The sequence below is a fragment of the Puma concolor genome, chromosome A3 (genome assembly GCF_028749965.1).
Source record: "Puma concolor isolate L17-30 chromosome A3, mPumCon1.1.hap2, whole genome shotgun sequence".
In the NCBI taxonomy this organism is placed as follows: domain Eukaryota; kingdom Metazoa; phylum Chordata; class Mammalia; order Carnivora; family Felidae; genus Puma; species Puma concolor.
Genome location: NC_141669.1, coordinates 70,521,674 through 70,665,852, shown reverse-complemented (window position 1 = coordinate 70,665,852; position 144,179 = coordinate 70,521,674). Strand labels below are relative to the sequence as shown.

At 35.1% G+C, this 144,179-nt stretch overlaps 1 long non-coding RNA gene across 1 annotated transcript; it reads left to right on the top strand.

Moving 5' to 3' along the window:
• Positions 1–74,031: 74,031 nt before the first annotated feature.
• LOC147582526 (uncharacterized) lies at positions 74,032–131,445 on the top strand. The gene is made up of 3 exons (XR_015248741.1): positions 74,032–74,166; positions 83,527–83,611; positions 131,411–131,445. It is a non-coding gene; the product is annotated as an uncharacterized LOC147582526 (long non-coding RNA).
• The last annotated feature ends 12,734 nt before the right edge of the window (positions 131,446–144,179 follow it).

Sequence of the window (144,179 nt, the reverse complement as noted above, 5' to 3'; positions counted from 1 at the left end):
AAATATTTGTGTGTGTGTGTGTGTGTGTGTGTGTGTGTGTGTTATTTTGGAAAATGACCTTAATCCTTCAGTTTTCTCTGTAGCGAAAATATTTGCAGCTTCTCTCATTAAGACATAGAATCTATTTTCCTGGCTCTTTAATCTGGGCTGTTTGTAAAACTGGCTTGGCAACAGAACGTCACAGAAGTGATAGAGTGCCAAATACAGCCTGAGAGTATATAATGAATTACCCGTCATGACCCCACTGTACCTCTTCCTACCCATAGGTCCTGACCCCATGCTTTAATAAAATCACCTTTTTGCACCAAAGACATCTTCAAGAATTCTTTCTTGGCCATCAGCCCCAGACCCCAAGAACGCCCCCATCATTCCAAAATTTCATCACATACACTAGTATAATATCAACTATTAAAATAGGCCTGAGATAGCTGTGATAAGGGAGCACAGGACAGACTGAGGGCAAAGTACAGCTACCACACCCCCACCCCCATCCCCAGGTGGGATATGTGTGATATTCCTCAGGCCATCCTGGCTGTCCAAAAACAAAAGAAAGAAAACAAATGGTTGGTTAACTGATAAAGATCACAGTCATGCAGGACATGAGTCTCCATCAGTTTACAAATATCTTAGTAAATTATAAGAAAAAAGGCAACCTGATCAATAGCCTAATCTCCAGAAACCTGAAGACTCAGTTTCCTGGAGCCCCAACATTACCCCTCTATAGTGATGTGGGAAACAAACACAAGAAGGAAATGACAAATAAAATTAAATTTCCAGGGGCGCCTGGGTGGCGCAGTCGGTTAAGCGTCCGGCTTCAGCCAGGTCACGATCTCGCGGTCCGTGAGTTCGAGCCCCGCGTCAGGCTCTGGGCTGATGGCTCAGAGCCTGGAGCCTGTTTCTGATTCTGTGTCTCCCTCTCTCTCTGCCCCTCCCCCGTTCATGCTCTGTCTCTCTCTGTCCCAAAAATAAATAAAAAAACGTTGAAAAAAAAATTAAAATTAAATTTCCTTATAACCTGCAGCACACTGACAAATACTTGGGCAGAATAAACCACTTCTCCAGGAACTCCCTATTGTCTTAATGTTAACACTTTGCTAGAGGGAAAACAACCTTAGCTTGACAATAGCTAGGTCTCCAGTAATCTGTGAGTCTTTAGCATATGAAAATCTCTTTGAAAACTTCCCTCCTACCCCCCCCCCCCAGACCCACATAGTATATAAGGAGCCACTTTTCACAATCCCAGTGTAGTTCTTCCTGCCCATGGATCCCGTCCCTGTGCTTTTATAAAATCACCTTTTTGCACCAAAGACGTCTTTAAGAATTCTTTCTTGGCCGTTGGCTCCAGACCCCATGAACCCCACTGTCACCCCAAAAACCTCATCAGAATCATATAAGATACTCTTCATCTTAACTGGAAAGCCCAAATATCCACATCCTTAGGGTAAGTGTAAGAATGAACTAGATCTAAAAGTAGGGCCTTCCCATTGCCACTCCCCAAACTTAAGATATTATAGAGAAGGATACCTGGGCCTGTACTCATATGCCCATGCATTGCAAGTATGCATAATCTAGGCAAGTTTGGACAGTTTCAACTGAGAACTTGATTGCCTGGGAGCACCCACAGGCACCTGGTAGAACTAACACAAAATATCACCGCAGGAGAGCACATTCACTCTAGGACTTTGGAAATAACCATACAGAGTTGTTTCTCAACAGTAATGTGTAAACAGTACAAAAAAATAAAAAGAAAAGAAAAGAGAGGCAAAATGTGGAAGAATAGCCAATATAAGAGAGTATAAATAGAATACTGTATAGGCCAGGTCTAGAATTAGCGAATATGGATTATGCTTAATATGTTTAAAGAAACAAATGGCAAACCTGAAAATAGCTGTAAAATAACAGGTAAATGTAAAATATGACATAGCAAAGAAGAACCAAACCAATCTTCTATAAATAAAAAATAAAATGACAAAAATTTAAATGTCAACACAATGTATTTGCCAGCATACTGGACATCGTAGGACACAGTGAAATAAATTAGAAGATAAAAAAAATCCAGAATGCAGAATGGAGAGATTTAAAAAAGAAAATACAGAAGAGTGTATAAAATGTGAAGTGTAAAATGGGAATGTGTGACATGTATTGGATTGGAGACTCAGAAGGCTGGGGGGCGGGAGAAAGATGTAAAGGCTATATTTAAAAAGATAATAACAGAAAACTTTCTGTTATTGATGCAAATGATCCACAAATTATGGATTACCAGAGATCCTAAGAATAATTAAGAGAAAAGAAAGAGGAAAGGGAAAAAGCTCATATCTTCAATGAGCTTAATTACATACTCTGGAAAACATTTTATTATGAAATGATTATAAAATATTTTATTATGAGAGAAAAATAAATATTTTCAAGGAAAACATTTATCACAGATATTCACTAAACCAAATCCTAGAGAAAGAAAAAAAATGCAGTAATCAACAGTAAGTCTGAAATGATAAGAAAATCATAAAAATGTTAACGATTGTGAATAAAAAAATTCCATGTAAAATGATAATAAACATAAATAGTTTTAGTTAAATAGAGATTAGGTTAAAATGACAGACAATGAAATACTGGTCAAAAGTGAATTAACTAAAAAAAGGAGTTAATTAACTGGAAAAAATGTTACTAAGTACTTTTAATTTAAGATAGGAACATAAAAAATTTATTTAACTCTAAGGTTTGATAAAGTAAGAAGGATGGTGTCACTTCTAGATTAACACTAAGAGAATTAGAATTTGCAACCTAAAATTCTAGAATGAGAAAAAAAAAACGATTAAAAAAATTCATTAATTTTTATTTAAAAATGTTAAAGGAACAGAATCAGTACAACAGGTAGACAAAATAAGATTTTAGATTTAAACTCTGACATGGAAGTACTTACATCAAATGAAAGAAAAGGGCTATGTGCTTCAGTTAAATATTAACAAATTGGAGTAAATACGTTCAACTATATGCTATTTATGAGACACATCAAAAACAAAGACAAAAAAGATGAAATAAAAGGATGGACAAAATATAACAAAAATATCATAAAAATGTGTCTCCCTATATTAATATTTAGAAGTTAGAGTTTGATAATGCATGGCAAACATTGCTACAAAATAAACAGTTTTCACAATGATGAAGGTTTACAAGGAGAATACATCATGCTGGCAACTAATACACACTTAAAATTTTAAAGCAAAAGTTGGTGATAAAAAGGAAAATCATAAAAATCTATAAATGTAATAAGAGATTTTAACACATTTTGTGGTATAGCCCCCTCCCTAAGGATTATGGTGAGAAAAGACCTCAAGATATGGGAAGGCAACCTGGCTAGTGCATACATGACATCCCTCAGGACTCTAACATGAGACCACTCAGTCAGACTCTGTGTCTATATGTTGCCCATGTATGGAAGACAAAAAAGTAGAAAATGTATACAAGGCTACACCACGTGGCATTCGGGGCTCAATTTTTGCCCATACAAACCCTCTGAGCCTGTGTGGCACAAATAAAGTTGCTTCCTGGAAAGAAAAGACTCAGTGTCTCAACTCTCTGTGGGAGAATCCTGCTACAATTTCTGTAGATAATCAATATAAAAACAAGTAATGAATGAGGAAATAAGATATTAACAAGCCAAATAACAAACATGATCTATTGCAAATATACTGAATGGTGAATCCAATTTATGAAACAAACCTATTCTTTTATTCAGAAACATTTATAGAAATTGACCATACCGTGGTCCATAAATAAGTGAAATTTAGCGAGAGGAAAGAAATTCTTCATCTATCGCATTTATGTTTATTTAAGCACAGAAACTTTCAAAACAAATTTTTTTTTTCTGAAATGTCTGTGAAAGAACGTGCTAATATTGTTCTTTCACTAAGGAGCTATTCACTAGATCAGCTTTGTAGAGCCTTTTCTTTATTATAATGTTTTATTTTAATTTTCCTCTTCTATTCAAGTGTTTTTTGTATATCTGTCACAGCGTATGGTATCATTCTGAGGCAGAAATGTGAAGACAGCTGAAAGTAATCACTGATAAAGAAAGTTGCTGTCACAGAAAGTTTCAGTTTCATGTCAATTTACAAAAACTATCCATTAAACCAGGCTGACTTGAGTTTGAATCATGGATCCAGGGCTTGCTAATCTCTATTATGTGAACAAGTCTGTTATCTCATTCAAGTGTTATCTGTAAAATGTGGGTAAGGGTATCTCCTTTCCTCTCCCTCCTGCTGTGAGGGTTCAGTCGATAATATGCCTCAAACAGTCCTTTGCCCAGATTATATTACGTGCTTGTGTACATTTGTTGATGTTAGCTATCACTGTTACAGTACATCCCCACATCTTAAATACAACATTTAATTTTAAACATAAAATATATTTCATTAAATTCTAAATTTGGTGCCAACTTGAAATTTTGGAGAAGAAAGTATATTTAAGTAAATTTTCAAAGTGGGAGTCCAGATGATAAAACTGACTCTCAAAGGCAATGTCAAGGGTTTTCCATCTCTTGGGTCCTTGAAAAAATAGTCTTTTCAAGACATTCTAGTCAATGCAGCGGATGTGATTTTAAATTCTCAAGGAGATGATAAGATGACCTAACTGGCCTTTCTATCTTTAAAACCTCTATGATCTTCCGTTACAAAGGCTTTTTCTTTTATTTCTTTATTCTGTTTTTTTCCCCCTTTCAATTTGCATTTAATCAGATTTCTGTGAAAATTGACAGTTTTAAATTTCTATCTATTTAATCATAGGTCTAATACACTCTTTAACTATCAATTAATTTTAATGTTGTTGTTTTTTTTTTTTTTTTTTCCCATTCACAGGCATTGTTTTGCTACTCATTACTCAAATGAATACAAAAACTGAGAGGGAAAAGAAGCTGTTTATCATTAAAAATATATCTCCATGTTGCTTTGTATTAATGGTATATCTGTTGGCTCAGTTGCACATCTAGTTTCTTCCACTTTTACATGAGAACATACTGTGTGACTTTTTTACAGATATTTAACACCATCCTCTTCCACTACTCTCAAGCTTCTGGTATGGAATCAGAATTTAGGTTAATACAGTTGCACTGCCTCCTGTATTCCTAAGGTTCACCATCTATACTAAGGTTCACCATCTATACAAGACATCTTGATAGAGAAATAAACCACAAAGAAATGTATACAATGCCTACTAGATTAGAATTTTTTGAGGGTCAACAAGACATCAGAAAACATGACAAATATTGTCTAGACATTTTTACTCCTAGTTTCTCTAACAATACTGTGAAGTAGTTATTTCTATCACTCTTTTGAAAATGAGTGAAAACAGTCTGAAGTTGGAAGTCTTAGGGGGATCATGCACTCAGGAGTTGAGGGAATTTTATTTTCATATAATTTGGGTATGAACATATTGTTTCTCCACCTGCACTAAGTCTCTGGGCTAGGTGTTACCCATTTTATTCAAGTTCTACATTCCTGTTATTTATGGTGCTTACAACAGCTTTCAGAAGGAATAATATGTGCAATTTTTATAGAAGAACCCAATGCATTCTTTCTACTTTGCAGATAAGTTGGATCACTTTGGTACAACAGCATACCCACACTCTACACTTCAAGAAAAAGATAAAAAATCCATGTAATTTGCTAAGTAATTATTCACATTTAAATGCTCAAATGTGTTGTGTAGCATAAAAATAACAAAATTCCCAGACATACCCCCATGCAAATCATGTAAACATAGGATGTAAACCCAATAATGCTATTAACACAATACTATATACAAACATGCATACACACACATAATACTAGATAGACAGGTAGATATTATCTATAAGTAGACAGAATCTGTAGTATAGATAGTATCTGTGTATAGACAGATAATCTATCTAATATTACATAATACCATAGCCTAAATCTGACTATGAATGGTCACATTTCCTTGGAAAAATCTTTGCAGTTTCCTCTCTATTTAAATTCTTACATCTATACGGGGCGCCTGGGTGGCGCAGTCGGTTAAGCGTCCGACTTCAGCCAGGTCACAATCTCGCGGTCTGTGAGTTCAAGCCCCGCGTCAGGCTCTGGGCTGATGGCTCAGAGCCTGGAGCCTGTTTCCGATTCTGTGTCTCCCTCTCTCTAATTCATTTTCTTAAATCATTCTTTAAAAGTGACTACTAGCATATAGAATACTGCTAGTTCAAAAATTGATTCATGTAATTTTAACAATGTTAAACCAAATGTTAAAACCAATGTTTTAAGCAAAGTGCATTTAAATTCCTATCTTTTTAAAAAAACTTTAGCAATTATTTATTTATTTTTGAGGGGGGGAAGAGAGAGAGAGAGAGAGAGAGAGAGAAAGAGTTCACAAACAGGGGAAGGGCGGGGGTGGGGGGACACAGAATCCGAAGCAGGCTTGCTTCAGGCTCCAAGCTGTCAGCAGAGAGCCCAATGTGGGACTCGAACTCATAGACCGCGAGATCATGACCTGAGCTGCAGTCAGATGTTTCACCAACTGAGCCACCCAGGTGCCCTTAAATTCCTATTATGTTGACCTCTCTAACTGAAAACTTTCTATAAAACCAATTTCATACACATGCCAAGTAGGAGCCAATCAGATTTAATATTGTAGGTTTATAGGTGTATATCACTTGAGAGACCTTCCTTTAAGAAAATGAATATAAAATTAGACCAATAAGTTCATATTTATTTGCCAATAAAATAGTAACAACAAATCACAAGTTATAAAGCACCACAATATCTCAAGACCAAAAGATAAAATAAAATAAAAGCCAGAGTAATTTTATATTAATTATATACTTGATAATTCTATAATCTTTTTTCCTATATTTTTTACTTCATGCTCTTTGTTCTTACAGGATAATTTTAATACACTATTTTACATAAAAATAATAGAAAAAAGATCTTTCCTCTGGCGTTGTTGATCAAAAAACTTTTTAAAAATATTTTTGACAGTTCAGAAAAGTTTCTACTGCATAGCACATTATTGGTAAATTCATATAAATTCTTAGAATTGTTAAATTTGGAAATGGTCACCAATTATCTTTTTTTAAATTGTTTTAATGTTCATTTATTTCTGAGAGAGAAAGAGAGAGAGAGAGAGGGAGAGACTGCACGAGTGGGGAAGGGGCAGAGGGAGCCAGACACACAGAATCAGAAGCAGACTCCAGGCTCTGAGCTCTTGGCACAGAGCCGCATGCAGGGCTGGAACTCACGACTAGTGAGATCATGACCTAAGCTGAAGTCTGACACTTAACTGAGCCACCCGGGCACCCCACCATTTTTCTTGTTTATATGAACTGTTATAGTTATATAGACACTCCTTGTGTTACCTAAGGGTTTGTGCTCTACAAAAAGGAATTCTAGTAAACACTATCATGCATGATATCTGTAATGTGTTGAATTATGTTCCCCAAAAAGATAGGTTCAAGTCCTAATACCCAGTACCTGTGAATATGCTCTTATTTGGAAATTGGGTTTTTACAGATATAATTGAGTCTTTGCAAGTTAAGATGAGGTTATACCGCATTAGTGTAGGCCCTAAATGCAGTGCCTACTGTGTTTATGAGAGAAAGAAGGAGATTCAGACCCAGAGACATAGAGGAGTCAGGCTTAGTGGGAAGGCCATGTGAAGACAGAGGCAAAGGATGAAGTGGTGCATCTGTAAGTCAAGGAACACCCAGAGCCAAATGAAGCCAGGAAGAGGCAAGAAAGGGTTCTTTCCTGGATCATGATGCTGCTAAACCTTGATTTTGGACATGTAGCCTCCAGAGCTATGACAGAATAAACTTCTGTTGTTTTAAGCTACCCAGTTTGTACTAATTTGTTATAGCAGCCCTAAGAAACTAACACACACACACACACAAAACATCAAAAAGGAGAGCTTTAATATCAAGTGTAGTGTTTTTAAAATATGTTTACAAATTCTTTGATATTCTTCCCATTCAACACACGGAGTGTACTTTCCTTTTCCTTGAGAGTGGGCCAGATTTAGTGACTCACTGTTAAAGCTTAGAATAAAGCAAAAGCAGTGTGAGACTTTGGGGACAAGTTATAAAAAGCACTGCAACTTCCTCATTGCTCTCTCAGATCACTTTCTGTGGGGTAAACTGGCAGCTGGGTCAGAAGGACACTCACTTAGGCCTGTGGAGCGGCCTGAGTAATGAGGATCTGAAGCCTCCTGCCAACAGCCATATGATTAAACCATTTTGGAAGCAGATCCTCCAGCCCCAATCAGGTCTTGACTGAAGATTCATGAGAGACCAGAGCAAGTACACAACTAAACTGTTCTTGGACCCCAGACCCTCAGAGTCTGTGTGAGACAATAAGTGCTTATCATTTTATGCTTCTAAATTTGGGATAAGTCATTATTAAACAATAGATAGAATACTCCAAATATATTCCTGTCAAGAAAAAGGGTTTTCTTTTTATACATTAATAATTTTAATAACAATTTAGTATATTTTATAATTCTGATGATTAGCAGATCTTCGACAGACTTGTTCCTGGCATGCTTGCTCTCTCTCTCTCTCTCTCTCTCTCTCTCTCTCTAAATATACATATATATATATATATATATATATATATATATATATATATATATTTGTTTATTAAAATCCCAGTTAAACATACAGTGTAATATAAGTTTCAGGTGTCAATACATCTTACACTTTGTTTCTCCCCCATGCCTTTCATGTTTCCAGTCCTGGGTGCTATAGGACACACATAGACTCTGGCCAGAATAACTTATCATGATAAGAATATTCCTGGATGCCCTTGACAAATGAGATTGCTAGCAATTACTTAGATATGTGCCAGAGTGAGTGCACACTACACAAATATATCTTTCTAAACTCAACCTAAAAATATCCCAACTCAATTACCCTTTAGACAAACCTACAAAATACCTTTTGTTAGTCCACTGGTATTCTATAGGAAACAAGGAGAGAGTGATAGGAATAAAAGTGGAATAAGACAGTTGTCCAAATTGATTATGGTCAAATATCCCATTTTACAAATTCAAACAAACTTGTGACTAGGTAAACATATTACTAAGACCCCTTTCTAGAACTGAGAAATTGGGCCTTCAAGAGAGGCACCCTAAAGCTTCAGTTGCATTAGCTTCACTATGTACCTCTTGACCCAAGATGTTTTCAAGCTATATATTTTATTCTGTGGGTATTAAGCTCCAAAGTGATATTATATACATTGACTACATTTCTAAAACTATTGAAGATCAATATGAGGTTATTTTCATAATTTTGTGAAACGAAAACACCAGACTTAACTAGAATGCCAAATGAATATTAAATGGTATTTTAAATATGTTACAACAAGCTCTGGTTCTCATAAAAATAACTATCACAGAAATGAGCATGCCAACTATTTAAACTCATTTGCTTTTAATTGTTTTCTGCTGAATGATGAAATGTAGAAAAGAGGAAATGCCATCTGCTAGTTCATATTTTCAACAAATGATAAAGAGTTGCCTGTCACCCCCTTTTCATACTGCTGTCTCAGCATTAAAATGTGCATGACAACAGATTTTCATAGTAAGGAAAAATAATGTTTAGGATAAAAGAAAAAAATCAGTTCTATTTCTTTCTCTCAGTACAAAGAATATACAAAAATGTAAGTAATAAAACAAACACTAATATTTGAGATACATTAAAAATATAAAAAATAATATAAAATAGTTGGCCAGTTTCCATTTTGCCTTATAAAATGTTTGGAAGTTGTCACTCCCACTTAAACAGTAAGGAAAAAAAAAAACAAACTCTTCTTAGATAGACTACAGAATTGAGGTCACAGGGCAAATGGTCAACCTAACAACACTGGAGACACAGGATACAGACAATCACAACTTACTCCTACCCAAAGCCACTGGTAGGAACATTAAAAGAGTAACTGATGAGTTGCTAGAGATTGAGTGTAAAGTAGCTTCATTTGTAATTCTAGGGGCCCTGTCTTGGGGAGTGATTCCATACTTTGGTGAATTTTACTTCCAAGTGCCTCACCAGGTTCTCATAGTAAAGATCACAGAAAAATCCTCTCATGCTTTGGGCAGGGGGAAGAGAAAATAACCATTCTAAAATGTGTTTAATTGGGGAGCCTGGGTATCTCAGTTGGTTAAGTGTCCAATTTCAGCTCAGGTCATGATCTCACGGTTCGTGAGTTCAAGCCCTGCGTTGGGCTCTGTGCTCATAGCTCAGATCTTGGAGCATGCTTCAGATTCTGAGTCTCCCTCTCTCTCTGCCCCTCTTCTGCTCACTCTCTCTCTCTCTCTCTCAAAATTAAATAAGCATTAAAAAAATTCTAAGATATGTTTAGTAAACAGGATCAGTTTTGAAATATGCCCAGATCATTCTGTGGTTAGGGCCTGCCCCTAAGGGAAAATACTTTGCCAGAGCCTCCTGTGACCTATCAGAAGAACAGTTAAACAGCTCAAGACCCCCTGTTCTTTGTCTTACATGGGGCAGGGGTGGGAGGGGTAAGGGGCTAAGAAACTCTTTTGAAGGTTCACACTTAGGTACTCTGAATCATTAAAAACAGCCAGATCTGGTTTTGATTATTATAAAAGTAATAAATTCTCATTGTAAAATTTCAAACATAACAGAAGCATATGAATTTAAAAGTAACAGCTCTCCTCTCACCCTTCCCTAATTCTATACCCCCACAGTAACCTGTTAACAATTTAATATGTATTCTTCCAGGTATTTTTCTATGCATATTGAAACATAAAACCATACTGCAATATATTTCATAAATTAAAAATTTTTAAATGTTTATAAAAAAAGAGAGATCTGATCATACATTTATAGAATGATTTTCCTCCTTAATACCTATCATCACTTCAACAGGGTTATGATATAATAACATGAAATGCATCTATGAGAGCTGCAAGTTACAGATTCTATTTAAGAAGAAATGTTAAGGGAAGTCCAAAGAAAAAAAAGAGAGACAAAAATAGAGATATCAGAAAATGAAGCCTCTGATACCTCCAGCTATGGCAAACATTAAACACAGCCTTTGGGACACCTGGGTTAAGCATCCAACTTCGGCTCAGGTCATGATCTTGTGGTTCACAAGTTTGAGCCCTATGTTGGGCTCTGTGCTGGCAAATCATAGCCTGGAGCCTGCTTCAGATTCTGTGTCTCCCCCTCTCTGTGCTCTGCCCCTGCTTGCACTCTCTTTCTCTCAAAAATAAATAAAAGGTTAAAAAAAATTTAAACACAGCATAATTCCTAGCTGGTTAATAAAAACACATAGGTAAAGCCCTTTTACTTCAGTTCCTACTATTGTTATCACATCAGGTTTCAATAAAAAATGAAAGGCTTGCTAAAAGGTGGGCATAAAACATGATTTGAAGAGACAAAGCAAATATCAAAACCAGACTCATTATGGCAGAGATTTTGTGATTATCATGAATGAAATTTTAAATCACTGTAGTTAGTATGTTGAGGGTGTAGATAAAAAATGTGGGTAACATGCAAAATAGATGAGTAATATAAGTGAAGAGATGCAAACTAAAAAATAATAGAAAGGAAATGTTAGAAATTAAAAACATAATAGAAACGATGAATGCCTTTGATGGGCTTAATAACAGACTGGACAAAACTGAGGAAAGAAACAGTGAACTTGAATATATGTCAAGAGAAACATCCCAACCTGAAATGCAAAACAAAAGAAAATTAACAGAACATCCAGGGACTGTGGGATACTTACAAATAATGTGACATATGCATATTAGGAATACCAGAAGAAGAAGGAGAGAAAGGAGAAGAAATACTTGAATTAATAACTAAAAGCATCAAAGTTTAATGGCAGATGCCAAACCAGAGATATAGGAAGCTCAGAGAAAACTAAGCAGGATAAACATCAAAATATGTACACACAGGCATATCATAGTCAAAATGCAGGAAAAAAAGAGAGAGAGAGAGAGACAATCTTGAATGAGGCCAGAGAATAAAAAAAAAATACCTACCTATAGAGAAGGTAAGAATTAGATAAAGATTTTCTTCAAAAACCATGCAACAAACAGAGTGACATATTTGAAGGGTTGAAAAGAAAACAAGGAAAAAATAACTATAATTCTGTATGCAGAAAAATTATCCTTCAAAAGTAAAGAAAAAATATAGACTTTCTCAAAATAAATCAAAAACAAAAGTTAGGGATTTTGTTGCCAGTAAACCTGATTTGCAAGAAATGTTAACTGAAGTTTTTTCCAAGAGAAATAAAATGATATAGGTCAGGAACTTAGATCTATATAAGAAAGGAAGAGTGTTAGAGAATGAACACAGTGAAGGTAAAGTAAACCTTCTAATTTTTCTGATTCTCAGATGATCTAATAAGAAGTGTCCAAAATATTCATAGCAATTTTATTAGGTGATCACAGCTTATGGATAAGTGAAACCAATGACAGCAATGTTATGAGATGGGAAGGAGGAATAGGGAGCATTGTGTTATAAGGCAGCTGTACCATCTGTGAAGTGGTAGAGTATTACTTGAGAGTAAATTCAGATTATTTATAAATGTACATTGCAAACTAGGGCAAGTATTAGGAATAATTCAGAAATAGGTATAATAGATTTTCTGAGAGAAAATATAACCATATGAAATGCTTAATTAAAAATCTTTGTCTCTTGAAAATTAGCAACTTGTGAAGATTCAGATGGCAACAACAGGCACTTCTACACTTCGTACTATGTAAATGAGATTGTAATTGAGAGAAAGATAATTTCTACCATGTCCTTAAAATTATTTGTAGTGACACCCTTTACGATAATTTTCATTTTGTAATGTGATAATGACTTTGGCTCAGATATACTAAGAAAAGATGCTTTTTGGCTCTCAACTCAACCATAATTATTGACCAATGGTTTTCTGGGAACCCAAATCTATTCCCATGTTGAGAGGGTCATGGAGATCATCTTTCAAGATTTTAGGATGTGGACTACAGGTGATAAACCATGTACAAACCTATTCCTTTTTCTAAATTATTAATTAATTAAGATATTTTATATAAACATAGGGCACAACTAATAGTCTACTCTATATGTCTGAGTGACTGATGGAAATCTTTTCAGTTTTCACTCAGAATTTTCAAGAGAAAAACAACACAAGAACGATGATGTTGGCCATAAATACAAAAGATATTTTATACTCCCCTAGACTTTTTTTTATGAGTTCTTGTAGCCATTTTTTAAACTTTGACTATAACATTTCTATCTTTAAACTCATATGATATCTATTTCTAAATGGGTCCTTTTGATATTAGTTATAATCTCTTTATTACACATGTTGAGGGCAACAGTCATTAATATCTATATCTCCTATTTCATCTTCTATAGGCATTTTTATAAATAGGTGCCCAATAAATATTTATTAAATGCATGGAGGAATTCTCAGTAAGCTAATCCCAAGAATTGTTCAGTAACCCTTACTCTGCAGAAGGAATTATCATAGATAAAAATGTCAAGCTCAGAATACCTTCATTCATGGATCTTAAAATTAATTTAGAGGGAGAACAGATATTAAGAAGCAAATATAAAAAGAGAACTGAAAAAAAAAGCATGCCACTATTTACTCATAGAAGCTGCCTTAAGAAGCAAATACATATTGTTAAATGAAAATTTATTGATTAGGTAGGTCACTCTCTCCATAAAATGCTTTATTGGTGGTTGATCCCTTCTACAATATATTTCAAACACAATGACACAATGACTTTGGTTTAAGAGATATTATTTAGATCAGGCTGCACCTACCTCTATAGCCTCATCTATGGATACTCCTCAGTTGATTCATTTTGTTTATTTATGAATTAATTAAAATATTTATTTAGTACCTTTTAAACATTAGGCATTACTTTAAACACCAGTGACAGAGTTGGTGAAAAACAGAGCAAGATTTCTCCTCTTATGGAGCATATATTCCAGTGTGTGCATGGTGCAGGGGTAGAAGAATTGGAATGGATGAAGTGAGGAGTCAAGCTAGTAAATCTGTACATAATTAATGGAGGTCTGTATAGTTATTGGGAATTGAATGGAAGTAACAGGACAGAAAATGACTTTTAGTGCTACTCTAGTTTGTGTGTTGGAAGAAAGCCTTTCTGATTAGGTATAACTGGAGGAGCTACCCAAAAGCAGAAGAGGAAAATCATATGGGTATGGGGTATGGAGCATTCTAGATAGAAAGAATTACCAGTGGGTTAAAATATATGGAAATGAGTATTCTTATCTGAAACACAAGGAGGATGAACATGATAGTAAAGGAGATGCATCCCTCAACTCTAGCACATGGCTTCCCTTGATAGGGAATAATAGTGATTATTAGCATTTACCTTCTAAGTATAAAACTGAGTGGACTTTCTGAAATTCTGAAAGGAGAAATCTAAAAAGAAATATATTAACTATTTTCTATGAGTAAATTGAAAATGATATGGTGATAGTGTATTTTAATCTCTGAGGGGCACAAAGATAAAAATGAAAGCTGAGGAGTAACTGACACGCTATGGTTATAGAAAATTTTAACATCAAACTTGGTAATCAGAATAAACAGAAGTTTTTGACTCAGGTGAATTTGTGCAATATCAAAAATAACTGCAGCAGGATGACATATTGCAGAATTTTGAGTAATATGCTGTGTAAAATAAATTCTCATCTCCTGTTGGAAGTTACAATGGAAAACCAGTTTGAAAATGCTTTTTTACAATTAGGAATATGTAAATTGCCCATAGGAAAATCTCTTAAGATTTATCAAGTAAAATAGGGCACTAAATATAATGAAAGAAAATGTTATTTGAAATGTTTCTTTGAAAGTTATATGATTTAATTCATCAAATGTTTGAACATGTGAGAATATTTCAAATTATAAGTCTAAAACTATAAAATTTGTTTGCTGGTGTGTTTTTTTTCTTATTAAGGGAGTGGGGGCGGGGGAGAGGGTTTGTGTGATGCTCTAGAAAAAAGGAAAGGTACATGGATATATGATTTGGTTACACTGAAGTAGTTTTGATTGTAGCATTTTCTTGTAACTATTATATCTTTATACCTCTTTTTTTTTTAGTTTTATTTATTTATTTTAAGAGAGAGAAAGAGCAGGGGGTGGGCAGAGAGAGAGAGGGAGAGAGAGAATCTCAAGCAGGCTCCGTGCTCTCAGTGCAGAGCCCGAAGTGGGGCTTGATCTCACAAACTGTGAGATCATGACCTAAGCCAAAATCAAGAGTCCGACACTGAGCCACACAAGCACCCCTATCTTTATACCTCTTAAGTAAATTTAATGAAAAGAAGGTTTCTTCCTTACTGAGAGCAGTGTATTACCAAATTAAAGTGACAAAATTATTCATAACTCTGAACCCTAAATTAGATCCTTTACTATAGAAGTTCTTTCATTTAAAACGCAAACAAAAGCAAAACAAACACACATACAAACACATGCAAAAGTACTCTATAGACAGCTTCCCATTTCTTAATCTGAAGTTCTATAATCCAGAAAATAAGTTAAATGGAAAAAAGTGTCACATTAAAAAAAGGGAGTAACTTATGACACTATTTATATTGTAAAACTTGTGGTCAAAACTTCAAGGTATAATTCTTATTTTATACCTTGAACATAAGGAAAATGTCTATTGAAAAGAAATTACAAAGAACTATGGCAATTAGAAATAACTAGCAAACCCTAAGTCCCAGCCCATAATGTTTCTACTAAAATGCCAATTTTAAGTTCAGCTGTGGCAGCCATCAGCACCACAACAGTGATTTCCATTTAAACTCTATTTTTCTAAAGATCACCTGACTCCCTCCACATTCCATTCCAAAAATAACAGGTTTGACTGTAATTCTTAGCATGGCATTCAGTCACCACACACAATGGGCTTCCATGGTATATTATTACAGTCAAATAGAATGGATGGAGTTCCAAATCCATGATTATTTTATTACTGTTAGTTAGACATTTGTAAGGCAAAATCACAGGGAGGGTAATCTAATCATATATTTAAAAGTTCCTTCTGGAGGGCTACTGTTGAAAAAGGGTTGTATGTTTTCTTAGAATTAGCAGCAATCTGAAATTTCCTAAGCACCATTTGCTCTGCCCTCAGCATTACATTGCTTTAGAATTCAGTAGATATAGATCAACATCATTAGTTGTTTCTTAACAAAATATTCTGTCTCAAAATGTTTCATTTAACTATAAAATATATTTACTGGCCATTTCCATATGAAAAACTCCTTCCATCTCAACCATCTTTTACATTAATTCAGCAAGCGTGTTTTGAGCATTTATGTTCCACTTATAATATAATATCACAAGCACTGAGTAAACCATACTTTCAATGAATAATCCAAACAAGAAATATTGATTAAGTAGTTTCATTTGACATTGCAATTCCTTTTCTCATACATAATATTGGCAGTGAGAAACCTGGACTGAAATTGAATTACTTTATTGCTACACCCAATTCTCTGAAAGACTATCCAAACAAGACCCCAAATCTGTATAATGCAGCTATTTAACTTCTCAGGCCTTTTTCTTATTAATATTGTAAATCATTTTACCTAAATCTTTTTTTTTTTTAATGTTTATTTATTTATTTTTGAGAGACAGACACAGAGCATGAGCAGGGGAGGAGCAGAGAGAGAGACGCAGAATCCGAAACAGGCTCCAGGCTCCGAGCTGTCAGCACAGAGCCTGACGCGGGGCTCGAACTCACAAACAGTGAGATCATGACCTGAGCCGAAACCGGATGCTCAGCCGACAGAGCCACCCAGGCACCCCTCACTTTACTTAAATCTTATAAGCACAGGAGTTTTCAAGGCTGTTAAATGAGCAGCTCAACTGAAGTGTTTCCCAAACCCTGTCTATATATTTCATATAATGCTAAACTCACATTGAACTTAATCTGAGGAAACAAATGCATTCCTCAAAACAAATGTGAGGACACCTTAACTTATTAGTTAATTTCTACTGATGCAACCATTGATGTGTAAAGGGAGTATTTCAAGCAAAGAACAGTAATATGTAGCTGCAAATTGAGATGAGTAGAACTCAGTAATTTTGTATAAATTAAGGGTGACTGGATTCCCCCTAATAAAAACAAGGCAGATTTATACTTTGTATTAAAATGTTAATGCCTTGTCCCAGCAAAATGTTGATATCACTTTTTTTTCCTAATTATTCTTCTCTGCCTAATTTAGTGACTTTTCTGAATATATGTTAGAATCAATTTAAAGCTATTGATATGTTCAAGTATGTTAATGTTGTATTAATTGGCCTAAAATGCCCATCTTAATTCATTCAAAAATTTCAGGAAAAATTAACATTCCAAATTTTCCATTAAAAGAAAAATGGGTAAATAGTTTAATGGAATACAATATAAAACAAATTAATGAAACATAATTATACACCAACAGAGATAAATCTCATACATATAATTCTTAACAAGCTAGACAACTTTTAGGATTCTATTCATATGGAGTTCATTAAGTAGATATACCTAATCCATAATTGCACAAATCAAGACAGTGGTTGTCCTTAAAGGTGAGTGATGATGTCTGAACTAAGACATAATCCTTAGAAAGCTGAGTTGGAACCATTTTCTGAAAGACTCAAAAAATAAGGGAAGAAAAAAATTATTAAGCAGAAATTTGAAAAAAATTAAAGTGGTACTTTAAGAATGATGAATCTGCAGTAAATAGAGAACAAGTCAGAGAAAGGAGGGACTACTTATGAGTCTCCTGGAATTGTTCACTGTTTATGACAGTAAGTACTGAAGCAAAGGAATAGCGTGCATGAAAACCAGAGAAGGCTTGGCTACAAATGTAAGGACAAAAGGAGAGGAAGGAAATAAATAAATTTTCATTTTCAGATCTGAGTTCCAGGAAGAAGAGTTATAGTGCAGATAAATAATCAGTAAGGGATAAAGCTTTCAAAAGGATCTCTTTGAGAAAAAAAAGACATAAATATTCAAATCATAAATATCTCTCTTTAAATGGACCTGAATAAATCTGAAAACAAAGCAAAATGAATCTATTTTCTAACAAGTGCTTCAAAAGTTTTCTCCTGATGTTCAGTCTTTTCCAATTCTTTTTTGTGATTATGAATATCAAGATTGCAATTAGTTATCCTTCCCTCCCTCCTCTGTTAGCCAGTAAACTCCTTAGAGACCATCTTAATAACTCTGCTGCCTAGCACTGTGTAAAAGCTCAATGAATGAAGATGTTGCCTTAGACAAGAGTCATTTTCTAATTTTCTGTCAAATGAGAGAGGTTAAAACATATTTGGGGTGTTGACAACTATCTAGAGCTCTACACCACCCAGGGAAAAATAGATCTTTGTATCCCTGGAGTTCTCAGTGGAGTCTTCAAAATAACCCTGAGACACTGAAGACTTGCTTACCGCCTCCTACCTGTCTCCCTCAATTCATCTCTACTGGGTAACTTCAAACTGAACTATTTATGAACTTTCTAAAGTTAAACACAGTCTTCACAGAGACTATCAAGTTGAAATATTTTTTTTGGCTGTGCAAATTTTCTTCCATAGTCCAAATTCGCCATGAATAATACACAGAATTGGAAACTTACCTATATTTGATACCTCTCATTAATCAAAAACAGTAATTATTCTGTCTCTCTCAAATTTACTTCTAGATCATGAGTTGATTTTTCAGCTTATTCATCCCCCAGTAGTTCCAGAAATGAAAAATGATTATTTTATCCTACATTCAGAAAAGTAATTTCTGGGACTTTCACCTCAAGACAACTTTGTAGAAATCCCTTATATTTCCCCCTGAAAGAAAGTGATGTAACCATCAATTTCCAGTAAATCGAATTGTACAGCCTTGCATTGCACAAAATAATTGCATATATTTAAGGGGTATAATATTTAATTTTAAAACATATTTCTCAGTGAGCTGGAAATTCCAAAATTTATTGGTAAGTTCAATTTATTCACATTAGGATGATTATTTATATATGAGAACTTACTACACTCCTCCTCCCCTGCCTTTTTTTTTTTCTTTGAGGCTTAAAACATATCCTGTAAAAGACTTATGTTTTCTCACAAATTGTCTTCCTCCATTTCTTTTGTACGTACTCCTTCAATACAGGGAAGATAGTCTTATAGCAGACATTTTGGTAGAGGTGAATTTAAATGTCAGTTTTTCAGTGTGTGGATGCTGGGAGTCAATATATTTGTGATTATTGTATCATCTTGATATATTGATCCCTTTATCATTATATATGACCTTCTTTGTCTCTTGTTACTATTTTCAGCCTCAAGTCTATTTTGCTAAGTATGGGTAATCCTGTTTTGTGTGTGTGTTTTTTTTTTTTTTTTTTTTTTGGTTTTGGGGTGTGTGTGTGTGGTGGTGGTGGTGGTGGTGGTGGTGGTGGTTTTGATAACCATTTGCTTGGAATAGTTTCTTCCACCCTTCACTTTGAGTCTATGTTTGTCTTTGGAACTGAGATGAATCTCCTGAAGGCAGCATATAGTTACATCTTGTTTTTTAAACCATCCAGCCACTCTGTGCCTTTTGATTGGTGAGTTCAATTTATTTACACTTGGAGTGATTATTGATATATGAGAACTTACTACAGCTATTTTATCTCTTGTTTTCTGGTTGTTTTGCATTTACTTTTACTTTGCATTTCTATTTACCCTTGTAGGTTGGTGGTTTTCTATGATGATTTCCTCAATTTCCCCTTTTTAAATGTTTTGTGTTTTTAGGTTTTCTTTTGTGGTTACCATGAGGTTTGTATAAAACACCTCATAAATAGTCACTTTCTGTTGATAGCAACTTATCTTCATTTGCCTATACAGGTTCCATCATTTTTCTCCTTCCCTTTTATATTTTTATTGTCATAAAAAATTATCCCTTTTTATGCTGTGTTAACAAAATTATAGTGGCTTTAGTTATTCATAATATTTTTCCTTTTAATCTTTATGCTATAATTGTTTACCACTCTATTCTAAAAATGAGTTGTCATTTCCTGATTCCATCTATTATCTTACCCAAAATTCAGTGTACTTATGTCTTTTCATTTCAGTTAGAGGAACTCCTTTCAACATTTTTTGTGAGGCAGGTTTAGTGATGGGAAACTACCTCAGCTTCTGTTTTCTGGGAAAACTTTTATTTTTCTTTCACATCTGAAGGATAATTTGCTGGACAGTATATTCTTGGTTGGCAATTTTTATCTTTCAATTCTTGGAATATGTCCTGCCACTCTCTGCTAGCCTATAGTTTCTGCTGAGAAATCTGCTGATAGTCTAATGGGAGTTTCTTAGTAGGTTATTTTCTCTCTTTATCATTGACTTTTTACAGCTTCATTATAATATGTCTTGGAAAAAGTCTTTTTGCATTGAGGTAGCAAGGCAATTGATTAGCTTTGTGGACTTATAGGTCTAGTTCTTTCCCCAGGTTTAGGAAATTCTCAGCTATTATTTTTTTAAATAACCTCTCTGTCCCCTTCTCCTGGGAAATGACAGTTTTTCGGCTGGGTTTCATCAAAGGGCATATTTCTAAACCACAAAATAATACACTTAGTAACTTTCTGTTTTGGACTGTAGTCTAATATCCTGATAATTCAAGAGCTTGTCAAATATTATATCTACCTATATCTATTTCTATATCATCTATATCTATATCTATATCTATATCTATATCTATATCTATATCTATATCTATCTATATATCTATACCTATCTATTCTCTGGAATTGTGTATATCATTCTTCAGTTATACAGGTTCAACTTGATTTAACTGTGAACTTTGTATTGGAAATATATTGTTTAGGTGACACAGTAATATTTGGAAATTTGATATCCAGGACTGGCAATAATCTTCCAAAGCTTCATATAAGGAATTATCAATAGAGAAGATTTTTTCCTTATAGGCCATTTCTCTAGAAACAACTGTCAAAATTAGAAGGAAATACCTACTTAGAATAAGTTATCCCTGTAATTACATACTTTTAAATGATAGCCCTAGGGACAAATCTAGGTACTTCCACACATTTAATAATCAGAACTTTAGGACTTATCTACATTTTTATTCCTCAAATAGGTATATCTTTAAGATTTGTTTTTTTTTTTTTTTTTTATTTAAGCAATCTCTACACCCAACATGGGGCTTGAACTCATGACCCTGAGATCAAGAGTCACATGCTCTTCCAACTGAACCAGCCAGGACCCCTATCCATCAAATATGTATTTATACTCCTATAATTGCTAAAACTCTTCTGAGTAACTAAGAATACACATATACCTCAGATGTATCTTTGCCTCTTCATTCATTTCAAGAAACTTTAATATCTATCTTTTCTTACACTAAATGGAAAAATGAACTGATCATATGATTAAAAATGAGTAACAGTAATTTCATCATGAATGCAATTTCTTTTTTTAATTGTAATAAAATACATACAATGTAAAATGTACCATCTCAACCATTTTTGAGTGTACTATTCAGCCGTATTAAGTATACTAACATTGTTACGCAAGCACCTCCAGAACTCTGGCAACAATGAAGTTCTATAAAACAAGAATACCCCATTCTCCTCACTCCCAGCCAATAGAAACTACCATTCTACTTTATCTATATAAATTTGACTCCTCTACGTATTTCATAGAATTGGAATCACAAATTATATTTATCTTTTACAACTGCCTTATTTCACTTAGCACAATGTCTTCAACATTTATCTATGCAGTAGCATCTGTCAGATCAAATGCAATGTCTGCTAGCATTTTACTTCCTTCTAGTCATATTTATATACATTTTACATTTTTCTCACATAAATATTTTGCTTTCTGCTCTATTCACTTAACCTAAGAGGTATTTTCTTATGTTTAAAAATGTCTTTGAGAGCATGACAGCTTTTCTTTAAACAAAGTCTTAGAAGTATAATTTTAAATAATTATAAACATACAATATGAGTTTTATACTCCCCCCAACCCCCCCACCCTTTGTTGCCTATTTACTTTGAATCCAACTTGAACTGAGGACTTTAAATTGGAGAGATCAGTTTGTACATATGTTAGCATAAATAAGTTCTTGGCACATGTTTATCTTTTGACTCATTATTTTATTCAAAAATAACTTGCAAACATATGCTATGTGTCAGGCACTTGTAAGGTACTATAGATACAATGCTAGGAAAGAATATAAAATACAAAGCTCCTGCTCCCATTAAGATCACAGTTTTGTAGGGAAGACATATATATCAAATAATTATTTAAACATATCTAAAGGGCAGTTATGGCAAAGGCTAAAGGTGAATTAAAATATGAGTTTATGGTAGAGTAATAGTAATCATAAAGACCATAAAAACCTCCTTCACTTCCTAAAGGAGTGAGACTTAAGTAGATATTTAAAAAATGAGTAAGAGTTACTAAGATGAAAAGGATAAGAAGGAACATTTCAAGCAGAGGAAATGAAATGTGCAAGACTTTGGGTGAAAGGAAGTAGAGGAGTGAAAAGAAATAAGTAGATTGGCATGTCACGATGGCAGAGTGTGGGGTAGGAAGATGGGAAAGATAAGGGCCCAAACACACTGCAGGCACTTAGACCATGGAAAGCCACTCAAGTGTTTTAAGTAAACAGTTCCAATTTTAAATTTATGCCGAGGGATGCAGAGAATGGATTGGAGGGCAATCAACATGAATGCAGAAAGTCTGGTTTAAAAGCTAATTTTGTAGTCTAAAATAGAAGTGATGGGAACCTCTACTGATGGTGGTAATGATAAAGATTGAGAAAAGTGTATGGAGATAAAGACGTATAACCCACACAGTTGGATGGTGGGGGAGAGGGATGTGCCAAGATTGATCCTTTGTGTTCTGGATTGCACAACTGGCTAGATGGTGGTACTGTTTGTGAGAAGAACTTGGAGTAGGTTTATGGCGGGGGCAGGGGGAGAGACCACTGGTTTAGTATGGGACATGTTGAATGTTAGCTGTGTTTGAGACATCCCATAAGAAATGGCCATAAAGGCAATTGGTTATGAAGGTCTAAAGCTTAGACTTAAGGTGTTGTATTAACACTATGGATTCTTGTTTTCTTGAAGTTTTTATGGTTACTGCTGTTTTGCTGTGTAGGCTATGTGGTTTATATTATCATTTAAAATGATTTAGAGCAGTGATTAGGCAACTTTTTCTTACACTATCATTTACAACTGTAGAGCAACAATTAGGAAACTTTTTCTAAAAGGACCAGATAATAAATATTTAGGCTTGTGGGACATATGGTTGCCATGCAAATACTCAACTCTGTCCTTGCAGCAGTGAAAACAAACAAAAATAGTATGTAAATGAATGGGAATGATTGTGCTCCAATAAACCTTATTTATAAAAACAAGCCACCAGTGTTAAGCTGTAGTATGCTCACCTTTTATTTAGAAAAGTGACCACACTTTAAATTATTTCAGATACCTGAGTAGGTTAACATCTCTAACCACATTCCTCCTGATCTATAATTCTCAAGCTGTGGTTCTTAGACCAGCAAGTCTAATATTTGTATTCACCTCCTAAGTCATTTGAAAGGAGGTGATTTTTTTAAAACCTCAATCTTTAAAAACTGGATTAGAAAAGATAGGTTATATACTTTGTTTTCATCCATCTCACAAAATCATACAGACACTTCTATATATTGCCACAGAGCTTGACCTTAAAAAATTGCATGTATAGTCATTATCTATGATTATACAATTTATGTAATTCAACTATACAAAGCTATCATTCAAATTTACTGATGTCTAATTAAAAATGATTACAATAAAAAAGACTTAACATTCATTTTACTTAAATTGACTAGTTTAGAAAAAATACTAAAAGTTTCAATGGTAGTCATCTTGTTTCCTTGAACTTAAGAAATGAAAAGCTGTATTTACATATTTACAGCAACTCAGTTGCTGAACATATGTTCCACATGGATCCAGTCATTTCACTCTCCTGAAAGCAAAATTTTTACGTTTTATTTGGTATTCTGATATTATCAGAGTTTCAATATATGTCATGTTATTTAGAATACATTCTAAACACTTTTTTTTCCTTCTAGAAAAAAGAAAGAATCAGGGATTTTGATTAAAAATCCTGTTGATTTTGATCAGAAAAAGAATTCAGATCTATAGCAATTTCCATGTCAAAGTGGCTCCCAGTGTTATTAGTTCCACTTGAAACTTCTGCTGTGATAATAATGATTTGTGGTAATTACTTGGAACTCACAGATTAACAGATTTTATTTCACTTTAATATTTATTTGTCTCAAGTGATTTTAAGGCATCTGTGGGACACTGCAGATAAAAAATAAAGTATTTGCAAAACAATGAATAGATAAATGGTCAAATAGCACCAACTTGTAATGAAGTGAGGGATGTGTTGGAGGAAATGGATTAGTTGAGATTAGTTCCATCATCTGTATCCAGACCAAGGGGAGGTATTAAAGGACAAACAAGTTTCTCTGCTAGAAGCAAGAATGTTATCAAGGCAAGATTCTTGTTAAAATCATCTGGATCATGTAAAATCCAGGGCAAAAAGGACCCCATATAAAGTTTCAACCTTGATCAATTTTATTTATGTTTCTATAGGCATGGCAGGTAGAAATACGCTTTGCATTAGTCCCTTGAGATTTATTCATATGGCATAATTTTTGGCTATACAAATGTAGCATAATTTGTAGCTAAAGAAATGTAGCTAAATGCTCACCTTTAAAAAAATGGATACCAAAATTGCAGTTTCCATTCATATTTCTTTTTTTTTTTTTTTAATTTTTTTTCAACGTTTATTTATTTTTGGGACAGAGAGAGACAGAGCATGAACGGGGGAGGGGCAGAGAGAGAGGAAGACACAGAATCGGAAACAGGCTCCAGGCTCTGAGCCATCAGCCCAGAGCCTGACGCGGGGCTCGAACTCACGGACCGCGAGATCGTGACCTGGCTGAAGTCGGACGCTTAACCGACTGCGCCACCCAGGCGCCCCTCCATTCATATTTCTACCACCCACTAATATTGTTGAGTAACTTAAAAACTGTAAAAAGACTGTGAGTGAAGATGTATCATGTTAAAACAAAAACACAGTCATGCAATACTCTTTCTTCTTCATGCTTTTTGTAGAAATTTATAACAGTGATTCTTTAAGCCAGAAAATAATTTGTATAAAGTCCAGTCATCTCAGCTCTATTTTTAATTTAATTTAATTTGGTACCCACATCTGTGATTCAAAAAGTATAATATATGGAAATACTATTGTACTACAGTCAAATTTTGGTACAATGTGTTGGATATATTTTTCCATAGAACCAAAGATAATATAGAGATTGACTTTTGCCCTGTTGGGACACCAGAGAAATTGTTCGTAAGAAGAATGCATACCAGAGAAGCATGAGAGACTACAAGTGGTGACTGAATTTAGTGCAAATTACCTTGAGTCGATCACTCAGCAAAACATGTATAAAAATAATGGCTAGTGTTTATTAGTGCTTATTCCCTGCTTTCTAGGTACTAATCAATTTAATCTTTCTATCAAGCTCATCTTGTAGATGAGCCAACTGAGATCTAGTGAAACCGAGTGAACTCACAAGCTTACACAGCTGGTGAACAGCAGATGGAATGCTACACACAATATCCACATTCAGAAACTAACCTCTTAATTTCTACATGCTACTGTTTCTCAAGGAAAATATGTATTCTCAAAATGAATACCAACAAGAAAAATGAAAATCTATATGTGAAATACTAACTCTGAGAACAGCAGGGACAATCTTCCCCTTTTCCCCCTGGAAACTACTATTCTTGTGTGGCTGGAGAACATGACCCTTCTTCTCAGTCTCTCTGCAAAGGAATTTAGGTCGTATTTCCATAGTTAACAGGACAGCACTTTCCTCTGACTTTGTAATATAGACTGGCAGCTGTAGGATTTCAAAAAAGCATTCTTTTTAAATCTGACTCATAAAATACACGCTAATCTGCATGAAAATGAGCAGGACTGAATATGGAACACTCTTAGGCAAAAGATGGCAGGCATAACTGAAAAAGCCCTCTCAATGCGGTCTGAATTTAACATTTAATTTTCTTATTAGCTCCAGAAGGGCAGGATGATTTTCCACAGGTATAAGCAATATACATAATTAATGCCACACCTCAGGCCTCCTAAAAAGATCACTGGCCTGCATTAACTGTATAAATGCTAGGCTGAAATTGGATCATATCTGAGAATCAGTTTTGATGTTGCAATTATGAATGATGTGATTCATATATGCATTTGAAAGATGTTATCATTTCCTTTTGCTTTTAAAAACAGCTTTAGACAGTCAACATAGCATTCTCTTGGGAAAAAAAGAAAAAGCTCTCATTAATCCATGAACAGGAATCATGTAGACTGTTAAAGCTGCAGTGAATGTGAGTAAAATTGGGCTGAATAATGACATTTAAAGTAAAACAGAAAGATCTACAATTTATTTGCCATTGCTGAGCACTGAATGCACAGTTAAATTGCAGTTATTTGGAACACAGGGCTTTTCAAAAACAATTGTTTGGCATCGAAACCATTTCCAGACTTGAATTATGTGCGTCGAAGATATTTTCTAACTATTTTCTGTACACAGGATGAATTCAAGCCACAGTTGTTCAGAAGGCAAAAGGGCTCCTAACTGCCAAGTTCAATTTTCAACATTGTGGTAAATAGAACAAAAGAGACCCAACTGGAATTCACCTGAGTTTTAGTGACCTTGCAGAAGACCTCTTTAAAGCTTTGAACATTATATGACTTCTCTCTTATTATTTTCTTCATATTATTTCATCAACTCTGACTTCTTCTGCAAGCTGATATGCCAAAATTCAGTTGGAACAAAAAAACCCTGATTCTAGTAGGTTGGTCTGAAATCAATAGAAACCCAAGTGGTTTACTTTCTGATTATCTTTAAGGAGAACCTCTATCCTTTGTTCAAATAGGATTCTAAAAGGAGTCATTGTGATTGGCGAGGTCAATGGTAAAGTGAAACCTGGTAATTCCGCTTATTCTTATAAATTATCTCTTTGCAGACAAGGATATGATGATGATGATATTACTGATCAGATAATTGGGAATAGTTTTCTATTACTGGAAACACATTAGTATTGTTCCAGCTAAATGTGAACAAGAGGGAATACTTACAAAATGGCTGATTGGGGGATGGTAAGTTCTGTGACTGTAAAATAGGAATTAAACCACATGAGGATGAAAACCTCAGTGTTTTCCTCACATCCGGGTCACATCTAAGCTAGTCAGTACAATAACCACTAAAATGACAAATTATATTTATGTAATGAATTTACTGCAATGATATTATTTATATCATCTTAATTGATTTCTTTTTTACTTGTAATAAGATAGTTGTGTTACATTGTGTTAATCCTTTAATCAGACATTCATTGATTTATGTTTTCATTCAAAAAGATATTTATGAAGACAACTTGCATGTGCCAGTAGCTGTTCTACATGCTAGCAATACAGAAATAGGACAATAACATGTGCTAAAAAGAAAATGACACAGGGTATTACAGGAAATAGTGATGTGGGCAGGGTTATTTTCGATTATTGTTAGGGAAGTCTTCTCTGAAGCAGTCACATGAATATTGTGATCCTTTAAAAGAAAACACACTCTAGATAGAAGGAACAATAAGTTTAAAATACCTGGCAAGCTTATTTATTTGGAAGAATTAAAAGGACAAAGCGCCTAGGATATAGTGGAGAAGACAGAAAGACAGGAGATTTAGTTGTATAGGTTGTCTGGGGCAAGATCTTAAATGGCATTATAAACATTGAGGAGAAGTTTGGATTGTATCCTAAATAGTGTGGGAAGGCACTTAGGGGAGTAACATGATTTATATGCTCAAAACATTACTCTGGTTGCTGTTTAAGTAATAGACTTGAATGGGGAGGCAAGCATAAAAACGATGATACCAATTAGGAGGCAAACAAAGTCCAGACTTCTCTTCTGATTCTATCTCTTTAGTGAAGTGAAAGCAAACCACAACGTTTCTTGGTGAGGCATGAAGGTTTGCTGGGGGTGTAAGGTAAAAAAAGAAAAAAAGTATAATGTAGCCATCTGGGAAAGTGGCAGGGTGAGTTGACCATGTAACTGTAGTGGACCTACAATCCATGCAGAGGGGGTTTAAGGATAGAGAGTATAAAAGACTCTGAGTCAGTTCTTCCAACTCATTCAATTAGTGGAGAAAAATTAAAAGAAACAAACCATAGCAAATTGGGTCTAAGCTGATAAACCAGCAAGAGTCAATAATTTAAAGAGCTATTTTACTGAAACTCTGTCTCTTGAATTACTCTTTCATATTTCCTCTTCTTTCTTCCATTCCTCTCCAAGGTAACATCGAAGAATGTAGGGGTAAGCCTTACCTGGCTATGTGGGGAAAGGGGAGCCCCAGCTCTACTCTGTAGTGGGCTTATGGCCACTGAGGTGCCATCTGTCTTTTTGAGTGTGTTGAAGGTAGGTAGTCACTTCTGAGTGCTTAGACCTGTCCAGAGGGTTCTGGTGAAATATTACTCATTGTCAGAGGACTATTTGCCTCCAAATCAGACCTCTGCTTATCCACGGTTCTTCTCAGAGACTCTACATTCGCTCACCAGGGTTCATGAGAACACATGAAGAACTTATCTATCAGCCTCATGGTAGACTGAGCCAGGAATCCTGCCTCAGGCCCAGTTACCAAGCTGTCTCCCAAAAAAATTCAATTCCATTGCTCCTGAGATATTTTTGTCAGGGTACATCTACAAAAGGTGGGAATCTCAAAGGATATGCAGCTTCCCAACATTATGTCTGAAAGCACCCAATTATCTTCAATTAACTGTGATTTTTATTTATTTAAATATTTCTAAGTTCCTCTCTCCCATGGTGCAGCCTTATGAAGAGTGAAGGTGAGGGATTAGAGTTGGTGGCCAGAATACTGACATTTTATCTTATCATTCTTCTTCCTACTGACCTACAGTAAAACTCAAAAACTTAGTCTAGCAGATTGGTCCCTTGAAATGTTAATGAAATTACAAAATTTTACAAGTTTTCATTTTTTCTCTAATCAAGCAAAAAATTAACTTTCAAGACTTGTTAAAGATAGCTAGACACTCTGCTTTGAACTATGAGCAGATCAGTAGCCATTTTGTTGCATGGTACATAAGGCTTGGAGATGGAAATAAGCAAGACCTTAAGATTTCAGTAGGAAACAAAAAATGCATTTTTAAATGTTTTTTTACTTGTTTTGTTTTGTTTTGATTTGAGAGAGAGAGAGAAAGAGAGAGAGCACATGAGCACGGGAGAGGGGCTGAGGGAAAGAGAACATTAACTATGCTCATTAATATTAACCATGCTCAGCATGGAGCCCTACATAGGGCTCCATCCCACAACCCTGGGAAGATGACCTGAGCCAAAATCAAGAGTTGGAGGTCAACCAAATCAGCCACCTAGGCGCCCCCAAAAATGCATTTTCTAAAATCCCTGAGCTGGTGTCCTTCCTGCAAGGATATAAAAATTTAGATTTCTTCCCCCTACCTAAATGGTAAAATGAGAAGGAAGCTGCTAAAGAGTATCTATTTCATGTGAGTGTGTCTGTGTGTGTGTGTGTGTGTGTGTGTGTGTGTGTGTGTGTGTGTGTATTTTTTCTTTTGTGGGGGGAGGTGCTTGCTGGACAAAGAAACCTTATTGAATTATTCATACTTGCTGATTGAATAACTATTTGGAATTTACACACATGTGGCCAAAACAGAAATAGGAAGGACTGAGTGTTTTGTAAAGCAGACTCAAGGGTTCAATATACTTAAAAAATAAAAAGAGCAGAATGCAGCATTAAATGAGAGAACATGCAGTATAGCAGCCCAGCTTTTTGAGTCAACTTTTCATTTCTACCCCTGTAGATGATTAGTTCTGTAAATTTGAGCACGTTGCTTCACTTTTTTTGGCATTAGTTGGTAGGACTCTGAGCACCCCCATAGCAGTGTTGTGAAGACCAAATGAAATAAATGGAAGCAACTGTCACTGGTGTTGTTGCTATTGTCATTATTATTATTGAATTATTATAATTAAAAAAACTATCTACTATCAAAGACTCTGCAATTTAATAATGTAAACAAGACATTTAGTCAACAAATTAGTCTTGAAGACAATGCCCATTATTCAAGATATAAGAGATCACACGGAAGAGTTTAAGATTCTCAAAATTATGATAAAAGTATGATCAGAGACAATGATAATAAACAATTATCAGTGTGTTAACACAGAGCCAGTAAAAGCCTTTCACAAAGAACTACAAACTGACCTCAAACCCATAAGTTTGTCAGAGATATTCTTCCTCATAAAAGGAAGAATACCCAAGACAAAAGCTACAGACCCTAGCACATCTGAGCTTTGTCTCACCTGCAGCCCATTTGTTCCCTTATATAGAAAGTCAGGGAACTGTTACTTTTAGTCAAGTACATGTTGGCCAGAAGTTTTACCATGTAATTATCTTTGTTTATGGGGACTGTAATTATGTATGCATACCCTTAATGACTCTCCTTCCTCATTACTGTTAACCCCAATCCTGTCTGATTTGTATCTTTAGCAATAAGTCCCATCAGCATCAAAAGACTTTCCAACAAAGATCTCCTTCTCAAATCGGCAAAGCTTTCATTTTGGTATTTAGCCACGTACTAGAAAATATTTGTGTTCCATGGGAATGTGTTCTGTTATTCCACTTAAATGGAATGTTAACTTCTAGTCATCTCTTTCAGAGTGTATAAGAGCTGAGTACCTCGAATGATCCAAATATATTTTGTTGAAGGACTTCACTGAATCATTATTAATTTTGCTATATCTCACACATGATCTGAATCCCATCTAAATTTTCTGAATTAATACTATACCCATAATTTTCCAGTTAAGAAGACAGCCTACTGTAGAAAACTCAGTTTTGTTTCATTTTGAGTTCTTTCTTTGCCTGTATAAGAGTTCCAAACATAATTAATTTATGAGCACTAGGCTTGGGGTTTGATTATTTTAAAGTAGATCAACAATATGTCTGCACTGAAGCCACAGCTGCTGTAGCTATGCATTTGCATCTGGACTTGTTGTCTCATCCAAACCAAATTTGCTGCACCATCAGGCTCATTTGAAATCTCAGTTCTGTGGGTGTTGGTACTCAAATTCAAGTCACTTGAATAATCTAAGCATTAGGAAAAAAGAGAGAGAGAGAGAATGGAGAGAGAGAGATTGAGAGACAAAACTCCTGTATATGTTTCCATGTAGCCCACAATAAGATACACAATTAAATGTTATTATTCTATCACAAGTTTAAGTATACTTTTGTTCATTCCTTTAAGTTAAAAATGTAATTGCCGGGGCGCCTGGGTGGCTCAGTCGGTTAAGCCTCTGACTTCAGCTGAGGTCACGATCTCACGGTCCGTGAGTTCGAGCCCCGTGTCAGGCTCTGGGCTGATGGCTCAGAGCCTGGAGCCTGCTTCCGATTCTGTGTCTCCCTCTCTCTCTCTGTCCCTCCCCCGTTCATGCTGTCTCTGTCTCAAAAATAAATAAACGTTAAAAAAAAATTAAAAAAAAATGTAATTGCTAAGGTGATTATCTTCCCCATGCCATTCATTCCTATGATACTACATTTCAGACAGCTTCGGGGTTAAATTGGTTTATTTTTGCATGGGCTATTCTATTTTTGTATTTATATCCAATATTGAGTTAAACATAAAAACAGTATTTTCACATTATGAAAATTCAATATACTAACAGATGTTCCTCAAATACATGAAGAGATATAAAGAAAAGGAATATACACACAACTCATATTCTCCTGGTATAATATGGATCAAATGAAATAAATTATAATTTTCCTTAAATATGCCCAAGGCATCATATCTCTCTTTAACTGAACACAGTACGTCCTAATGTTATGTCCAGTAGAGAGCAAAGTAAGACTATTCTCAACCAAAAATCAGTGAGTATTATTGTCTTCATTTGTGTATAGCATGAATTCATAGAAATATTAACACATGAAAACAATTTTGGCAAACTGTAACACATCTAGAGATCAGTCAGAGCAAGGAGCTGATGGAAAGAGGTGAGACCTGAGCATTGTTTTCAAAGAAAAAGAAGACTCAGTAGGGACATGACAGCTAAATTCATATATTTGAAGGTCACTGTGTGAAAAAGTAATTTATATGGTTTTATCCAAACTCTGAAGGAAAATCTAACATAAACATGTGTTAGAATAAGGCAGATAGGGTAGAATAGTAATTGTCTATGTAAGCAATTAGAGCTGAATAATAATATAACATGAATTTCTTGTCACTGGTGGCATTCAGATTTGGACTTTAGAAAATGTTATAGAGTATATCCAAACACCCTAATGGGAGTTGACCAAGATGTTCCCTAATGTTGTCTCATGTGACCCTGAGATTTTCTTCTTTGGAATGAAGCCATTCAACATTTTTGGTAATAGTCCAAAATATTATACCCATCTGGAGTAGTATTATTTGAACCAAAACATATTTACAGATCAATTACCCCATTTGGTCTAGAATAGAACAAGTTTATGTCTATTCTTCCAGAATAATAAGAGTGCCCATCTTCACTTTAAATATTGTCATATTTTGGACAAAAAAATCACTTGGTGACACCAGTTAAATTGGCCATTCTTTCAAAGAGTTAAAAACATCAAAATTAAAAAAAAATATTTACTTCTTTTATATCCTGATATCTATTATATTAATAAACAAAGGGTATATTTTTAACACAATAAAGTAACTAGTAATGCCATAGGGGTGCCTGGGTGGCTCAGTCAGTTAAGTGCCTGACTCTTGATTTCAGCTCAGGTCATGATATGCAGTTCATGGGATTGAGCCCTGTGTGAAGAGGGCCCTGCCCTGACAGTGCAGAGCCTCCTTGGGATTCGCTCTCTCCTATTCTCTCTCTGCCTCTTTCTTGCTCGTGCTCTCTTCCTCTCACTACAAATAAATAAATATTTAAAGTAAACAAATAAATAAGGAAATATTAAAAAAAAAATTTTAACGTTTATTTATTTTTGAGACAGAGAGAGACAGAGCATGAACAGGGGAGGGGCAGAGAGAGAGGGAGACACAGAATCTGAAACAGGCTGCAGGCTCTGAACGGTCAGCACAGAGCCCGACGTGGGGCTTGAACTCACAGACCATAAGATCATGACCTGAGCCGAAGTCGGACGCTTAACCGACCAAGCCACCAGGCACCCCAGGAAATATTTTTTTTTAAAAATTAAAAAAATAAATAACATATCATATCTTTTCACAGTGTTATTTAAGGGAAGTAATGACACTGAAGTTAATTATCTTAAAATCTCAAGGTATAATTTCTTTCTTTTTTAAAGAGTTTGTTCATTTATTGTTATGACCTGAGCCGAAATCCAGAGTCAGACACTTTACTAAGCCCTCAGTCACCCCTATAATTTCTTTCTTTAAATATTGAATGTACAGGGGCAACAGGGTAGCTCAGTTGTTTAAGCCTCTGACTCTGCATTTCAGCTCAGGTCATAATATCATGGTTTGTGAGAGTGAGCCCCATGTTGGGCTCTGTGCTGACAATGCAGAGACTGCTTGGGATTCTCTTCTCCCTGTCTGTCTGTCCCTCCCCCACTCATGCACATTCTTTCTCTCTCCCTGAAAATAAATAAACATAAAAAAATAATAAAAATTTAATGGTATAAACTTCCCTGGAAAATTCTCAGGAGAAAAATCAGGCAATATTTTACCTCTAAAACAAACAAAATTGGAAAATACATAAGAGGAATGCCCTGTAAAATATTCTGTCTAGAAATAGCTTTTGAATGAATATATAGAGAAATGGACACTTTTTTGTACAAGAGTTTCAATTTTTATCATGCTGCTTCAGGGTATAAGATTTATTTAGTCTTTATACCAGATGTACTTACAAATAGCTGACTAAACAATATTCACTTCTACTGTAAGATCTTCTTTCATTTCTCTATGGTGTAATTTTAGCATTAATAATGTAGAGGAAAGTTGAAGTTTGATTTAGAAAGTATGGCTGATTGAAGTATCAATTGGCAAAGCAAACTGTGGGTTCATTTGATGATATTAAAAGTGGAATTAGCTTGAGTAAAATTTAGAAAAATATTTTTAAAGTAACAATAAAAATAATTTTGTCCTGCACAAGATTTCTGATACCATAAAATTAGATAGTCAAAGTTTCATTTATATTATTTGTTTTTTTTTTAATTTTTTAAATGTTTATTTATTTTTAATAGAGAGAGACCGAATGCAAGCAGGAGGGACAGAGAGAGAGAGGGAGACGCAGAATTTGAAGCAGGCACCAGGCTCCAAGCTGTTGCACAGAGACCAACGAAGGGCTCAAACCCATGAACTGTGAGATCATGACCCGAGCCAAAGTCAGACGCTTAACCAACTGAGCCACCCAGGCACTCCTCATTTATATTATTTCTAATGCATACCCCTTTAAGATATTATATTTCTCCTCATGCAAAATTATTTAGGGTAATGATAAAGAAGACCTACTGTCTTTAAAAAGTCTTCATGGAATACTCATATCAATTCAGCTCATTCTTTGATTTAATTATTCAACATGAGCATGTGAACCACAGGAACAGTATGATTCATTTTACCAATAAATCCCATGGTAGTTGAGCCACTGAAAAAGGAGGAGTTTTCTGGCAGGGCCTAAATAGAATGAGACAATGGGGACTAAGTTCTAACGTTAAAAAAAGCAAAGCAAAAAACAAAACAAAACAAAAAAAAAAAAAAACAAAAACAAACAAACAAAAAAAAACAAGGAAAACTCTGTTTAAAGGTATAAATGGGGAAAAGAAACACATTAAATAGATGAAGAAAAAATAAACATAAAGAGTCAAACTCAGGAAAATGGAGCTCACCACAAGTCAAGGTACAAGAGAATTTTTAAAGGACATCATCAAAAGCCTCAACTCTGGGATGAGATTATGTTTTCATTCAGCAAAGATTTAAACTGATACTGTGTGCAAGGAACTATGAAGTATTGGGGCTTCAATGTTAAACAAGAAACAGAATGCCGATTCTCAGAGAGCATTCATTTTAGTAGAGGTGACAGACAGTATGCAACTAATTTTACAATGTATTATTTAACCACAATAGCAATGTATGATACCTAAATTGAGGTTGTTAGGAAAAAAAAATAAAGCTTTATGAAATAGTGGAGGGTTATCTAATCTAATCTGTTTATCATTTAAGACTTCTCTAAACATGTGACAATTAAAGTAGCTTAGAGATATGAGAGGGAACTAATTTTGGCAAAATATATTGGAAGGAGAGTTCATTAAAGGAACTTTAAAAAGCCAGTGTGGTTTGAATGCAAAGAACAAGAGGAATAGTGGCTTGAAATGATCTGGCAAGGTTTGGGATTTCAGTTTTACTCTAATGAAAAGTCATGTTTCAACAAGAAAGTGAAGGAATCAATCAGTTTTTTTTTAATTTTACTTTCTATTTTTTTAAATTTTATATCCAAATTAGTTAGCATATAGTGCAACAATGATTTCAGGAATAGATTCCTTAGTGCCCCTTACCCATTTAGCCATAACTCCTCCCACAATCCCTCCAGTAACCCTCAGTTTGTTCTCCATATTTATGAGTCACTTCTGTTTTGTCACGCTCCCTGTTTTTATATTATTTTGTTTCTATTCCCTTATGTTCATCTGTTTTGTCTCTTAAAGTCCTCATGTGAGTGAAGTCATATGAATTTTGTCTTTCTCTGACTACTTTCACTTAGCATAATCCCCTCCAGTTCCATCCACGTAGTTGCAAATGGCAAGATTTCATTCTTTTTGATTGCCGAGTAATACTCCATTGTATATATATACCACATCTTCTTATCCATTCATCCATTGATGGACATTTGGGCTCTTTTCATCCATCGATGGACATTTGGCTATTGTTGATAGTGCTGCTATGAACATTGGGGTGCATGTGTCCCTTCGAAACAGCACACCTGTATCCCTTGGATAAATGCCTAGTAGTGCAATTGCTGGGTCGTAGAGTAGTTCTATTCCCAGTTTTTTGAGGAACCTCCATACTGTTTTCCAGAGTGGCTGCACCTGCTTGCATTCCCAGGAATCAGTCTGTATTTATAGCAATCACTCTTGAAGCAGTCTGGGGAATACTAGTGGTAGGAAGTAAGGAGGAGAAAAGGTGAATGTAGGAAGACCATCTAAGATGGAACTTCAGTGTTCCAGGCAAGTGACTGTGGCAATATGGAAAGGAAAGCAGTAGTGAAAATGGAGAGGATGTATCAACTTTGTAGTGAAAATGGAGTAGATGTATCAACTTTGAGAGATATATAAGGTCTTTTAATTGGAAAGAAAGAAAAGAGACAAGAAGAAATTATAGTTGCTGGGAAGAATAGTGATAAGTCTGGAAATAAAGCTTCTGCAGAGGCAGAGGAAGATAGCATGCAGAGCTTTGAAATATACAGCCAAGAAAAATGGGTGAGTGACTAGATGTTTTATATAAGAATTGCCCACTTTACAAAATGAACTACAATATGTTTTTCTTTTCTGGAAACTGCTCTTTCATGACGCTCAAAAAAGGACAATGTTTACAAACATTCCATCTGTGCATGATGAGGGCAAAATGAGGCATACCACTGATTTATTGTTTCTGCACTGGGTCACCAGAGGTTTGGAGGGCAGTGTACGACCTATTGAAACCCTAGCACCATTTCTTATAACACCTGAATTATCACTATAGGTCTCCTACTCAAATGCTGACCTGAAATTGCTCTGGCTTTTGAGTCACAACTCAATTATACCATATTAAATGATATGTTTGTAGGACCAATGCTTAGAAAAGGAAATTGAACACACATTTGAGAGAGCATAGTGCAGAGAGGGAGAGTGCTTGATGAGAGAAATATAAATAACAGGGATAAAAACATATAAAGGCATCATTAGTTGTACAAACCACAATTTCAGGGGATTTTCAGTGGCCAAGTCTAATAAGGAAGGTTTAAAGGGAAATATCAAAAGCTTATTTCACCTCTGGCAGTTGAAACTGACCATGAATTAAGGAACAAAATAGATGAAGACAGACAAATAAAATATAAAAGTTGGGCTTTTATATAGCATTTCAAAATATGCATTTATTTATCTTATAAAAAAAGAGTTTAAGTTGGAATAAAACACAAATTATTTATTTTACCTTTATAACACACACACACACACACACACACACACACACACACACACACACACTGTAAGAGATTTACTTGACTACCCAGTTTTAAATTTAGTCTACATAATTCCAAGTCTCAGCTATTCATCTTTTTGGCTTTGAAGAAAGATTTTATTTTATTTTACTGTAGACAGAAAGAGCAAGAGAGAGCACGCATATGAGTGAGGGAGGGGCAGTGGGAGAGAGAGAGAGAATCACAAGCAGGCTCCACACTCAGCATTGAGCCTGACGTAGGTCCATGATCCTGGGATTATGAGCTGAGCTGAAATCAAGATTGGATGGTCAAATGACTGAGCCACCCAGGTGTCCCTGGAGAAAGATTTTTGATTAGAATATTTAATAATTATATTACAGCTTTGAATAAATAGTTGCCAAATAGCTCAGAAAGCAAAAGAAAAGATGAAGATTATATTGATAACATCAAGATAAAGAGCTTGGATTAAGAGTCAGTGAGTCTCTTAAACTTATTTGTTGTTACCCATAATTCAAAGACGATGATCTCTAACCAAAATTATTTGCAAAGATTTTTGGAGATTAAATAATTTACAAAACACTTGCAAATCCAATGAGAAAAACTAATAGTATGAAAAATGAGAGATTTGGGCTTAATAGAATTTTTTCTTCAGTATGTACTTTTGTGACATTATTGAATCTAATTTCCAAACCACAGATTTTCTCTCTTATAAATCTCTGATTTATCCCCTTCTCTTTCCTATTCTTGTCAAACCAGTCCAAATCACCATCATCTGTTACCAGACCACTATATAGTGCTTCCTTATGTCTTCTGTATGAGGAAAGATCCAGGTTTTTATAGAGCCTGAGATTATACAATTGAGAATAGGTCTTTAAGAAAGTAATATGCAAAATTATGAAATGAAAATATTTATTTACTAGGGAACATGAATCTATAAAAACTTGAAATTTTTTTACACCTTAACAAATGTCACAAAATCTATTATTTTAATTGATTAAATACCTGATATATCTTTACAATTTTTCCCCTTTTCATTTGACAAGAATTTGGTAATAATTTTCCATAAAGAACACAGAAAGATCATTTAATATTCCCTCTGTCATGGTTGAAATGTGTTTTTTTTTTTTTTTTACTATTGACACTTTTAATGCATAAAACATGTCATTTTACACCCAAATATATTGGATATTTAAATACCATAATATTGGGTCCTTCAAACACAAGAATTTTGATACATTTTAGTTTGTACATCAGAAAAGAAAACACAGACACACACACAGCATTTAAAAATGTGTATGCTGCATTATCAGGAATATTTATCTCAGGACAGAATTGTTGTTTTTCAACTTAGAATCTATAAAAACCAAAATTTCACTCATAATTTTCAGCATATCATGATTAGAAGATTTTCCCATAGATAAGATTTAAACATATCAAGCTCTGAATATTCTTTCTATGTAAGTCTGCAAGTAGGTACCATAGGGCATATTTACATCACAATCGGACCTATGATGTTGCACCTTTTCTTCAAGATGCAGATGATTTGGCACAGTGAATGTTAAGGAGACATATAGGAAGTTGTATCTGCATTGGATTGCTAGGAACAGGCTAACTTTACTTGGTAATGATGATAAACCACATACATATATTCCACTACACCTAAGTTGTCTGCATCTACATTACAAACTCCCCTTAGGTGGATCTTCAAAATGCCTATAGCCACTTCAATGTCACCAAAAATAAGGGGAAGTGTGAGTAGAAAGTCAAAGTGGAAAGTCAGACTGGAAATAAAGGAGATTATATCAATTGCAGTTAAGATAGTTTATCACAGCTAGTGTAAAAAGGAAAATATGACCATGTGAATACATTTCTGAGATGCTAGGGTCTTTCCAGTGTCCATGAAAGAAAGTGTAAGTGAGGGACCTTGAAGCTGAGCCTCCTTAGATTTCTGGTATCCCCTTCTACTGCTTTTTTTTTTAATTTTATGTTTTTATGTTTTTATTTTATATTTGAGAGAGAGAGAGAGAGAGCGAGCGAGCTCTGAGTTGTCAGCACAGAGCCCGACGCAGGGCTTGAACTCACGAGCAGGGAGATCCTGATCTGAGCCCAAGTGGGACACTTACGGACTGAGCTGCCCAGGGCGCCCCTGGAATCCCCCTCTACTTCTATATGTCTTTACAGGTGTGCTATTAGCCTTTTAGACTGAGCAATTCTTCCTTGCAAAAACTGTATGATAAGGGCTCTTAGCATCCTTGACTCTCTTGAAATTAGATACCAGCAACACTCCCTCCCAATCTCTCATCAGCAAAAGATGTCCTCCTCCTTTTCCAAATGCAGCCTGGGGGAAGAGAAAGTATCACCCCTAGGATGATAACCATGTTTCTGACCATATTTCATTAGCTTGAGTAGTTTTTAAGAACTTTAGTACATTATTTGAAGCTTACATTTTCAGTATTAGAAAAAAAGACATACAAATATAAAATCAAGAAAGTCAAATGAAATCTCTATAATGCTAAATTTCAATTGGAAATGCCAATATCAAATATGCATATGTATTTTATAGTAATATCACCAAAAATATCTAGAAGTACTAACAATACAGTAGCAATGAACCCACTTAGCACTAGTCTCAAAAACCAGTGCTTCTTGGAGGAATGGCAGATTCCTGGCTTGAGCACCTCATCATTCCAGAAGGCAAGTGAGCTATGCAAGACTAATTGGAGCCATGCCAAAAGAACACAGGAGCCAAATTTAAGGAGCTTCTTATTGGCCAAAGTTGGGGCAATTTGAATATTAAACAAGGATATTTTTGCAATTAAGACATAATGGATATATAAAATCATATATATGTTCATAATGATGCTCAAAAGAAAAAGGCAGGAGCTGAGGAAAGAAACCAAAGCACATCATCAAAAGCCCCAATTCAAGCAAATAAGTGATAAAAGACTGTTTCAAGATAATTGGGAAGAGCTGAATAAAGATTTAGCCTATGGGGTTAAATGTGTGTGACATGTTACCCACTTTCTTTTAGACCTTTTGATAAGGGTGATTAGACATATTACCTCCTATCTTTCTCTTGAGCCAATCTCCTTTTTGTCCCTATGTTTCAGCGACAAAGAGCTCTTCAAGTTCTTATAAACTGCAAAGGTCATTCCTACTTCACAGCCTCCACCAATGCTATTTTCTTTTCTTTGCCAACAGCTACATATGACACCAAACTCAGCCACAATGTTAGAGCAAGGTCTTCTGCTCATTTCCCAAAGGTACTGGCTGTCATGTCTTACATAGCACACTTCTGCTTTCTAGAACTTATTCTATATCATAGTTATACATCTGCTTTGCATTTATTTGTAAGAATCTGCCAGCACCACTAGAATAAAAGATCTTGAAGGTGGTATACTGTGTCTCTTTTGTTCTCTGTTATATGACCAGTTCCTAGGACAGTGCCTGACACATAGACAGTGGCCAACAAACATTTTTGAGTGAAGAAACAAAATCCAATTTTAAATTAAAGAAAGGCTCATAAAACATACTTAAAAGTAATGTATAAGGGGGAGAAAAGATGGAGAGGAAAACAAACCATAAGAGACTCTTAACAATAGAGAAAAAACAAGGTTGACTGAAAGAGGTGAATAGGGGATGGGCTAAATGGGTGTATCTTAAGGAGAGTACTTATTGTGATAAGCACTGGGTGTTATATGTAAGAGATGAATCACTAAATTCTGTTCCTGAAACCAATATTACATTATACGTTAATTAAAATTTAAATAAAAATTTGAAAATAAACACATACATACATACATAAAAGTAATGTGTAAGAAAAGACAGGTGATGGGGCACCTGGGTGGCTCAGTCGGTTAAGCGTCCGGTATCGGCTCAGGTCATGATCTCATGACTCGTGGGTTCGAGCCCCGCATCGGGCTCTGGGCTGACAGCTTAGAGCCTGGAGCCTGCTTCAGATTCTGTGTCTCCCTCTCTCTCTGCCCCTCTCCTGCTCATGCTCTGTCTCTCAAAAATAAATAAACGTTAAAAAAAAAAAGACAGGTGATTCTTACAAAACACTTTGGAGATGAATATATTCATTCACTTTCTGCACTTCAGTACACCCTAAATACTATATGAACATCATCTCAAAAAGCAAACAGGTCTGACAGTATGTGGACATGTCTTTCTAAATCTGATTATTGACTGAGTTTTAACATAAAGCCCTGAATAATAAATCTTAAGATATTTTTGGACACACAACATATGATATTCACTCTTGAACCCACACAAATTTTTTTTCCCTTCCCTGCTACTTTACACACTAAACACCAACATCAAATTACATGACAAAAGTTTTTTTCCAAACATATATATCTGGACTTGTCAGAATTTAAATAAATGGAAATGAAAGAGGCTTCTTTGCTTCAGTAAGAAATGGACTGAGGACTCCCACAAACACTCTTTATTTTCCTTTCATTAAGTAGGTTTTGTGAATACAGCTTCAGCTGAGGCAAAGAATCATTCATTGTTTCGCAAACGTAGGGCTGACTTGGCAGAGATTTTTGTTGTCAGGAATGGGAAGATGCTAGTTGATCTGTTTTTGAAAAATCTGACTTAGAGGGTTTTCTCCAGAAGTTGCCATGAGAGGAAAAAATATAGATTACCTGAATACCAATGCATAAAAGGAAAATTAAGAGTCATAGAAGAAGGAAGTGAAAAAGGGAAAGGAATCCTGTCCTGTAAATAATTCTTGTTTTTAAAAACTATTTTAAAAACTTTTTAAAAACTATTTGATTGTGCTAAGAAGGAGCTAATGCAAAGGTACTGAGGCAATCTTTACAAACACACACTCATCTTAGATTCCTAGACAAAAGAAAAATAATATCTGAAGAAGTTTCCATATAGTATAAGGTAGATAACTAATTTCAATGACATTTACTTATCTTCACAGTTCAAATGATCTAATTAAAACCTGTAAACAGTTTGACTTTCTGGATATAATTATATTTTCTTCTTATTGTTAAGAAAATATGGATTAAATGTCCAAAGAGGAACAGCACTACCTTTATGATACATTTATTCTTGTATCAGACAATGAACTCATTTTTTTTTTTCCAGAGGTATAGTTGTGTAATTTTCATAAAATAAAATTTACCCCTTTTAAACATTTAGTTCACTGAATTTTAGTAAATGCATGTATATAATCATATAACAACCACCACAATGAAGATGTAGAATAATTCCATCATCCTAAAAAGTTTCCTTTTGACCACAGGCAATGAATTTCCTCCCATTACCCTAGCCCAGGTAACCATTAATCTGTTTCCTGTCACAAACACATTGTTATTTCCAGAATTTCTTATAACTGGAACTACATAATATGTAGTAATTTGGTTTTATTTTTACTTATTTCACTTAGCACAATATTTTTGATATTCATCCATTTTGTTGCATGTATCAGTACTTTATTTTATGATGGACTCTGTGTGTGTGTGTGTGTGTGTGTGTGTGTGTGTGTGCACGTAAATTTATTTATCCATTCACTAGTTGATGGGCAAGTGACTGTAAAATTGGGGTGCTTGAGTGGCTCAGTTGGTTAAGTGTCTGACTTTGGCTCAGGTCATGATCTATGGTTCATGAGTTTGAGCCCCACATCTGTCTCTGTGCTGACAGCTCAGAGCCTGGAGTCTGCTTTGGATTCTGTGTCTCCCTCTCTCTCTGCCCCTCCCTGCTCGTGCTCTCTCTCAAAAAAATAAAAACATTAAAAAACATTTTTTTAATGTTTGGTAGAATTAACTAGAGAAATTATTTGTACCTAGAGTTATTTGTTGGGTGGGGGACAGGAGTTAACTACACACTCAACTACTTCTATGATTATCTATATGTCTGTGTATATATATACATATATATATATGTATATATATATATATATATAAATGGATTATATATATAGATATTATATAAAATATATAAATTCTCTCTCTGAATAGCTGTGTGTGTGTGTGCGTGTGTGTGTGTGTGTGTATGTGTGTATTTGCACTAGTGATATATGATTCACTCTCCTCTCTTCTCTCTCTTTCTTACCATTCAGGTAGTCTGTTTCTTTTTAAACTTGCTGGTAGTTTGTGTCTTTTAAGGAACTGAATTTTAAATGACTGAATTTATAGGTCTAGAGTTTGTCATAGTATTCTCTTACTATCCTTTTAATGTCTGTAACTTCAGTTGTGATGTCTACTTTTTTTGGTTCTGATTTAGATATTTGTTTCTTTGCCCTTCCTCTCTTCACTCACTTGATGGGTCTGTGAGAAAGTTTATCATTATTTTTAACATAATTACTTTTGGTTGAATAGATTTTTTCTATTTTATGTTGTGGTTTTTGATTTAATTACTTTCTGCTTTAATCTTTATTATGTACTTTTTCTACTTTCTTTCAGGCGCTTCCTTTTTCTTCTTTAGTTTCCAAGTGGAGGCTTTGCTTACTTTCACTCTTTTTCTAATAGAAACATTTCATGCTATAAATTTCTCTCTAAGCATTGCTTTAACTCCATCTTACCACTTTGGTAAGTTTTATCTTCTAGTTTTGCTCAGTTCAAGTATTTTTAAATTTCCATTAAGATTTATTTTTTCTCTGTTATTTAGAAATATATCATTTAATTTTCAAGTATTTGGGGATTTCCAGACATCTTTCTTTTATGGATTTTTAGGTAATTTCCATTAGAGTTTGAGAATATGCTTTGAATAATTTCTATTATAAATTTTTTAACATTTGTTTTATCTCCTATAATTTATAATTTGCACTTGAGAAGAATGTGTACTGTGGTTGTTGATTGGAATTCAGTAATCTGTAAATCAGGTCAAGTTGATTGATTTTCTCCAGATCACTATATTCTATTTTTCTGTGTACTTGTTCTGTCAATTATTGAAAGAAAGGTGGTGGTTTCTCCTAACAATAATTGTGTATTTTTCTATTTCACCTTTTAGATCAATTGGTTTTTGTCACATGTATTTGAAAGTTCTATAGTTGAATCTGTGCACATTTAGGAATTTTCTTGTAATTGCCCCCTTTATCAGTATGTCCTCTTTATCATTATCCTTGTTTATCCCTGGCAATCTTCCTTATTCTGAAATCCACTCTGATATCAATATAGCTGCCCCATCTTTCTTTTGGTAGTTTCTACATGGCATACCTTTTCTCTCTTTTTTTTTTTTTTTTTTTTTTTTTTTTTACTTTTCTTAAAATAAACTTTTCTTTCTGAATGATTTGATATTTACATAGAGTTGCAAGAATAATATAGATAGTTCTCAGATCTCTCTCACTCAATCCTACTGATACTAACATTTTCTATTACCATGATTCACTTTTTAAAACTTAGACACCAACATTTATTAGTTTTCCAGTAATGTTATTTCTCTGTCCCAGGATTCAATTCAGGATACCACATTTGTCAGTCACCATGACTCCTCAGTCTCTTCTGGTCTGGGATAGTTTTGTAGTCTTTCCTTGTTTCCACTGTAATTGAAATCTTTGTAGAATGTTGTTTCATTTGGGTTTGCCTAATGACTGGTATAATGGATTTTAAAGAAGAAAACTGCAGAGATGAAGTTCCCTTCTCGTCCCATCATTTCAGTGAGTACATGATAAAAACCTGAAATACCACTGGAGATGATAACCTTGATCACTTGGATAAGGTAATGTTTGGTAGGTTTCTCTACTATAAAGTTACTACTTTTCCATTTCCCATATTCTGTTCTTTGGAAATAAGTCACTATGTCCAGTCTACACTCAAGGTTGGGACAGGGTGGGTTAAACTTCCCATCCTGTAGTTTGCCCTCTCTTTCCCATTCACTTATTCATTTAATTATTTAATGATTTATTCATATCAGTGTGAATATTTATTTTATGCTTTGTGTTGTAATCCAATAGCACACTATTATTATTTTTTTTCTCAAATTGTTACAGCGTTGGCTATTGGTACCTCCTTCAGAGCTACTTCAATCTCCCTTGACATGACCTCATTATTTTGTTTTCAGAGCATCTTTTTCCTTTAGCTTTTTGGTACCTTTATATCTAAACTGGGTTTCCTGTAGATAGCATATAGTTCGAACTTGATTTTTCTATCCAATCTGATGGTTTTTATTTTTTAATTGGTGTGTTTAGACCACTTACACTTGAAGTGATTACTGATATATCAATATAGTTGGATTAAAATTTACTGCTTTTAGCTGTTTTCTACTTGAATAACTTGTTCTTTGTTTTTGTTTCCTTTTTTTTTTACTTCCTTGTTCTAATTGAGCGTATATATATGTGTGTGTGTGTGTGTGTGTGTGTGTGTGTGTGTATATACTTATATATATATATATTCCTTATATATATATGTATATATATATACTTTTATATATATATATATATATATATATATATATATATATATATATATATACACCTTTTTTTTTTTTACTTCCTTGGTCTAATTGAGCGTATATATATAAGTATACTTATATATATACGCTCAATTAGACCAAGGAAGCATATATATATATATATATATATATATACACATACACACACACACACACACACACACACACACACACACACTCAGGAGGCAGACAGAGCACAAACTGAGGAGAGAAGTAGAGGAAGAAGGAGAGAGAATCCCAAGCAGGCTCCATGCTTAGAGTGGGTCCAACGCACAGCTGGAGCCACAACCCCAGGATTGTCACCTGAGCTGAAATCAAGAGTCAGACGCTCAACTGACTGGGCCACCCAGGTACCCCTAATTGAGCACTTTCATGCTTCAATTCTCTTTCTTCTTCCTCTCCCTCTTTCTACACACACACATGCATACACACACATATGTATATGTAATTTGTGTTGTCTTGCTATCAGTGATTCCTTGGCTCTTTTGAGTCTTGGGACATGCTTGAGAAAGGCATTCTTCATTTCTGTTACTATGGTTTGGATTTTTAGCATTCCCATTAGATTTTTTTATATAGGTTTTAATATTTCTGCTGAAGCTACCTACCTTTGCTTATGTGTTACCTACCTTTTTCGTAAGCACCTCCCACTTAACCATCATAGTTATTTTACATTCCCAAATTGCTACAACATTTGTGTCTTATCGGAGCCTATTATGTAAATTATTTTTTCAGACTATGTTTTCTTTGTTTTTTTTTGTGTGCGCTGTAATTATTTCTTGAAAGCTGTACATGCTGTACCAGGCTATACTGAGGTCAGTTTTGTTTATGCTTGGACATGAGCATACCTTTACCTCTGTAGAGGTTTTGATAGAAGAGGTTGTGTTATTACACTCAGTAGTTGGACTGGGTGTGAAGATTCTGTTGCTATGGTTACCTCCCAGTCCATTACAGGCTTTAAATATCTCTAGTGATACCTTGTATTTACGGTGAGGGCTGTACTATACTGTTATTTTTTTTTTAATTTTTTTTTAACGTTTATTTATTTTTGAGACAGAGAGAGACAGAGCGTGAACAGGGGAGGGGCAGAGAGAGAGGGAGACACAGAATCTGAAACAGGCTCCAGGCTCTGAGCTGTCAGCACAGAGCCTGACGCGGGGCTCGAATTCACAGACCGTGAGATCATGACCCGAGCCGGAGTCGTACGCTCAACTGACCGAGCCACCCAGGCGCCCCATATACTGTTATTTTTATTAAACATGTGCTAGCATGGAGGTGGGGAGCATAACAGAGGGAGGCATTTTCTAATGTTTTGATAAAGATTCAACCCCAGGGAAGCACTACACAGTTGGGTATTGGAATAATGAACTTTTTTTTTTTAATCTTTACAAAAATAATATGTCGATTAGGTAAAGAATGGTAACATCTTAGCTAGAAAACAGGCCTGGAGTAAAGATTTAATAAGAATGTTCTAACACTACCTTGGTAAAATTAATATTTTAATCTGTATTATTGTGTATTGTACCCTAGAAACATAATACATGTTATTCTGTCAGAATTATCATATATTGGTCATAGATACAATTATTGTATAAAGTCTTTCTCCTCTATGTACACATATAAATTATTCTTTATTTACAACTACTAGTCTCCCTAGTGCCAAAAAAAAAAAAAAAAAAAAAAAAAAAAAGAAAAGAAAAAGTGAAGGGCTCTATCTCTGAGTCCTTCTTTTCCCTCTACCACTTTCCTCTCACAGCCTAATAACTTTTATTTGGCCAACTTTGATGATCAATACTCAATATCCTTTTTCATTGATCTATCAGCTGAGTTAGATATGATTTATCACTGGTGTGTTCTTGACAAACAACTGCTTCATCTCACTAGCCACTCTGTACATTTCTTTTTGCTAACTGCTTTTAAAGAAATCTCAATGTCTAAAAGCTGAAATGTCCTGATTCAATCCTTAACTACTCTATAAAAGTAGTACCATAATAAAATCTTTAAGTCTTTTTTTTATGTTTACTTAATGGTTACTTATTTATTAATGTGTATGAGCATCAGCAGAAGGGCAGAGAGAGAGGGATAGAGAGAATCCCAACCACACTCCATACTATCAGTGCAGAGCCTGACACGGGGCTCAATCCCACAAACTGTGAGATCATGACGTGGGCCAAAATCAAGAGTTGGATGCTTAACTGACTGAGCCACTGAGGTGACCCAAAATCTTCAAGTCTTTAAACATTAAACAAATATAGTTCCTATACGCTGATAATTCACATATTTATATCTACAAACTGGAGCCCTGCCTTGAATGTCACACTCCTGTATCTACAGTTTCTCACTCAATATTTCCATTTAAATGTCTAATAAACATCTCAAACTTAACATATCCAGAAACAAATGTTTTTCCTATACAGCCTTTTCTCTTAGTTTTTCTCTTAGGTAGATTAAAATCTATCATGTCCTCTCTCTCCCCTCATTACCTCATACCTCATTTGCATCCAGTAGTGCAATTTTTTTTAAATTTTTGTTTTCAACGTTTATTTATTTTGAGACAGAGAGAGAGCGCACGCAAGTAGGGGAGGGGCAGAAAGAGAGAGAGAAGGAGACACAGAATCCAAAGCAGACTCCAGGCTCTGAACAGTCAACACACAGCCCCACGTGAGGCTCGAATCCACAAACTGTGATATCATGACCTGAATGGAAGTCGGATGCTTAACTGACTAAGTCACCCAGGCTCCCCTCTTTTTATTTTTTTTTTAATGTTTATTTTTGAGAGAGAGAAAAGAGACAGCATGTGAGCATGGGAGGGGCAGAGAGAGAGGAGACACATTATCTGAAGCAGGGTCTAGGCTCTGAGATGTCAACACAGAGCCTCACGGAGGGCTCAAACCCATGAACTGTGAGATCATGACCTGAGATGAAGTCGAACTTTAACCAGTTGAGCCACTCAGGCACCCTCTTAGTGCAACCTTAATAGATATATACAATATGCTCTCTTCTTTTTACTCTAGTGCCAACATCATCTGTTTTCTGAATTACTGTAATAACCTCCTAAACCCTTTTTTTGTGTCCGTTCTTTGCCCTTTATACACTTCTTCTTCTTTTTTTTTATTTATTTTTTATTTATATATGAAATTTATTGTCAAATTGGTTTCCATACAACACCCAGTGCTCATCCCAAAAGGTGCCCTCCTCAATACCCATCACCCACCCTCTACTCCCTCCCACCCCCCATCAACCCTTAGTTTGTTCTCAGTTCTCAACAGTCTCTTATGCTTTGGCTCTCTCCCACTCTAACCTCTTTTTTTTTTTTTTTTCCTTCCCTTCCCCCATGGGTTCCTGTTAAGTTTCTCAGGATCCACATAAGAGTGAAAACATATGGTATCTGTCTTTCTCTGTATGGCTTATTTCACTTAGCATCACACTCTCCAGTTCCATCCACGTTGCTACAAAAGGCCATATTTCATTTTTTCTCATTGCCACGTAGTATTCCCATGTGTATATAAAAACCACAATTTCTTTATCCATTCATCAGTTGATGGACATTTAGGCTCTTTCCATAATTTGGCTATGGTTGAGAGTGCTGCTATGAACATTGGGGTACAAGTGCCCCTATGCATCAGTACTCCTGTGTCCCTTGGATAAATTCCTAGCAGTGCTATTGCTGGGTCATAGGGTAGGTCTATTTTTAATTTTCTGAGGAACCTCCACACTGCTTTCCAGAGCGGCTGCACCAATTTGCATTCCCACCAACAGTGCAAGAGGGTTCCCGTTTCTCCACATCCTCTCCAGCATCTATAGTCTCCTGATTTGTTCATTTTGGCCACTCTGACTGGCGTGAGGTGATACCTGCGTGTGGTTTTGATTTGTATTTCCCTGATGAGGGGCGACGCTGAACATCTTTTCATGTGCCTGTTGGCCATCAGGATGTCTTCTTTAGAGAAGTGTCTATTCATGTTTTCTGCCCATTTCTTCACTGGGTTATTTGCTTTTCGGGTGTGGAGTTTGGTGAGCTCTTTATAGATTTTGGATACTAGCCCTTTGTCCGATATGTCATTTGCAAATATCTTTTCCCATTCCGTTGGTTGACTTTTAGTTTTGTTGGTTGTTTCCTTTGCTGTGCAGAAGCTTTTTATCTTCATAAGGTCCCAGTAATTCACTTTTGCTTTTAATTCCCTTGTCTTTGGGGATGTGTCGAGTAAGAGATTGCTACGGCCGAGGTCAGAGAGGTCTTTTCCTGCTTTCTCCTCTAAGGTTTTGATGGTTTCCTGTCTCACATTCAGGTCCTTTATCCATTTTGAGTTTATTTTTGTGAATGGTGTGAGAAAGTGGTCTAGTTTCAACCTTCTGCATGTTGCTGTCCAGTTCTCCCAGCACCATTTGTTAAAGAGACTGTCTTTTTTCCATTGGATGTTCTTTCCTGCTTTGTCAAAGATGAGTTGGCCATACGTTTGTGGGTCTAGTTCTGGGGTTTCTATTCTATTCCATTGGTCTATGTGTCTGTTTTTGTGTCAATACCATGCTGTCTTGATGATGACAGTTTTGTAGTAGAGGCTAAAGTCTGGGATTGTGATGCCTCCCGCTTTGGTCTTCTTCTTCAAAATTACTTTGGCTATTCGGGGCCTTTTGTGGTTCCATATGAATTTTAGGATTGCTTGTTCTAGTTTCGAGAAGAATGCTGGTGCAATTTTGATTGGGATTGCATTGAATGTGTAGATAGCTTTGGGTAGTATTGACATTTTGACAATATTTATTCTTCCAATCCATGAGCAGGGAATGTCTTTCCATTTCTTTAAATCTTCTTCAATTACCTTCATAAGCTTTCTATAGTTTCCAGCATACAGATCCTTTACATCTTTGGTTAGATTTATTCCTAGGTATTTTATGCTTCTTGGTGCAATTGTGAATGGGATCAGTTTCTTTATTTGTCTTTCTGTTGCTTCATTGTTAGTGTATAAGAATGCAACTGATTTCTGTACATTGATTTTGTATCCTGCAACTTTGCTGAATTCATGTATCAGTTCTAGCAGACTTTTGGTGGAGTCTATCGGATTTTCCATGTATAATATCATGTCATCTGCAAAGAGCGAAAGCTTGACTTCATCTTTGCCAATTTGGATGCCTTTGATTTCCTGTTGTTGTCTGATTGCTGATGCTAGAACTTCCAGCACTATGTTAAACAACAGCGGTGAGAGTGGGCATCCCTGTCGTGTTCCTGATCTCAGGGAAAAAGCTCTCAGTTTTTCCCTGTTGAGGATGATGTTAGCTGTGGGCTTTTCATAAATGGCTTTTATGATCTTTAAGTATGTTCCTTCTATCCCGACTTTCTCAAGGGTTTTTATTAAGAAAGGGTGCTGGATTTTGTCAAAGGCCTTTTCTGCATCGATTGACAGGATCATATGGTTCTTCTCTTTTTTTTTTGTTAATGTGATGTATCACGTTGATTGATTTGCGAATGTTGAACCAGCCCTGCATCCCAGGAATGAATCCCACTTGATCATGGTGAATAATTCTTTTTATATGCCGTTGAATTCGATTTGCTAGTATCTTATTGAGAATTTTGGCATCCATATTCATCAGGGATATTGGCCTGTAGTTCTCTTTTTTTACTGGGTCTCTGTCTGGTTTAGGAATCAAAGTAATACTGGCTTCATAGAATGAGTCTGGAAGTTTTCCTTCCCTTTCTATTTCTTGGAATAGCTTGAGAAGGATAGGTATTATCTCTGCTTTAAACGTCTGGTAGAACTCCCCTGGGAAGCCATCTGGTCCTGGACTCTTATTTGTTGGGAGATTTTTGATAACCGATTCAATTTCTTCGCTGGTTATGGGTCTGTTCAAGCTTTCTATTTCCTCCTGATTGAGTTTTGGAAGAGTGTGGGTGTTCAGGAATTTGTCCATTTCTTCCAGGTTGTCCAATTTGTTGGCATATAATTTTTCATAGTATTCCCTGATAATTGTTTGTATCTCTGAGGGATTGGTTGTAATCATTCCATTTTCATTCATGATTTTATCTATTTGGGTCATCTCCCGTTTCTTTTTGAGAAGCCTGGCTAGAGGTTTGTCAATTTTGTTTATTTTTTCAAAAAACCAACTCTTGGTTTCGTTGATCTGCTCTACAGTTTTTTTAGATTCTATATTGTTTATTTCTGCTCTGATCTTTATTATTTCTCTTCTTCTGCTGGGTTTAGGCTGCCTTTGCTGTTCTGCTTCTAGTTCCTTTAGGTGTGCTGTTAGATTTTGTATTTGGGATTTTTCTTGTTTCTTGAGATAGGCCTGGATTGCAATGTATTTTCCTCTCAGGACTGCCTTCGCTGCGTCCCAAAGCGTTTGGATTGTTGTATTTTCATTTTCGTTTGTTTCCATATATTTTTTAATTTCTTCTCTAATTGCCTGGTTGACCCACTCATTCGTTAGTAGGGTGTTCTTTAACCTCCATGCTTTTGGAGGTTTTCCAGACTTTTTTCTGTGGTTGATTTCAAGCTTCATAGCACTGTGGTCTGAAAGTATGCATGGTATGATTTCAATTCTTGTAAACTTATGAAGGGCTGTTTTGTGACCCAGTATATGATCTATCTTGGAGAATGTTCCATGTGCACTTGAGAAGAAAGTATATTCTGTTGCTTTGGGATGAAGAGTTCTAAATATATCTGTCAAGTCCATCTGATCCAACGTCTCATTCAGGGCCCTTGTTTCTTTATTGACCGTGTGTCTAGATGATCTATCCATTTCTGTAAGTGGGGTGTTAAAGTCCCCTGCAATTACCATATTCTTCTGAATAAGGTTGCTTATGTTTATGAGTAATTGTTTTATATATTTGGGCGCTCCGGTATTCGGCGCATAGACATTTATAATTGTTAGCTCTTCCTGATGGATAGACCCTGTCACTATTATATAATGTGCTTCTTCATCTCTTGTTACAGCCTTTAATTTAAAGTCTAGTTTGTCTGATATAAGGATGGCTACTCCAGCTTTCTTTTGGCTTCCAGTAGCATGATAAATAGTTCTCCATCCCCTCACCCTCAATCTAAAGGTGTCCTCAGGTCTAAAATGAGTCTCTTGTAGACAGCAAATAGATGGGTCTTGTTTTTTTATCCATTCTGATACCCTATGTCTTTTGGTTGGCGCATTTAATCCATTTACATTCAGTGTTATTATAGAAAGATATGGGTTTAGAGTCATTGTGATGTCTGTATGTTTTATGCTTGTAGTGATGTCTCTGGTACTTTGTCTCACAGGGTCCCCCTTAGGATCTCTTGGAGGGCTGGTTTAGTGGTGACAAATTCCTTCAGTTTTTGTTTGTTTGGGAAGACCTTTATCTCTCATTCTATTCTAAATGACAGACTTGCTGGATAAAGGATTCTCGGCTGCATATTTTTTCTGTCTAGCACACTGAAAATCTCGTGCCAATTCTTTCTGGCCTGCCAAGTTTCAAAAGAGAGATCAGTCACGAGTCTTATAGGTCTCCCTTTATATGTGAGGGCACGTTTACCCCTTGCTGCTTTCAGAATTTTCTCTCTATCCTTGTATTTTGCCAGTTTCACTATGATATGTCGTGCAGAAGATCGATTCAAGTTACGTCTGAAGGGAGTTCTCTGTGCCTCTTGGATTTCAATGCCTTTTTCCTTCCCCACTTCAGGGAAGTTCTCAGCTATTATTTCTTCAAGTACCCCTTCAGCACCTTTCCCTCTCTCTTCCTCCTCTGGGATACCTATTATGCGTATATTATTTCTTTTTAGTGTATCACTTAGTTCTCTAATTTTCCCCTCATACTCCTGGATTTTTTTATCTCTCTTTTTCTCAGCTTCCTCTTTTTCCATAACTTTATCTTCTAGTTCACCTATTCTCTCCTCTGCCTCTTCAATCCGAGCCGTGGTGGTTTCCATTTTGTTATGCATTTCGTTTAAAGCGTTTTTCAGCTCCTCGTGACTGTTCCTTAGTCCCTTGATCTCTGTAGCAAGAGATTCTCTGCTGTCAGCTATACTGTTTTCAAGCCCAGCAATTAATTTTATGACTATTATTCTAAATTCACTTTCTGTTATATCATTTAAATCCTTTTTGATCAGCTCATTAGCTGTTGTTATTTCCTGGAGATTTCTTCTGAGGGGAATTCTTCTGCTTGGTCATTTTGGATAGTCCCTGGCATGGTGAGGACCTGCAGGGCAATTCCCCTGTGCTGTGGTGTATAACTGGAGTTGGTGGGCGGAGCCGCAGTCAGACCTGATGTCTGCCCCCAGCCCACCGCTGGGGCCACAGTCAGACTGGTGTGTGCCTTCTCTTCCCCTCTCCTAGGGGCGGGATTCACTGTGGGGTGGGGTGGCCTGTCTGGGCTACTTGCACACTGCCAGGCTTGTGATGCTGGGGATCTGGTGTCTTAGCTGGGGTGGGTAGGCAAGGTGCACAGGGGCAGGAGGGGCAGGCTTAGCTTGCTTCTCCTTAGGTGATCCACTTCAGGAGGGGCCCTGTGGCAGCAGGAGGGAGTCAGATCCGCTGCCGGAGGTTTGGCTCCGCAGAAGCGCAGAGTTGGGTGTTTGCGCAGAGCGAGCAAGTTCCCTGGCAGGAACTGGTTCTCTTTGGGATTTTGGCTGGGGGATGGGCGGGGGAGATGGCGCTGGCGAGCGCCTTTGTTCCCCAGCAAACTGAGCTCTGTCGTCCGGGGGCTCAGCAGCTCTCCTTCCCTTTGTCCTCCAGCCTTCCCGCTTTCTGAGCAGAGCTGTTAGCTTATGACCTCCCAGACGCTAAGTCGCGCTTGCTGTCCGAACAGTCCGTCAGACCCCTCCGCTTTTTGCAAGCCAGACTCGGGGGCTCTGCTTGGCGGGCGAGCCGCCCCTCCGCCCCGGCTCCCTCCCGCCAGTCCGTGGAGCGCACACCGCCTCGCCGCCCTTCCTACCCTCTTCTGTGGGCCTCTCGTCTGCGCTTGGCTCCGGCGACTCCGTTCTGCTAATCCTCTGGCGGTTTTCTGGGTTATTTAGGCAGGTGTAGGTGGAATCTAAGTGATCAGCAGGATGCGCGGTGAGCCCAGCGTCCTCCTACGCCGCCATCTTCCCTCTCCCCCTCTATACACTTATTCTTCATATAGCAACAAGAGTGATTCTTCTGAAATACAAGTCATGCTGTATTATTTCTCCTTTCAAAGACATCCAATGATGAATCATTTTACTAGAATAAGAGCCAGAATACTAATAGTCACCTATGAAACCTAGATGTTCAGGCCTCCTTGGTATCTTTATAACCTTATATACTGCCACTCCTCTCCTCTTTCACCACAGTCCAGTCATACTGGCCTTGCTTTACTTTTCAAATTTGCCAAACACTCCAAATTCAGGCACTTGATTTTGTCTCTGTCTGAAGTGTTTTTCTCCCAAAAGCTACATGAATTTCTTGATTCTTTAATTACCAACTCAAGAAGTTCATTAAATAAATCAATTTTTCTTTAATTATCAATTAAATCTTTTAAAATAATCCTATAAAATAGTAAAACCTTCACTACCACAATACCTTATGCCCTCTACTGTGCTTTCAGTTACCCACAGCTCTGCTTAACATAGTATATATTTATTTGTTTACTGTCTATCTTCCCACTATGATGTAAGTATTTTGGATGGCAAAGAATCTGTCTATCCTATTTACTACTGTATTACCCTTGCATGGAAGCACATTTGACACATAACAGTAACTGAATCGATAGTATGTATGCTGACTGAGTAAATAGATGAATAAATCCCAGTCATTTTACCGTCCTTCAGAATGTTATTTTCCATGGACATCTCTATATAATACAGTGGTTTTTTGACTAGAGGCTAGATCTAGACTCCTCCAGTTATTTATAAAGATTTTAACCATCTTTTTATATGTTCCCCAAAGGTCATCTTCTGACAGTCCCCAAGAAACACAAATAATAGGATATTGGTCTGCCAAAAACTTAACCCTCAAGAGTATGAAACCCACTAAATTTACAGAGAAGCTGTTTATTTGTACAAATGGCTAGTGGCTAATGACTAATTTTTAGACAAGCAAATATTTTCACGAACGAAATTAGGGCTTGGAAAAAGTCTCTAAAGATTAAATCACTGAATGTAGAAGAATATGAGATTCAAAGTGTTTTTACTATTTCAGAATTGTGTCTCAAGTCATTGGCAATCCAGGACAACGACCAGTGAAACCAAAATATGACAGTTGGGACATTTAAAAAAAATCTATAGATTTTATTTTGTTGTTATAAATGACATTTTACAGCATTTGCAATTCTATTCAATGAAGAAGGATACATTTTTGCTTTGGGTTTATAGCCAAAAGAGAAATCCAGTCTTTAGTTAGCTTCTAAATCTTCATACCAAAAAGAGTCCTTTTGTTAAACCTGTATTCTATCCATCTAGCATCAAACACAGTGAAATTAGAAGGTCAAATAAAACTTCTAATCAAACACACAGGTTAAATACATAGATCTAGAGTCTGGATTTAAAAGCTAAAACTGCCTTAGAGTCATAAGACATATACAGAATTACAAATTTAAGGCAAGCACATTTAAAACGTATAGTGCATACATAAAGTCCTCTCGAACAGCCGCAGATGACTATGACCCTATTGTACCAGAAGTGCATGCATCAAGGAATTATACGATAAACACACCCAAGAGAAATCCTCTCTGGCTAAGGATGAAGGATGTGTAACCCAGACAGCATTTATCATTTTGATTTTAACACAACAACCATATCCCAATATTGAGACCTTCAAGTTCTGTTTATGGTAATAGTGTTTCCAGAGTTCACACTGCTCTTGAAAACAGCTGCAAATATCCCCTCAGGCAATTCTGTATTACTGCCTAAAGTATCAGCAATGAATTCAGTTCAATCCCACTCAAAGACGGTGATTATCTACTATAAAAAACACCAAATTATTAAGTACAAATACTATGATTCCTCCAACTGTGGTTACGTATGGATCAGGACTGCTCTCTGCAGAGCTAATGTCCTAAGATAATTCACTTTCTCAGACTATAAGAGCAAAAACAAACAAACAAACAAAAACAATTCACCAAATCTTGATTTACAATACATCCCTTTTTTTCCAGTTTACATTTTCCACAGATACTATGAAATGATCAATAACATTATTATTTACATACAAACTCAAAACTCAGTAATATTGGAAAAGATAAGTAGGGGAGGAGGGGGTAGTCTGCCTCAAACCTCTTCTAGAATAATGGAGATAAAAATAATAAAAATATTGATGTATGTAGAAGGGAATAGAAGGACTTGACTTGCAAATGACTTTCTAACTTGCTTTCTTCATGATTTAAAAAGCAAGACTGACTGCATCACAAGAGAATTTATATACCATGATAATTTTCTTTGAAACATCATAAAATTTGTCAATAGCAAATTTTAAAAAATCAAATACTTTTTTTCACTCTTTCAATATAAAATGCTTCCATCTTTTCCTAGCATCCTCTCTATTAGATTTCCATGAATATTTTATGGGTATTCAAATATTAGGTCTCAAATTTTAAAAATCCTCTCAAAACCCCTTATTTTTTTCCAACAACCACCCCAGTTACTCTTTTCACAGTAAAACTCCTTAGTGTTCACTCATTGTTTCTATTTCCCAATTTCCAATTCTCCCCTCAACCTACTTCTCCGTTTCTGTCTCTGCAACTTCCATGAAGTAATTCTTTTCAAAGCCATCATTGACAAAGGAAGCTATTCTTAATTACTCCTTTGCTCATAATCCATACATTCAAACTATTTGAAAGCCCTGGGGTCTCTTATTCCAGAACATTATCCAAATCCTTCTAATCTCCATCTGTATGACAACTGCCCTCATCAAAAATATCATTAACTTTCCCTTGTCTCTGATCTCCCAGTCTCCTCTCTGATCTCCCTTCTATTCTTCTAATCAGAAAACAACCATAATAAAATATTAATCAAATAATATTCTTAGGTAGCTTTATTTTTCTGCTTATAATCCTTAAGCTGTTTTATTTTGCTCTTAAAATTGAAATTTTCTATCAGGTCCATGGGATCCCATATATTCTGGTCCCTGTCTATCTTCTGGCCTCTTCTTTTACCAAAATATCTTCTGACTTCTGAAAAAACAATACTTTAACCCAATGGGCTTTATTTTGAATAGGAATTTAAGACCATGATTGCAGGTTGGGGAAGAAAAAATTTTAACAGGAAGTTTTCTTTAGAATCCCTAAACCAAGAACAGTATGCCAGGGGGTGAACAACAATCTTCAATGACCTATAACTGGTAGAAATAAATGAACCAGGGAATTTGAGCCTCTGTCTCCTTTCTTTTCCTCTTTCTTCCTACTTTCTTCCCCTTTGGAACAAATAGCCACTCTCCCCACTCTGAGCTTTCTAATGTAAATCTCCACCTTTCCATCATACCAGCATCCACTCTGGGAGTATGTGTTGCAGAAATCTACATTTTGATTGAGACTCATTCACATAAGAATGTTAGGTAGGTATATGTATTCTAAAAATGCTTGATGTTAATTATTTAATTAATTTATTTATTCTTTTGAGAGAGAGAGAGAGAGAGAGAGCCCATGGAAGTGGGAGAGGGGCAGAGGGGCAGAGCTGGAGACACAATCTTAAGCAGGTCCCATGCTCAGCCTTGAGCCAGATGTGGCGCTTGATTCCATGAACTGTGAGATCATGACCTGACCTGAAATCAAGAGTCAGACAGTCACCTGACTGAGCCATCCATGCACCCTTGATATTTAGTTCTGATATCCTAAGTTTTACCAAGTTGTTTCAGAAAATATGAAGAAAAGGTAAAGGAACTGAAGCAGAGACCAGACAAAAAGAGGAATATGGTGAGAACACTATTTCATAAACCTGCACTTACCTTCTGACAAGCCTGGTCCTGAGGGCAAATGCTTTCTTTATTCCCATTGATTTTTTTTTTTTTTAATTTTTTTTTTTCAACGTTTATTTATTTTTGGGACAGAGAGAGACAGAGCATGAACGAGCGAGGGGCAGAGAGAGAGGGAGACACAGAACCGGAAACAGGCTCCAGGCTCTGAGCCATCAGCCCAGAGCCCGACGCGGGGCTCGAACTCACGGACCGTGAGATCGTGACCTGGTTGAAGTCGGACGCTTAACCGACTGCGCCACCCAGGCGCCCCTATTCCCATTGATTTTATGGTAAGAATCTGACTTTGAGTCTCTGTCCTTCTCTTTCTTTTGCTATCTTTAATTTCTTCTCTTTTTTAATGTTCTCTCTGTCAAGGTCTTATTTCAGGTCTTAGGCAAGGTGCACTGGAGTTATAGCAATAGCTCACAATCTTGCTCTATTCTATCGTTTATACTGTGGTCAGGAAATCTTTTTTAAAAAGACTGTGTGCAGGGCTCTTAGGAAATATGCAGTGTTCAAAAAGTTAGGTCACTAACCTACTCAATGCCCTCCCATCACCTTCAGATTAAAATGTAAACCTTTTAGATCATCTATTGGCCATTTGGCCCCAGCTACCTCAGAAGGTTTTTCTACTGTCACTGTCTAAGCACTTAACACTCCAGATTATGAAAATCATAATTTCTCAAAGGAACCAACTCTCCCATGTCTCTATGTCAAATATATGAGTGAATACATTTTTCAGAAAAGGTTATTAGGAGGAAATAAGATCTGAAGGCAGTATGAAAGCTTGAAGCAAGAACCTGTTTCCCATACTAAACTAAATTGGAATGAATTTCCCATAGAAGATGAAGCATACTGAAGAAAATAAATCATTGACTAGGACACATGGCTTCTAGTAATCGTATTTACATGTGCCATAATATGAGAATGATCTGATATGTTTTGTGCTCCAACAGAATGAGTTGACAAAGAAGTTTTTAAGTAATCTAAAGGTACATGAATTATTCTGGATTTACAACATCACAATAATTTAATTATGGTGTGACCAATGTAAAACCGTCAGAGCTAATGGTAAATTTACAGAAAACAGTGCTGACATTTATGAATAGTAAAACACGGGGAAAAAAAGATGATACTGTAGAATCATAAACCCTTTACCCAAATTTTAAAGACTTTACTAATCCTATGATTAAACAGCTTCTTTAATATCCCAAACAGGTTAATACAATTAGTACTCAAATTGATATCAATGGTCTTGAGTATACAAATACATAAAAAAGATCACAGAAATATTTTCCCAGCTAAAGTAGTAACAACACAGCCCAAGAAAAGAGATGGTAACAGATGATTCATTAAATAAATTTGTATTGTTTAAAATCATTGAGCAAAAGGCAAGGGAATGCTTAAGTATCTATTATATGTAAGTAAATTTAAATACTTTTATCATTTAATCTTGACATTAAACCTATATTATAGGTACTATCACCACCATTTTACAGAAGAGGAAATTGAGACTAATGGACTTTAATATCTTTCTGAGGAAACATAGATGGTGAGCTGGAGAACTTGGATTCAAGCCTAGAATTGCTATTCCTAATCCCCAAATGCAGATAATAATAAATATCTTACAATTTCTGTGATTATGAAATGAAATAGTGTATTAAAACTGCCCATTATAAGGTTCAGTTCACACTGTATGTTAAGAGAAAGGCTCCTTCCAGTCTAGTTACAAGGATATTTCCATAGGCAAGGATTTCGACAGCTTTAAACAAATCTCTTGGCAAATTCCATACACACCATACACTTTTACTTAAATTCTCTAACCCTGGGTTGTTAATTTCAACGCCTCATTAGAAGTAGGTCAGTAAATTGGGGCGGCTGGGTGGCGCAGTGGGTTAAGCGTCCGACTTCAGCCAGGTCACGATCTCGCGGTCCGTGAGTTCGAGCCCAGCGTCAGGCTCTGGGCTGATGGCTCGGAGCCTGGAGCCTGTTTCCGATTCTGTGTCTCCCTCTCTCTCTGCCCCTCCCCCGTTCATGCTCTGTCTCTCTCTGTCCCAAAAATAAATAAAAAAACGTTGAAAAAAAATTAAAAAAAAAAAAAAAAGTAGGTCAGTTTCAGCAACCTGCTGGTGGGGCTTACAGAATTTATGGAGAATTGGAAAGTGCATATCACAGGTAAGGGGATTAAATTTAAAACAAAATAAAACCCCAGGTGTTTGAGATAAAAGCATTTTCTGACATAATAAGCCTGGGGCAATACTGTGAACTTGACCTACATGCTGAGGGCAAAGCCAAGAACTCTGTTAGCTTGGCCTAGAGTCCAGAATCAAGAGAGCTGATATCATATCCGTCTCTATTTCATAGTAAAAGATAACCTCATCTGGAGCCAAGTGCCCACAGCCTTTAGCATGAAGCCATAGTAATATTATCCTAATCCCAATGTTTACTATCCCTAGGCAAGACTGATAGACCAAAGATAACACCTAACTTGGATCAGGCCCTTATTTCTCTAGTTAAGATCTAGTTTCCCACCTTTGAAAATGTTAACTGAATAAGGTAGAGTTTAGACTTGAATTGTAAAGGCATTCCTAATTCACAAGGAAGCTAACCATATGGGAAAACAAGAACAAAGTAGGAACTGACTGCAAAGCAAGGTGAGCTGAAAAGAGAAGACTCACACTGGGAAGGAGAGATGCCAGTGACAAAGAGAGACCATGTAGCTTTTCTATGTTACAAAAATAACCCTGGTTCCCACCTTTCTGGGTCTGACTTTTATGAGGTCCAGCTGTATGTAGCACCCAAGTTACATTTCTATGAGATGTCCATGACTTTACAATATATCACACATTTTATATGAATACATTTGAGTGAGCTTTTAGATCTTAGAGCTTAAGGGAACTTGGTAAAAAATCAATTCCTCCATTAGATGCATTTGTTTTGTTTTGTTTTGTTTTGTTTTTGCAGTCCTACTTTACAGGATGTCTAAATTCCCTCTTCTCAGGAATTTGCATTACATCTATGTCAATGCTTAGAATATTTTGCCATTTTGTAAGTATCCTAAATTCCCATAAAATGCTGAGAGAAGAAACTGGGGACTAATGGGTAGAGTACTAAGAATACCTCTGGAGAACCACAGATCTCTAGAAATATATATAATTACTTCATTTTTTAAAAATAATTATTTTTGAGAGAGAGAGAGAGAGAGAGGAAGGGCAGAGAGAGAGGGAGAGAGAGAATCTTAAGTAGGCTCTATGCTGTGTGGACACAATGCTTGATCCCACAACCCTGGGATCATGACCTGAAGACAAAATCCAGAGTTGGATGCTTAACCAAATGAGCCACGCAGGCACTCCATAATTGCTTCATTTTCATGGATATTACACATTGAACAATATAAGAGTATAGCAGTTTTATTGCAATATTGTAAGCATTGAGAATTTATTTTAATTACATGGAAATATTAATATATAATAAAGCACAAATAAAAGAGTACTGCTGATGGGATTTTTGTTTTGTTTTGGTGTGGTGTGGTTGCAATAACAAGGATGAGAAAGATGTAGCTTGGGCACTCCTTAAAGAGGACACTCTTGAGTGTTTTTAAGGAGGACATGATATAGTAAAAAAGCAAATTAAAAAACCCAGATGTTGATCTTAGTCTTGATGCTAGCTACTATGTTATTTGAAAAAGGTACTTATACTTTTTGCTTTATACAATGGCTACATCATTTGTAACATAGCAATTTTGTTTAACAAACATGTATTTTTGCTACATATTTAGACTGGCTTAAGCTATGTGATATGAGGTGAATTGTGGGTGGGGGGATGGGTTAAATAGGTGATGAGGATTAAGGAGGGCACTTGTGACGGGCACTGGGTGTTATATGTAACTGTTGAATCACTATATTATATACTTGAAAGTATACTGAAATTTAAATAAAAAATAAATAAATAAATAAATAAATAAATAAATAAATAAAAAAAAACATTCTGTGATATAGAGATAAACATCAGACCAATTGTCCTGAAAATAACTAGAAAATCTGAAAAAAATTAAAATATCTATTTGAAATTATCAGAGCTTCAAAAGTGCTGAAGAATTACTGGGGGCAAGTTCCAGAGGAAATGGATACTATGATATGAGAGAACAGAAAATGTGAGTGCAAATTGGGAGGAGGGGCGTTATTCCTCTAGAGATATAGGCCAGTGCTAGAAGAGATTCTTGAGAGACCTGAGCAGTTGAACAGTTCTGAGAGACTCATCACTGGTGACAAACACTGGGGTTCAAAGCCTGTGAAGGTGAGAAAAGAAGCAGATAAATCCCTTAGGCTTTCATCTAGAACAACAAAGTATTGTACCCTAAATATGAGGGTGAATCATAAACAGAATTGTTCTCTAAAGGATCGAAGCCCAGTTTTTTCCCCCAATTTTACTGAGATATAATTGACATATAACACTGTATAATTTAAGGTGTACAACATGATGATTTCATATACTTATATGATTACTGCAGTAGGATTACTTAACACTTCCATCACCTCACTTAATTACATTTCTTTTTTGTGATGAGAATACTTAGGATGTACTATTTTAGCAACTTTCAAATATATAATACAGTATTATTAATTATAGTCGCCTCGCTATATGTTAGATCCCCAGAATTTATTCATCTTATAATTGGAAGTTTGTATCCTTTAATCAACATCTCCCCATTTCACCGACCTCCACCCCCCGGAAACCTCCATGCTATTTTCTGTTTTTATGAGTTAGGCTTTTATACACTCCATACATAAATAAGATCATTCATATTTATTTTTCTCTAATTTATTTCATTTAGTATAATACTCTCAAAATCCATTCATGTTGTTGCAAATGTATTTCCTTCTTTCTCATGGCTAAACAATATTACGTTATATATAAACACACACACACACACACACACAATCCATACATATGCACACCATCGTCTTTTTCTATTTATCCACTAATGGACCTTTAGCTGTTTCTGTATCTTGGCTATTGTGAATAATGCTGCAATAAACATGGGGGTGGTACAGATATCCCTGTGAGACCCTGATTTCATTTCCTTTGTATACATAAACTGAAGTTAAATTGCTGGATCATCAGGTAGTTTTATTTTTAATTTTGTGAGGAAACTCCATACTGTTTTCCATAGTGTTGCATCAATTTACATTCCACCAAGAAGATGCAAAGGTCCCTTTTTCTATACACCCTCACCAACACCTGTTATTTCTTGAGTTTTTATTAATAACCATTCTAAAGGTATGAGGTGATATCTAATTATGGTTCTGAACTTCATTTCCCTGATGATTAGTGATCTTGAGCATTAGTGATCTGTTGGGGTCTTCTTTGGAAAAAAGTCTATTCAGGTCCTCTGCCCATTTTTCAATTAGATTATTTTTTTTTTCTATTGAGAGGTGTAAGGTACTTATATAGTTTAGATATTAACCCTTAATCAGATAAGTGGTTTTCAAATAGTATCTCCCATTCCTTATGTTGCCTTCTTATTTTGTTGACTATATCTTTTGCTCTACAGAAGCTTTTATTATTGATATAGTCTAACTTACTTATTTTTGCTTTTGTTGACAATCTTGGAATGTCATATCCAAAAAGCTGTTGCCAACACTAATGTCAAGGAACTTTTTTCTTGTGTTTTCCTCCAGGAGTTTTATGGTTTCAGGTCTTATATTTAAGTCTTTAGTCCATTTAAAAAAACATTTATTTTCTTTTTATGTTTTCTTTTAATGTTTATCTTAGAAAGAGAGAGAGAGAGAGAGACAGATAGACAGACAGGAGGGGCAGAGAGAGGGAGACACAGAATCGAAAGCAGGATCCAGGCTCTGAGCTGTCAGCACAGAGTCCAACTCAGGGCTTGAACCCATGAACCGCAGGATCATGACGTGAGCTGAAGCTGGATGCTTAACCAACTGAGTCACCCAGGAGGCTCCTCTTTAGTTCATTTTGAGTTAATTTTTGTGAGTGGTATAAAATGGAGGAGTCCAGTGCAATTACTCTGCATGTGTTTTCCAATTTACCAGCAACAGTTATTGAACAGTTACTGATTTCTCAATACAACAATGAAACAACTTATCAATGAAGCATTGCCTTCTGTCTTAGATGACAATAGGATATCTTCAAATTTTGGAGGTGGGATGAGAGATGTCCTATTTAAAGGTCTTTATCAGTCAAATTATCTTCAAAGTGAGAGTAAAAGAAAGATATTTTAGACCAAAAAAAATGGAGAGAGTTTATCACAATCAGACTTGCATTGGACAAAATACTAATATATCAGGTATGAGGGAAATGATCCTAAGTGATAGCTATAACATGAAGACAGAATGACAAAAAATATATATATATATATATATATATATATATATATTGGATATTTATTGCAGAAAGCAATAACATTTTGCATAGATTAAAATAAATCAGTGATTAAAATACATATAACAAACAAGCATAGAACTCCTGCTGAATGATATGAAGAATGCAATTTTGTACAGGAAGATCCACTCCATTCATGAGTAAGAAAGGACAAGAGAAAAGAATACATAAAGAATGCCAAATGTTGAATAAAGCATTTGTGAACTTGAAAGCCCTCATCTTGATGCAAAATGTGAAAGTTAAAAATCCCCAATAAGTATATATAGCTAAGGTTTTCATTCCTGGGAGAAAGACTATCAAAGGATTTCCCAAGAAGTCTCATAGACTCAGGATTATCACTTTCCAGGTCAGTCTTAAATATTCAGAAGACTGTTTTTGTTTTGTTTATTTTTTTAAACTAGAAACTATTTGCTAGTTTTGCTGTTCATCAAGTTAGTTCATTGACTTGAAACCCAATGGGTGAGCTGAATATTCTCTTCCAGGAGGTTCCTTTATTATTACTATTAAGATGTAATAGTCACAAAATGTTATATTTGTTTCAGGTGTATGACTTATTGATTCGACAATTCTAGATATTATTCAGTGTTTACCATGATAAGTATAGTCACCATCTGTCACTATACGGAATTATTACGATATTATTGGCTATATTCCCTGTGATATACACTTCATCTCCATGAATTATTTATTGTATAACATTTTTTTAAACTTTATTCATTTATTTTGAGAGAGGGAAAGAGAGAGTGAGTACGGGAGGGGCAGAGAAAGGGAGAGACAGCATCCCAAGCAGGCTCTGCACTGTCCATGCAGAGCCCAAGGTGGGGCTTGAACCTGTGAACCATGAGATCATGACCTGGGCCAAAATCAAGAGTTGGACACTGAAACAACTTATGTCCTTAAGAAATAAAACTCTTAAATACAGAGAACAAACTTGTGGTTGCCAGAGGGGGAGTGGGTGGGAGGATGGGTAAAATAAACAGGACAGAGACACAAACTTCCAATTATTTCTCTCTCTCTCTCTCTCTCTCTAAATAAACAAAAAAAATAAATGAATAAATTTTTTTTTTTAATTTATTTTTGGGACAGAGAGAGACAGAGCATGAACGGGGGAGGGGCAGAGAGAGAGGGAGACACAGAATCGGAAACAGGCTCCAGGCTCCGATCCATCCGCCCAGAGCCTGACGCGGGGCTCGAACTCACGGACCGCGAGATCGTGACCTGGCTGAAGTCGGACGCTTAACCAACTACGCCACCCAGGCGCCCCGAATAAATATTTTTTAAAAAGAGTTTTGCTTCTGAGATTCCACAAATAAATGAAATCATATGGCATTTGCCATTCTATATCTGACTTATTTCACTTAGCATAATACCCTCTAGGTCCATCCATGTTGTCACAAATGACAAGATCTCATCAGAAGCCTCATTTTTGTAAGTAAAATGACAATACATTTTTTTTCTCAAGGGAAGATTCCCATTTACCAAAATTACATGACTAATCTATAAGTTCACAAAGCCAAGGTATTAAATTATATACATACCTCTCATAATACTTAAAATAGTCACATCTATATGACAGTCCCAGTTTCTCCATACTATTGTATTATTTTTCTGTGAGAATTATCACCAACAAAAGGGAGAAAATTTTTTGAATAACCAGACTAGTCTTACTTTAGACAAGCCTACTTAGAATAAGAATACATTTCAGAATCAGGCTTGTGCACAATCATCTCAAAATATGAATGCTTTCCCAAAGGGCTGTATCACTCCCAGTCCATTAGCTGAGGCCATTACTAGCGTATCTGTGGATGTGCTTTTTTGATCCATCCATAGACAATAAATAAGCACTGGTCATGTCCCTCTCTGACTTGTATCTGTATCTTAATAAGTTAATATGCTCAAACCAACAATGGAACTATTAAGTCTCTTGAGGTACTTTGCATATGACTTATAATTCATTATAGGTAGATTTTATTTTTTAAATCATAGAGAATATTCATATATCTCTTATTTTTAACATTTTGATAACTTCATCTATATATACTGACTACAGAAAAGTTATTGCTATTCTTAAGTAAAATAACTAAAAACACATCAAATGTACAGGTATGTGTGTTATACCACCTTCTCTGTTGGTTATTGTTGCTCTAAAAATATGATGAAAATTTTAACAGGTGCTTTTTCAACTTACCTGGTGAACAATGACATTTTCACACCATTTTCAGCTTCATAAGGACTGACTGATAGGCAGTGTAGAATGTGTAAATGGCTGGCTCTCCTTGACACATTATGAAAACTGTGACAATCAGTTAAAACTTGTGAGGTGGAGCAGTAATATATGAAGCTAGAGATATGTTTAAAATGCACTGGAAAAAAAACAACACCACTTCAAGATTCTGGACCAAAACAATTGAGAACCTAGACAATTACAAATTAACAGGGAAATGTGACAGCAGCTCCATTTGGACCAGAAGATTGACTTAGTGTAGTTACATGGAGGGAAGGTTTTTGTATATATCATTGTCCTAAAGCACTAAAGAAATTGTTAATAGTGGATAATGCATATGGTAGGTAGGTATGACTAAATAGGCAGGAAGATATGAATGAATGACATTGGAATATTGCAAATTAAAGACTTCCCACCCTAGGGAATTGACGGGAATGTGCTGTTTTCCTGACTGAGGCACTTGCCAATTAATGAGTTGTAACTGTAAGCTAATAGTTCTGCTTGAGTAAGGTCTTTCAAGGGAATGCCTTATTAGCAAGAATGAGGCTCGCCAGATAAGGAGAAGAGAAATCCAATCATTTTACTGGTGAGGAAACTGAAGATCAATGAAACTATCTAGCTTTCTTAGGTTACATAAGAAATGAGATTTATGTAAGCGTTTATACTTAGATACACTAGTTAAACACAAAGTTTAAGTAAAATACAGCCTTAAGAGAAAAATGTTTAAGAAAGACTTAGTGGTATCAAATAACAAGTTCCATTAAAAACAGCATTATGGGGGGGCGCCTGGGTGGCTCAGTCGGTTAAGCGTCTGACTTCGGATCAGGTCATGATCTCACGGTCTGTGAGTTCGAGCCCTGCATTGGGCTCTGTGCTGACAGCTCGGAGCCTGGAGCCTGCTTCAGATTCTGTGTCTCCCTCTCTCTGACCCTCCCCCGTTCATGCTCTGTCTCTCTTTGTCTCAAAAATAAATAAATACTAAAATTTAAAAAAAAATAAAAAAACAGCATTATGATCATCAAATAACTGAATGAAACATACATAATATAGAGGAACTGCACATTTATAGTATATAAGACTTATAGTTTATAAAACTTCCTCTGAACTCAGCATTGTCAAACCACCTATGCTATATCTTATCCAATTTCTAGCATGATCTTTCAAGCAGGGCTCACATAAACTAGAATCCCACTCCTTAATGAGTTAATGGCTTAACAGACAAGGAGGAATTAATGATAAAGGATACTCAAGAGTTGGTTATGATAAAAAACAAGAACAACAACAACAAAAAAAACAGACTTAGTAAAGAGCAGAAACCAGCAGCTATTAAAGTCAAAGGGAAGAACAAGTGAAATAATTATACGACCTGATAAAAAATAGATATAAATCAGTAAACGTTTCTTTCTGTGTTAACAGCTCTTAGATTAAAATCTGCTTGTATCCATTTTATTGCATTGATTCATTCATTTACTTTGAATATGGTTTGTTGGCCTCACTCACATTAAGATGGTTTCTTGTTAATTTCATCATTTTTTTAAGTTTATTTATTTTTGAAAGAGAGAGAGAGAGAGAGAGAGCGCGCGCACAGGGGAGGGGCGGGGGGGGGTGGGAGAGAAAGAATACCAAGTAGGCTCTGCGCTGACAGCAGACTCAGGGCTTGATCTCACAAATTGTGAGATCATGACCTGAGCTTAAATCAAGAGTCAGACTCTTAACCAACTGAACCACCCAGGTGCCCTAATTTCATTATTTCATAGAACAATCTCTAATTAAAACTAGATGAAACCGGGGCGCCTGGGTGGCGCAGTCGGTTAAGCGTCCGACTTCAGCCAGGTCACGATCTCGCGGTCCGTGAGTTGGAGCCCCGCGTCAGGCTCTGGGCTGATGGCTCGGAGCCTGGAGCCTGTTTCCAATTCTGTGTCTCCCTCTCTCTCTGCCCCTCCCCCGTTCATGCTCTGTCTCTCTCTGTCCCAAAAATAAATAAAAAACGTTGAAAAAAAAAAAATTAAAAAAAAAAAAACAAAAACTAGATGAAACCTAAATGGACAACTTAAATTGATCCATTTTAAAATAAGAAGATCACAAATTCTATTGACTTGAGAAACACTGTTTTTTGTTTTGTTTTGTTTTGTTTGAGAGGGAGCACATGGGGGGGGGGGCAGAGAGAGGGACAGAGAGACTCTTAAGCAGCCCCACATTGAATGTGCAGAACCTTGAGTGAGATCATGACCTGACTGAAATCAAGAGTCAGATGCTTAATTGACTGAACCACCCAGGTGCCCCTAGAGACATACTGTTTTGAAGACAAAATTCATAGATATTACATGAAAGGGACTCACACAATGTCAAATGATAAAAAGAACATATGATTAGGAACCTAGTGTTCTTAGTGGTATCAATGGTTCCCAAACTTCATTGATCTTCAAAATCACATTTCATATCCAGTCAGAAATTCCAATTGAGTAGTCTTGTGGTGAGTCAGTAAATTGTTAACCAGCCACCACTCCCCGATACCAACAGGCACATACAGGCACACAGAACATGGCAGGTGGTTCTAACAATAAACTAGATTAGGGGCTCATTAATTTAAATCATCAGACTCCCTTCATTCAATCTCATCTGTAAATGTAAGAGGTTCACATGAGATAACTTTTTAAGTGGTATTTGAGTGCAAACTTTCTATTCCTGCTACAGCCTCTTGCCTTGTCCAGGGGGTCTCTTGCTTCTTCTACAGAATGAATAACAGATGATCCTCAGCGTCACTCAGACAGAACTTGCTCTCCCTGGAGGCTATTGATTGCATTGTTATGAAGCTCCTTATGCTGAGCCAAATGATGCAACTTCCACTGATTTGACTGAGTTCTACCCTTTGAACATTCCCCTGCTGTCTGATAGCCCTTCAAATGCTTAAAGATTGATCTTGCATCTTTCCTACATACTTTCTTTTCCAGGTCAAAAAAGGTGTAAAGATTATACCCATAAAAGAATATTTTTTTTTCTAGATAAGCCACTTAAAATGGAACAAGCTCTAAGAATCAATAAGATGTTGTTTCACCAGGAAAGAAGAAAAATCAGTGAAGTAATTTGGAGTTTTGTATCAATAGTTGCAGTTACAGGAAATCTTGCCAAGAAAGAAGGCTGAAGAAAACTGAAGTGTTACAGCCTACCAACATATGGGTTGTGGTAAATTCCAAAAACAAAAAAAAACAAAAAACAAAAAAACAAAACCAGTAACAATTACATACATTTGAATCACTTTTAAAATCAAACTGTGTAGGCTGTAGCACATCGTTTTAAAATCATTATAGAATTTTGAATATCCCATTTCTGTCAAGGAAAAATTAATCAAATCATTATCCAGATCATTTTCATATATAGTAATTCAAATATAACTGTATTCATATATAATAAGTGATTGAACTACACAAAAAATAAGATGCACTCTAAAAAAACAGGATAAAGGTAGTGTAATAGAATCTTCCTTGAAAACACAAAAACATGCTCATTGCAAAATCAATTATATACCACTTTGAAGAATGATATAAATAGTAGATTCCCTCTAACATACAAAAAGCTTAGTTCAGGAGAAGGACTATTAAACTTATTTCAAATGGTACAGTTATTAGTTACCTTAAAACATATATGTACACTAAGCTCCAAAGCCTAGTCTTACCACTCCTGTTTCTTTTATAATGAATGTTTTTTATTTCTTCCTTATTCAGATTTTCCTTTATTTTCCAAAAACTTACCACTATCCTCCTCACTCTTCAAAACTGTGATCACACACAGTATACAACTGTTAGGTCAAATGTCCTTTTGTCCAACTCTGCTATGGATATTTTTGTCTCTTGACATTATTGATCAGTTTTTCTGGTTGAAATTATCTACCTTTAAGTTCCAAGACTTTAAAAGGTCTCGATTTTCATTGTACTTCTGTCTGTCTGGTGATTTTCTTCTTTGATTTGTCCTTCTACAAGAAGCAAACCTATCCTTGTTTCTTGGTTTTTTTTTAATACAAAATCAATAATAATCAACCGTAATATAAATCTCTACTTCTGAACTCTTGGTCAACTTCTAACCCCTTATTTCCAGCTCTCTCCTCAACATTTTTACCTGGATGTCAGGCTATTATCTCATAGAATTGAATGGGGTTAAGAGTTCCAACTGACCTGAAGATCATCTAATCAAATCTCAAGTTTTAGTTAATGGTACAATGTGAAAGAACAACCATGCAAAGTCACTCAGATCACAGGGGTAGGACAAAAACCAACACAGAAGTTCTGTATTTTCAGTCCCCAGATATCTTGTAATATAGCACAACTACCCTTTGTGCCATCTTGCACACAAATGAATATATATTAAATTTAGTTTAAATGTATAAATTATAGACCATAATTTATTAAGATAAAATAGCATTTGGGGCAGGACAAAATTAATATCAATAATTTTAGATCATATATTCAGAAATGTTCAAGACTCACAAAAAAAAACAAAAAACAAACAAACAAAAAATGTTGGAATCAGGATCATTTTTGAAGCTTTTGAGAATAAAATAAACTGCTTTGAGTTGGTTGGCTCAATTCATGTTGCTTGATATACTTGATGTTTCAACTATTCCTCAAAATTTGGAATTTGCTCCAATGCCTTTATTAAGAATGTCCTTACCAAATTTAGATATCTGGGATGGCAGCTTAAATAGCCCTGCAGACCCAGTGATAACTGGTGAAAAGCATAAAAAAAGATAACCATTTAAAGTCTGTGCAAATGGTCATGAGGACATAAAGAAAATTAAGAAATATTAGTTTAGAAAATCTGCTAAGTCTTGGTAAGAACAGCAAGTGTCTATAGCACTTTGACCATGATCTGCTCCCTCACTCCTCCATTCTCTCTTCCCTTGGACAGTAAGCACAGACCCATGCTTGGTCTCTCTGACCTAAATTTCTCCCATCAACAACATTTCCAGGTTGCTCTTCAGCCAAGGAGCTGGCCCTACTTTCTCCCTTCTATGCCCTGACCCTTAATAATGGCTGTTTATCTCTAATAAAGTAATACAGTTTAGTTGAGAATTAAAAAAATAGAAATAAAAGAGTGTAATGACAGAAGCTCCAATCTAGGCACTGTGACCAAGAAAGCCCAGTTCCTTCTCCCTGACCTCCCAGTCAAGAGATATGGTATTTCAACATGAAGGGCAGGCTACCAGAATTTCTCTTATCCACCTCCCAGTTACAAGTTGCCGAGGCTAAATTCTTACTGAGTGCGGTAAAAGGTTGAGGGCTCCCTTCCTCAATCCATCTCACACAGAGCAGGGGATATACCCCCAGGCTGTGAGTTTTCAGACCCTTAGCCCAATTCATTCATAAGGCAAAAGTTAAATATATGAAGAGGCAAGCTGAGAAGACCACCCTACAGCTTTATAATGGAGGGGTGTCCCTTAAATAGAAGCGCAGCATTGTCCCTCTTTCAGCTCTGGAGCAGGGGTTCAGAAATTTTGCCCACTGGCATAGGCAGTCGATATGAATAAAGGGTTTCAAAACTCTTTTCAAAGGAACTGAACACTGAGTGTAATTTGATTGTGGTAGAGCTGGATTTCCCATTTCTGAGTAGGCTCTAGACTGGCTCTGGCCCCAAACTGTTGTCATGTCTCTATCACGATAATGTCAGAATCTCTTTGATTCCAGCTCTGGACCCTGTTAGCTAGTTCCAGCAACAAGACTCACTCAACCTCCTATTATAGGGATATTCTATGAATCATGCCAAGAATTTGGTCAAATCACTCTGGGCTTGCTCGTTTTTTTGTTTTTGTTTTTGTTTGTTTTTTGTTTTTGTTTTTCTTTCCCAGCTATATCTAAACCTGATCCTGAACTTGTGCATCACAAATCTAGAGCAACACACTAGATTGAAACCTGGTCACAATCCTAACCCGCTAAAAATTGCAAGTCCTTTCCTATTTAGGATAGAATCTATTTCAATTAGATCTATTTAGATTAAAAAAAGAAGTAAACTTAATAATAAGCACGGGAGTATGTACAACACAGTTAATCATTGGCTCTATTCTAGCTTTTGTTCCTTCTTTCCAAAGTATTTTTCCATGAACACTCTTCTTCCCACTGAAACATCCCAATCACAGGTCTGCTATACATTTCCTGTTAATTTTAATACTTCTTTATAATATCACTAAATTTCTTCCTTATGCTAGAAAATATAATCTTTAGATGCTCTTCCAAAACTATATAAAAAGAACTTGAGGCTGATATATTTTCAAGGAAATAGAGTTTTCATAGTTTTCATAGAAAACTTCAAGGAAAATTGTAAATAGTTTACAATGGTAGCTAAGCATCATTCAAGACACGTGTTCCTTTTTTTGTTTTTGTTTGAGAAATAAAAATGCACATTTCCAGACAAAAATCAAAGCTGATACGTTTTTCTTCCCCTTGTTCACATAAGGAAATTATTGTCATCAGTATAAATGCCTCCGCAGGACTTAAGATACAGAATTTCATTAATTTATGGGAAGCATTTAGGCAAATATCTCAGAATTGAGATGATGTAGAGTAACTCCAATGTTATTAGTGATTATTACCACTTTGTAAGTACAATATGTTGCTAATTTTTTCCATCCGGCAACTTTAAGAATTTTACAAACGTATACACTGACCTGGAGGATGTACCTCTCAGAATGGAGGGGCACAATGGTGTCGCTGAGGCCTGGGACCTTAGCAGAGGAGGGATTCAGGCCAAGGGCTTCCAGGGCAGAAGTCAGCGGGCCGGGCCGGCTCGGGCAGGAAGTAGCGCTTTCAGGACTACAGAGTTGTGCTCAGCGCGTGCGCAGTTCACTCCCCGTGCTTGCCTCACGAGCCGCGGGACCTTTGGGCGGAAGCTAGAACACCCGTCCTGGCGGGCCTGCCTGAGGCGCCGCCTCGCTGAGGTGTTGAGTCTGTGAGGGGAACGTGACCATGAAGACAGATTTACTTCACAGCGTGAACAAGACTCTTCACAGACCAGTGCGGTACCTGGGCCGCCGGCACCGAGTAACTCAGGTGAATAAAAAACAACGGAGTATGTTTAGCTGACCCTTGAAGAACACGGGGTTGGGCCGCCAACCAGCACAGCAGAAAATCTGCATAACTTTGACTCCACAAAAACTTTACTAATAGCCTACTGTTGACTGGAAGCCTTAGGGATAATATAAACTGTCAACTAACATATATTTTGGGTGTCATATCTACTGTATACTGTATTCTTACAGTATTAAGAAACCCATGAGGACGAGAAGGGAAAATACAGGTACGGTACTGTGCTATATTAATGGAAAGAAGTCTGCGGGTAAGTGGCCCCGGGCGGTTCAAACTTGTTCAAGGGTCAAGTGTATGTTACAAACAGCGTTTAGAAGTGGTGCGTGACGTGGACGTGAAGGCCCTCCTCACTAGCCCATAGTACAGCTGTATAATTTTTAAAGAATATTAAGACAACTGATATATCATTTTAGATTTTTTAATTGAAGAATAACTGACATATAGTATTGATTAGTTTCAGAGATAAAACATAGTGATTCTATATTTACGTGAGTGCAGTTACCCGTCATCATACAGAGTTGTTACAATGTTACATATTCCTTCCCTGTGCTGTCCATCACAACTCTGTAACTTATTTATTTTGAAACTGGAAGGATGTACCTCTTTTTTTTTTTAATTTTCTTTTTTTTTAATGTTTATTCATTTTTGAGAGACAGAGACTGAGCATGAGCAAGGGAGGGGCAGAATCGGAAGCAGGCTCCAGTCACGGAGCTGTCAGCACAAAATCTGATGCGGGGCTCGAGCTCACAAACCGAGAGTTCATGACCTGAGCCGAAGCCCGAGGCTTCCCTGACTGAGCCACCCAGGTGCCCCTGGAAGGATGTACCTCTTGATCCCTTTCTCCGATTTTTCCCATTTAAGACCACTGATTTATCATTTTAGATGATAATGAGAAAAATGAATAACAAAGTGTGGGCTGAAAAAGTACTTATGTGGTGTGTCCATTTTACAGGGAGTATTGTTTCCATAGATTGGTGCTCCTGGGAAGCACATCTGATGCAGAGTATCAGTAGAAGAAATCCACGCTTGGTCCTGAGCAATCCTGCATATTTTTGCTGGCTGTGCCTAGAATGTGGGCTCTGACCACTGTTTAAACACGACGTTTTTCAGAGTTGTGTATGTGAAAACAAATCCTGAGGCATGACATAATCAGCCCCATGAAAAAGAACAAGGTTATTCAGTGCTTATTGTAAAATGCTACATTCCCCAGCTCAGTGTCCCTCTTCTGTAAGGAAATGCATTGTGTGTGCGGACATCCAGCTAGACCCTTAATTTTGCCACTATATTGGACTTGAGGGCTGTAGGAGAACTGATTCCGTTTTTATTCTCATGCCGTTTGCTTTGCCATGAGTAATAACTTCATATGCCTCTGAAACAGAAGTCTTGTTTCTTCTGCCAGCATTCATGAAAGGGGAATTTGTGTCTCTCAGCACTCAAAATTTTAGTTTGCAAGGAAGAGAAAGACAAATTTCAGACCCTGATAAAGATTTGTATGGAGAAAGGTTACTGGGCAGTGCTCTCTGTGGTGGCATGAGAGAAGCAAAATTAGGCCGAGGGAGAAGCTGATCTGCCATAAAGTCACACCAAAGATTTTAACCAATGCTACAAAGTACTTGGCATTTGGAGTAACCTTGCAGATCTGTCCCAACCTGAGGCAAGAAGGTCTGGCCTTCGTGTCCCATATTAAGCAGCGTTTGCATGTGGGATGCCTCCCAGTAATGAAGCATGATTTTGGGCAAGGTGGCTGTCTTTGTCAGAGGACAAGGGTAATGGGGAAAACCTGGCAGTGCACATCATCATCCACTAAAATTGCAAATCAGAAATATCGAATGAATGGCCTCTGCCAAAACAATGAATTTCCTTTGGAAATACATGACATTTCACTGTTGTCATATGGCCACATTGGTGAGTTTAAAAAAATACACTTCTGAGATAAAATACTGTTTTTAAATTCTAGTGGCATGTGTGAATAGACTCAAATGAAGTGGTTACTTAGGTCAGTTTTGTGACTCCATATTTTGAAAAATCCACTCAAAAAGCAAAAAAAGTAATTCTACCAGTTTAGTATTTGTGGTTAATTATGGGAAAATATTATCAATTATCACCAACTAATCTACCGTTATCAACTTTTTCCAATTTATTCTGTTCTCCTTCCTCATTCACCTGAACACTTTGGTGGTCTCTTGTATAGTACCTAAATATCTGAAATGTGGTGTCAAAGCATAGGAATTACAGATCCTGACAACATGAATTAGAGTTCGCAGTTAAACTCTTAATTCTTTGCTTTTCTCTGGGTACTTGCTTAATTTGTCTTTGCTACGAATTTCTATTCAGTACAGTGGGAATAAGGTACATAGATCAAAAGGTTGTTAGCATTTGAGATACTCCGCTTGGCTGTGTGCTTAGACAGTAGTAAACTCTCAGTATATCTTAACCACCATTATTATGCTTTGCTTTAATTATGTCTAGATCGGGGCACCTGGGTGGCGCAGTCGGTTAAGCGTCCGACTTCGGCCAGGTCACGATCTCGCGGTCCGTGAGTTCGAGCCCCGCGTCAGGCTCTGGGCTGATGGCTCGGAGCCTAGTGCCTGTTTCCGATTCTGTGTCTCCCTCTCTCTCTGCCCCTCCCCCGTTCATGCTCTGTCTCTCTCTGTCCCAAAAATAAATAAAAAACGTTGAAAAAAAATTATGTCTAGATCAAAAGCCTTCTTTCCTCTTATGAAGAACATTTATGAAAACATATCTTGGGCTTCATCACCTGAATCTCTCTATTGTTTTTTTTAATTTTTTTTAAAGACATGGGAATTGTCTTATTTAACTGTGTATCTCAGTGCTTATTATAGTGCCTGAACACACAAAATGAACTTTATTATTGTATTAATGAACAGATAGATTAAATAATGGATTTTCCAGTGTTGCTAGTTTTATCTAGAAACATAGGTTCATGCTTGGAAACCTTCATAGCAAATGAAAATGAAAACAAGGCTGTTAGTAAGGATGGTTTTGAGTAACAAATGTATCTGAGGACAGGGCTATTAAATATCTGGAAATTCTTTTTCAACAGGGGAGGATTGACACTTGACAACAATTTTTTTTCTATTCTTTATTACAGTAGTGGTATAAACTGATAGAGTATGGCAAATAAATATTTTCTTATTATTCAGGGTTATCAGTACAATGATATATGGATTCATTAAAGGGAGCCCTTCAGGCAAGACATCTTTGGAGGAATATTATGGAAGGGGTGGTCCCTAAGGTATAACTTGAAGGGCAAGAACAACTGAGTAAAATTAAGAGATAGGTAGAGAATGAGTTCTTAAGGAGAGTGTCCTAGAAAGCCATATGAGTAACATATGCAAATTAGCACATTTGAGTGTGAAAACTTATTGGGAACTATAAATAATATAGCTCAAGTGGCAAAAAATGAGTGAGAGATAAGATTGAGTGGAGGGATGGTGTTTGGATTCCTCCTAAAGCAGAGCCTGAGCCAAAGATTTGGGTGCTAAAATTTTAATTAGAAGGCGATCCCAAGAAGCAAGAGTGAAAGAACAGAAAGGGTTATTAAAGCAAGAAGAAAAAGTTAAGGTAAGAATAACTATCAGGATCCCTCCTTTGTATAATGGGGGCTCAGTTTCATCAGGGCTCCTGAGAGGGATAAATAATATCTTCTAGAATTGTCCTCTTAAACAAAGGAAGGCTGGAAAATTTACCTGGAGGCACTCAGGTCATATCAACTGAGGTTGCCCTGGGAAATTAATTCCTCCATATTCCCAGGATATATCTAGGAGCTCTGGCAGCCTGGGACCACCTTCCACCCCATGAGGAGAATCACTGGGCTGGAAGGCAACTGAAAGAGTTGCTGCATACATTTGAGATGAATGTTGTCATAAGGGATGAATTTGACACAAATTATAAAGAGATGAATTGGAGGCATAAACTGTGCTCATGAACTCTCCACAGTAGCTGCATATGATATCTAAGTTGGGCTGAGGATATATGATATGGGACACAAAAACGTCTGCTACAGGTAAATAAACGGGGCCAGACCACAAACACCTTGTACATCTTGTTAGGGAGTTTGCATTTACCTATTTATCTTTAGGAACTAAAGCATGTAGAGTAAGAGCATAACGTGACCAGAGGCAAATGTTTATGGACATGGAACATCATCATGTCCTTGACATAAGCACATAGGATAAATACATTAAAATGTTGAAATCCAAGGACGCCTGGGTGGCTCAGTCGATTAAGCATCCAACTCTTAATATCGGCTCGGGTCATGATCTCATGGTCATGAGATCAAGACCTGAGCTGAATGGAGCCTGCTTGGGATTCTCTCTCTCTCTCTCTCTCTCTCACACACAATAAATAAATAAACTTAAAAAATATCAAAATCCAGTTCTTACTGGTTTCAAAAGGACTTCATAGTACTTTACTAAAGACTTGTCAATCTGGAGAAGAGATTACTTTTTTTTTTTTTTAATTGCCATTGTTTCGCACCCAATTAAAAACTCCTCTTAGTAGGACATTCAGGATAAATCATTAACTTGAAACAGTTCTTTTGAGAGGCAGAGAGAGATTGAGTGCAAGCTCTGAGAGAGAGGGAGGTACAGAATCCCAAGCAGACTCCAGGCTCTGAGCTGTCAGCACAGAACCTGACGTGGGGCCTCAACCCACGAACCATGAGATCATGACCCGAGCTGAAGTCAGATGCTTATCCGACTGAGCCACCCAGGCACCCCATAACTTGAAACAGTTCTTAACAAAAGTGTATTATTGAAAAGAGTTATATTTCAGGGGCACCTGGGTGGCTTAGTCAGTTAAGCATCCTATTTGGCTCAGGTCATGATCTCGTGGGTTTGAGCCCCACATCTGGCTCTGTGCTGACAGCTGAGAGCCCGGAGCCTGCTTTGAATTCTGTGTCTCCCTCACTCCCTGCCCTTTCCCCGCTCATGCTCTGTCTCTCTCTCTGTCTTTCCCTGTCTCTCTCTCAAAAATAAACATTAAAAAATTTTAAAGGAAAAGAATGATATTTCTTTATTTTATTGATAAATGGTAGTTGTGTAAAAACCATACTGAAACATAGAGACTTAAAATAGCAATTACTTATTGTTTACTGTATGTTGGCAAGAGCACTTTTATTCCTGATTCTCCTAGGTCCAGTGGGCTAGCCAAGCACCTTCTTTCTGAGGGCCTGGCTGAAGTTTAAAAGAACAAGCAGAGATATGTAAGGTTTCTGAAAATGTGGGCTTAAAACTTGTTCACTCTCTTCTCATATCTGCTTCAATAATTTGCCTCACAAGTCAGATGAGCAAACCCACAGTCTAAGAGGCAGGGAAATAGATGCTCCCTGTTAGTGAGAGGTCCCTTGGCAAAGTATGTGTACATATACAGATAGGCAAAAAATTGTGGATAATAGTAATATATACCACACTGTATTAGTATCCTAGTGTTGCTGTAACAAATTACCATAGCCTTGGTGAATTAAAACAGCAGTTGGTTTTTTACTTGCAGTTCAGGGGGGCCAAAGGTCCAAAATTAGTGTTAGAAAGGTTAGTTCTTTATAGGAGCTCTGATGAAAAGTGTGTTTCAGATGTTACTCCTGGCATCTACTGAGTATAGGCAGTCTTTGGTGTTCCTTGGCTTAGAGATGTATCACTTCAGCCTGTCTCCATATTCCAAATGATGTTTCCATGTCTCTTTGTATTTTATTTTCTGGCTCTTATAAGGAAACTCATCATTATACTTAGGGCTCAACCTAAATCCAGGATGATCTCAAGATTCTTACTTTAATTACATCAGCAAAGGCATTTATTTCAAATCAAGTCACATTCTGAGCTTCTGGTGAACATACCTTTTGGGGGACTACTATTTAACTCACTATACTAACTCACTCCCAAATGTAGTGTTTTTAAGATTTTTACCATTAGTATCATCAATTTCAATTTATTGTTTAAATTTGGCACCTTAATGACATATATATATATATGATATACATCATATATATCATATATATATGATATATATAATGACATGTATATACATCTTTTATATATAGCTATATAGAGAGAGAGAGCAAGCCATTTTTTTTTTTTCCAACGTTTTTATTTATTTTTGGGACAGAGAGAGACGGAGTATGAACGGGGGAGGGGCAGAGAGAGAGGGAGACACAGAATCGGAAACAGGCTCCAGGCTCTGAGCCATCCGCCCAGAGCCCGATGCGGGGCTCGAACTCACGGACCGCGAGATCGTGACCTGGCTGAAGTCGGACGCTTAACCGACTGCGCCACCCAGGCGCCCCAAGAGAGAGCAAGCCATTTTAATTCCACAATAATTCAGAATTCAAATACTATAAACCTTAGGTTTTAAATAAACCAGATTTTGATGATTTATGTTTCATATATGAAAATACTCTACCACTTAATATATTTTACTAAGAACATTGAAGTAGAACATTAAACCTTAGGTTTTAAATAAACCAGATTTTGATGATTAATGTTTCATATATGAAAATACTCTACCACTTAAATATATTTTACTAAGAACATTGAAGTAGAACATTAAACCTTAGGTTTTAAATAAACCAGATTTTGATGATTAATGTTTCATATATGAAAATACTCTACCACTTAAATATATTTTACTAAGAACATTGAAGTTGGAATTATGTGAAAAATAAATCATTTTAATATACAGGTTTGATTTAATGTAAATGTATATATGACATGAAAAATGTTACCAAAACCTTAAATAGGTAATAATGGTACCAATGCATTGTATATTTCTTAATTTTACATTTTTTCAAAGCATACCTCGGTTCTGGACTCATAAATGTAGTACAAATCAATCAGATAGGCAACAAGTTCCTAACTGGTGATTTGGTACAAGCTTCCAGAAAAACACAGAGCAAAATTAACCTATAATACAAAATTTTGGCAGCAAACATGCCAATTCAAACCTAGGAAACTCCTGAAAATATTTATGAAAGAATTGCTAAGATTGCTAGGAATCACTCCCATGTCTCACAAATTATATAACAAAACTATGGAATAAAGCAATGTTGGACTAAAAGATGTGGCCCCAGACTGGTACCAGTACCTGAACTGTTTATTTCCATTTATTGTTAGTCTACAATGAGATAAGTGCAGATGCAGAATATTTACAAACTTTTTTTGAAGTTTTATGTTATTTTCACTTTCTAAATGTATGACTTTTGGATCACCTCACTGAACACGGCCTAAATCTTTGGAGATCCATGTGGAGTGAATTAGGTGCTTGTCATGCATACATATAACAGTGTTTGATAATTACGGATTTGTCAACTTTAATCCAAAAATGTACTAAACCTAGAATACATTTCTTTTCTTAAAAGATAATTTAAGTTTTTGGAACTAGCTGTTGATGAAGGATTGAAGATATTTTGACACTACAACATAACCTGCATTTTGGATAATAGTTACCAGTGATTATCCTGAGTTTGCTGAAATTGCTTTAAAATCTTTTACTCCATTCCCATCCACTTACGTCTTTAAGACTGTTCTCTCTACTGCCATTTTTCTTGAAACGAATGTTTTGATATAGATCATCCTCTGTCACATAGTCATCAATCCAGATTATGTAAATTAATAAATTTACTCATTAAATTTAATAATCTCATTTTTTAGGTTATAGTTTTTTTTTAATTTGTTTTTTTAACGTTTGTTTATTTTTGAGACACAAAGTGTGACAGGGGAAGGGGCAGAGAGAGAGGGAGACAGACTCTGAAGGAGGCTCCAGGCTCTGAGCTGTCAGCACAGAGCCTGATGCAGGGCTTGAACCCATGAACTATGAGATCATGACCTGAGCCAAAGTCAGGCACTTAACCAATTGAGCCACCCAGATGTTCCTTATCTTCACAACTCTTAAGAGATCATTGGAGTGGATAATTTATCTTTTTATTAGCCATGAAATCTAAGATTTAAAAAAATAGGAAAAGACTTGTTTAAGATCACACATCCCACAACTGGCCAAATCAGAAGTTAAAGCAGTTTCTCCGACATCATTCTTACTTTCATGCTTCATATTTGATTACCCTTCAAGCAGCCATATGTACAGGGTTCCTTCCTTTCAAGTTTCTAGATGGCCCAATATGAGGTTAGAAACAAGGAAACACTGGAGAGAAATGTTTCACCCATGGATTACACAATAGAAATAACAGATTCCATTGTTGCAATACACATTAGCAAAGATTAGTTGCTTAAAACATCAATTTACGATCTCAGATTTCTGTGGTTCAGAAGTCTAGCATAGCAGGGTTGGTTTCTTATGGTGGCAATCAGCATATGGCAGCCACAGTTGCATTCTCATCTCAGCTTGGTGTCTTCTTTCTCAATCATTGGTTGTTGGCAAAATTCAGTTTCTTCCTTGCTTTTGGCATGGTCCCCTCCATTTTCAAGCCAACAGTGGCAGGTCAGTTCTCACACTTCTCATCTCCTTAATTTCCCTTCTTTCTTCTGCTTTTAAGGGTTCTTTTGGTAGAAAGAACATTAGACCTGTGTTTCCATCCTGCCTCTGCCACCATTAGCTTTATAACCTGGGGGTCCCATAAACTTTCAAGGCTTTATTCCCTTAGATACAGAATGAAGACACTGCTGTCTACTTTTTCTCTCAACAAATTCCTTGACATGAATTAATCACCCTAGGGTCCCTTTCACTTCTAATTTTAAATCAACTGTACAAGCAGTTCAGTAATAAAGATGTACCTTTTGTCAAATACATAACAAGAATTCCTGAATATGCTCAATAAAAGTTGATTAAATGAAAAAAAGGTAGATGAATATAAGCAGCACTTTTCAAGTTATCTATATTTCACAAAGGGTAAAATTAAGCAAAAATAATAGTGCTTCTCAAATTCCTGACCTCTCTTCAAGACTTACGAATTTTATTAACTGTTGATTCATGTGAAACCCAGTGTCTGATAGCTATGAGGCATGAACAGTGATTAATTAGACTGGTGCCACTCAAAAAGAAGTAGGACCTAATGCATAACAGTCAGTCATATAGAAATCTTCCACATGTATTTAATATTGAACTACTGATACAACGTTTCAAAGTAAAAATGTAGTTATGCTTCCATTGTGCATGGCTCTACACATTGTAAGCAACTATAAGGTTATTTTTAAAAATCATTTTATTTATTCATTTCAGCATGTACTCTTTAATTCCCATCTCCTATTTCCCCTAAACCCTCACTACCTCCCCTCTGGTAACATCAGTTTGCTCTTTATAGTTCTTAAGAGTTATAATGGCTGTTTAAAAGTTTTTTTTGTTGTTGTTGTTTTTTAGCTTCTGCACTGCGAATGAAACAATCAGCAAAACTAGAAGACGACAGAATGGGAAAAGGTATTTGCAAATGACATATTGGATAAAGGTTAGTATCTAAAATCTGTGAGGAATTTACCAAACTCAACACCCAAAAAACAAATAATCCAGTGAAGAAATGGGCAGAAGACATGAATAAATTTTCCAAAAAGACATCCAGATGGCCAACAGACACATGAAAAGATGCTTGGTGTCACTCATCATCAGGGAAATACAAATCAAAACCACACTGAGATATCATCTCACACCTGTCAGAGTGGCTAAAATTAACAATTCAGGAAACAACAGATGCTGGTGAGGATGTGGAGAAAAGGGAATCCTTTTGCACTGTTGGTGGGAATGCAAAGTGGTGCAGCCACACTGGAAAGCAGTGTGGAGGTTCCTCAATTAAATTAGATTAGATTAGATTAGATTAGATTAGATTAGATTAGATTAGATTAGATTCAAAATAGAACTACCCTACGACCCAGCAGTAGCACTACTAGGAATTTATCCAAAGGATACAGGAGTGCTAATTCATAGGGGCACATGGACCCCAATGTTTATAGCAATGCTTTCAACAATAGCCAAATTATGGAAAGAGCCTAAATGTCCATCAACTGATAAATGGATAAAGAAGATGTGGTTTAAATATACAATGGAATACTATTTGGCAATCAGAAAGAATGAAATCATGTCATTTGCAGCAACATGGATGTAACTGGAAGGTATTATGCTGAGTGAAATAAGTCCATCAGAGAACGACAGGTATCATGTTTTCCCTCATATGTGGATCTTGAGAAACTTAACAGAAGACCATGGGGGAAGGGGAGGGGGAAAAATGATTATAAACAGGGAGTGAGGGATGCAAACCACAAGACACTCATAAATACAGAGAACAATCTGAGGGTTGATGGGGGGGTGGGGGATAGAGGAAAATGGGTGATGGGCATTGAGGAGGGCACTTGTTGGGATGAGCACTGGGTGTTGTATGTAGGTGATGAACCACGGGAATCTACCCCAAAAACCAAGAGCATGCTTTACATACTGTATGTTAGGCAATTTGCAATAAATTATATTTAAAAATTATTTTTTTTTCTGCAATGTATTGTGGTAATAGCATTGTCAATGGAGAGCTTTGTTTGAGGTTGTTTTTTCTACATACCTGTTGAATTGCAACGTCACCTTTCAAACCTGTGGCTTTGAATAAATTATGAAATACTTTAGAAAATGCCTTATTTAAAAACATCAGTGTGTGCATCAATAGCACTATGCTCATTGGGAACGTAGGTGTTCATCAGAATGTGCAATCTGGAGGAAAACCTGAAAATTATTAAGGGAAATTTAATGAGTTAGAGATTCTAAAAATTCTGAATTTGGGACATATATGTTTATGTAGTGTCAGTGAAGAGGAAGATACTCTATAGTAAGCCTATTTTGATGGAGCTATGACAAAGGAAACAGACTCAGAGAGTTGTCTGCCAAAAATTTATTGGGAAGTGGTCTTAGAATATGCAACTTTAAGAAAATGAGTTTAGGACCAGGCAGAATGATAAGCGGATCTGCAGTTTACTCCTGATAACTAAGGCCTTTGTAACTCCACATCAGCCAATCATTGGCAGCACTGGGAGTAAAAAGTCTTTGGACTTTATAATTCCATACAACTGAGGACAGTTTCCACTAAAAAAACACATGTATGAGTCATTAGTAACCAGCATTCCCAGCAGTTGGGGGATGGGTCTATGTCCACTTTTCTATAACCATGGTTTAAAAAAATCACAACTTATATAGTGGGTTAAGGTAACACACATTTATTATCTTACAGTTCTGGAGGTAAGAAGTCTGAAATAGGTCCCCCTGGGCTAAAATCAAGGTGTTAGCAGGCTTGTGTTGTGTTTTCTTCTGGAGGCTCTAAGGAATAAATCATTTTCTTCCTTCTCCAGCTTCTAGAGGCTGTTCTCATTCCTTGGCTTATGACCTATACCATCTTCAAAGCCAGTGAAGTCTTCCTCATGTTGTGTCACTCTAATGATAACATTCTTGCCGCCTTTACTTTACTAGAATCTTGTGATTACATTGGCCCCACATGGATAATCCAAAATAATCTTCCTGTCTCAAGGTCACTAGGTAGCAATCTTAATTCCATCTGCAATTTTAATTCCTCTTTACCATGTGACCTAACTTAGTTACAGGTTCTGGATATTGGGTAGTAAACATCTTTGAGGGACCATTATTCTGCCCATAATAGGTATATTTACTCATGAAGAAGATAACTGAGTGAAGCACACAACATATAGTTGCCAGACTGGTGAATTAGAGATAGGAATGGGGTCACCTTTCTTTGTTCTCTGCCACTTTCCGCCAGGATGTGATAAATATATATATAACTAACCGAGTTAACATTTACATACAATAATCTCAGACATAAATTTACTATTAAGTTATTTTTCAGTAAATTTATAGATCTATGTAACCATCACTACAGTATTAAAGCACTTTCACTACCCCAGTAGTATCTTCTTGACCATTTCCAGCAATCTCCATTCTCATCAGCCCCAGATAACTGATTATCTGCTTTTTGTTTCTATAGCTTTGACTTTCCTGGACATTTATATAAATTTAATCGTATGATATGTAGTGTTCTGCATATGGAACATGTGATATGAATACAACACACTGTGCTTATCCATTTACTGGTTGACATATTTAGGTTGTTTCCAGTTTAGGGGTGTTATGAACAATGCTAGTATGAATGTTCATATACAAGTCTTTACATGGACATATGTTTTTATATTTCCTTAGTAAATATCTAGAAATGGAAAGGTAGGACCATATGGTATATATACATTTTTTCAAAAAACATTCTAAACTCTTTCTACAATAGCTGAACCAGTTTTATTCCCACAGGCAGTGTGAGGGTATCTATTTTCCACATTTTACCAATATTTGGTTTATTTTAAATATCTTTTTGATAATAGCAATTAGTATATGTATGTAGTGGTATGTCAGAGTAATTTTCAGTTTCATTTCCCTAATTACTAAGGATATTGAACATTTTTTCATGTGTGTATTTGACATTCACGTATGTTCTTTGGTGAAATATTTATTCAGATCTTTTGCCTGTTGTTTAATTGGAATTTTTGGCTTTTAAATATCAACTTGAATGGGTTATTTATATATTCTGGATACAAGTTTGTTATTAGATATATGATTTTCAAAAGTGGTTTGTTTTTTTCAGTTTTATTAATGATGCATTTCAAAGCACAGGAGTTTTTAATTTTGATAAAGTTAAACACTGTTTTTATTTATGAATCATATTTTGGTGTTTTATCTAAGAGATCTTTGCCTATCCCAATGCTCTGATATTACCTCCTAGATATTATTTTAGAAGCTTTGTAATATTAACTCTTATATTTATGCATATGACTTATTTTGCATTGAGTTTTGTATATAGTGTGAGGTAAGGTTCTAAATTCATCTTTTTGCATATAGATAATTCATCGTCCTATGACCATTTGTTGAAAAGACTATCCCCTTCCCAATTATTTTTGTTTCTTAGCCATAATTATTCAAATTTAATAGGTTATTTCTGGATTATCAGTTTTGTTCCATTAGTTTATATGTCTAATACACCAAAAAAACTTTGTCTTGGTTATTACAAGAAGTTTGGAAATCAGATAGTATATGCCCTCCACTTTTATTCTTTTCCAAATTGTTAGTCATTACAGTTAAATATTAATTTTACTAATAAGCTTGTTAATTTCTACCAAAAATACCTAGTGATACATTGACCAGTATTTTCTTGAATCTGTAGATCAATTTGGAGAGGGTTGCCATCATAAAAAATAGTGAATTTTCTAATCCATAAACATGGAATATGTATTTATTTAGATCTCTTAAAATCTCACAGCAAGCTTTTATGGTTTTCATATAGTCTTTCACAAGTCTTTTATCCCTTTAGTTAAATTTATTACTGAGTATTATTCTGGTTGCTGTTACCGTGAATATTTTTCATTACTTTTTCAGAATGTTCATTGTGCATTATAGAAATACAGTTGACTTTTGTATGTTGCTCTTATATTATGTAACATTGTTAAATGTGTGTTAATCCATTGAATGGAATTAAGTGTGTGTGTGTGGTTTCCTTAGGATTTTCAGTGCAGAGAATTATGTCATATGCAACTGAATATGGACAATTTTGCTTTTTTTCTTTCAAATATGAATACCTTTTATTTATTTTTCTTGTCTTGGGCACTAGCTAGAAACTCCAGTATAATGTTGAATAGATACCTGCTGAAAGTAGGTATCCTGTCTTTTTCCTATTTTGAGGAAAGAATTTAGTCTTTCACCATTAAGTATGATATTAGCTATAGACTTTTATAGGTGCCCTTTATTACTTTGAGGAAATGATTTTCTGTTCCTAGTTTACTGGGTGCTTTGTCAGAAATGCACTTTGGATTTGTTATGTACTTTGTTTGAATTTGCTGAGATGATGCCGTTTTGTGTTTGTTGTTAGTTTGTTTTTAGTTATATGAATAGTAACTGTTATGGCAGAAGTTGTGCCTGGTAATACTGTTGATATACTACGTTGGTGAAGGAATCTCAGCAGATTTCTTTTTGTTTTCCCTACAATGATGGCTCTTATCTCACAGATAAAAAGTCCCATGTAAGTTTTCTGCTGTCAAGTTTAGTCAGTCCAGTAGTACATTTTGAAAACGACCACTTTGTGAGTTTATGAATACAGAAGATTCATTGTGAGCTGCAGTGATCCGAGGACTGCATTTATTACCTGGCCACCATCTACCCTTATTTTGACAATGCAAAGCTATTTGGTGCTTTGAATCCTTGGCTATTGATGCCAATCCAGCCCCTATATCTTCAAAAGATATTGGTAATGTCTTTACCTATTTCGTGATTATCTAAGTAAAATGTTTCCAGGTACCTTTGGTGAGACAGTTTTTTTTTTTTTAATTTATTTACAGAAAAATTATGAGAAAAGTACAGAGTTTCCATATGTTTATTTCTTCTGTACAGTTTCTTCTGCCTTTAGTCTTACCAACTTATTTCTAAAATTATTTAGATCAGCATGTTTTTCTTTTATCTCCTTTACTGATATTGTTTCATACATTTGTAAATGCAGTAAGATTGTTTTATTTATTTTTAACATATTGCTTTCTGTCTTTGGATCCACAGAGCTTCTAAGTTATTTTTTAGGATTATGTTTCATTAAGATTGACTCTTTGTACTGAAAAGTTTTATAGAGTTTGGAAAATGCATAGTGTTGTGTGTTCACAAGTATAGTGTCATACAGAATGGTTCCGTTGTGCTGAAGAATCCCCTGTGCTTTACTTATTCAACCTGCACCCTTTCCTGGAACTACTGATGATTCTTTATCATGTCTATAGTCTGTCTTTTCTAGAATGTTATGTAATCAGGGTGATTATAGTATATGACCTTTTCAGACCTGCTCCTATCACTTAGCATTTTGGATTCATCCATGTCCTCTTCTGGTCTGATAACTTGTTTATTTTCTTGCTGAATAATATTTTCTGTATGGATGTGGAACAGTTTGTCTATTCACTCATCTATTGAAGGACATCATGATCACCTCCAGTTTTGGGTAATTATGAATATAGATGCTACCAACATTCAGGTTTTTTGTGTAGACATACATTTTCAAATTAGTTGGATAAATTTCTAGGAGCGTGATTTCTGGATCACATGGTAAGGCAATGTTTTGCTTTGTAAGAAACTGCTGGACTGTCTCTCAAAGTGGTTCTCCAATTTTGCATTTACATCAGCAGTGAATAAGTGTTTATCATTGTCACTAGGAACTGGTATTTTTAGTTTATTTTTAAATTTATTTATTTATATTTTTTTAATTTTAGCCATTCTAATTAATGAGAGGTGGTTCTCCAAGTGATTTTTGTACATAGGAGGTTTTGTGAAGATTTATGGGGTTAGGTAAGAGAAATTGCACGTTTTAGAAGAAAACCATTGTCAATTGTTTCTGAGAATGCAAAGAATAGTCTTTATTGATATACTTTCTAATAGTGGTGTATATTCTTTTGATTAATTAAAGTTATTATTGAATTTGCTTAGGCTTATGGCTATGCTTAGGGATACATTAACCTAGAACTTTACCACCCCCAATTTTTTAAAATTTAAGCAACTTTAAAATTAAAATTCATCACCAAAACCAAATATTCTCTGCAGTGATTAGTATGACTGACCACTGCTTTCTTTCTTTTTTTTTTTTTTTAAATGTTTATTTTTGAGAGAGAGAGCAGAGCACAGTGGCACAGGGGCAGAGAGATAAAGGGAGACACAGAATCCGAAGCAGGCTCCGGGCTGTGAGCTGTCAATATAGAGTTTGACATGGGGCTCAAACCCACAAACCGCAAGATCATGACATGAGCCAAAGTCGGATGCTTAACCAATTGAGCCACCCAGATGCCCTGACTGACCACTGCTTTCAATATAGGCCTACCTCATAGGGTTAAAGGTAAAAATTTTTAACAACATAGTCATAGCATAGATAACATACTGGTTTCTTTCCAGTTGTGTAGTTTGTAGACCTCCAAATACTTAGTTTGATTTTTATCATGGATTTTTGTCAAGTGCATTTGGAAATGCTAATTATATTTTGGCAATATATGTTTAACATGACCCATATTTTTATTAGCTAAAATACATTTCAAATAAAATGTCCTTGTTTTATGTAATAATCTACAGTCTTATTTCCAAATTGGATGATTATTAGGCCTATATTTAATAGCTACTCTTAGGCTAAAAATGCTCAGTGTGACCTTTACTTTGAGAGTGAAACATAATTTTCACTATTTATCCATCTGAATTTTGATATTTAACATGCAATTTTAAAAGCAAAGTAGGTACTTTTACATTATTAACTGTCCTATATATTTAAGATACAGTCCTATTTTGGATTTGAAAAAATATAATTGAGGGAATATAAAAGGGAGATATAATTTTTGTAAATACTTTTCTCTTTCAACTGGTAAAGTAAGACTATAACAGGAGTCAAATACGTGCTTTCCTCTTTAAAAATAAATTAACTTTAATAGGATTTATAACACATTTGCGCATGTGTGGTCCTATTAATCAGAATCATAGTCCAGTGAATTAACAAATAAAGAAGGGAAAATAAAATCTTACTACATTCTTATCATCTCAATAAAGGTCCTGAAGTTTGCTAGAATAGAGTGAAAAACTTCACCCATAAATATTTTCTATTACTTAAAATTTACATAAAAGGAATTGCCACTTCCGACAATAATGTGCTAACTTTATTCAGACCAAGCCTCCCACTAAGTAGAACTAAAAACTCTACATAATAATGATAATAATAATAATAGTAATAAGCAATGATAGCATTTGTTTGGAAACATCAGAAAGCTACCAAGGTAGCAAGAATTTGAAGGCCAAGGTTCCCCCAAGAAGAGATTAGACAGGCAAGCTGAATATTTGGAATCACCTTTCTTAAAGAATCAAAACCAGAGGCTTGGAAGGAAGGAGAACTTTCTTCATATAACATGGAGTAGGGAGGCGGGCTTTTGGTTTACATGTCAGTGTAGAGGTAGATCTCCACATTTTCGCTTGGGAGACCCAAAAGCTAAAAGTTACAGAAAGAGTAAATTAGAAATGATAATCTTTCACAAAGGTTGAGGCCTAGCTTCAAATTAGTTCAACCCTTGCGTATAGTAGATAAAAGCATGTAACTGTGGGAAACAAAATGATTTCTATCCTGAGAAAAATAATACCACTAACAAAGTTGTACTGTCTCTTCAGTTTTCAACACAATGTATGGCATTCAACCAAAATTAGCCATAAGTTAAAAAAAAAAAAAGTAATAGAAATGAATCTACAGGCAATGAAAATATTAGAATTAGTGAACATAGATCTTCAGTTATCTGTGATTAATGTTTGAGAAGATAAACCAAAACATAGAGAGTTTTAGCAGTGAACTAGAAAGTGCATTTTAAATAAATAAACTAAAATTGAAAACTTCAATTAATAAAAATAATTCATCAGGAGCACCTGGCTGGCTCTGTCTCCCTCTCTTTTTGCCCCTCCTGCCCTCTAAAAATAAAGTAACGTTAATTTTTTTAAATTTTTTTTAATTAAAAAAAAATTTTTAATGTTTCTTTATTTTTGAGAGACAGAGACATGGCACAAGTGGGGGAAGGGCAGAGAGAGAGGGAGACACAGAATCCAAAGCAGGCTCCAGGCTCTAAGCTGTCAGCACAGAGCCCAACACAGGACTGGAACTCACGAGCTGTGAGATCATGACCTGAGCTGAAGTCAGACGCTTAGCCGACTGAGCCACCCAGCTGCCCCTAAATTTTTTTTTTTTTAAAAAAGAACTCAACAGGGGCACTTGGGTGGCTCACTTGGTTAAACATCTGACTTCGGCTCAGGACATGATCTCACAGTCAGTGAGTTTGAGCCCTGTGTTAATGCTCTGTGCTGACAGCTCAGAGCCTGGAGCCTGCTTCAGATTCTGTGTCTCCCTCTGTCTCTGCACTTCCCCCGCTCGCTCTCTCTCTCTCTCTCTCTCTCTCTCTCTCTCTCTCTCAAAATAGACATTTAAAAAATTTTAAAAAATTCAACAAATGGATTTAACGTCAGATTATACATAATTGGAGAGAGGATTTGAAAACTGAAAGTTAGCATATATGAAAATAACCACTTTGAAATATAAAAAGACAAAAGGATGGAAAATACAGAAAAAGTCATAAGAGACATTGGGGACACAAGTGTAAGTGCCTAATATATGTTGCACATATACTTGGCACAGGAGGACAAAAAACTCTATGATATTGACAAGACATATTTGGGTATATAATGGCTAAGAATTTCCTAAAGTTGTGAAAGACACGAAGCCAGATTAAAGTTTTAAAAAACAGGGGCGCCTGGGTGGCGCAGTCGGTTAAGCGTCCGACTTCAGCCAGGTCACGATCTCGCGGTCCGTGAGTTCGAGCCCCGCGTCGGGCTCTGGGCTGATGGCTCAGAGCCTGGAGCCTGTTTCCGATTCTGTGTCTCCCTCTCTCTCTGCCCCTCGCCCGTTCATGCTCTGTCTCTCTCTGTCCCAAAAATAAATAAACGTTGAAAAAAAAAAATTTTAAAAAAAAATAAAAAATAAAAAACAGTAAACATGTTAAGTACAAAAAAATCCTCATCTTGGCTCTTCATAGCAAAACTCCTAGAAATCAAAGATAATATTAAAACTTTAGATAAAATAAAAAGACATATTACTTATTTTCTAATCAGCAACAAAGACTGAGAACTGATTTCTTGACAGAAACAATGACAATTAGAAAACAATAGATAATAGTCTAAGTTCTGAAAGAATTAAATGCAAAAATAGAAGTCTATACTATGTCAAATCGATGTTCCTCTCCAACTTCCAACTGCAGAAAGCATAATTACCTAAAGGCTTCTGCTGAAATCCGTGCTTGGATTAGCTCAGAAGTCATACTTTTCACAGACTGCTCTTAGCTAAATAAACCCTGAGACAGGGACTAACTATGGCAAGCCCATTCCTAAGAGATTAGGAACCCTTTTGATGGGCAACTGTCTTCTGATGGGCTCCCTCACAGATTTGGCAAAATCTCCTTAGATTTTTCTTTGCTATAGAATAAGACACTTCTAACTAGCTGTTCTCTCCTTTCTTCCTCTTCTCTTCCTCCATCTCTCGGTCTGACCAGCATTGCTATCTGAGGGCTCTCTCAGCCGTTCTCTGCCCCCCACTCCTTCATTTTCTCTCAGAGGCATTTCCCCCAAATAATTTATTTCATATCTGTTATGCTCAGAATTCGTGATCCCCAAATACCGCCAGGGAGCCGAGTCCGATGTAAAAGCAAAAGAGCCTTTATTCGAGCTAGCTCGAGCTCAATCCCCTACCTGCACCGAGGCAGCGGTGAGATACCGGGGAGAGAGAGCGAGTTTCAAAAGCACAAAGGTTTTATTGGGGCCTAGGGCCAGTTGGTGAGGTAATGGCTATGGCCTCAGCCGATTGGCTGGGGAAGGGTACGAGTCCTGTTAGGCAGGTGAGGGGGAGGGTTACTCAAGGGGAGGAGGTGTGGTCAAGGTGAAGGACACAGAACAAGATGGAGTCGGCCTGCGTAGGCCTGCCCTTTCAATATCTAACCCTATTTTGGCATCTGTTCTTAGAATATCCATCTATTAAAAAAAATTTCATACAAAATAAGACAGGAATAGAGATATTTTTGCAATAAATAAGGTAAAGAAAAATTGACAGAATTAATCAGTGACCATACAGCACAAAAATACTAAAGCTATAACTAAAGGCAGAAGGAAACATCCCAAAAAGAAGTACAAAGATACATAAAGAAATGTAGAGAGACAGTAGATTAAATGTGTAAGTATAATGAATCATGGTTATAGAAAATTATAATAACATCTTATGGGGTTTAAAAATACATGATAACAAAAGAACAAGTGGTAAAGAGAGTTAGGAGGAGTTAAAGTGCTGTTAGGCCCTTTCATTATGCAGGAAGTGGGTCCCTTTAGTGTAGGTGGTTCTTATGTATATGCTGGGATCCCACTACATTAAAGGTGGCAGGGTGAAGAGATTTGCAGTATAATTAAGGTCTTTAATCTCTCAACTTTGAGTTAACCAAAAGGAGATTATCCTGGTTGGACTTTACTTAATCCTCTGAGCCCTTTCAAAGAGGGTCCAGACCTTCCCTGAAGGGAGACAGTGAAAGAGACTCCTCACTAGCTTTGAAGAAGTACACTGCTGTGAAAGGTGCTCATGACTGGACCCTGAGAGCATCTTCCAGGAACTCAGAGTGACTCCCCACTCAACGGCCAATAAGAAAGCAGTGACCTCCATCCTACAGCTGCAAAGAGAGAGTTCTGACAATAACCAGAAAGCCTGAAAAAGACTCCAAAGAGCAGATGAAATGGTGGCCCTGCCAGCATGACGTTTGGAATGCAGCCATGTGAGACCTTTAGCAGAGGACTTAGGTAATCTATGCTTGGATTCCTGACCCTGGAAATTATAGATAATAAGTACATGCTATTTCGAGGCTCTTTATTTTTGGTAATTTGTTATATTCCATTAAAGAAATTTCGCATCTCTTACCGCTATGATAAAAACATGTAGATTAGACTTTAACAGGCCTACTAGATATAAAGAATATTTTATAACATAATATAATTAACTCACCAAAAGATATAACAATTCTAAATATGTATGTAATAATACAAATATCTTAAATTTATGTAAGTCAAATTAAAAATTAATAGGGAAACCAGATAAATCCACAATTACTGTGATAGATTTGATTATACCTCCCTTTGAAACAACATGTTTATTTTCAGGTCCAAGATACATTTCAAATGTATTGCTGGAACAATAATATTATAACTATAGAATTTGAAAAAATAAGTTTCAAAAAATAAGAACTTGAAAAATGAGGTAAAAAGTGACTTATAGCTAGTTAGATTTGAAATTACCCTTTAAAGCAAAGATCTTTCAAATCTATTCAGTGATTTAAACCTTTAGGCTAGAGGAAACATTCACATTACTTGTTTGCATACACTTTTTTTTAGATTAAAAAGCCTGTTATATTGTTAGTCTGGGTAGTGTGGCAAAATTATTCTCATTACGTTTTTATGCCAATATTTTGTTTAGCTCATATCAGTGAGTAGGTATGTACTTAATTAGCGGCTATTTTCCGGTAGGTAGTTATATCACTGAATATGAAACAGAAACATATGGCTTTTAACTTTTACAAAGGTATTTTCTTGCAATAGGTTATGTTTCAGTGTCTGTAATTTACTTTAAGATGTATCAGCATGTAGTATTAAGAATATACATACCAATTTATTCTACATCATTAGGGGCAGTCATTTGTTCTTCAAAATGTGCATTTCATGGGTATCAGGATATCCGATATATTAAATTCTGAAGAAGGCTTCTATAAACATCTTGCTTTTCCATGTCTCAATTAACACTTCAGACTTTGTTTACTAGCATTTTATTTTTGAAATTAAAAGCATAATTAGTATAATTATAGTTAGAAATGGAATTTATTCATGAAATTAAAAGTATTAAAATATGGATTAGATAGAATATTTTAGAGACACTGTCTTTGCATGAATAAAGTTTCAGAATCTAGAGAAATGTCTTCTCTGCTTCCTTAGCGATGGCATCTAAAGCTTCATCTTTGGGGCGCCTGGGTGGCGCAGTCGGTTAAGCGTCCGACTTCAGCCAGGTCACCATCTCGCGGTCCGTGAGTTCGAGCCCCGCGTCAGGCTCTGCGCTGATGGCTCAGAGCCTGGAGCCTGTTTCCGATTGTGTGTCTCCCTCTCTCTCTGCCCCTCCCCCGTTCATGCTCTGTCTGTCTCTGTCCCAAAAATAAATAAACGTTAAAAAAAAATTTTTTTTTAATGATTCTGGATCTAGTCATTAGTTAGGAGTGATTCTGATTGTCTGATACTAGCAGCAGGATGAAAAAAAAATTCTGCTGCTGAAAAATACTTGCATATGCCTGGCATAAACATTTCATATAAGGTGGTGTTTATAACACCCAAATTTAGCTTGCATTTTTTGAATTTACTAAATATGTTGCATAAAATGTATAGTGGCTGCTTGTAATAAACATTTGTTTATAAGTACCTGTATGTTTGGCAGAATTTGTTCTAAGATTTACTTAATTTCAAAACTTGAAATACGATTGCAGAGAATAGCTAAAGTTCATCAACCTCATATTTCAAAATTAAAAAATAGCCTGATAGTTGTGTATCACCATATTTGCATAGGTCAGTCCATCATAGAGTGATTACACAAAACAAACAAAATCAAGGCAGAGAGGTAATATAAAGGTAATAGAAAATGCAAACAAAGTGTATGGCATTTCATTTTAAGAATCCACATTTTGTGTTGCTCCAGAAAGCTGTCATAAACAAAAGAGAACAGTTAAAAATGCAGAGAGTAGGGCATTACAGATAGGAAGCACCATGAGAAAAATATTGATGAGGGAAAGCACATGGAAATATTTGGAAAATAGTGAGTGGTGTAAGATAAAATGCCCATGTGATAGGTGCTCAAAAAACATTTATTAAATGCATAAATTAATTCATGAACAAATGAAGTTAAATTGAGGCTTTGGCTTCAAGATAATTTATCTATAAATATTAATTACTTTCTTCGGAAGGAATGTAATTAATGGTTTCTTTGGAAGTATGTAATTAAACCATGTGACTGTCCTGCTGTATAGGAGGCTTATTCTGGATTGAATAAGGGATAAACTGGAGTAGAAAGATAGTGGGTAAGCAGGGAGTAGAATGAGTGAAGTCAGGGTGCCTCGTTTCTCAGTGGGTAGAGATGTGACTCTTGATGTTAGGGTTATGAGTTTGAGCCCCACATTGGATGTAGAGATTACTAAAATAAAAACAAAAAGAATAGGGAAAACAATTATAGATTATAGAATGAGAAATAATTGATGTCTAGTCTAAATAGGAAAAGTTCAGAAATAATTATAGGAACATTTTTGAGGGCTTACAAGCACTATTTTAAAGTGATACTATTTTACAAGCACTATTTTATTTTATTTTATTTTTAATTTTTTTTTTCAATGTTTATTTATTTTTGGGACAGAGAGAGACAGAGCATGAATGGGGGAGGGGGCAGAGAGAGAGGGAGACACAGAATCGGAAACAGGCTCCAGGCTCTGAGCCATCAGCCCAGAGCCTGACGCGGGGCTCGAACTCCCGGACCGCGAGATCCTGACCTGGCTGAAGTCGGACGCTTAACCGACTGCACCACCCAGGCGCCCCTACAAGCACTATTTTAAAGTGCTTCACCAGCACTATTTTAAGTGCTTTACCTGTTTTATCTCAATTACAATACAGTCCTGTAAGATAGATAAAATTTTTGCTTCCATTTTTCAGATGTTCCATTTGTAGCATAGACTTCAGAGAGCTAGTAAGTGATGGAACTAGAATTCATTCATGTGCAGTCAAATCTGGACAGACTCTATAAGTAATGGTCTTAAACATTATGATATGTAAATTCAAATTACTGACTAAAGGTCAAGTATTGAGTAGGGAAAAAAAAAAGACTTCACAATAATAAATCAATTTAAGTTTTAAGTGAGAATAACTAGAATAATTTTGGTGCATTAAGGGTGTTATGTTAAGTTTGTATAGTTATTTAAAGTATGCATTATCATATGATGAGAACTGGAAAATAGAAAGAAGTATTGGGCAGATATTGGCAGGGAGAAGATGACTTTGAATTTGGAATATATTGCTTGGAATCAGCATTCAACTTATTGAGTGTTCGGTATATAGTGGTATTTGCACTATGCAAATAAGTTTAGGGTTTATTGGAAACAAGAACCTTAAGAAATTAGAAGGCTATTGTCAATTTTGCACTTAGACGCAATGTAAAAATTTATAAGATAGTAGAAGTTAAGTTTTATAAAGTAATAATACACTAATCAATACTGCTCTTTAAATTTGGTTATATATTTATTATCTTACAAGCTTTTTACACATTGATAGTGTTTAATAAGATATAGTGTCAGATGAGATTTGTTACCACTTCTTTTGTCATTGGTAATATTCTAAACATGTTTCTCTTAATCACTTTTTTCCTCTAGGTTTTTTTGTTTGTTTTTACTCTATGCATATATATGTCTTAAAAGAAAAGTAAATAAAACATATATAATTTGTCATCTAAACACTTCTGTTACGGTGTCTCATATTTTTTTTAAAGCTGGCAGAGGCCATGTATACTAAAAAATATTCTAGAAGATTACCTTTTCTATATTCTGTATTGTTCAACAATACATTCTTAAAATATTTTATAGTGTCTTCAATTTAAAAAATTTTATGTGTAACTAGTTTAAAATTTATTTTACAATTATCTAAATTTTAAGATGATAGATAGAAGTAAATGAAGAGAACAAACGAGTAGTTCCAGACATTCAGAAGCTGAGCTGACACAGCTAAGGCATGCTATTCTATTATTCATAAATAATTTCATAGAGTACTCAGAAAAGGTTGCTTGTGACCATGATAAATGGACAAAATAAGACCACTTCATTTTTTTTCCCCTAAGAATCGATAAAAGCAAGTTTCCTCTACCACCCACAAAAATACCAAATTCCCTATCACTTAGCCAAAATGAGTGATTGCTACTTTTTTTTTTTAACAATTACAATTTAATTCTTGTATCGGTCTCCCCTTCCTATAGTTAAGATTCATTGAAGCACACAGTTACAGAATTTCCCCCATTGTCTGACAGCATCCAATCTACGTGAAACTCCCACTTCTTTAGATCCTCCTCCCCCACATCACCCAACTGGAGCCCAGATCCTATAATAAATTATTTCTAACACTCTTTTACAGAAATACCTTATGTTTTCTTCTAGTGTATGTTCTCTCTTACTGCAGCACATAATAAATCTACCTTGTACTATTACAAGTATGTTACTGCTTGTCTTTGGCTTGAGTCATTGACATACAATTATGATTATTTTTTCAGACATTCTTTCAGCACAGTTGAATGCTTACTAAATGACAGGCACTGTATTAGACACGGGGGATATGAAAATAATAAAATTCATGGTTCTTTACCATCTAAAGAGCTCATAGCCAATGCTTGAATGAAAGGGAAAATATCCAATGTAATTAGTACTATTCTATAAGGTATTAAAGCCTAAAGAAACATGCAATTATTTCTGGTTTTGGTGGTTGGGATTATCTTGAGAGTAGAGATAGCCTTTAATTAGCTTTAATGTTACTTGAAGGACAAGTAACATTCCACCAAGAAGAGAAAGTCATGTGATAGTAACTATGATAACACAATGAGACTTAGATTTAATTTTTCTAGAATCCATGCTTGTTTTTATAGAGAGAACTATGCTATCCTGCCCATTGATGTTGTTTCATAATATTTGATGCATCTTTTAAGCTGCCTTACATAAATTTTGAAAAATATACAAAAATTAATAGGTAACTTTTTTTGGAGATAGGAAAAAAACAGAAAAAGTATTATATTTACACTGAAAAATTTTTATTATAAAATTTTATTGGAGAAAGTTGGAAACTAAATTGTGAAACTTATTTTCTGGATTTATTAGAATAAATAAACTAAATTGCTTAATCTTAGAAAAGTAAACTGTATAGTGAATGGATTAAATGCAATGATATAAAGTCATTGTGCAGGATTCATCATTAGAAAAACCAAACCCAACCAGTTCCGTGACTGAAAAGTCAGCATTTCAAAGCCATCTTTCTCTACCCTGAACACTGGGGGAGAGTTTAAACAATCCTTTTTAGTGATGGGAATTGAGGAGGGCACCTTTTGGGATGAGCACTGGGTGTTGTATGGAAACCAACTTGACAATAAATTTCATATATTGAAAAAAAAATAAAAATAAATAAATAAATAAATAAAAAACAATCCTTTTTAGAATTCCAGGTGAAAGAAATGTCTTATGCTATTAGCAATTCATTTATTGATGTTTCATTAATCTTACTGGTTAAATATATTTAAAAGCTTTAGATTGATACACTGAATGTCCTGCTGAAATTGTGTATTGATACTTGGCTAAGCTAAGAATCATTACTGATTTTTGGATTTGACTGCATTAGTCTTGCTACATTCCTTTATGCTTGGGAGAGAAGTCTAGAAAAAGGGGCCCATAGCTAAAGAATTTGTTCATTTTCTGCCTTAATAAGAGAAAAACATTTTAGTTTTTGAATGACTCTAAAGGATCTTTCTACAAAAGATCTTAGAGTATAAAATTCCCTATGATGTTAGTAAAGTGTAATATCAGTGTCTTATGTTCAAAAGTAAAAGTGCATTTTGTTTTTTCAATTTTCTGCTACAAAGCGTCCAATCCTTGTTGGAAGACCGTACACCTGGTTCAGTTGTTAGTTAAAATTTAGCATGAAAGTCAAATCTCTTGGAAATTCAATACAGGATAATGGCATTAGGAATAATTTTTGGATAGTTATAAGGTTAATAAACAAGAAGAAAAAATATGCACATGTATACATACACATTATCATCTGCTTACACACATACACCTTTATCCTATTCTACAAAAAGTCCATGAGACTATCCTGATCCTTTGACACTTATTTACTCCCCATCTCTATCTCTAATTTTTTTTCTTTTAAATTCCATAGACCATATGGATGGGAAAAAAAAGTTATAAAATCTTACAGAACCACCTCCTTTTGCTGCCTAAATGTTCACCAATTTCAGTATTTTGACTTACAGTTTCTAGAACTTTTCTCTTCAATGCAATGATTCTATACATATGGTATGTAGTTTAAATAATTATTTTAATGCCATAATATATTACCATTTTTATTTGGAAATCTTCTATTATGAGAGATTTAATTTGCTTTTGGTTTTTGCTGTTTTAGAACTGCGATGAACACTGCCATACATATATGTTTATCCCTTTGTCCTATTATTCCCATAGGAAATTAGAAAGTAAGTTATTATGCAAAGGACCTCCAACGTTTTAAGGCTGTTGCTGTGTATTGTCAATTTATTTTGAATACAAGCAGACCAATTTAACAGTTAATATCCATGCTGATTTATTTTTGATACGCATGGCAACATTAGATGCTATCTGGTGATATTTCTAAGATTTATGAATATAATGTGTATCATTGTATTACAAGAATGCTTTGTGATTCCAAAGACCAAATAATGTACCAAAAATAATTATTTCCTAAACTCCCTAGGCAACTAAACTTTCAAACACCCTTTTCTGCATGTGAAGTAAAATTTATGTTCAGATACATTGCCACATTATTGGCATATTTTTATTAAATCATTATGTAAAACTAATAATTTACTTCCATTAAATCTAAGTAACTTTTATTTTATTACTTAATACATTATCATAAAAACATTTTAATCCCTAAGCATCCTCACTCTTGCACAATACAACCACTACCTTTCTCACTTTCAAATTGTTATTGACCTTGATTATGGATAGTTCTTGATAATGTAACTTCATCTATAGGAAGAAGACTCATAAATGAGAAGTAAAATTCAGTAACTTTAGCCAGCTTTAAAAAGTGTGAAAATTAATTATTGCTAATTAATTTGGTTGAATGTTGACTTTGGAAATTAAGATAAAAACTTGTCTAAGAAAATTACTTCTATCTCTCAAAATTGTAGTTGTATTTAATAATTAGGATTGTTAGATTTTAACTAATTCATTATAGGTATAGGCTGAAAAACAGAGTTTTTTTGCATAAACTTTAGGTACTTAACTGAGGAAAAGTATGGGCAACCAAAGTCATATTTCAACTGTGTAATGTTATCACAAACAAAATTGTCACTTTAAAAATGTTCTTTGGTGAAATTTTCAGAAACACAATGTTGGGTTTGATGGGCTACAGAATTTGGATATTAAAAGGGAAATGTTTATTGGTTAATTCTACCAAACATTTAAGGAAGAAATTGTCATTCATACATAAATATATGTATATATGGGTATGGATAATGGAATATTATGCAAACTAAAAAGACATGAGATATCAAGTCATGAAAAAACATGGAGGAACCTTAAATGCATAAGTGAAAGAAGCCAATCTGAAAAGGCTCCAGAGTATATGATTCCAACTGTATGACATTCTAGAAAAGGCAATACTCTGAAGATAGTAAAGAAATCAGTGGTTGTTGGAGTAGGGTGGAGGGATGAATAGGCGGAGCATAGATATTTAAGGCAGTGAGATACTCTTCATGATGCTGTAATGATGAAAATGTGTCATTATACATTTATCCACATTCATAGAATGCACGATACCATTAGTGAACCCTATGGTAAAGTATGGTCTTTGGGTTATTATAACATGTTAATGTAGATTTGTTCTTGGTAAAAAATGGTACCGTTCTGATGAGTGATGTTGATAATGCATGTGTGTAGACAGACGGCATATGGGAAATAAATGTACTTCACTCTCAGTTTTGTTGTAAACCTAAAAATGCTCTAAAAAATAAACTCTTAAAAAAATAGAAGTGTTTCTTTTAAAATATAGTGAAAAAAATCAGAGCTCACTCTTAGTAAATTATTGAATTGTATCATTTTCTCTTGAAATTTATATTCTTTAATTTGATCTGGTGTTTATTGTTTCAGATAATGTATCTGAAGCTAATTTCACATTAGTAAAATTAACTTTTCCTCCTCCTTGAAAACTTGAAATATTTCTTGTCTTGAAATAACATATAACTTGCTATTTTTTTCTGCTTCATGTTTTTAGCATTGAATAGTCAGGCTTCCCAATTCCCAATCTCATATGCAAATTTTCATCTTTTCCACATATGATTGCTATTGCTGGTCTATCTGCTGTTCTGTCCTTTAAAATGACTATTATTGAAGGATTATATTTCTGCATTCTACCATTCATGTCTGTTATAGATTCATACTTTCTTATCTCATTATAACTGAAGACCCCTCATTTAGCACCCACATTCAGTTACCTACAAAGTTAATTCTGCATTTCAACTCTTTGACGGTAAGACTTGGTCAAATACAGTTTTTATTTTACCTGAGATTTTCTTACTTAGTTAATGTTATTATCTATTTTCCCTTCAGCAATTTTACACAGACATTTTATAACTTATTTAAGTTTATTATTTACCCATTTCAATGGAAATACTTGCACTTTTCCCCTAACAGATGTTTGTTTCCTCTTATGGTTTGTATAATGTCTTCACATGTCCTCAATCTTTTTCTCAAATTTACTGAATACTGAGTTAGATTTGATATTGTTATCTTAGAGATATGCAGAGGATGCATGTCAAATCCCGTACCATTTAACCTTCTGCAACAGAAAGAGATCTACAATAGGCTGGATCAAGAGGACAGAATATGAAGGGACTAGCATTAACCTCCCTTTTGTTTGGTTGCTGGCAGTTTTCATCTGGGAAATCATGAAATAGACCCAGTAAAGTTGCAGATACACTATTCCATTTTCAGTGAGGTTAACCAAACTAAGAAACTATACCTAACACTGAAGGAAAATCTAATGGTTGGATTGGGAGAGGAATGTAACAGAAACTATCTCGATGGAATTGTTAAAAGAAAAAAAAAAAACTTGAGGGGATCATATTTTATAGTTTTTTTTTTGCTGAAAATTACCTTTGATTTAAATAATTTTATTATTAAAATATAGATATTAGGATAATACTTGTAAGTTTCTATCTTATCATCTTTCCCATATCTCAACTCTATAAGTTTGTCTTTTGAATCATTTGGGGAATGAGAATATGGAGCAGACTTGCATCATTGCCAATTGTTGAGCAAGTTTATTTACCTTTTCTTCAAGGTCCACTATGCTTTTCCATTCCTTTCAGTTACATGGAGTTCTAAGGATTTTCCCATCTGTTTTTAATGGTTATTGTTGCTTTTATTGTTGTTGTTTGGGGAGAATGGAAGGTGGGACTGATTGGATAGCATTTGATCCAATCTGCAGTTAATATTTCTGTAATAATGCATTAGGGAGCATTTAAGGATTTGCTGATTTGCATAGATACTCTTAAGTTCTTAATGTGGCTTAAGTTCTCAAGCTCCTTTTCTTAGTATGATGAGCAGTTATTGTAATGTTCTTCATTCTGGAAAAGCTTCATAAAATAAAAGGAGGGAAATGTTTTCCTTGATCTTTTCCAATAGCACATGTGAGCAGGCTAGACAGGATAAAGATGACTTTTGGAAGAAATATACTTTGTGTATCAAAGTAACACTTATGAACCCATTGTGTAAAATTTGGGGTCTAGTTATGGAACATTTCTAGAGCTTCAAAGTTACAAGAAGTTATTCTTAAATTGCCATCTCCCTAGAAATTTATAACGTAGCAGATAATAAGTAGTGCTCTAAAATATTGATCATGATGCAGCACAATATCAGATGTATTTAAACCAGCACAAGTGTACTATAAAAGTATGCCTAACACAGCATGGGATTGAAGCAAACATAAAAAGTATGTTGGATGGCTACTGCCCAGAAAACTCATCACATTATAGGGGTTATTATCAGTGAAAGATTAGAGATAAAAGTGAGAATGAAAATGATATAAAGATACATTTTAATGGAGATAGTAAAGCATATGTGAAATAGCAAAAAAAAAAAAACAAGGTACCAAAAAAAAAAAAAAAAAAAAAAAAACACCACCAATCAAACAAACAAAAACCCAAAAAGAAACAAAAGAAAACACTCCAAAGGGCACTGACAGGGTTTTATGATAAATACAGAAATAAAGGGAGCAACCAAAGAAAACGACCTTGACTCAATGTGATAGTCACCCAGTCACAGTCATTTTTCTAGAGTTTTATGTTGAATTAAAGTTTGACAAACGATTCTGTTTACACTATGCAAGAACTCAAGCACTTGATTCTTAATAGAAAAAAGTAAGTTTTCAAGAGCAGCAGGAAAGAGGCAGCATCTGTCACTTTTCACTTGATGTTTTTATATAGGCCCAGAAACAGACTGAAGCTAAGAGCACCTGTGTTCCGCAAAATATGCTATAAACTGTCTCATTTTTTTCCTCCAAAGCTCATTGCTTTCTATTTCCAACCCATTGTCAAATCACGATTTATCATTATTATTGTTGTCATAATTACTATTATGTATCATTAGACTTTCCATCCCCAACAAGAGATCATTAGGGCTTCATTTTTTCCCTAAGGTTTCAACCATTTCCCAAATGTAAATGTTTATTACTGCTTCACAAGGAGACAGCACTGAGTTTCATTCAGAAACTTGTCTAGGCTTCAAACAGCTCTGTTTGCATTCCCTGCTGGCTGCTTTAAAGCTAAAACAGATGAACAATGTAGATTTAAATGGAAGAAAATCCGCCTTTTAAGTTTATATTTGAATGATTGAAGCAGGCTTTATGCAAAGTATCACCAAAGAATATAAAATCTTGATGGAAATAGCACTAAAATGAACTACTGTTTAAATTCCTTATTCCAACTGGTAGAGATAGCATGGTGTAGTGGCAATAACCCTGGATTCAGGGTTCAGGATTTAGGTTGTAGTAGTATCTTCTAGTTTACGAGTACTTGGGTACGGCACTAATTTTTCTGAGACATTTGTAAAATACTAATGCCCATGGGGCATCTGGGTGGCTCAGTCATTTAAGAGGTCTACCCTTGATCTTGGCTCATGTCATGATCTCACGGTTGGGGAGTTTGAGCCCTGAGTCAGGCTCTGCGCTGACAGTGTGTAGTTGGCTTGGGATTCTCTCTCTCTGTCTCTCTCTGCCTCTCCTGCTCAGGGTCTCTCTCCTTCTCTCAAAATAAATAATAAACTTAAAAAAAATGTTAATGCCCTTGTTGTTGAACTTTGAGGTTCTTCTTAGCTTTAAAGTTCTGTCATTCTGGAATAAAGGACAATGCTTTACTTTAAAGGATTAAGGTAGGAAAATATATGTGTTGGTGAGTAAAGGTTTGGCCAAGTTTGATGTTCTAATCTTCTCTAGAGTATGTTTGTAAGGAGAATCTTTGCCTCATCTAAAAAGGACACAAAGATCTGAACTCAAGTAATTGAATTTTGAATTACAAATTGGCAGTAATCCAAAAATCTTTAAAGAATAAATGCTAATAAAATGACCAACAGATAATTCTAGTTGTTTCCTCTTGGGATTGCTATAGTCACTTTTTAATTGACCATTAGTTTAAAAAAACAAAACTCAAAATCTCTAAATCTTAATCTCTTGACAGGTTGTGACCTTAGTTGGCATTTTTCTGCCTATGATTTTCTTTGGTCCTGTAGGGTTCAGTGATTATATTAGTCTGCACCTGAGATTTCTCACAATTTTTTACTCTATCATGAAACTATTTCAAATGTTTCAAAGAAGATTTGGAGATTCCCTTTATAGGATAAAGAGCATGTTTAAACTATGTACACTGAAGCTATATATTGACAAGCGACTTTTGTATAAAAGACCTTCGGTTGCAACAACTGTTTTATACATTGGTTTTTAATTTTGTGTATTCTAATTTTGTTTCCCCAAATAAAAGATTAATAACTGTGGTAGTTTAGCCACATGAACTCCTTTATGATGAGTCATCCCCATAACATGGCAAAATCTTTCTCTAGAATGCAGAAACAGAATCTTTTTCAGGAATAAGATGGCTTTGTTTTTCTCACTATGTCCAGAATTTGTATACGCTTTTGTTAGATAGAAACATCACATGACTATAGGAAGAATGGAGCTTTACCAAGTATTTCTATTCTGATTTTTAAACAACTGTGGATATTCCAATTGAAGTAACTTGATAATGTGGCACAATAGAAAAAAAATTCTGGACTGGAAATCAGGGAGAACCATGTATTAGTTATTGACCTGACTTTTATTATTATTTTTTAAAATTGTAATAGTTGCTTAGCCTCCCTGAGTCTCACTTTCTTTTTAGACATAAAATGAGAAGATGAAAGAAAAATCTTTAGGGTCCCTTTCAGTTAAAATCATTACTATCTCTCATTAATCAACCAAGATTGACCATTTTTATGCACTGGAACAATGGTAACAGATTCAAAGGAGACTTAGCAAAGTTTAAGATGACTTTGAAAACATTCAAGGACAATCTTTATTCAATACTGAGTGATACTAGTAATCCAGTTATGAACCATTCTGCATAAGCAATGCATCATGCAAATAAAATACACTGTCATATTGTTCAAGGAGACAGTTGTTCCCAACATATTTTATTGTCAGTTGTCAACACTTTCACACCTGCAACATTATCAAGTAGTTCCAATTGTCTGTATCTTTGGAATTGACCAGCTGCAGTCCACATATCAACATTAGAAGAAAAAAATGTAATACCTTTTGGACTGCCAGTCAAAAATTTCATTGGCAAGTTGCTTTAACTAAAAATGTAAGATAAGACAATTAACAGTGGGGATACAAGGATAAGCAGGCTAAATTATAATGCTATATAAAGTGTAGAATTTATATAAAGAACTTATATAAAGTTATGATATAATTAGAGACCAAATAGGTGGAAGGTGAACTCAACATTTATTTACAGAAGAACATATAATCAGTAAACAAAAGGACAGTTGCTCACTCTCACTGAAGACAGGTACATGCATAAAAAAGGGAAAAAAATACAGGCACATACCTATGTGTTTATTTTACATAATTATATGCATAATTTTATCTCTATTTATAGTGAAGAACAGATATACCTAATTCTGGAGGAAAGTAGGTATTGGAATTGTCCCACGAATATAGGACTTACAGAGAGATTCATATATTCACATTAGTAACCAAGTAGAAAGAGGGTCCAACACAGTTTCAAGATAATAGACAAGCTAAAATATTTTTTGAGCATAGTTGACAAAATATTACATTAGTTTAAAATTTTTTTATGTTTATTAATTTTTGAAAGAGAGAGCTCAAGCAGGGATGGGGTGGAGAGAGAGAGGGGGACACAGAATCTGAAGCAGGCTCCAGGCTCTGAGCTGTCAGCACAGAGCCTGACGTGGGGCTCGAACTCATGGACCATGAGATCATGACCTGAGCCGAACTCGGATGCTCAACCGACTGAGCCACCCAGGTGCCCCTACATTAGTTTTAGATATACAACATAGTGATTCAACTTCTGTCCATGTTATGATATGCTCACCACAAGTATAGCTACCATCTGTCACTGTACAAGCGTATTACAGTATCATTGACTCTATTCCCTATGTTGTGCCTTTTATTACCATGACTTATTTATTCCATAACTGGAAGCCCATATCTCCCAGTCCTCTTCGCTCATTTTGCCCATCCTCTACCCTCCTTCTGGGAACCATCAGTTTGTTCTCTGTATATACAGATCTGATTCTGCTTTTTGTTTGGTTTTTCATTTGTTTTGTTTTGGTTTAGATTTGGTTTAGATTTTGTTTATTTTAGACATATAAGTGAAATAATGTGGTATTTGTCTTTCTCAGTCTGACATATTTCACTTAGCATAATACCCACTAAGTTCATCCATGTTGTGCAAATGGCACAATATCATCTTTTTTACGGTTACATAATATTCTGTTCTATGTATATACCACATGTTCCTTACCCTTTTGTCTTTTGATGGACACTTAGATTGCTTCTATCCTGATTGTTGTTAAGTAATGCTGCAGTAAAATAGAACATATAACTTTTCAAATTAGTGTTTTCATTTTCTTAGAGTACATACACAGTAGTAGAATTATTTGACCAGATAGTTTTTCTATTTTAATTTTTCGAGAAAACTCCATACTCTTTTGACATTGGCTGTATCAATTTACATTTCCAAAAGCATGCACAAGGGTTCCTTTTTTCTCTACATCCTTACCAACACTTGTTTTTTCTTATGTTTTTTATTCTAGCCATTCTGACAGATGTGAGGTGATACTTCAGTGTGGTTTTGATATTCATTTACATGATTATTAATGATGTTGAACATCTTTTCGTGTGTCTGTTGACCATCTATATGTCTTTTTCTAAAAATGTCTGTTCAAGTACTCTGCCCATTTTTTAATCAGATTGTATGTTTTTTGTTTTGTGTTGAGTTGTGTAAGTTCTTTACATATTTAAAATTTTTTTAATGTTTATTTTTGAGAGAGACAGTGCAAGTGAGGGAGGGGCAGAGAGAGAGGGGGGGGACACAGAATCTGAAGCAGGCTCCAGGTTCTGAGCTGTCAGCACAGAGTCTGACGTGGGGCTTGAACCCATGAACCATGAGATCATGACATGAGCCGATGTCGGACGCTTAACCAACTGAGCCACCTAAATGCCCCAGTTCTTTATATATTTTAGATATTAACATTTTATCACATATATAGCATTTATCTATATCTATATGTATATCCATATCCATATAGATATGTATCTTTTCCCATTCAGTCACTTGACTTTTCTATATGTTGATGATTTTCTTTGCTATACAATAGCTTTTTATTTTGATATAACTCTAATAGTTTATTTTTATTTTTGTTTTCCTTGCCTTAGTATATATACCTAGAAAAATGTTGCCATGGCCAATGTTGGAGAAATTACTGTGTTTGTTCTCTTCTGGAATTTTATGGCTATAGATGTCACATATAAGTGTTTAATTCATTTTGAGTTTATTTTTGTGTATGGCATAAGAAGGTTTCATTCTTTGCATGTAACTGTTCAGTTTTTCCAGCACCATTTGTTGAAGAGTCTGTCTTTTCCCCATTGTATATTCTTACTTCCTTTGTAATGGATTTATTGATCATATAAGCATAGGTTCATTTCAGGGCTCTCTGTTTCATTCTGTTGATCTCTGTGTCTGTCTATTTTTGTGCCAGTACCATACTGTTTTGATTACTGTAGCTTTGTAGTGTATCTTGAAATCTGTGATTGTGATACGTCTAGTTTTGTTTTTCTTTCCCAAGATTGTTTTGGCTATTTGGAGTTTTTTGTGGTTCCATACACATTTTAGGAATATTTGTGTTCTAGTTCTATGAAAAATGCTATTGGTATTTTGATTAGGATTGCATTGAGTTTGTGTATTGCTTTAGGCAGTGTGGACATTTTAACAATCTACCAATACATGAGCATGGAGTATCTTTACATTGGTTTGTATTATCTTCAAGGTCTTTCATCAGTGTTTTATAGTTTTCGGAGTATAGGTCCTTTACTTCCTTGGTTAAGTTTATTCCTACGTATTTTGTTATTTTTGGTGTAATTGTAAATTGAAGTTGTCTTTTTTTTTAATTTCTCTTTCTGCTACTTCATTATTAGTGTATAGAAACTCAACTGGTTTCTGGGTACTGCTTTTGTATTCTGCAACTTTACTGAATTCATTTATTACTACTTATAGTAGGTTTTTTTGGTAGGGTTTTCTGTGCATAATATTACTTCTGAAAATAGTGAAAGTTTAACTTCTTTTTTATCAGTATGGATGTCTTTTATTTATTTTTTCTTGTCTAATAGTTTCTAATAGAAGCCAGGGCATTTAGTACTGTGTTTAATAAAACAAAGAGTAGACAACCTTGTTTTGCTCCTAATCTTAGAGGAAAGGCTCTCAGTTTTTCATGAATATGATGTTGGCTGTGGATTTTTTATATACAATCTTTATTATGTTGAGGTATGTTCTGTCCAAACCCACTTTATGAGAATTTTTTATCATGAGCAGATACTAAATTTTGTCAAATGACAAGCTAAAATTTTTAAGCAGAAAGTGACTTATGAAGATCTAACCTATCTTATTCTAGGAGAAGAAACCTCTGGATTTCATTAACCTTTTAAAAGATTTTATTTTATTTTATTTTTCAAGTGTTATTTATTTTTGAGAGAGAGAGAGTGCACAAGCAGGGGAGGTGCAGAGAGGGGGTGGGGACAAAGGATCCAAAGTGGATGCCATGCTAAGAGCACAGAACCTGATGCCAGGCTCGAACTCACAAACTGGGAGATCATGACCTGAGCCGAAGTTGGACACTCAACCAACTGAGCCATCCAGGTGCCCCTGAAGATTTTATTTTGAAGTAATCTCTCTATACCCAATTTGTGGCTCAAACTCACAATGCTGAGATAGAGTCACATGCTTTACAAGGAACCAGGTGCTCCTAGATTGCATTATTGAAATAATGAGGCACTAATAAAACATGATGAGTAAAGAGTAGAGTGATGTAGGCTACATGGGATAGAATAGATATGAGAGATGGAAAGAGAGGTTCTGTAAAGGGGGATAAAAGTCAGGAAGAGGTTGTGAGAAGGAGGAGATGATATCTTCATGTGGTTAATAAAACAGGACTTTCACTATGCCACTGAGCCTTGGTCAAAGGATAGAAATATGGTATAAAATTTTAGAAGTTTCTTTTAGATATTCTCAAGCTTGTTACTTGGGATGATAATCAGTATCATCTGGAGTGACTAGGAAATGTTCCTTCCGAACAAATTTGATTATAACTTAGTGATCTGAACCTTGTATTGGCATACTGTTTGGCTTGAGCTTAATATTGTCAATTCAAATGTGTTATGTGATATATATATCCACACACACAATTTAATTTTTTTAACTAAAAAAAATTTTTTTGTAGATAATATAGAAGACTCGGAGTTTTTTGTTTTTTGTTTTTTGTTTGTTGTTGTTGTTGTTGTTGAGAAAGGGAGAGAAACCACGTGCATCCAGCAAGGGAAAGACTGAGAGGGAGATGGTGGATCCCAAACATCAGTTTTCCTGAATGAAATTAGCATTTGAATCAACAGACTAAATAAAGCTGACTGCCCTTCCCAATGTGGATGAGAAATATCCAATCTACTGAGGACCTGAGTAGAACAAAAAGGCCCAGAAAGGGACAGTTATTTCTCTCTGCCTACTTGAACGTATCTTCTCCTTTCCTTGTACTGGGACTTACATCATCAGTGCTCTTGTTTTCAGACCTCTGAACTCAGATTGAACTTTCATCACCAGCTTACCTGAGTCTCCAGCTTTCAGATAACAGATTTATGGATTTCTAACTAATATAATTATTAAGTTTAAATTGATATAAAGTACACTGCACAGGTTTAAAGTATGCAAGTTTTGAAATACATCTATTCATCCACACATTTACATGCGTGAAACCATCATCAAAATTAAGACAATAAACATATCCACTATTCCCAAAGTTTTTGTTCACTGTAGTAATTTATCTATCTGCCCCACAACCTAACCCTATGTAACCATTGATCAGCTTCTGTCGTGATAGGTTAATAAGCATTTTCCTGATTATAATATATACTCTTTTTTATCTAGCCTCTTTCCCTTAACATAATTATTTTGAGGGGTGCCTGGGTGGCTTAGTTGGTTAGGTGTCTGACTTCTGCTCAGGTCATGATTTCACGGTTTGTGAGTTAATGTCCCACATCGGGCTCTGTGCTGACAGCTCAGAGCCTGGAGCCTGCCTCAGATTCTGTCTCCTCCTCTGTCTGCCCCTCCCATGCTCATGCTCTGTCTCTCTCTCTCTCTCTCTCTCTCTCTCTCTCTCTCTCTCTCTCAAAAAAACAAAACAAAACAAAACAAAAAAAAAAACTTAAAAAAAGATTAAAATGAAAAGATAATTATTTTGAGACCCATCCATGTTGTAACATGTATCGATATGTTATTGCTCTTTTGTACTAAATAGTATTCTGTTATGGATATACCACAGATTTTATTATGCATTCACCTATTGATAGACATTGGGTTTATTTCTAGTTTTTGGCTATTTCAAACAAAGCTGCTATGAACATTCACATATGAGTCTTGAATGAATATGTACTTTAATTTCTTTTTTGGTAAATGCCTAAGAGTTTCATGACTAGGTCACATGGTAGGTGTATGTTTAACTTTTATAGAACTACCAAACAGATTTCCAAACTGGATGTATCATTTTATATCTCCCCAAGCAGTGTATAAGAGTTTTAGGTACTCCATGTTCTCACCAATGTCTTATTGGATTAATTTTTAAATTTCAGCCATTATAAATGTTGAGTGGTATTTTACTGTACATTTATACTGCAATTACCTAATGGCTAATCCTACAAATTTTAGGTCTTACTTGCTTATCTTCTTTGATGAAGTTTGTGTTCAAATGTTTTGATTTTTTTCATTGGATTCCTCACTTTCTTATTTGGATTTATTGTTTCTTTTTATTTTTATTTATTACTTTTGAGTTTTCAGGGTACTTTATGTATTCTAGATGTAAGCCTTTTATCAGATATATAATTTGCAAATATTTTCTCCCAGCCTGTGGCTTGTGTTTTATTTTTCCAGCTTTATTGTGAAATTGTTGACACATAATATTATGTAAGTTTGAGATGTATGGTGGGTTGAATTCACACATTTATAAATTGTTAAGTGATTACTACCCACTTTTATTGGTGGTAACAGGAACTGTTATTGATCCTTTGTGACTTTTGGAACTTATTCCTCTAATGTTTTTCTTTCATTCTCCTACCGTTCTTGTGTAGTTTCTTTGCATGCATGCATTGATCTGTACTTATCCCCAAAGCCTCAGTCAGACCTCTCAGTTCAGCTTTACCCTTGCTTTCTAGTACTCTGAAAACTCTGCTGTACCCTCCCCAGACTCCCACTTATGTTTCCCTGATTCAAGGAGACCTCTGAGCTCTGTGTACATTGACTTTCTTTACATTACAAACTGACACCTCTCTCCAGGCAGTAAGATTGGACCTTAGTTGTGTCCCCTCACTCAGGAAGAACTGTACCTCTTTTATCATGTGTTTTGAAGTTAGTTGTTTCTTCTGTTTTGTTCTTTTTGTTGCTTGTGTGAGGATGATAAATCTACTTACTCCCTGTTACTCTATGTTGGTGTAAAATAGAAATTATCTGGTAACATAAGCTTTGAAAACTTTTGAAAAGAAGATAAATGTCATATAACAAATAAATACTAACATAATCTAAATCATAAAATATATAAATATATAATTTTAAAACAAAAATAAAATAATCTATATAATATCTTAAATATCTAATATTAGGAAATTAAATAATTTATATTATCTCCTATTAACACAATATTTGTAAAGAGCATGATCTATATCTAGAGATGGAAGGATAGACTTTGGTTTCAGCTAGATGTAAATGTAACTGCTATCTGCATAAATTGTGGCAATAATTTGTACCCAAAGAAATTTTGTAACTCAACAGAGAGATTTAGGGTGTCCTAGTGAGCACAGGAGAATAGGGTTCAAAAAAAACCAAAGCTTATTTTCTTCCACAGCTGGTATTATGCCCTGTTCTGATTATACTTGCTGTACCCTTACTTCAACATCTTACCCTTGCCACATAAACAGTATAAACTCTATCACTTTGAGAAATCATTATTCTTTAATCTTTACTAAAGTGGCACCTATTTTTCTTCTGCATCCTCTCTAAACAGCATAGTCATAATCCCTACTACTTCCCTCATGACTATACCAAAAACCAGTTATTGTTGGTCTTTAACAGTATTTGCAAACAAGAATCGTGGGAATGCCCTTAATGATATTTTTATTTGTGTAAAAACACAGAAGCAAATAAACATAATGAAACACCCTCGTCCACATTAGATCATCAAATGCATCCAAGGATTGTTTAGTAAAATTCCTACAGGGGCATTCACGTGATACTCATTGTTGGGAAAAATAATCTTTAAAACCGTGTTAAGAGGTGTCTAAAGGGAAAATAAACATTTTTTTGTCCTTCCCACTGCCAAGATTTCTTATAGTGATATTTTCCACACTTCTGGTTTTCTGTAGGAATAAAAACAGAAGTATAGAGGAGAAAAATGAAGGCTATTTTTGAGTTAGCATTGAGTTGATTATAAGTCGCAACGGTGGAATTATGACTCATTTTTCTTTTCAAGGTAGCAAGAGCAATAATGACTCTAATAATGATAACTTAGTACTGTGCACTTACATGTAGTCTTTTACCCCAGTTTTAGGATGGCAGTTATACTTTATAATACTTTTGAGTGTTGTATGTTAGGATAGCCATTAAGTTCTGTATAAGAATGAGTAAATGGAGATGTAATAGCCTATGTTCTTCATTCTATTTTATGACCCTCTCCACTATTGAATAAAAGCAAAGCATTCAATGATCAGTGTAAAGTTGTGGAAGACCTAGTGGATTTTTCTAAATCGTGTTACTTGAACAGTTGGTTTAAAATGATAAGGAGTAAAGGTTATTTTTATAACTAGAAAATTGGATAGGATAATGTCATTTTTCTCTTTAAATTCTTTCTAGAAACTCAATGTATAGTCTTACCTGGTCCCTGGAAAACCAAGACAAAAATATATTTACCTTTTATACTTAAACATTTTATGGTTGTCTTGTGTGTATTTTATGATATTCTAGATCAATTTTTGAAAGAAAAAAATTTTTATGTATTTATTATTTTATGATTATTATTATATAAATGATAACTATTTTTTAGCTGTGTGTATATCAGGTGCTTTTTGGTGAGAAATTCACCAAATATTTACTGACTGTCAAAGTACTTTAAGGAATTCTAAGAACATAAGCTAGAAAAATTACTTTGGGCATTTCTGATTAGTACACTCCATTTATTTAGCAATTTCAAAGAATGAATGAGGTCTGTTAGTGTATGTTTTTGATATTTGAAAGTTTATCTTTTTAGAGCAAATCATTTGTTTAAAAGAAACCATTTTAATGGTTCATAAAGCCAAATCTGTCTTTCAGAATGTCAAGGGAATGAATAGTGTCCATAAAATTCGAAATGTCTTCTTTAAAAAGCAAAATTTATTTTAAAATAAACCAAAGTAGATTGAACCATCAGCTATATAAACTAGACTGCTTTTTTGTGGATTAAAAAACTAGATGTGTCAGCTGATTTGACAAGGGACATAAAACTGTCCAGATATCTAGTTTTGGAGTGAGTCTAGAGGTGGTTGCTTGCGACAAGAGACAGGAGATGGACCATATGGATAAGCATGGTCATGGGAAGTTCTGGTAACAAATCCTTGGCCAGAAGCCTGAAAGCAATAACAAACCTTCCCAAAGATAGGCTGCCAACATCACATGTAAAAATTTGCCAAATGTGAATATGAAATTATTTTTGTTAATCTAATTTTTAAAATTTATTTGATCACTAATAATATTTATTAGTAATTTTATATTCTTTTCTATAAGCCATTTGTGTTTTATTGAGCTCACACTGTTTCTTTTGTCAGTTTATTCACTGTATATCTTATTTGGCAAATATTTTTCCAGTTTTTGGTGAGATTTTTAATATTGATTGGCATTTCCAGTTTTAATTAATTACCACTATTAATATTTTTAAAATTATTTTATACAAATTATATACAATTTTATATAAATTATAAAATGAATTAAGTCTATCAAATATATAAGTAAACACTTAACCCTTTAATATATCCAAATTTAGGGGAAGTTACAACTTGAATTGAGGCTCTAATTAAAATTATTCCTCCCTAAAAACTTATTTTCTTTATACTTTCATTGAAACATTCCATCATTTAGGAAACACCCTCACAGACACACTGAGAAATCGTGTTTAATATGGGCATCCTGTGGCCCACTCAAGTTGCAACATAAAATTAATCATCACAAATTTCAATTAATTTACTCCTTTGTAATATTCAGTCTTCTGCTTTAAGAACATATCTCTTCATTTTTACAGATTTATTTTTAAATCTTTATCACACAGGTTTGAAATTTCTTTATTTTTATTAGTTATTTCTAGGTATATTGTTTTTACTTGCTTAATATTAATTAATATTTTTAAAAAAGTACTAGAGTCAGTATTTATGTTGATATTCTTTTTCACAGATAATTCCCCAGTGTTGATTGCAGTTCCATCTTGGTTAGAGGGTCCGGTACTCCTTCCATGTTCTTATAAGAGTACTTACCCTCAAGTTCAGGGAGGGCTTCAATTAAATCACAGGCTAGCCCAGAAGTTAGCATGAGTATCTTCACTCAGGGACAGCTGATCCCCAGACTCATCTAGATCTTGACTCATTTCCTTTCCTGAGCTGTTGTTATAACTTTATATCCTCTGCTCATTTAGGTACTTCTTATACTTGCAGTCAGTTCTTTCTTGACCATTTGAGTTGTTCACCTTCCTCTCTTACGCCTGCGTGGGACATGTCTTATCTTGTCAAAATGATGGCATGTTTGGGGAAGAGTTAAGTAGTAGATGTTTCTTTTCTTCAAATCTTAGTTCTGCCATAGTTAGTACCAGGGAGGTTAAATGTCCCTCAGGATATAAGCAAGAGAATGAGGATCAGTGAGAGCGACCTGATTAATACTTCAAGTTGAAATTTTGTTATATAGGTGTATATGAAACATACAGTTTTTGCTCAACCCCACCCACAATTTGTTGATTAAAAGTAAAATTCTAATGATGTTTTAATTGATTTTCTTGGATTTCCTCAGTATGTTATATACAAATGAGGATCTTTTTCCGACTTTTACTATAACTTTTCATTTTAACTAGGCTTTAATGCTTGTGTTTTAGTGAGTTAATAGGATAAAATGTTAACATGAGAAACATGATAAAAGAGTTAATATGATAAAATATTAATAGTTGCTTGATGTGAAAGTTCAAAGAATAAAAATATTATATATCAATGCATTTACCTGTTACCTTCCCTTAGTTGCCCTTTTGTTGCCAGACGTAGCCAGTATGAACAATTTATTTTTGTGCTGGTGTTGCCATTTCATAAATGTAAATGTAAACTATTTAGCTCTTATATAGTAATCATAAATATGGATAAAGCATATTATATTTAGAGATTTAGATATTTTATAATTTTTGAGTGTTTCAACATCAATGTAATAAGCATCCCCATTGTGGATTTGTTTTGTTAGAGAGTATGCCTTTTGCTAATTTTAATAGAGACTATCAAATTACCTTTGCACACACCCCACAATCATTGTTTTCCCTCAAACATGTCAGTATTAGAAGTTTTATTCTGTCTTTTTAACAATTAAGTCTCATGTACATCTCTTGCACAGCATAGGATTAGGCAGGATACTTGATTTATGATGCATTTTTATCATTGATCACATAATTTTTTAATGTTTATTTATTTTGAGAGAGAGAGAGAGAACAAGAGGAGGAGGGAAAGAGAGAGGGAAAGGGAGAGAATCCCAAGCAGGCTTTGCACTGTCAGCACAGTCCAAAGTGGGACTTGATCTCACAAACTGTGAGATCATGACCTGAGCCGAAATCAAAAGTTGTATGCTTAATCCACTGCACCACCCAAGCACTCCTATTTTATTTATTTTTAATAGTTATTTTAATAATACATTTAGAACCTGTTAAGTAACTACCCAAAACATATGGTATGACCTTGAAAGTAACCTACACTTAGTTACTCTTGTAAATGTGACAAGTGAAGAATTGTCTCATGTTTAAATATTTTCACTTCCTGACTACTACTTTTCTCATGAGACTGTTTTCTTAACAGTTTAACTTTCTTCTCTTATGAATTAGCTGTTCTTGTGCTTTATCTCTTCTCCCACTGAGCTGTTGTCTTTATATTATTTATTTGTAAAAGCTCTTATATATGACTAAATATTAATCCCTTTAAGAACATCTCCTTTTTTTATCTTATAACTTTAATTACAGTGTCTTAAGTCACAGATAAATTTTATTTCAGTGGAGTTACACTTACTAATTATGGCAGAATGATGCTAGCTATTCACCCAAACTATTTTATTTTCTTCCCACATTTTATAGTCTCTCTTGAATGTGACTAAGTTCTAGCCAATGGGTATATGCTTCAAATTCGGACATCCCATCAAAATGTCCCGTATGTGATCTTCTATGTTAGTTTTCCCTTACATTTGGCCAAAATGGAGACCACCCATAGTGGGGCTTTGGGAGCCTCATGAGTTAGTTAGAATGGAACTACAAGGTGAAAGGGACCTGAGACCCTGAATCAGCTCTTAGAAGAATAACAGTGGATTGTTACTTTGAACAAGAAATGAATATTATTGTTTTATTCTTCTAAAATTTGGGGGCTTGGGTGCCTGGGTGGCTCAGTCCGTTAAGCATCTGTCTCTTGATTTTAGCTCAGGTCATGATCTCACAATTCGTGGGATCAAGACTGTATGGGACTCTGTGCTGACAGCATGGAGCCTGCTTGGGATTTTCCCTCTCCCTCTCTTTCATCCCCTTCCTCATGCGCCCTCTCTCTCTCTCTCTCTCACTCAAAATAAATAAATTTTTAAAAATAAATAAAAATATGGGGTGCCTGGGTGGCTCAGTCAGTTGGGCGTTTGACTTCAGCCCAGGTTATGATCTCTTGGTTCATGAGTTCAAATTCTGTGGGGGGCTCTGTGCTGACAGCTCAGAGCCTGCAGCCTGCTTGAGATTCTGTGTCTCCAACCCTCTCTCTTCCCCCGCCCCCCACACTTTGTCTCCTAAGAATGAATAAACACTAAAAACTAATTTAAATACAATTAAAATAAAAAAATTTACAATTGGGGGACTTGTTTCTTACTTTAAGTAGTGTTAGTAAGATCCTCAACTACTATATAATCTTTTCATGTATTAGTTGTATCATGATTATGAATACTTTTTAAAGAAAGGGAATAAGCATATTTTTATATAGATGTTCTAATGATTTTATACCTTGCCTTTTAATCAATATGGGACTATTTTTGTGCATGTTTTAAAAAGAAAGCAATCGGGGCGCCTGGGTGGCGCAGTCGGTTAAGCGTCCGACTTCAGCCAGGTCACGATCTCGCGGTCCGTGAGTTCGAGCCCCGCGTCAGGCTCTGGGCTGATGGCTCAGAGCCTGGAGCCTGTTTCCGATTATGTGTCTCCCTCTCTGTCTGCCCGTCCCCCGTTCATGCTCTGTCTCTCTCTGTCCCAAAAAATAAATAATAAAACGTTGAAAAAAAAAAAAAAAGAAAGCAATCATATATTGTTCCAATAGATAACAAATTTCCCCCACACTATTAAATTGTCTAATATTTTACATTAATTTGAAGTGTCACTCTAATATTAACCTACCACACATATATTTAAGATCTTTATTTTTTCTATAGATTTTACTATCTTCCTATTCTGATGCCACAATATTTTAATAACTATATAAAGTTTTAAAATCTAAGAAGGAATTGACTTTCTAAATCATATTTTTATCATAAATTGATTCATTATTTTACATTTATTTCTATATATGAACTATGAATCATATTGTCAAATTCTATTTAAAAAATATTTCTAATTTTATTAAGATTCCAGTAAATTTATTTGGTGGAGAATTGACATCTTTACAAATTCATATCTTTCATCTAAATATATGATATATCCCGCTTTTTTAGTAAAATTTTGAAATTTTCATGATAAAGATGATATTTATTTTCAGTTACATATGTTGGGATTTCATTTTTACCCAATTTCTGTTTATTTGTGAAGAGTTGCATCTTTTATTTTTTAGGAAAACCCCAATTCAAGTACAATTCATACACAATACAATGCAGTTTTCTAGAATGTATAAATATTTTTAAATTTTTCTATTGTGATTTAATTTTGGTGGTTACATTTAGAATTATACCATGGTTCACAGATACCAGAGAATCATCATGTATCATTGTTTTATGTAACAATTATCAAAATTGACAAATTATTATTAATACATTAATATATTGGTATAATACACACTTTTTTCCAATTTTATCAGCTTTAACACTAATGTTAATTTTATGTCTAATATCCAGAATAAGATCCTACATTGCATTTAGTTATCTCTACTTAATGCTTTTAATTGCTGTGATATCTTCAGTCTTTCCCTGTCTTCCTTAGGCATTTTTAAGCAGTACCAGTCAATTATTTTATAGGATGATACACAATTCTGTGGGATTTGACAAATGCATAGAGGTGTATTTCCACAACTACAGTCATTATACACAAAATTTTATCATTCAAAACATTCCCTCATACTGCTCCTTTGTAGGTAGCCATTCTCCTTCTCCTCTGCTAACCAATATTTGTTTTGCCTTTTCCAAAATGCCATATAAATGGAATTGTACAATATGCAGTATGTTGGATCTCGTTTCTTTTACTAGGAAAAATGTATTTAAGTTTCATTCATGTTTGATCGTGAATGTTTGATCACTTTCAATACCAAGTAGCATTCCCATATATAGATGCACCATTGTTTATTCATCATTTGAAAGATGTTTCACTTATTTCAAGACTTGGTGATTAAGAATAAAACTGCTACAAACGTTTGTGTGTATTTTGTGGAAACATAAATTTTTATTTCTTAAGAAATTGATGAACCATTGCCTTTATAAAAACCACCAAACAGTGCTTGCATCAGTTTTCATTCCTACCAGTAAAGCTTTAGAGTTCTAGTTACTTCACATTCTTGTAAGTATATGGTATTGCCAAGTTATAGTTAACTTTAGCCACTCTAGTTGTGTGGAGATGCATTCTCTATGGTTTTATTTTCCATTTTTCTAATGACTAATACTGTTGAGGTTCTTTTCATGGGCTTCTCTGCCATCTGTTTATTTTTTTGGGAGTAATACTTGTTTTGATCCTTTGCCCATTTATATGCTCTGACCTAATTACACATGTATTTTTCTTCCCCCAATTGTTGGCTATTATTTTGGCTGGGCAAAGAATTCAGTTTGAAAGTCATTTTCTCTTAGCTTTTTGAAGATATATTCCCATTTTATTATTGCATTAATTTTCCTAATGAAAATTTTCTTCTTATACTAATCTACTTTTTATTCTTTGGAGAGTTTTTCTTTTTTTTTAATCTCTGGAATATTTTTGGATTCTCCATTTATTATAGACATTCTCAAATGTTATTCCTTCTTGAGTGGTGTGTACGTGTGTGTGTGATCCTTCAGGGCACTTAGTGAGACTTTCAATATGGGAGGTGCTCATGGAATTTTTTTTCTTTCTTTCTTTCTTTCTTTCTTTCTTTCTTTCTTTCTTTCTTTCTTTCTTTTTCTTTCTTTCTTTCTTTCTTTCTTTCTTTTTCTTTCTTTCTTCCTTTCTTTCTTTCTTTCTTTCTTTTTCTAAGTTTTTTTTTTCTACCCACTAGAACTCTTTTATGCTTTCACACAGATATGGAACTTCTGGATATGGTCTCTATGTTTCTTGATTTTTATCTTTTAGTTACCATGTTATAGGATTTGGTACTCTGAGATCTTTTTAAATTTATCTTCTAGTATATTTGCATTTTATTCCATTTTGATATGCTTTCACACATACATTTTTCCTCAGGATGCATATTTATGTTTTTTTGTCCTTATTTTTCTATGTACGTTCATCATCTGCTTGAGTTCTTTCATATTTTAGAAAATTGAACTGGCTTTTATACCTAATAGAGGAAATTGATTGAGAATAATATTCTTACTTCCTACATTTTCCCTTAGAAATATGTGGGCTTTTATCCATGAAATCAGAATTCCAGTTATACCATGTTCTTTTTATAACTGGATTTCAACAAGAATATGTCCACCTCAAATTGACCTCAAATACTTATGTATAATATCACATGTTCTGAGAATAAATTTCAAAAGACAGAACATTGGAGTAACTTCTCAGGCTCCTTGTGTTCGTTACAGTAAATCAATTCTTTCTCCATCCTTAAAACACATGGCAGGCCTATCCTTAATGATACTACATTCTTAGAGAGGGAGAGAGAGGGGGAGAGAGAGAGAGAGAGAGAAAGAGAGAGAGAGAGAGAGAGAGGTTTACCTGCATCTCCCTAAGCTATCTGAAGAGAACGATGCAGGGAGAAGGAAATTACAATCCAAAAGGATAAGGGAGTTGAATGAGGTGGTTTTTGGTGAACAACATATCCATAAATAGGAAAGATGCCAGCAAGATCTATTTGGTGTTAGGGAGGGAGCCTCAGGTTATTAAGATAAATGTGAAAATGAGACTAAATTAGAAAACTGGGAAAAAAAATGTAGAACATTAAATCGGATGAAATCCCAGGGCAGGCTGCTGTGGAATAAACAGAAGTTTGATGGAAAATGTAACTTCAACAAAACTGCTTAGCCAAAAGAAAGCTTTAAGTGTGATGGATGCTCTTTAAAGGGGAAGTGATGAGGTACACGAGTGGTAGTATATTGTAGGGGTTCAGAGTTTGGGCATTGTTGCCAGGAACTGTGCCACCAGTGCATGAATCACAGCTTTATGAATTATTAACTTCTCTGTGCCTTGGGCTCTTTGTATATAAATAGTGCTAATATTCATCCCTTCCCATTATGATATTTTGTGAAGATTATATTTTTCAATGCATATGAAACACGTACAGGAATGTCATAATAAATTTCAAATATCAGATATTATATAATACAGTAAATATTCAGAAAGCCATTAACATTTATCCATATTTAGGTAACAGAGCAATATGTTGATGATTAACTTTTGTTAATTTCTTTTTTTTTAATTTTTTTAAATGTTTCCATTTTATTTTTGAGAGAGACAGAGTGTGAGTGGGGGAGGAGCAGAGAGAGAGGGAGACACAGAATCTGAAGCAGGCTCCAGATTAAGCTGTGCAGAGCCCAATACGGGGCTTGAACTCATAGACTGCGAGGTCAGATGCTTAACCAACTGAGCCACCCAGGCGCCCCTTTTGTTAATTTCATTCTATGTTTTAAGCATGTGCCTAAACTAATTTAATCCTCAAAGAACCCTGCAAATTAAGAGCTATCATTAGGGCGCCTGGGTGGCGCAGTCGGTTAAGCGTCCGGCTTCAGCCAGGTCACGGTCTCGCGGTCCGTGAGTTCGAGCCCTGCGTCAGGCTCTGGACTGATGGCTCAGAGCCTGGAGCCTGTTTCCGATTCTATGTCTCCCTCTCTCTGCCCCTCCCCTGTTCATGCTCTGTCTCTCTCTGTCCCAAAAATAAATAAACGTTGAAAAAAAAAAATTAAAAAAAAAATTTAAAAAAAAAAAAAAGAGCTATCATTATTCCCTTGTTTGGATAAGGAATCTGAGCTTTTGGATAGATGAGTGTTTTTCCCAAGTTAATGAACATGTTAAGTCCAAAAACTGGGAGATTGGCTAGATCCAGATCTTTAGCACTTGCCACTATGCTCGGGTGTTGTAATTATGCAATTGTTAGTTGTACAGGATTGCAAAGCAGATGTATAGTTACTGATTCGACATTAACTGAGAGTTGTCTTTTAGTTTATAAAATACTATGCATTCATAATTGACAATTTCGTTTTAACAGTCCACTCTTCAGAAAGATTGAAAGACAAAGATTTTTCTTTTGGAGAGGCATAGTGGGGCTAAACGGGGGGAATAGAGGAGATTCCATGTTGCAAGTAGGGTTCAATATTACATCTAAGAAGTTCCCAGAAAGATTGTAACTTTTGACTTCCAAACCTATTTAATTTTTTTAACGTTTATTTATTTTTGAGAGACAGAGAGAGATAGAACATGAGTGGGGGAGGGGCAGAGAGAGGGAGACACAGAATCTGAAGTAGGTTCCAGGCTCTGAGCTGTCAGCACAGAGCCCTACATGGGGCTCCAACTCACAGACCACCAATTTATGACCTGGGCCGAAGTTGGACTCTTAAATGACTAAGCCATCCAGGTGCTCCTGACTTCCAAACCTATTTAGAGTTTATTACTGTAAATAAAGTACAAGAAAGAAGATAATATGCTCATAAGCGAGTGACCAATCTCTGAAAATAAGCCAGACATAACCAAGTAAAGAATGTAAGATCTGTGCTGGCATTCTTGAAGTGTTCTTTAAATGAGAGAATTCCATCCCTCACATATTATATGCATCAGTGCAGACTCTTTTTATAAGACAAGGATTATGATCAACTTGTAGCATGAGAAGTAACAGAAACAAGAATACAGCAATAGTAGCAAGGACATGTACTAAGGATTTAGCCTGGTAGAAATGTTTTCATGTATGTTTCTCTGTGCTATTTATATTTTGATACCTATTATGAAGGCAAATAGCATCTAATTGTAATAAACACGTGCACAGGCACTCACATAACATAGTCTTCTGCCTACATGGAGTTTACCACCCCTCCCCCACCTTCATTTATCACATATAAAGATAAGTATACCTAATCATCATACAGTGTACCATTATACTGACTTTTAGGATCTCTCTCTTTTTCTCTCTTAAATGTGGATTGAATCTTCTTCCTTTACAGTATATTTATGTGTGTATATTATGTAAGTATGTATATATGGCATTTAATTATAACTTAAATAATGTAGAAGAACACAAGGTGTAGAATAAAATAATTTTCTACAACTACGTCACCTCCAGTGCTAATGCCCTGAACTCTCCAATCACAGTAGTATGTTGGGCAAACTTCTTTCACCATGCTAAAGCATGTTTATTCTACACACGTTTTATATACATATAAGTATATATGCACACACATGTATAAAATTTGAAAGTATAATCATAATTAATAGTGATATATATTTTTACATAGTTAATACATTTGCTTTAATAACAACATATTCACAATACAGATGTATCATAATTTCAGCCACTCCCATTTCGATGTACTCATTTCTATCATGTTACCGCATTAAAAATATTGGTACATATATTACTGTGTACTCATGATTGTAATATTCTGCAGTCATCCTTTCTTAAAATGCACATTGATTTTGATTGATCCTGTAATGCACGAGTACACACTAGATTTATTAGGTCATTTTCCTTAAGTGATAATGTAGCATTAGCACAGATTTCCTCCTGTGGAATAATGAATAAGGGTATAGTTGTGGGGCGTCTGGGTGGCTCACTTGGTTAAGCGTCTCTTAATTTCGGCCCAGGTCATGATCTCACTCTTTGGTTTTGGGTTCAAACCCCACATTAGGCTCCACGCTGGCAATGTGGAGCCTGCTTGGGATTTTGTCTTTACTCTCTCTGCCCCTCCCCTGCTTGATCTTTCTTTCTCTCTCTCTCAAAAAAAAAAAAAAAAAAATTTAGGATGCAGTTGTCTGTGTACAGAGTAGAGGAGAGAGGCAGTCTCAAGGCCCAAATCCATGAATTAGAAAATAATCCCCCTGCAGATTTGTACATTTGTGTATATATATCTATGTAAAAATAGACATATATAGGTAGACATTAGATTCAGGTTTTTTTTTTTTGTTTTTTTTTTAGTTTGTATTTAAATTCCAATTAGTTGCCATACATTTAATATTAGTTTCAGGTGTACAAAATAGTGATTCAGCATTTCCATACAACAGCCAGTGCTTATCACAACGAGTACACTCCTTAATCCTTATCACCTATTTAACCCATTCTCCCACGCACCTCCCCCTAACCCCGAACCCTGAACCTAAACCTATTGTTAACCCTAAATGAACCTTCTGGAAAGCTCTCTAAACTGCAGCATACCAGGCACATACCCTCACCCTGGCCCTAACCCACACCCTGGCCATAAAAATGATTCAGAGTTAAAATGGAGATTGGTAATTGTTAAAATGACACATTTGATATTGACTCTCAATTTCATAAATTTGTATAAAGTTGAATTGTATATAATAAATTATATATTATTTATTATAAAATGGTATAAATTTGTAATCTATTAGAGTCATACTTGTTTTGATAGAGAGACTCCATTTTCCAAAATAGAAGTCTAGAATTTAACAATTGTATTAATCCTGTATAACATGAAAACCAGAGGTACGCATTACAGCATGATGTAGCAGCAGTTTAGAGATCCAGTATGGGAACCTAAGCTCCTTTTACTTTCTTGCTGTGTGTGTTTTAATGTGCAGTTTCTGTCTCTATGGTCATAATATAGCTACTCTACTCTGAGGTAGCTCTAACTCTGAGGTGTTGCTCCCTTGTTCTAGGCAGGAAGGAGAGGAAACTACAAAGAGTGAAATGAGGATGCCAGTAAATCTATTTTTTTGAATGCTTTCCCAGAAGGACTAAATCATGATTTCTCTCTATATCCCACTAGAAATAATTGTCATATGGCTCCTCTCTGTAAATGGTTTTGGGGCGGTATATTATCTGGACATATTTCCATTAGTAATTGCAAAAGAATGAATGGATATGAAGAAGGCCTGCAAGCTATGTTTACCACAAGGATGTGTATACGTGTGTGTGTGTGTGTGTGTGTGTGTGTGTGTGTGTGTGTGTAGTGTGAGGGTATTGTTTGTATATATTTGTGATAACTATGAGAGCCAAATTAGGGTATGATGCAACTTTATAAACACAGGTGCTTGTGGAAGATGTATTAATTTATTTAGGGATTTATTATGTCTAATGGAGCTTTACCTTTTGGGGGAGGAGTTAAAAATAATATATTGTCTTTTGTATTATAGTAGAGTTTTTCTAAATAGCTCAGATTCTGAAATGTTCTTAATACTTACTTTCCCCATTATGAAAAATGTATACAGAACAGAAGTGCCATGAAATGTATCCATTCCCATGACATAGGCTGTAATGGAAAATTGTCCAAGCCTAGCCTAGCCTTAAGATTTTAATCTTGTGATCCTCTTCATATGTCATACTGTAGTGCATGGACTATATCCAGCACATTTGATTTAAAACTATTTCCAGAAAAATAAATTGTCTTGTTAAGCTTACTAACCAGCTTTCTTCAGCAGACACATTTTTCTCTTCCCAAAATGTCACTATTCCTTCTTCGCACAGCAAAAGATAATATTTGTAATTCACAGAATTGATAAAGACTTCCTTAGGTAGTTATTCACTGAATGTCTATACATGCTCAGAAAGAAATTTGAACATTTGGGAAATTATCTGGATAATTCAGAAAAATAAAATAGCTTTCCTTAATGGTCAAGGGCAATAGGTCATTTTGGCTCTAGTTAACTGAGAATGATAAATGACAGAATATGGAAACACATTATTTGAAAATGCTATATCTATACCTATATATTTATATATCTATAACTATATATATTTTTTAAACTATAGGGCCAGAGTTTGCAAAGTAGGTTTAAGAGCTTAATTTTATAGGTCATGTGGACAATTCTAAAATTGGCTAATTTCTCGAACTCACTTTTAAACTTTTTTTTTTATTTTATGGAAATTTTCAAATAAAAAATAGAGTAGTATAATATACCCATCACTCATATTGAACAGTTGACAAGTCATAGTCAAGCCTGTCATCTGTACCCCTACCCACTCTCGCTTCCTATATATTGTATAATCATTTTATTTGTAAAAATTTCAACATGTATCTGTAAAAGAAGGCCAGTCTTTGAAAAACAGGTCAATATTACTATTATCATATCCAAATATCAAAGAGTAATCTGATAGTATCCAGAAATATCTAGTCAGTATTCAAATTTCCAGCTCTCTGTCATTTTTGTTTTATTATAAACATATTGTTTTGTTTGAGTCAAGATCAAAACGAGGACCGCACATGAATATTTGCTGATAGATCCTACAAACCTCTTTTTGTAGAAAAAACTGGGTAGTTTACTTTGAGTTTTCTCCATGGTCTGGATTACACTGATTATACCTTTTTTATGGTTTTTGTCATGCTCCTCTGACCCCTGTCCCTGTATATTTCCTCTAATACAATTGCTGGAATTAGAAGTTTAGTTACATTTAGGACCTAGCTTTTGACAATCTCATTTATGAATGGTGCTGGTTCTGTTCTTCTAATTATAATTTTAAATGTTTATTTATTGTATGGATTGTAATAAATGGCCTTCAAAGGTGTGTGTTTATTTTTGCTATAAAGTATAGTCATTTTTGTAAAATATTAACATGAAATCAAGGAATTATTTTTCTCATTAAACATTCTTGTGACTGCTTCTCAAAATGGTAGAAGCAAAGGAAAATACCACTCGTGTTAGTGTGTATGCCATCTCAGGAATTTTTTGGCTATCATACTGGACAAAAGTAAAGATAACAGCAATAGCTAAAGATGTTGACATATGTAATCTCATTTAATCTTCACAACTAATATGTGAGATGTGTATTATTTTATTTTACAGAGGATGGGACTGAGAGTCACATTAATAAATATCTTGTCTAAGAACACACAGCAGTGGGACAGAAGTTTTAAGTTAGACAGTCAGTCTCACTTTTTGGTGTCTGTTTTTAACCACCATACTATATTGCATTGAAGACAGTAATTCTGACTGGTGGTGATCTTCATAAACATGGTTTTAGTATTTCTGGGGAATCCAAGCCATATTCAAATATATAAAATACAAATGAAACCAATTTGATACAAATAATGGTGCTATAGTGCCTTTGCTGGTATGGGGAGGGAAGTGGGGGTATATTATGTAGAAATTATAAAGTGATTGTTATAAAGAGAAGAATATATTCATTCTATATGAAATGCACTGTAAAAATATATTCTTGCAAGTTGGACACTAGGAAGTCTTTAACCCACTCCAAATGAGGTGGCATAGGTTAAAAAACACTTTGAGTGAGATTTCATGACCATGTGAATCATTTCAGTTTGGGCATCTCTAACTTAGTATGTTTTTAAAATTTGATGTTGATATTGATCTTCCTATAACCTGCCTGTTATGACAATGAATTCTCAGTAAAAATGGACAGTACTTCTACCTACCCATAGTCGGTGAATGGAACTTCTTTTCTAAACATCAGCTCTTCAAATATCTTAAGGTATCTGGTACACAAAAGCTTCTCTGCACACAACAACATTTCATTCTTTCAAGTTACTCAGATGGCAGTTTTTTTTTTTTTTAAATTGGGCTTAAATTGTTATTTCCTGACATTCCTATCTAAATCAGTTTCCTCTGAAATTTATTCTTAGAACACATATTGAAATTTCTAATTATATTGTTATTTGATTTACTATCTAATACCCATCTATCTAAGCTGTATGTTCCATGGTGACAGCAGACCCTATATCTCCGTGTTTTACCACCAAATCCCAAGGCCCTAAAATAGAATCTTATAAAAATCATTCAAGGCAGGAAGGTAAATTAAATACATATATTAATGAATAACTTACTTTCCTGATTTCGCTGCCCCCCCCACCCCCACCCCATCCAGGCTATCTGATGGGTCAGGTTATTTCTTAGAGCTTTTGAAGAGCTTACACATCAACAGTAATCATTAATATAAAGTGAAAAATATATTTCAGGTATAATTTAACCCATGTAAGATTCAGTGAACTGTTCACTCCTTTGATATGTTCACTTACATTAATTTCAATTTCCTGGGCACGTAGTGTATTTTCAACATTTTTTAGCTCTTCCTTCTAACAGGTTAAAAAAAATTCATCTTGTTATTTTGTTTGATAAATTCGACTATCTAAGGGTATTCTTAGTATATTGATTCTGCCACTCAGTGTACTCACTACCATTCAGATATTTTTATCTTTTGAAAATTAATCAGCCAGTTCTTCCTTTTAATTCAATTTCTTGATTAAAACATTTTTAATAATGTGGCATGACAGATTAAAATAGAAGGATTTGAGCCTGGACACTTGGAGATTTCTTGCAGATTAGAGACAACATGATTTTTGGTATCATTATTCATTTATCTAAAAAATATCTGCAAAAGTGTGTTGCTACCCACCCCATTCTGCTCTTACTCTCTTTTCTTCAAGGGTAACATGACTTTGTTAAATGTCTTGTTGAGATCACAGTCAACCTTTTATAGAATCTTTCTTCTAACAATATTATTAAGTTTTTAAAAATGGCAATGTGCTGAAATAGACCCTACATATTCTTATTTAATCCATGTGCGAAAGAGCACATCAAAGTTTTATATGAATTTAAATATCAGTGTTTTGCTGTTATCAATAGCTAAACTGATGATAGTAGGGATAATCTACTTATAGATTCATGATGATGATGAAGGCAATAATAATAATAAATAGTATTAGTAATAAGTTGAAGAGAATGTTTTCTTTAATCAGAGAGCAAGAAAATATGGAATTATAAGGAGGATAATATATGTGGATATTTGTGAAAAGAAGAATGAGTTGAGTAAATGAGAGGCTCATTAACACCAGTTTGATGATGGACATTGCCTGGAGACTACTTTCTCCAAGCTGTCTTTTCTATGCCGTCCATTCATTCTAGAGACACTCAAACAACTTATGAGAGTAATTAGATATTAACTAAGATCTCAGTCCCTATTTGGTTTTCCCATAAAGCAGAGAATAATACAGGTAATTTCTGAGTTACTACTTTATTAAGGAGTATAATAAGCCCAAGGAGCAGCCATGAAGGACCTGGTGAATGAATCGGGAAAAGAGGGAAAGGAAATACACAGACAATTTATTGTTCATTCTCTTGGGACTGGCCACTAATAAGCCTTATGAATTTTCATGGCAGCAGTCAGGGTAGCAGGGAGGGAGGGGTTGAAGAAGTAAAGAATTTTTTTCACCAGCTCACAACACTTCCAGTGGGTGAATGGTGTTCCTTTTTGTGTTTAGGAGGAAGCACATGTATGGGGAGCAAGAAGCTCTGCCTGGCCAAGATTCAGGGTGCCAGTAAGTAAAATGTGCTTAAAAGTACTTAAAGCCATTGGAAGGCTGGCTGCTGAAGTAGCAGCTAGAACAAGAAATAGGCAATGCTAAGAGGATCTGAACTACCTGATTCAGTTACCAAAGAATAAAATTTCAAGGTCTTTTTTGTCATTAAACATAAAATTCACTTTAACAAACATTTTGGATACGCATACAGTGTGGGAGACATTGTGTAAATAGGAGGGGTGTGGATGTAAAAGTAACTAAATCTCTACTTACAAAGAACTACAGTGTAGTGAGGGGAAGAGTAAACAGTTAACAGCATACAATATATCTGACTAAAATGCCAATACGATTTAAAACAGGTAAAATTAATTTTGGATTCAGGGATGGAAATTTGGGATAAGTTTTACAGAAGGGAAGGTGCTGATCTGACACTTGAAGTATGTAAGATATACGCAGAGGTGCATTTCTGGATAATGTTACCAGCCTGAATAAAGGCAGTGAAATTTCTGACCATGATGAGCTTAGTAGTTGATGTGAGGAAAAGAGTGAGGAAAGAAGACAGAACTAGAGGATAGGATCACTGAAACATCATACTGAGCCTCAGTATCCAGGAGAATGCCAAGAATAAAGACAACTTAGTAGGTGTTTGTTGAACCACATATACACACAAAGATGGGTTTTGAGGTTGTGATTAGGAAAACTCTGGGTTAAAAAAATGAAGCAGGATTTCTTTTTTTTTTTTTTTTTTTTTTTTAAATTTTTCTTTTCAACGTTTATTTATTTTTGGGACAGAGAGAGACAGAGCATGAACGGGGGAGGGGCAGAGAGAGAGGGAGACACAGAATCGGAAACAGGCTCCAGGCTCTGAGCCATCAGCCCAGAGCCCGACGCGGGGCTCGAACTCACGGACCGCGAGATCGTGACCTGGCTGAAGTCGGACGCTTAACCGACTGCGCCACCCAGGCGCCCCTGAAGCAGGATTTCTATTCAGACTTTTTGGAGATTCTGATACAAATTATGACTGATACTTAATATGTGGCATTTATTAAGATTATTTTAACATGAAACTGATTTTTTTGTGTCAAATATCTTGTGAGATTTTTGTTTTAGTAGTATATCCTACATGGTGGTGTGCACATATGGAAGGGAATGAAACCTTAATTGAATGTGTATTATTATATCAAGTCATGTATTTTCAGCAATATCTTATTTAGAGAAAAGTTTGGGACAAAATTATAAAATCCCATGAATAACCACCCAAATAATTTGCTTTTTTACATTCTCTCCTTGAAGCCAACAAAGGTTTGGAGACAGTGTAAGATCAGGTTTTGTTTTATAAAGATAAAAGTAATCCTGGACTGTGTGTGTGTGTGTGTGGTGGGGGCGGCGGGGGGAGTGGAATGTGATTGGGATAGATTCTGAAAAGGTACTTACTTCCCAGTTAGTCATATAACAAAACACACTTAAAACCAAGTATGATTTGCAAGCCAAAGGATAGACTAATTTAGCACAGGTTTTTTTCTGGATAATATGTGAATTTCCCATGAAAATAGAATTTAATATGTCTTTCCTAGAACTATAAAGGTGCCACCTCCGTATTTATATGCATTTGACCGTGTGAGTATCTTCTTATTCTCTGAGACTATCGTGGGTCACTAAATTTGCTTCATTGTCAGAGTCAGATTTGATTTATGCATCTTTTGTTAAGCATGTAGTCTGTGTCAGAAACAGTGTGCTACATACTGTAGAGGCTACAAAGATGTGTAAGACACCTATGGCCTTAAGAAAATTGTTCTTCAGATGGGAAGGTGAAATTTGTGCATAAAATGATGACAGACATTATCATACAGCATATGATAAATGGCTGACATGATTTTTAGGGGCCATTACTGTTGTTATCATTGGTTGTGACCTTGGCCTCCAGGGAGATGGGTTTTGAGAGGCTCTGAGCCAATCAGCAGTACAAATGTATCTGTGTTTACAAAAATATGAAGCTCTTTGAATATGGTGGAAGGTATATTGGTACAGAGATAAATATACCACTTTACCTTATGCCATTCTATATTAACCAGTAATCATTTAATCTGTATTTTTTTTTTTTTCGTCTCACACCACATAGAATCCTGACCCAGAAGGGGAACTGTACACACTCATTGGTGTTGACAACAATTTCTCTGTAATTCTGTTAAGCCATGTTTAGGTATTAGTACAGTCTTCTACTTTGCCACAAATTCCTACCCTACAATTCACAACAGAATGTGATTCATCTTCTTACTTGTTGGCATTTGTGTATTGTCTATTCATTACTTCAGTGTGAAGATGCATCTCATCTTGCCTCAAATAATAAACTCACTATTCAAGCTCCCATCCCTTATATATACTCCAGTCCTTAACACTTGATTGATACTTGACCAATTCTGGATCAATTTTATCTTCTTTATTTAACATTGGAAGTAGGAGTTAGGAATGTGGGAGGAGCAGATGAAGCGGGGAAAAGTAGAAAAGAGTTTACATTACCAGAGAGAAAATGAAAAAAAAAAAAAAAATGGAAAAGGAAGATGAAGAAAGGAAAGAATGAGGGAAGAAGGCAGGGAGAAGAAAACATAAAAGGAAAAAGTTCCATGGAATTAGAAAACTTTAAGACTTTTCTCTCTCAATACTGCAGAATGGGCATATGACCCTGATCTTCTTGTTTATTTCTGTGGTAGTTACTTCATGTTTCTGGAATGTAATCTACAGAGGTTGCACTGTTGACTTTCACTCATGTATGTCTCTAGTTTTATGATTCACATATAAAGCCCTAGGGTTTGTTCTCTAATGCCCAGAAGTGAATCAGATGGGAAGTAGTTTATTATGTGCTAAAGAATCATCCAGGAAGCATATCTTCTTTATCTGTCTTGAAGGACATATTTTATATAATTATTTATATGGACACAGTAATGAAAAGCAACACTCAAGTAATTATCTGTCCAGTTGTAATTATATCTCAGGTCTGTAGAAATATTTTGACAGCAACAGAATTATTGAATATATATCAACATATGCTTTTCTCTCTAACGCATCAAAGAAAGAGATTGGCTAGAAAAGGAATACATATCCAGTGATAGGTTGTCTACTCACAATTCAGTTTACTGAACTTAACAGTGGTTTAACTATTAGTATGAAGGTTTAATTCCTCTTCAGAATTTCCATTCTCTTCTTCTTAAATGCAAATGCAGAAAATTTGCCATTATTGAATTTCCAACTACACTATTTCTCCATATATTTAATGAAGTTTAGTGACATTAGCTTCATCATTTTAACCATAAATATTATCTTTCTTTCAAGGTTTCTGGGAATATATAATCTATTGAAATATAAGTGATTTGTCTTAATTATTATTGATTTGTGGAAAGGCAGCTCATCTTTTCCACTGGCAGTGCAACTTATTGCATTTGTTAACACATACAGTAAGATATAAATAATGTATACATGAAACATTTCAAAGAAATGAATAGCTAGTATCCCACCAAGCTTCAGCTTGTCAGAATTTGTTTCTAGAAGGGTTACAAATGTTAGCAATAAGAATGCTAACTGTTTTTTTGTGTCACCAGCAACACATTCTAGCAAAGGATCACAGCATATGAGCAAAGGATCAACAGAGATGGATGATGAATGATCAAATTAAAATCCTTCCCATTTTTAGAGTAAATATTTCTCACTCTATGACAGTTTATCCATTATCCACTGCTCTTTTGCAAAAACCAGTGCACATAAGAAGTCTAAATTCAAGTTTGCAAAACATTGCAAGCTTAGACAATGATTTTTTACCTTCCCTCTTTTCCTGATATTTATAGTAAAAGAAGTAAATAAATCTTAAATTCTTAGTAACAACCTCATGGACACTGTCTAAGATCAGTCATGAACTGATCTGAAGACACACACACACACACACACACACACACACACACACACACACACACTTTCCCATATATTTGACATGGAATCAGAATATATGGATGCCACAACAAAACCAGTCCTATACAAAGAGATGAAGAGCTTATATGCAATAGGACCTCTTGCATTTCTAAGCAAGAGGCAAGGTTTGGTTACTAAAAATACAGCTTTGCTGAGACTAGACATACCTCTACTGGGACTCACATTTCTGAAATACAAGTTAGTATAATGAATAAAAGCCTTTCCACTGATTCATGAGATTGTTTCAACTGCTTTAGTAAGCTCATTGAATATGTTGACTCATTGATTTTATTTAACTAAAAATAATTGACATGGTATTATGATATAGAAATCAGCCTGTAGCACAAATAACCTCCTGAAGGTCTTGTAACCTAGAAAAATATAGAAAAACTACTATCTGAGTTATTCTGAGAACTATTTTTACTGCATGTATAAAATCAAAAGACTACTTAAAAGACAAAAAAATGAATGCAATATCTCAAGCTCATTTGAAAGAAGTAGCTTTTGAGACATTTTTTTGCCAATCACAGACACTTCTTCACTTGATGTTTATCACCAAAGAAAGATTTAATCTTTTTTTTTTTTTTTTTTTTTTTTTTTACTGTGTTTGGGCACCTACGTGGCTCAGTTAATAGAGCGTCTGACTCTTGATTTCAGCTCAGGTCATGATCCCAGGGTTGTGGGATCAAACCCTGCATAAGGTTCTGCACTGAGCATGAAGCCTGCTTGAAATTCTCTTTCTCTCTCTCTGCCCTCTTCCCAGCTCACATGTTCACTCTCTCTCTAAAATAAAATTGTAAAATATTTTGGTAAAATATGTATTATATAATATTTATCATCAGTAGTGTTAAGTACATTTACATTATTAATATCTCTTTGAGATAGTGCTTTCAGATTTTTTTGCTATGTATCTAGAAGTGGAATTGCTGCATCATATGGTAATTCAATTTTTTTTTTTTTTTTGAGGAACTCCCATACTGTTTTTCATAGTGACTGCATCATTTTACATTCCCACCATCAGTGCCCAAGGGTTTTTATTATTCCACCTCCTCACTGACACTTGTTGTTTTCATTTGTTGTTGTTGTTGCTGCTGCTGTTGTTTTGATAACAGCCATTCAGATGGGTGTGATATGGTATCTCATTTTGTTTTTGATTTGCATTTACCTAATGATTTGTGATATTGAGCATCTTTTTATGTTTTTTTTTTTTTACCATTTGTATCTTTGGAGAAATGTCTGTTCAAGTCCTTTTCTCACTAAAAAAAAATTTTTTTTTAATGTTTTTTTTTTTTTTTTTTTTTTTTTTTTTCTGAGAGAGAGAGAGAGTGCAAGCAGGGGAGGGACACAGAGATACACACACAGAATCTGAAATAGGCTCCAGGTTCTGAGCTGTCAGCACAGAGCCTGATGTGAGACTCAAACTCACAAAGCATGAGATGATGCCCTGAGCCTAAGTCAGACGCTTAACCAACTGAGACACCCAGGCTCCCCCTTTCCCACTTTTTAATCAGGTTGTTTGTTGTTATTGTTGAGTTATAGGTGTTCTTCATATTTTCTGGACTTTGACCCTTTATCAGATTGTTGATGTGTTTTGATGTAGTCCAGTTATCTATGTTTATTTTTGTTGCCTTTGCTTTTAGTGTCTTATCCTAGAAATCTTTGCCAAATACAGTCTCATGAAGGTTTTCCCTAACTTTTTTTTTTTTAAGTCATAGATTTTATTTGTTGGTAAAATTTATTTTTATTTTTATTTTTAAGTGACATACAAAAGATTGTATAAGGTCTTTATGAACAGTTCACAGCATAATGATTAAATTAATTGTTCATTTGATTATTGCCACTTGAAGAATTAGAGCTTTATAAACATCTATGACCTATCTTAGATGTGCTCTCTGTATCCCATCCAATACACCTTCCTCTGAATTAACACTAGTGTCAGTCAGTTATGTGATGGAAATGCTTTCCCAAAATTTACATGTATTACCTCTTTATTGTATTTTTAAACTAAAATAAGAATTTTATTCTAATAGATTTGAGTTATCCATTTTTTTCCTGTAGAGTATACATGTGTTATAGCTTGTTAAATAAATTCTTACTCTAAGGTTGCAAAGATACTTTCTCTATATTGTCCTTGAAAATATTTACAGCTATGCCTTTTACATTTAAGTTCTTTTATCCATTTGGGGGCGACAGGGTGGCTCAGTCAGTTAGGTGTCTGACTCTTGGTTTCAGCCCAGGTCATGATCTCATGGTTTGTGGGTTTGAACCCCACACTGGGCTCCGCCCCAACAGTGCAAAGCCTGTTTGGGATTATCTCTCTCTCTTCCTCTCTCTGCCCCTCCCCTACCCCCCCCCTCAACCTTTGTCTCAAAATAAATAATTAAACTTAAAAAAATTCTCTAAGTTCTTTTATCCATTTGGAATTTATTTTTGTTTTTAAGTATAGTGTGAGAAAGATGCGCATTTTAAGATTTCAGGTGTGCTTAGATTATTTATTTAATCTCTTTTCTGGAACATCACTTTTGTCACACACTGAGTATGAATATATGCACATGTTTATTTCTTGCTGCTCTTTCATGATTCACTATTATATTTTTTCTAATCCTCCAACAATACATTGCTGTTTTAATTATTATACTTGTATAACATTTTTTGATACCGAGTAATACTCCCAACTGAGTCCTTCTATTCCTGGTACTTTGTACTTCCCATGAAAAGTTTAAACTCAGGTTATCAGTCTAATGAAAAAAACTGCTGTATTTTGAGTATAATTTGGGGAAATTGATAAATTAATTTCTGGAAAATGTGCATTTTTTACAATATTGTCTTCTCAGACATTAACATGAAATATCCCATTACTATTTATCTAAATATCATTGGCCCCTGAGACAAAAAAATAGCCTCCCTTAAACAATAAAAATAAGTAATATTTTAATATTAATATTTAATTTAATAAACATATATTTATAAAACATGTAAAATAATATAAATAAATAGGATGCAAATGGCCTATCATCTAGAGTTGTATTGGATTTCTTTAATGAACAGTAACATATTTTTTTACTGAGAAAAGAAACAAAACTATACATTTTTGAAGACATTATTCTGTACAATTGTGCTATACAGTGTTATTTAATCTCCGTGATAACTTAAAAAGTATCTATTACAATGTCCTATAAAAGTTTTAGATGAAACTTTGAGTGGCAATATAGTAAATAACATGCTTGGAATCACTCAGTGGCTGAGTGTGGTACTATGATTTGACTCAGGGACAGACTCCAAAGGCCATCTTTTTTTCCAAAATTAAAGCAGAAATTCTTTACAACTTTCAGATCGAGAGAGTTAGGTATCCATTGACTGTGCATAAGTCAAAGTAAAAGTCCTTTACTTTGATGTTTTACTGTTTATCAGCCTGAATGTGACTTTTCTAGTTGTATATTAATATTATGTATTATGTTACATTAATATAGTAATATGTCATTTATTAACATTTTAGCATGGCTTCTCTAATTATATATTAAGTTGTTCCTTAAAATTAATGGACAGAAATAATATTTTAAGAAGCCAACAACATTTTGTGAAAATGATATGGCTTTGTGGATCACATTTACTTCCGGCAGAAAGAGAAGCAATTATGGTAGCAGTAGGTTTAGGAACATATGTAATATTTTGTGCTTTTTTCAAATTCATGATTTGATATTCTGTGTCAAAATAGTAGAGTGCAAAGAAATTCCATTATACAAGAAGTTTATTTTCTTTTATTTTTTAGAAACCATCTGCATAATATATATAATACTACACGTGTATAGATTCATAGTTAATTAGGCTTTTTTATCTGAATGAATACGTTATGGTTATGTAGTTCAGGAATTGGCTGATGTTTAGAGGTGAAAACTTCTCATCATCAAACTTATCTAGGGCATTTTAGCATCATTCATCAATCCACTGAATACCTTCATAGATAGTTTTTACTGCAATTTGAAAAGCTGGTGGATTGACCATCACGAAAGTAAGATTCGTGAAAAATGTTAGACTCAAGCACCAAAGTTTCAAGAATATTCACAATGCATTGCCTGTTATAGGACCATCATTATGTTAGTAACCTCTGCTTTTGTGCTTCACACACGTTTCAACTAGATTATCTGTTTTTTTAAAAAGCATTTGGTTTTGTTTCTCAACTAAATGTATGGAATATTGCTGAATATAAGTGGGTGCAGGGAGAGGGGAAGATGGGGCAAGCCAGGAAGAATTTTTTCCTCTTATTTTTGCCTCCCACCTGAATGTCACAGCTGCACTAAATGGCAGGTGAAGAGATAACATAGTTTTCATGCAAGACAAACTTTTTAGCTCATGCATTTTCTAAGATTGAATATCATCATTGAAACATACCTCAGATGTTACAGAATGGATGAAGATTTAACATTAAAGAAAAAATTCCCCTAGATCTAAGTGTTCTTTAATACAAACCTACCAGGAAAGGCTTTCAAACATGTTCTTCCATGGTTTTAGATTCTGGCATAGGCCTTATTAAAAGAAGTAGACCTTGGAGCACTGTTCAGAGATGAGTGTTTAGTGCTGAAATATTCTAGAAAAGGGAGGCATTGCTTCTATGTATTCATGAATGGGAAAGTGGAGTGTTGTTACTTTAAAGTAAATTAAATAAAAGAATATATATTATATAGTTTAAGGGTTATGTACATCTTGATATAATTTGTATACATGTGTTTGTGTATGTATATATCAAAATGTATATAATCTTTTGTTTTATATATTTTAAAAAGTTGTACATAGTCAGTATAAAATATTTAGAAAGCAGAGATAAATTGTATCAAAAATTATGCAAAAACTTATCTGTCACACCTGAAGATAACCACTACTAATGTTTTGATATGTATCATAGTCCCTTTTATACCTTTTGTCAGTTATTGATAAATCATAAGCCTATCAGAAGAGAGTTATTTGAATAAGTAATTGTTGCATTTATCCTGCCAGATAAATATCCAATAAAACTAAATAAGCTGAGGTTTGTGAATTGTGTTCTTACAAATTTGGTTCCATAGTGTCTGATGCCTTTCCTCCTTGCAAGGGTAGACTACTCAACCTGAAAACTGAGTGTCTTCTAGTTTACAAGAGTTCTGTAATTCACCCCTGTTTTTAGGAAAGGCTCCTGCAGCCATAGTTGTATATATATGATCTCACCAATGGTAAACAGGATCAGAATGGGTAAAATTTTTCAAAGTTGGGTAAGAGTCTCTTTTTCAGTAATTTTAACACAAAATCAATAGGAAAAGAAAGAGAGAAAGAGGAAGAAAACCGTTTCCATGGCACATGCAAGTGTGTTATGAGCTGCTGTGTCTTGACTTACAGTTTAGGGAGGAGAAAAAGATGATCTCAAGAGGCAATTGAAGCAAATGAGTAAAGAGAGATATAGGGTGAGGGATGGAGAAAGGTATGATGCCAGAGTTTCTAGCAGCTCTCCAGCTTCGAAGCACAGGTAACCCAACCCTACACAAAATTTATAAAGTGCATTAAGTAGGCTCTAATTATTTTTGTTTCATGCTTTCACATATAGCTTAATATCCCCATAAAGTCCATTTTCTGATGTTGCAACTATACTGGGGTGTGGACACCTGGCACAGGTAAAATATCACTCTTGAGAACCATTTAAGTGATGAGCTCCCTAGCAAACCCTGGTTGGAGGTGGGTGGGTGAGAAAGGCATCTTGATACTGTAATATCAGAATATCTGGCAACTTTTAATTTATCCTGTGTTTATTTATTATCATTTATCAACTAACCTATTTTTTTTTCTTTTATGACTTTATTTATTGAATACAGGGTGATGTTCTACAGTCTAGCCAAATTAGCCAAACCAATACCTGCTTCACTTCTGTACATTTGGGCTAGGATTCTGTTCATTTTTTTATTTTTTTTTATTTTTTTTATTTTTATAAACCTTAGCTCTCTGCCTATTGCTGCCTAGCTAGTCTTGTGTGTATTCTGTTGTCCTTGACTCATTGAGCAATTATAAGCATGACAAGTAAAAGGAGGGAGCATAATGAAAGTTAATATATTTCTTAAATTTCTGCATATTCCATTTGGTAGTTTTTGGAGTGTTGCAGATTTATATTTTATTTATTTAAATTGTTTAGTAAATGCAACAGAAGTAAAAAATACCCATTCTTTTACTTAAGTCAAGATTTTATTTGCACAGTTTGAGAATAGCGCAAAGGAAATGGGATTTAGAATAGGTTAAACTTTGTTTAATCTTAGCTGCTCCATTTATCTCTGTGGCCTTGGAATGTTATTATCATCACTGAACATGAGTTCCCCACTCATGCCTTTCAGAATTCTTATGAGGATTTGAAGGGCATTTAGGGTTTGCCGCCCATAGGAGAATTTAATCTGTGACAATCATTCTAATCAATTTTCTACATTATGTATAAATCAGAAGATTTAAAAACTCTGAGTCATATTCATCATTGTGTAGCATAATTTTGCTTGATTTATCCTCTTTATTTTGTATTTGAAAAGTGAAACCAAATAAGTTATTTCTTTAGAACATTCTTTTGAAGGAACTCAGTATCCATTATATCTGTGTTATCACTACAATAGAATCTAAGTGGTGAGGGCTCCCTCCTTAGATATTAGAGAATCTCATAAAACTGTAAAATCTTGAAGGATGCTATATAACCCTGTAAACAGACATGATGCCTTGAAGAGCTTTAAGACATTTTGTACTTTACCTTTTCCATCTCTTGTAACATTTGTGAAGGGTTTAGATTATAGATTGAGCAATTAGATATGGTACAAAAGTTTAAAGTTGGTAGCTTTTACTCCAGAAAATAATGTTAGAAAGTAATTTATTTAAATAGATTAATCTAGTTCACATTTAGTGGATGCTGCTCATATATACTGTACAGGTAAAAGTAAACAAAGTTACAGAAATGAAGGATCCTGTAATTGAGTTAATTACTAAAACTAGGTCGTTTATACTATATGTGCAAAGTGTGACAATGGTGAGTTTCTTCAGCAGTTTCAAGAAGTCAGTGATCTCTTGGTGCTGGCTGCCAAAGATCCAGGAGACCTGGGGGGATAGAAAAATTGGTTTGGAGAAGTTATGAGGATTCTTCTGGTACAAGCAAAACAGGGGGATAAGTTAAACAGGGGGATAAAGCATGAGTAAAGTATAAACGCAAGATTCTGTGAAATGAAATTAAGATATTTGACTGACCTTGTAGTATAGAATTTGTCACCCATCATAAAATGGTACAAAACCTCTTTTCACCAAAATCAATGTTTTGTTTATAAACAAAAATCAGTGAGATATGCCATATGTGAAAGTAGATTGACTTGTAGGAAAGTAGGAAATTCAGGAGGGGAACTAACAATGTATTCTGTATATATCTCAGTAAGGTTTCCATACATGTCATGAGTTTGATGATTAATACTTGCATTATTGGACAATAAGCAAAGGGATATGTCACTAGCTGTATATGGAACTGTTGTGGTGGGGCGGGGTGGGGGGCGGGTCCTATAATTGCTTTCTCTTTCAAATTGTGAACTGTGAGTGACAAGTAGTTTGGTCCATCAAGATGTAAGCAGCTGAAGTCAAAAAAGAGAAATGAGAGAAAAAGCACTCTGCAAAGCCAGCTTGCTATCCCATATGAAGTAAAATTTGAAAGAGAAAAATATTAGAGCTTGCTGAAAACACACACACACACAACTGTACTTAAGGATGATTGAACTTGAAGAAGCAAAATTCTTCTTCAAAAATGTTACTAATTTGAAAGCAGTTCAACATAAAGAAGGAAGGTAGGAAAATTTAGTGGTGGCAAATGCAAAGCAATAATGAGATGTTCTTGCATAATGTAGTAAAAATCCTTTTATAGAAAATCAGAAATTACCATTTTTGAAATAATACAGAAATGTCTCTAAAACTTGAAAGCACTGTCATTACCTCAGAAAAGCATATAGAAACTTCTCTGAGAATAATATTTAAAAACCATAGAGGAGAGACTTTTGAAACCTTAATGCCATTGTATAGTAATTTGTAGACAAATTACAGTGAACTACATGATACACTTTCATCTGCCCAGTCATGTCACCTTAAGTCAAGATGTTATTGACCTAGCAAATCTCTAATGCTATTGGGAAGGCTAACTAACTATAAAAGAAAAATTGATGACTTTATTTATTTATTTTTTTTTTTGCAGAACTTGCGAACTCCTGACATCTATCTGTTCATAACTTCTGATCCTTTGTTATTAGCTCCTCATCATCTTTCTCTTTCCTTTGAGCAGCCTGTAATCTCCGGAAATTCTGTTATCAACAATAACAAATGAATGCATTTATATCGTAATTACTTAGGGGAAATATATAGAAGGCAAAGAAGTGAAACTGGGGCAGTAGATGTAAGGATTTGTCCTTTGTGCCTCTTCTTGGTTATCTTAGGAATGCTGGTTAAAAAAAAAAAAAAAAAAGACTGCTGGCTTTTTTGCAATAGTTGCAACACAAATGCTAAAACCACATAATACTTCACTTAAAAATATAGGACTTTTTTCCCTTTGTATTTCACATCTAACCTTAGGGTAAATTTAGAGACAGACAACTGAAAGTCAGGAAGAAGAAGAAAAATACAGGGTGACCATGACTCCTTTGTGCCAGAATGTTTTGGGACCATGGTTCTCAACTGAGGAGAGAGTGCGTACTATATTCATCTTCTGAGATTTTCAAATTACATATGCTCTCCTTTATTTACCTTGCTTAAGGGC